Source organism: Thamnophis elegans, chromosome 12, assembly GCF_009769535.1.
Source record: "Thamnophis elegans isolate rThaEle1 chromosome 12, rThaEle1.pri, whole genome shotgun sequence".
In the NCBI taxonomy this organism is placed as follows: Eukaryota; Metazoa; Chordata; class Lepidosauria; order Squamata; family Colubridae; genus Thamnophis; species Thamnophis elegans.
In genome coordinates, this window is record NC_045552.1 from 13,784,798 (window position 1) to 13,913,577 (window position 128,780).

At 43.4% G+C, this 128,780-nt stretch overlaps 2 protein-coding genes, 2 long non-coding RNA genes and 2 other non-coding genes across 12 annotated transcripts; 4 read left to right on the forward strand and 2 right to left on the reverse strand.

The window, feature by feature from the left end:
* Nucleotides 1-23,828: 23,828 nt before the first annotated feature.
* Nucleotides 23,829-41,008, forward strand: NKAIN1 (sodium/potassium transporting ATPase interacting 1; the record flags this gene model as incomplete). The annotated part of the gene is given in 6 exon segments (XM_032227202.1): nucleotides 23,829-24,014; nucleotides 24,708-24,788; nucleotides 28,914-29,111; nucleotides 32,347-32,407; nucleotides 38,884-38,965; nucleotides 40,385-41,008. Coding segments are annotated over 6 exon segments (618 nt in total), but the record flags the coding sequence as incomplete, so codon positions are not given.
* A 2,939-nt stretch (nucleotides 41,009-43,947) lies between these two features.
* Nucleotides 43,948-48,431, reverse strand: LOC116515941. The gene is made up of 3 exons (XR_004256291.1): nucleotides 46,930-48,431; nucleotides 45,556-45,816; nucleotides 43,948-43,982 (listed from the first exon to the last, which is right to left on the reverse strand). It is a non-coding gene; the product is annotated as an uncharacterized LOC116515941 (long non-coding RNA).
* Nucleotides 48,432-49,078: 647 nt separating this feature from the next.
* LOC116515890 lies at nucleotides 49,079-51,305 on the reverse strand. Its single transcript, XR_004256283.1, has 3 exons — nucleotides 51,091-51,305; nucleotides 50,688-50,748; nucleotides 49,079-49,405 (listed from the first exon to the last, which is right to left on the reverse strand). It is a non-coding gene; the product is annotated as an uncharacterized LOC116515890 (long non-coding RNA).
* Nucleotides 51,306-51,597: 292 nt separating this feature from the next.
* Nucleotides 51,598-110,373, forward strand: PUM1 (pumilio RNA binding family member 1). 7 transcript variants are annotated; one of them, XM_032227241.1, is made up of 22 exons: nucleotides 51,598-52,043; nucleotides 60,123-60,496; nucleotides 70,319-70,387; nucleotides 80,827-80,935; nucleotides 82,374-82,552; nucleotides 83,533-83,699; nucleotides 85,274-85,544; nucleotides 88,405-88,498; nucleotides 89,276-89,392; nucleotides 90,920-91,068; nucleotides 93,169-93,307; nucleotides 93,415-93,558; nucleotides 94,602-94,892; nucleotides 97,090-97,326; nucleotides 98,922-99,189; nucleotides 100,559-100,688; nucleotides 101,575-101,703; nucleotides 102,832-102,969; nucleotides 104,338-104,463; nucleotides 105,156-105,277; nucleotides 106,558-106,750; nucleotides 108,561-110,373. In XM_032227241.1, the coding sequence occupies exons 2-22, from the start codon at nucleotides 60,134-60,136 to the stop codon at nucleotides 108,690-108,692; spliced, it is 3,567 nt and encodes a 1,188-aa protein (XP_032083132.1). In that variant the 5' UTR covers nucleotides 51,598-52,043; nucleotides 60,123-60,133; the 3' UTR covers nucleotides 108,693-110,373. The 7 variants fall into 7 exon arrangements, with proteins under 7 accessions (XP_032083132.1, XP_032083136.1, XP_032083131.1 ...); XM_032227245.1 differs by having other exon boundaries at nucleotides 89,288-89,392; XM_032227240.1 differs by having other exon boundaries at nucleotides 85,277-85,544; nucleotides 101,575-101,709.
* LOC116516271 lies at nucleotides 88,693-88,781 on the forward strand. The gene has a single exon (XR_004256330.1). It is a non-coding gene; the product is annotated as a small nucleolar RNA SNORD103/SNORD85 (small nucleolar RNA).
* LOC116516270 lies at nucleotides 91,718-91,803 on the forward strand. The gene has a single exon (XR_004256329.1). It is a non-coding gene; the product is annotated as a small nucleolar RNA SNORD103/SNORD85 (small nucleolar RNA).
* Nucleotides 110,374-128,780: the final 18,407 nt, after the last annotated feature.

The following is a 128,780-nucleotide window of genomic DNA, read 5'->3' on the forward strand; positions in this document are numbered from 1 at the left end:
TTAAGTGTGGTTAGTAATTCTTTTATGGCTCGGACGTTTGCAACGCCTCACTATGTTCCCAAATGCAAAGAGATGTGAATGCATCAGGATTCCCATCATTTTCCCAGTTGGAAGTTGGGAATCCCTATTCAGCCCCCAAGGGATAACCAAGTTGCCCATATCCAGCCCTGGCAAAAGGACAAAAGCGTCGTGTGTGTGTGTGTGTGTGTGTTCCAGACGCGCCCTCGACCCGCTGCAGTTTTGTGTCGAGAAGAGACGCGACCCCCCACCCCCACCCTCCAGTCCTTCCGCGCCGCTATAAAGATCTGGCTGTCCCGGCTGGCCTGGGGTTAAGATTGTAGCCCCACTCGAATTGTGCGATTGTTGTGTTCTTTTTTAACATGCTGTATTGTCTATTGTTTGTCTTTTCCCCCTCCCTTTTTGAATTGTGAGCCGCCCTGAGTCCCCTCAGGGAAAAGGGCGGCATACAAATAAAGGCAAAACCAAAACCAAACCCAAACCAAACCACCCCCGCATTATTCCGCCACCCTCCAACTTCTGCCGACTCTGCCTTCGCGCCCTGAGGGACTCACAACTGCCCGGGAAAAGGGAGTGGGCGTGGCCTCAGGAGGCCCAGCCCCTCGCTCCGTGGCGTCCTTCTCCGTGACTGGACAGCCGAAGGCAGAGGCGGGGAGGGGCTCGCGCTCTCGCCTCTCCCCCCCCCACATCCCTTCTCCCCCACGCCCAGGGCGCAGCTGGAGAGCCACGTGGTGGCCCGGGGGGGGGGAAGGCTGTGTGTGTGGGGGGGGCTGTTCCCCACTCTCCCGCGCGGACCCTCTTCTCCTGCCTCAGGCCGAGGCTGCGGGTTGGTGGGCTGCCTCGCTCTCGCGGAGGGAGTGACGCTCGCCGCCTTCCATCCATCCAAGCCCGGCGTCGGGGCGCGCTCGCTCCCTCGCTCGCTCGCTCTCTCTCGTCCCCGCCCGCGCAAGCCGTGGGTGTGTCGGCGGAGGAGGCGGAGAAAACAATAGAGCGGAGGCTTTGAGAGAGGCGCTTCTGCAGGCGGCGGAGAGGCTTTCTCTTTCTCTCCCCCTCCCCGCGTTGTAACGCGGGACAAAGCCCCGGGCAACTCGGGGCGACGGCGACGACGACCCTCCCCGCGCCGCCCCTCATCGACCACCGGCCTTCCTCTCAGCCGGGGAGGACGGAGCCCGGTTGCTGAGCCGAGCCCCTTCCAATGGAGCCGGCGGGCGAGGGGAGCAGATAACGCCTCGGGGCGGCTCGGTTCTCTCTCCCCGCCTCTGCCTCTCTCTCTTTCCCCGGCGACAGGAGACAAAAGGCGGCTGCGGGTGGAAGACGAGGTGCGAGCCGAGAAGTCTCTCTCTCTCTCTCGCCGGGCAGCGATGGCGCACAGGAGCCGGCCGGTGCCGCTGCTGCAGCCTCCTCCGCCGCCGCCACCGCCTCTGCCGCTTTCGGCTGCCCTCTGAGCCGGGGGTTGTCACTGGCAACGGGAGGCGCGGCGCTCTTTCCCGACGGTAACGGCGAGAGAGGAAGGCTTTTTTTTCCCGCCCCCCCTTCCCGGCGATCATGGGCAGATGCAACGGACGCTGCACGCTGGTCGGCTTCTGCTCCTTGCAACTGGTGAGCCCAACCCGGGGATCCACTCCGTCCGGCCGAAGGGGTGACCTTGCTTGTCCAGCCTGCTTGGCTGGAGATCCCGAAAGATGGGGAAGGATGCCGGGATGGGGAGGCCTCCCCTGGCCAGCCCTGGGTGGAGAGCCGCGGGATTGGGTGGGGGGAGTGTCTCCTTTGGGGAGGGTGGAGGAGAAAGAAGCAGCTTAATAAGAGGCGCTGGGACGGGGCTTGGGCGGCCGGGCAAAGCTTCCCTTCCTCCAGCTCAAACTTTAAATCTCTTCGCCGGGACGGGCGAGGGCGCCCCTCCCTCCCTCCTCTTCCTCTTCTTCTTCCCCGGCCTCCGGCGGAGTTGGACGAACTCCATGGTTGGGTTGGCCAATGACGGAAGGTCATCGGGATGCAGGAATGGCCCGTTTGGGCTGAGAGAGAGAGAGAGAGAGAGAGAGAGATGCCCGGTCTTTCCGGGCCCCGCCCTGTTTTGATTGATTGATTGACTGACTGATTGGTCAAATTTCGATCAGGAACCGAAGGGGAACAAATGAAACGGGGTGACCGTGGACATTCTCGGGGTACCCGAGAGAAAGAAAAAATGCAGATAGTCCTACTTGTTCATTTAGATGTCGGTTTTGTATAAAGTACAGGAAGTCCTTGACTGACAACAGTTCTTTTATTAACCGTTCAAAATTACAAGCACACGGGGTGAGGGAGTGGCTTAGGGCAATTTTTCACACTTTATACCATCCTTGCAGCATTGTCTTCTGGTCACATGATCAAAATTCGGATGCCGGGCAACTAGTTCATATTTATGACGGTTGCAATGTTGTGGGGGGGGGGGGGATCATGGGATGCTCTTTTGACCAGCAAAGTCAATAGGGAAGCCAGATTCATGTGCTTAACTTTACCGCTGCAATGATTCACTGAACAACTGTGGCAAGAAAGGTCGTAAAATGGGGCAAAATTCACTTAAACAATGTTTCACTTAGCAACAGAAATGTTGGGCTCAGTTGTGGTCATAAGTCGAGGATTACCTGTATTTTTTTTTAAAGAGAAAAACCCAGACAATGACAAGGAAACTCTCAGATGCTGTTTTCTAGTAATAAGAAGCCGTCGGGATTCCACAGGTGAAGATAGAGCGTATGAGTATGTTTAACGGTGAAGAAAGCTGTCCATTTTTTCTGAGCTTTATCCCTGACCCTCATCTCCTCTTTACCACCCTGCGTTGAATTTTATATTGTAAGCTGCTCAGGGCCGGGAGGTATTAACCTGGGGTGTTTTTTTGCACGGCTGATCACCAGTTGAAGATCTCCAATGAAGTTCAGCGTAAGAGAAACCTAGCACAGGGGAAGGGTAAAATATGTGATTGTCTTTTTCAAGCTGCAGGTGCTGGAGCTGTTTTTAGCTTTTACGAGAAGTGACTCAGGATGCTGTGGTTCAAAGAGGCTGAGAAAAACTGATCTTTCTCTTTCACAGGACTGTTAACGCTGAGGGTCTGCCAAAGTGGTTTTTGCTTTGGCTATTTTAAAAGAATGCAGATTAAAATGACAGCGCTTTGGTCATTTTGTACTAATGTCATGAAAAGAAATTTAAAATAAGCTCACAAGAGCAATAAACAGGTCTACTGTTACCGCAGATTGCTATTCTTATGGCATAAAAGTTGACAAAAGTTCTTTGCTGCTTCATTAGTGTCATGTTTCTACTCTCCAGTTTTTATTTTTGTAACAGGCTAGCTTGAAAGAGAACACAGTGGAGCTTTTAATTCCGTAACAGGAACATTTGGGGCATAGCTTTGGTGTTGCTTTGAAAAAAATAGAGATGATTAGCTCGCCTACCTTACAAATGGTGAAAATTAGTGCTCTCGTAGAGTAGTTGTCTATGTTCAAAAGTTCCAATGTAGCCATTTCCCATCATTCCAGCCTACCACGTGGAATGCATGATCTTCCCAATTTATTTGTGGTCTGGGTGCTGTTGTCACCATCACTGTATGTGTCCATGGAGGTGGAATGTCCAATTACTACTTGTAACTGTACATTTGAATGCCCATTGGAAAAAAAATCACTGGATTGAGTGCACAACACAGGACCATAGCTCAGTGGTTGAAAATGTATTTTGCCTGTTGATGGACCTGGGTTCAATTCTCATTGTTTCCAGGTAGAATTGGCATAAATTGTGCCGAGCTCTTACAAGCCAAGAATATGATGATGATCATTCCTTTAACTTGTCTTATGTGATGACAGCACTATGCCTATGACATCCCAGTATGCTCATGGGCCAGAATAGTCACCATTGAGTAGTTGGGTTAGTCATTGATTCAATGTAAGCCATTTTTTAAAAAAATATTTGTAGTCATTGCTATAAAGTTGATGGGTTCAGACAAAGCATTGCATTGAAATTAATCTAAACACATTACAAGTTAAGATAATGTGCGAACCCAAAGGTGCTTTTTCAGGAGGCAACTGGACTTTCTTGTTTTTTTTTTTCTTTTGAAGATGTTTCACTTCTCATCCAAGAAACTTCTTCAGCTCTGACTGGATGGGAGTGGGGAATGGAAGGATTTACACCCCTTGCATTTGTATTCTTTGAGAGGGTCCTTGAAGCACTTGGAAGTTAATCTGTGTCCTCAGGGTCACCTGAATGGTGCTCCCAGTTCCTGTAGGTGACCCTGAAGAGACAAATAACCCTCCAAGTGCTTCAGTGACCCTCTAAAAGGTTGGAAATGACCAGCTGTCTGCAAGGAGTATAAACCCTTCCATTCCACACTATCCTCTCAGAGCAGAAGAAACTTCTTGGATGAGAAGCGAAATGTCATCAAAAGAAAAAAATGAGAAAGTCCAGTTTCCCCCTGAAAAAGCACCTTTGGGATAACCATGGCCTGGATGACTGAGAATCTCTGCAGACAATAATGTGTGAACCTATCCTGTACATGCTTTGCAAATCAGAATCAAACCCTGACTGTCTGAAGCCAATCCATAATTGCTTCATTTGCATCTTCAATACATTCTGGTATCAGAATTGCATCTAGAGTCCATGGATTTCTATAGTCTCTGTAAACTGCTCTCTTAGGATGGACAAATTGAGAGATTTGTTATTCCAATCTCTAACCAAGTTCACTCAACAGGCTAACTCGTAGATGGCTTGGCTTAGCACGTTGCTATTGTGATTTTGAAAGTTGTAGCTTTTTCCTTAGTATGTTTTGTTGGATTTGGATAATGTGGAGATAGCATGCAAACTTTTGTTAATAAGTATCCATAGGCATTTGTTATCAGGCATAGTGAGACAGCATGCCCAGTATCGTGATGCCATGCAAATGACATATAGTTTGTAACTCTTTGGATTGACACGGTGACATGCCGTACATCATTTGCACAACGCTGAGACAATGTACATGACATTCTTTGTCTGGCCCATTGTGAACCCTCCTTTATTTTTTTTCCTGTCGGTCTTGAGTGCACAACATCTTTCAACCTATACTGGGCCTTAGGATTTGCACTAAAAAAAATAAAAAAAAGGTTGAGTCAGAACAAAAATGATTGAATCTAACTAAAATTAAAAGAATGAATTATAGTTATTTTGTTTTGCTTTCCTTTGTATTAGAAGTTTTTAACTCACTGTATTCAAAAGGCACGCGGTGGCTCAGTGGCTAACATGCTGAGCTTGTCATCCAAGAAGCTTCCTTAGCTTCTTGGATGCTAGAAAGTTCAGCGGTTCGAATCCCTAGCGCCGCGTAACGGAGTGAGCTCCTGTTACTTGTCCCAGCGTCTGCCAACCTAGCAGTTCGAAAGCAGGTAAAAATGCAAGTAGAAAAATAGGGACCACTTTTGGTGGGAAGGTAACAGCGTTCCATGTGCCGTCGGAGTTTAGTCATGCCGGCCACATGACCACAGAGACGTCTTCAGACAGCGCTGGTTCTTGGGCTTTGAAATGGAGATGAGCACCGCCCCCTAGAGTCAGGAACGACTAGCAGATATGTGTGAGGGGAACCTTTATTCAAAGTTCAGCAATAGTTTTTGAAAGAGCTCCGATGGCCCTATCGAAGGATTTAGGAAAGGAAGTCTGTGAGAACCCTAAGCCTGCATAGCATGCACCCCGAAGCAGGACCAGAGACGCCCAATGCAAATGATAGAAGACCTTTTGTATTCCAAGAGATGCTTTAAAATGCAACGTTTTGTCCACCCTTTCAAGGGTTCTTAATAGGGTGAAGTGACTGTTAGGCAACTCATGTTTTATGCAGTTGTTTTCTCTGGGTTCAGCTTTTAAACCGTTTTAAATTCAGGTTGGCAAGGTTGAGAAAATACATTCTCTTCCTTGCCATGTTTTTCTTCTTTTTTTGCCCCCCCCCCCCCCCCCCCCCGGACGGCATGCTTCAGTGAACCAGGGCAGGTTGGCTTTGTTCCCAGGAACCAGCTACAAGTAAATGGCCCCAGCCGGCGTGGACTTGATGGGGATGTGTTTGTCCCAGTCAGCACCCAGTTTTTCTACAGCCGTCAACCAGATGGTTATGTGGGGGAAACAGCAAGCAAGGCACAAAGAGCTTTCTTTCTTCTACACCCCCAATGTTGCCTTTGCTCCAACTCTGATGGCCAGAGAAAGTTGAGATTCACGCATTGCACTGCCCTTCATTTGCAGAGTAAACCACACATGGTTGGGTCTGCACAGTGGTGGGATTGAAAACTTTTTACTACCGGTTCTGTGGGCGTGGCTTGTCGGGTGTGGCATGGCTTGGTGGGCCTGACGGGGAAGGATACTGTAAAATCTCCGTTCCCTCCTCACTCCAGGTGAAGGTTGCTGCAAAATCCCCATTTCCTCCCAATCAGCTGGGAATCAGGAGGCAGAGAATAGATGGGGGTGAGGCCAGTCGGAGGTGGTATTTGCCCGTTCTCCGAACTACTCAAAATTTCCGCTACCGGTTCTCCAGAACTGGTCAAAACCTGCTGAATGCCATCTCTGGGTCTCCAAAACAAGAGAAGTCAAAGAAGTCGGCCTGTAATCCCACGGGATCGGGACTGATTCAATTCCTTTGATTCTGAGTCCATGCCTAGCGGAGTGCATGCCCAAAATAGAGCTAACCCATTAAGTAAATGAGCGCCACTCTCATTGAACACCTACCCCTCCTTCTCTTCCCTTGTACATCACACAATCCTACTCATATTACATCACCGGCATATCTTGTGTGGTGTTCCGGCAACCAAGAAGTTAGTCACCCTCTCATTAAGTCAGCAACAAACAAGTCACATTTTGACTTTGACCTGTGTGTCCACCCCATTTCCACTGTTTGCCCACAGCTGTCGCACCTCTCAACCCATGATTGACGTTGCAAGCTCCATACGGGTGTTGGTTGTGTCTGCTGTTTATAGGCTTAAGGCTGCTCTCTCGCAAGTACCGTGGGAGGAATGGATCCCACTGCGGTTTTTTAAACAGCTCCTTTTGCAATCCCCCCTTTGTTTATCAGCGCAGCCCTGCTTCCACAGGATGTCAGCTCTGTTTGATAACTGGATGTGTCTCTTTACGTGAGTCCTCCTCTCTTGACTCATCAGTTGACACATTTTCCTCTTTGAGAGTTTGGGGGCCTTATAGAAAGCAGGGTAGTCTTGACAGTGCGTTGCTTGGCTTGGCTGACTTTGGGGTGAATTGTAAGGAGTGTACGCAAGTGTTCCCAGGTTGCGTTTGTAGGTTTCTCTTGGTGCTGCTGGGTGACAATATGAGTATCTTCTGAGAACTAAAGAAGTTTCTCGGATGAGAAGCAAAACGTCTTCAAGGAAAAACAAAGAAAGTCCAGTTGGGTAGGACAAGAAGCAATGGGTGGAAATTAGGTTCCACCACAAAACCGCGGTAGACTAAAGCGCGTGTGACTAAAGCGCGGTGACAAAACCGCACCGTCAAAACCGCGCGACAACAGCGCGCCGACAACAGCGCGTCGACAGAAGCGCGCTGTAACATAACCCTAAAAATAACCCTAAACCTAACCCTAAACCTAACGCTAAACCTACCCTAAACCTACCCTAAACCTAACCCAAAACCTAACCCAAAACCTTACCTTAAGTTAAATCGCGCTTCTGTCAGCGCGCTGTTGTGGGCGCGCTGTTGTGGGCTCGCTTTTGACATCACGGTTTTAGCACCGCGGTGTTGTCGGGGCGCTTTAGTCTGCCGCGGTTATGTCGTGCCACGTGGAAACTAATCAAGGAGAGAAGCAGCTTAGAACTAAGGAGAAATTTCCGTACAGTTAGAGAACAATTAATCAATGGAACAACTTGCCTCCAGAATTTGTGAATGCGCCAACACTGGAAGTTTTAAAGAAGATATTGGATAACCATTTGTCTGAAGTGGTGTAGGGTTTCCTGCCTAAGCAGGGGGTTGGACTAGAAGATCTCCAAGGTCCCTTCTAACTCTCTTATTCTATTCAGTTGCCTCTTGAAAAAGCACCTTTGGGACAACCGTAAAACCTGGATGTCTGAGAATCTCCATGGACAGTTTGAGACCCCCTTTAGTGTAGCAGTTTCTGATCGCACCCTGGATGGCAAGATGCATCTGAGAAGCAGGAAAATGAGAGGAGGGGACAATAGCTGTCTCCCGGTGTTGCTCCCTCGGCAGATGGCACTGGGAGAATACTCTGATTCTGTGGGTAGCGTGCAGCCATCAAAATGAGGAGTAATGGATTGCTTGATCGTCCTCTCATTTGTCTGCTGTCCATTTAAAAGTCTCTAAATCGCTGGCCATCAGGGTGTCTGGTGTTAATGAATTTCATAGGTTAACTGCCTGTTGTGTAATGAAATCATTTGCAGATTGCACCATCTATCTTGTAAATAGGCTATGGACTTTTCTGCTCAACCAAGACGTGACAGCTCTCGTTAATGCTTTTGTTAGCTAGACTACTGCAACGTCATCTTCATTGGGCTTTCCTTCATTATTATCCCTAAGCATCTCTTTCTTTTTGAGCTAGTTCTGATAGCTGGAATTAAGCTACTGCACCTAACTCTAATGGATATTTTTTAAATACTGGCTAACATGGAGAACAGACCTTGTCTTCTCTGCTTTTAAATACTGTGTGTGTTATTTAAATATTGCTAGGAATGTCGGGTTGGCCAAATACTGATCCAAGAGCATTACAATAGTGGTTTGTGTGCTGTATTGCCCAAAGCTGCAATGTGGTTTATTTGGGTTTGGCTTAATGTCTTGTAGAAACTCAGAATCTGTGATTTGTAAATCGTATATTATGATTTAATATGCCAGCTGATTGTGGTTTACTCAGTAAATCACGAATAAACAAAATACGCATTAATGTGGAACATTTTCCCAATCATATATTAATTGTGATCTCGTTTCTCTGAGTATCAGTCTTTCTGTAGCCAAGAGGGTATCATGCTGACATAAAAAGGAACTATCAATAGAAATAGAAATAGGATTCTTTATTGGCCAAATATGATTACGGTAGACACACAAGGAATTTGTCTCGGATGTGTAAGACCTCAACGTACATACAATAGACTGGAAAACCTGTTCCAGAATTTATTGTTTTTGTTTTTGATCCTGATTTTTGGTGACTGATACATGACTGCCATGCATCTTGACAACCTAGTGTCATATTTCCCATCTGTGGCAACTTCTTTGCGGGTGGATGGTCCAAGTAGTATATTGTAACCATTGCTGAGTATCCTAGTAGTCAAAGTCTACACATCTGGAGTTTGCCATGGTTAGACAAAATTGATGTAGCCTATGCATGGAGTAGATAATGGTTTGCTCTAAACGGGATATCTCTCCTATTAAGTCAACTCCCAGAATTCCACAGCTATCACCTAGCATGGCTGGTTGAGGAATTCTGGGAGTTGAAGTCCACAAGTCTTAAAATTGCCAAGTTTGGAGACTATTATTTAGGGCAGTGATGGCAAACCTTTTCGGCACCGAATGCCCAAACCAGAACATGCGCACTGGAGTACTGGAAACCCAAAGATCAGCTGGCAGGTTGCTGGCATGTGCCACTGGCCAGCTGGTCTTCACGTTTCCGGCGCTCTGACATCACACATGCTGGAAACCCGAACACTAGGTGGCCTGTGCCACATATGCTCCGACCAGTTGGGTTTCCAGCACTGCGGCGCATGCGAAGACCAGCTAGCCAGTGTGCATACGTGTGCCGGAAACCAGAAGAACAGCTGGCGATGGGGCACGTGCCAACAGAGAAGGCTCTGTGTGCCACATCTGTCACGCGTTTCATAGGTTGGCCATCATGGATTTAGGGTCTGGATTACATTCTTACTCCCCTTCATTTTTCCTTTGAGTGGGTTTTAAGGGAAAAAAATAAAAAAAAAGAAGTTGAGAAAATTCACATTGTGAATAAAAAATTATTAAATGTACAAGGTACCATTGGTAGAATTTGTCCATTGGTTTCTCTTTTATTAAAAAAAAGAGAAGAAGAAAACCCCAGTATGTTTCCACACAAACTTCTTTTTCTACAAGTCTTGGAACGTCAGTTGAGATTCTGCCCAGTTACGGGATCTTTCAAGAAGTTATGTAGAAAAAAAAGAAGGCTGTGAAAACAAAGACGTCACACAGGGACCTTCTCCCTTGTACAATCATTCGGAGTGGCACTACATGGATCAAATCAGTTGAAATTGGACAACTGGAAAGAATATAGTATCAATCTAATTTAAACTCAAAGTAGTAATTAATTTGGGAGAAGCGCACTACCCTAAGGGGCAGATAGCTGCATAGAGCTCTTTAAGCATATTAAAATTAATATGCAAGACTTTTGTGTGGCTTCTTCTTTAAGATCCATATGACATAAAAAAAAATAGGCGGTTAAGATGCTTGAGAATGTTTCAATAGAATGACTTTCCAAGTAAAGTTTGGATTTGATATACTGTAATCAAATACCTTAAGTTCAATTGTGTATAGGCCATTTACAAAGGCTTTATAGATAGAGGAGCCTTTACTATTAACATAATGTCATTTAAAAATCAAATTGATGTTTGCTTGATTAAAGAAATGTAGGATTTTTGTGGGGATTTTTCCTGCACAAAAATCACCAAGGGATGATTTTTCAAATTATACCCAGTTCCATCAAAAAATTGTAATTATCTCCAGTGCTTTTAAAAGAAGAACATCTTAACAGGGAATGATATTTCCCTCATGCTTATTGGTGTAATATGTGGTAGCATCATCCTTGAACAATTGTTCAATAGAATAGAATAGAGTAGAGTAGAAGAGAATTGAATTCTTTATTGGCCAAGTGTGATTGGACACACATGGAATTTGTCTTTGGTGCATAGGCTCTCAGTGTACATAAAGAAAAATAAAGAATAATAAAATAGAATAGATTCTTCATCAAGAATCATAAGATACAACACTTAGTGATAGTCATAGGTTACTAATAAGCAATCAAATCATACTGGAAACAAATAAAACAATATAAAATTTAAAGATACAAGTAACATGGTTATAGTCATACGTCTGAAGAGATAGGTACTAGGAAGGAGGAGAATAATAATAATAGTAATGCAGCCTTAGTAAATAGTTTGACAGTGTTGAGGGGATTATTTGTTTAGCAGAGTGATGGAGTTCAGGAAAATATTGTCCTTGTGTCTAGTTGTTCTGGTGTGCAGTGCCCTATAGCGTCATTTTGAGGGTAGAAGTTGAAACAATTTATGTCCAGGATATGAGGGGTCTGTAGGAATCCATTAATATCAAATGAGCTTGTCTATCATTACTTGAGTGAACTTGTAAAACCATCCACTTTTCCATCAAAATTCCCCCAAAATTGAGTGGCATCTTGCTCCATACACATTACCTGCATTTGTGGTGCCATACCTGTATTTATGAACCTGGTGGAAGACTCTGAAAATGGATGGGTTGGTCAAGAGATCGCAAATGAGTAGCTTTACCTCCTCGCTTGTGGCAGGAGGAAAAGAGGGTGAGGAAGGCAACTCTCCATTCTTCTATATGTGAGTTTTCAATTACACAATTAAATGCACAATTAGGTATAATTACTAGTGCTCAGGAACCGCAACTATTCGTAATAGGCATGTAATCTACTGCAGTCACTGTTTATACTGCCTAGCCCCTCTCTCTAATAATTATGGAATGCTTCCACATTTGCATTGTTGCTATGGAAATCGTGTTTGGAGCTAACAAACGGCATTTGGGTTGGAAAAGTTGTGGCATTTCTTTGCTGGATTCCAGAGTTGTGCAATCCTGAAAAGAGCCGCCTTAGCCATTTCTACTAAAGTTCACCCGCGTCTTGGCTTGCTTAAGCATGGTTTATTGAGTAAACCACAATTGGCAGGACTCACATAATAATCCAAAGCTGACGTAAGCAAGCTTTGGGTAATGGAGAGCAGAAGACTCTTCGAGGAGGGTCAGGAGGGTGATGGGTAAAGGGATAGATAATGACTGGGACTGGCATGTGTGGGCAAAGCTCATGATTTTCTGGTTTCAGGATGGTGTTTTTGGAGTCTTGTTTTGACCGTGCCATCTCTGTTCTGGTATTGACTCTAGAGCAGCCACACGGAACTGGCTCCATATGATTGGAAATAATCCCATTTACTTTCAGATCATTGTGGTCAGACAAAGCTGTATGCTTGTAAAAAAATGGACTTGAAGGCCACTTGGCCATGGGTCTTCAACTTGCCTCCCTCGTGTGAAGTTATGAACATTTTGTTTATAGGCCTTAATGTCTAATATTTAGGTATATTTACTCATGTAGTATGGCTGTAGTAGTATCAGTTATCCTCATTGTCTTCTTTACTCCTCCCTCTTATTGGCATGGTGGTGGTGGTGGTGATGATGATTCTGTTGCTTTGTGTGTACACTAAGCTTCTGCACTGGAGACAAATTCTTTGTGTGTCTAATCACACTTTACCAAATAAAGTTATCTCCTTCTCTCCTCCCCTCCCCTTTCCTCTCCTCTCTCCCTTCCCTTTGCTCTCCTTCTCTCCTCTCTGACCTCCCCTTCTCTCCTCTCCATTCCTCTTCCCATTCCCTTCGCCCCCTTCCCTTCCCTCTCCTTCTCTCCTCTCCCCTTCTGCACTTCCCTTATCCTATCCTATCCTGTCCTGTCCTGTCCTGTACATAGAATATGTTAGCCAAAACCAAACAAAACCACATTATGACTGAGCTCTTATTAGAGCTAGAGAGCAATGAACAGAATATACAAGTTATTCCCCGCTGAAGATAAAGACAGCAGGTTAACTAGGGATCCAGCCTACGCTGCCCACATCTCCTCTTCTCAGAATCTTGCTGTCACTTCCTAAAGTTTTTTTTCTTTAAGAGCTTCCCTGTGTCTAATGAGAGGACTGGTCCCAAGAATGATTGTTTTCTAAAAAAAAAAAAAAACCTCAAGGACACTAGTGAGTTGAGCTGTCCCTAATAATCATTCTAATTTAAAAAACCGGCAGTGAATCCCATTCAGTGAAAAAGTTAATTACAAACTGCTTTAATGCAAAGTACCAATTTCTAGAAGAATACATAAAGCAGCTGAAATCTCGTAATTATGACATAATCGGTTGTCAAGAGAGGAAAAGGGCATTAAAACATCTCAAAAGCTTAAGACTTTTCATTTTCTTTTAAGTTATACTATGAAAGAAAAAAAATGCCTTATATTGCCTCTGGCTGTGTGAACCCAACCCTTTGTGAAACCAGAATGAACAAATCACAATTTAAGGAAATATTTGATATATTGGAAATAATAAACAGCTGCTCCTCCTGGCAATTTTTTTTCTTTTTTACTAGAGTAAAATAAAGCTAAAGGGCTAGTGGGACAATACATATGTTTTTGGGAAGGGAATTCAAAAATGTCTTTACAAGAACAGAAGTGATTTGATGGGCTGAAAAAAATATATTGAAAGAGCAATAAGAAAATAGAGAAAAGAAAGAGGAAATGTTGATCCTTCTCAAATCCTTCCCATTTCTAAAAAAAAGAGTGACAAAGGATCATTGGTGCAATTATAAGGTTCTGCTTCTTCTAATTTGTTGCATCTCAACCATACTTTTCAGTTCATCAACCTTTCATGAAAATTCAGATTGTTCGTCAACGTCCAAACATTATGTGAAAATAATTTAATAAGTACCAAATTTAATAGTACCACTAATAATAATGAATAGATACAACTCAAGGTTGCTCTTGTTCATCCAACTTGATCATCCAACCCTGGGTAATACTGTCTCACCACTAAGTACCTCCCCTTCAGGACCAGGGACTTCCATCGAGCTCTACAGAGATCTGGAAAGATTTATTGATCCCCAATCAACCTTCCATCATTTATCAATCACTTGTTGACTCCCTGACATTTACTGCCCCCCCCCATTTTGACCGTAGGCCATTTATCGACCCCTTGGATAATCACATTGATCCTTGGGGTCAATATTGACCTCATGGCAAACACTGCTCTCAGTGGTAACCTAGCACCTATTAAGTCAAACCCAAAGAAATGTAGCTTCTTTCAATTTTATGTTCTGTTAGACTAGGCAACAGGATGTCAACCCAACCCGGCATCCTTAAATAAATAATAATGGGGTTTTGTATTTAGTAGTTGCCCCAAAATTTGCATCTATATAGGTGAGAGTTACTTGAAATAACAGAAATTTGTGGCTACTTGATTTTTATGAGAAGGTTGAAGTTTGACCCTGACATTTAAACATGCAATTCCATTACTGTGAGCTTAAAAGCCAAGGGTTTGACACTTTAGCTGAAAGAATAGAGGGCTTTATATCCTTTTTAAAGTCCAAATTGTAAGGGCAGTTGTGTTTCACGTCTCTTCTTTGTGTCCCTCCGTGATTTTTGGTACGTAACTTAAGCTACCTAAAGAATGAGGTGGCACTGAGTCATCTCTATAAATGGCTGTCATCCTTGTATGAGAGCGAGAACACAAGGAAGACACTAAAAGGAAGATTTTCTGAATAAACCTTTTGGGGTAGAGATTGTGTTTTACTGTGAGCACCTCTTACGATGCCTCACTTTTTTTTCCTTAAGCAAAATTTAATCCAATGTAATACAAATATAATCTTTCGATATAGTCCCATTTGCTGCGGTGGTGCTGTGGTTAGAGTGCAGTACTGCAGGCTACTTCTGCTGCCTGCCGGCTGCCTGCAATTTGGCAGTTTGAATCTCACCAGGCTCAAGGTTGACTCAGCCTTCCATCCTTCCGAGGTGGGTAAAATGTGGACCCAGATTGTTGTGGGCAATAGGCTGACTCTGTAAACTGCTTAGAGAGGGCTGTAAAAGCACTGCGTAGTGGTATATAAGTCAAAGTGCTGTTGCTATTACTATTTGTATTTTTGGAAAGATGGCATTTTGACTTTGGAGCGTGAGAGCAGATTTTTGTGAGATTTGATAAAGATTATCCCTTTTTTCCCATCTTCTTCCCTAACCTTATTGGTATCATCATCATCATTATCATCATCATTATGTTGCCTTCCATGTATACTGAGAGCTTTTGCACCCGAGACAAATTCCTTGTGTGTCTAATCACACTTGGCCAAATAAAGTATTCAGTTCTGCTTCCATTCCATTCCATTTTAATTTAGGAAGGAGGAAGTCAACGAATCCAGACTTGGGCATCCTGGTTATGATGTTGCTGATTTTGTCATTATCATAAAGAGCAGCTATTTCTTTGAAGGGCTGTGTCACCAGTCACTATATATTTTGCCTTTTTTATAACCAGGCAAGTTGACCAACATGGCATGGGATGAGGAACCTCTCTTCATTCTATTCTCTGAATAATATCCTTGCAATAACCAAAAAATCTTGGCTTAGCCTAGGTTCAATCACAATTTTAAAACAGCCTGATTGGTCTGGTGCGCATATAACCATGAAGCCAAAAGTGCCAGAAGGACACTCAAAGCATTGCAATAATTCTCTTCAAACACTCAAACTGTATCCAAGAGCTCTCACAGAAACATTAAAAGCAGAGCTACATTGGATAAGTTGCTGTTATTGCAGATATATCGTCTTCTACGAGGTCTAAGAATCTAATTATATATCTGTTTGCTCCAAGATTGAAATCTTGAGGTTTTTTTTCCCCTTCCATCCTTCATCATAATGGATTGTTTGGTGCAAACTGTTTTTTTCTGCACTGGCATAACAGTCTTGCTGGTCACAACTTGCCAGCTTTAATTCCGACAATGTCTGGGTTCATTGAATAAAGCAGGGATCTCCAAACGTGGCAGTTTTAAGACTTGTGGACTTCAGCTCCCAGAATTCCCCAGCCAGCGTGGGTCTTGAAGTTGCCAAATCTGGAGACCCCCCCTGGAATAAACCATGGTCAAACTACATTGTGCAAAAACATCCATTGCATTGTATGATCCCAGACCATTGAATTAATTTGCAATTAATGAGATTCTACATTCCCACATTGGCCTTGGCCAAAGCCCCCCCAACTTGTTGCTGCCTTTATTCAGTTTGCAACAAGAGGACCAGAAGAAGACAACTGTGTCTTGGTGTTCTTTTCCTCCCTCTTTTTGTTTTCATTTGCTTTGTATTGGTAGCACTTAAATAAAATATAATGAAATAGATGCTTTGGAAGCAGGCAGACTCAAGGACACAAAACAGCTTTGTATCTCTGAGTAGATTACTGGGGAGCTATCTAGAGTCAAAAAGAAGCACCATTGCTTTTCCGTAGCTTGATGGGCAACCATTCTGTTATTATGAGGGCACATTACCATTCCGGCACAAATATCTTCACCTGCAATTTAAGTGGAACCTAATTGTCAGCAATTTAACTGCTGTTACTAAAGAAAGCAATAATCAGGACATACAGTCATCTTCATTTAAAGCCAATTAAGCTATCAGCTTGTGCCTTCCCATCAAGATACCATAGCTTGGTAGTGGCAGTGCCAAATGTTGCAGGCAGAATGCTTTCTAGCAGAAGATGGTTATGCGTAAGAACAAAATTAGCAGGTGCTCATCTGCAGCAATTTGCTTTGCAATCAAGCTTGCAATTATTTTTTCCAGGCTCTTAAAGGGTTCTAGGCTAGTTATCTGTTAGCCGGTTTGGGTGTTGGCCTTGTTCCCTTGGGAGATAAGAGGAGCTGAAGTCCGCCTCTGAGGCACCTGGTTGGAGCAAGCTCTCGTTGAATTTCTCCAATGGCATAGATCTGAAGAGAGATTCAAGGCGTTATCAAATATACAGATGGTATCTCATCCTCTTTACATGTTGCCCTGCAGCCTTACCTCCTCACTGAGGATTCACTCCAGGGGTGGATTCCTGCCAGTTCTAACCTCTTCTATAGAAGAGATTCCACAAATCTACAGTGCCGTTCAGAACCGGTTCCAGATCCCTCCCCCCACCCATCCGCACATCATCAAGATGAAAAGCGAGAGGAGGAATTCTGGGAGTTGAAGTCCACAAGTCTTAAAGCTGTCAAGTTTGAACACCCCTGGGTTTTTTTTTCTAAAGGGTTGGGGGTGCAAGGGTCTTGTAACTTGACAGCTTTAAGACTTGCACACTTCAATGCCAGAGTTCCTGAGCCAACATGACTGGAGGAGGGATTCTGGGAGTTGAAGTCCACAAGTCTTAAAGCTGTCAAGTTTGAACACCCCTGGGTTTTTTTTTCTAAAGGGTTGGGGGTGCAAGGGTCTTGTAACTTGACAGCTTTAAGACTTGCACACTTCAATGCCAGAGTTCCTGAGCCAACATTTTGGTTGCTAAGAAAGAGTGTTGTTAAGTGAGTTTCACCACATTTTACAAGTTAGCCATGCCCACCCGGTCACATGGCTGGCAAGTCACTCCCACCCGGTCACATGGCCAGCAAGCCACTCCCACAAAGCAGGCCACACTTACAGAAGAGGTTCTAAAAATTTTTGAAACCCACCACTGATTCACTCCCTCCCTCCCTTGTAAATATGTTTCCCCAAACTCCTGGAAAATTGATGGTTAATATTAACTGCCACAAATAAGAGGGCTCAAGAACCCCAAATGACACATGGGCTTCCTGGGATGGTACCAGAAGTTTCACTGATTCAGAAACGTTACTTCTGGTGCAGCTTAATTAAGTGACATCTCCACCACCAAGCCCAAGGCATATATAGCAAATGAAATCATGCAGTTCAAGGATAATGGCCCATTGGGATGCAATTAATCTCAAGGTTGTTTTGGTGCTGAGCTCCAATAGTCACATGGGATATAAAAGGGAGTGTAGTGTTGCACAAAGGGTTACCGTATTTATCGGCGTATAACACGCAGTTTTAAAACTAAAATTGCAAGCTTAAACCCTGCCTGCGTGTTATACGCCGATACTCCGGGTGGCAGAAGCCCGGGACCCAGTCAAATTCGCTGCGCAAGGTGAAACGGCCGGCAGCAGCCCTGCTCTCCTGCTGCGGCTTCTGTTTCAATAGGGAAGAAAACTTCCTTTCGCTTCCCGGGCTTCTGCCGCCCGGCAGAAGCCCCGGGACCCAGTCAAATTCGGGAAGCGAAAGGAAGTTTTCTTCCCTACTGAAACAGAAGCCGCAGCAGGAGAGCGAGGCCAGCGTCCGTTTCAGTCGCTTCCCTTCTCCGTCTTGATTGCTGGAAGCAGTAACAAACGGCGCGTCCGCTCCGCATCGCCCTGACAACCACCCCAGCCGGCGGCTGCCAGGCCTCGCTGGAGTCAATTGCAAAGCTGCGTTCAGCGCTTTGAGGACCTGAGGCATCTTGGGAAATGTAGTTCCCTATCAGAAAGAATGGAGTAGCTGCGAATTTGTAACAACATAATATAACTTGGTGCTTCGCAGGTTACGAAAATCTCGTTTGATTTGCACACTGTTTTTTAAAAGTTAGATAAAGAAATTATGCTGTGAAAGCGACTAGATAGCCCCCCTCCCCTTCCTGTGTGTGAGAAAGGGAAGGAGAGGAAGGAAGGAGGGAGGGGGGAGGAAAAGAAGAAGGGAGGGGGGGAGAAGATGGAAGGAGAAAAGATGGATGGAAGGAGAAAGAATGGAAGGAGAAGGAGGAAGATGGAAGAAGAAAGGAAGAAAAAGAAGAAGGGAGGGAGAAGGAAGGAGGTAGGAAGAAAAGGGGAAGAGAGGGAAAGAGCAGAAAGACAAAGAGGATGAAGTTGATAGGCAAGAGGAAGGGGGAAGGAAGGGAAAAAAGAGGGAGAGAGTGAAGATGAGGAAGAGGTTTTTGGTTTTCCAAAAAGCAGTGATTCTGATTAAGTTTTTTTGCTCAAAGAGGTGTTTTTTCATTTCATATTTGCCTTTTAAGAGGAGTTAATGTTATAATTCATGTTCTAATGTTATAAATTTTAATCCAACATTAAGTTCCGAGCTTCCAAGTCATTTATTTTTAATGAAAAAAATTTTTACTCAAATTTTTGTGTTAAAATGGGGGGTGCGTGTTATACGCCGGTGCGTGTTATACGCCGATAAATACGGTAGTTAAATATAGAGTAGCCAGATGAAGTGTCTCCAAGGCCTTGACTGTTAGTGGCTTTCCAGGATCTTGGGAGATTTTTCAATACCTCCCTAAAGATGCAGCATTAGGGATTGGATTTAATACTTTCCTCCTGCAAAGCTGGATCTTCAAACCCTCTGTGAAGCCACCAAGCCAATGAAGACAGACTTAAGGCTTAAGAACAATTCAAGCAGAAGTGAGTTCCTACTGGTTCAGACTGGTTCGGTGACCGTACCGGTTCTATCCTGGGTGCCGCCATCTTTATTTTCTGTTCTGCACATGTGCAGAACAATCTTCATTGAAAAAAAAATGTAATTTCTTCCCTTTTTTAATGGTGTGTGCATGCCAGTCCCAGAGAGGTCCCAAAGATGGGCTGTTTTTTTGCACAAATGGAGGCGTTTTTGCTTTCCCCCAGCCTCCAGAAGCACTTTGCAGGCTTCAGCAGGGCCGAGGGAAGGCATAAATGCCTCCATTTTTGCAAAACCCAACCCATTTTCTGCCCATTTTTTGCAAAAACGGGGGTGTTTGCCTTCCCCCATCCCTGCTGAAGCCTGCAGAGTGTTCCTGGGTGCCGGGGAGGACAAAAACATCTTTTCTTACTGGGTAGTTTACAGGAACTCCCTTAGCTCTGGCAAGGTGGGAGCCTCTCCTGCACATTCCCTTTTTCATTTATTTATTAGATTTATTGGCCGCCCATCTCACCGTAGAGTAACTCTGGGTAGCTTACAGTACAATATTAAAAAGTTTAAAGTATACAATGCTGCAAACAAAGCTATAAAATACAAATTCTCAACCCCAATTAAAAGACGGGGAGGGGTGGAGTAGGATGAGAAGAGGGGGAGGTGACATCTGTTATTAACCTATCAACCATCCCCAATGTGAAATTTCCCCATTGAAGCTGCAGGTCAACTGGCAGCCACGTTTTTAAGCTCTTACAAAAAGTCAGGAGGGTGGATGCTGACCTCACTCCAGGGTGCAAGATGTTCCAAAGGGTAGGTGCAATGGCAGAGAAGGCTCTTCTGGACCCCGCCAGTTGGAATACCCTGACCTATGGAGCCCTCTGCATGCTTCCTATCAGTGATGGGATTCAAATAATTTAACAACCGGTTCTCTGCCCTAAGGACCAGCTGGGTAGGTGGGGTTCAGTGGTCATGTGACCATGTGGGTGTTGTCAACTCAGCGTCATTCATGTTGATGGGCGCTTCACCTTAGCTGTGACAATGTGATAAGGGTTAATTGGAGAGGTAGTTTCTGTAATAAAGATCAGGCTAGAAACAACACCAGAATGTTTCCTTCCTGCCTTCCTTATAGGATTAGCCCTGCAAAGAGGGGAAAAAAAAACACAAAATGAGATTTCCAACAACTGGTTCTCCGAACTGCTTAGAAAGTTAACAACTGATTCTCCCGAACAGGTGCGAACCGGCTGAATCCCACCACTGCTTCCTATGTTGGCATGGGTGGAGTGGACCAATCTCAGTGGGATGAGACTTGTACCCAATCTACAATCTGCTACATATCTCACCACTCTTCTAATACTGTGGGTAGTAATAATTATTTTCTGTTGCACTAAGCATAAGCAGGTCCTGTCTTGGAACTGGCATAGCATTTCATTATCATGATTAATCTGACCATGTTCACTATCCTGGAGCCTCCTTCAGATGTGCTGAAACTGCAATTTACCAGATGTGTTGGATGCTAATTCTCACTAGGCCCAATCCCCATGGAGACACCTACGATGGGAGCTGTTACTGCAAGAGCAACAGTTGTGGAAAGCTACACTATGGCAGACCATTTTAATATTGTCAGAGATTAATTGCCAGCCTTTTTTTTTAACCCTAGGCCCCTGAGGTGGACTACATGATTCATAGCTGATCTCATCTCAGGGAAATGGAAGGTCCACCAAGGAAACAACGACTCTTACCCTCACAGGATTGGGAGGCCTGTGTTCAGTAGGGCTTCTAGGAACCCAATTAGCCTAATCTAGAAGGCGAGAAGTCACCTGCAAAAATGATTTATGAGGGTTGTCAGACTTAAACTAGAGATGTGGAGAGGGGAAGGAAAGAAGTATGGAGACAGGATCCCCGCTGACAGGTGTGGTTAATTACAGGGGTTTGCAGTGAAATCTTGGCCTGGATTCAAGGATTCTGCCTTGTTTTCAATTTCTAATGAAAGCTTTGGAGATAATTTAGCAAACACCCCCCCACCCCAGCAATAATCTAGGGGTATCCCTCTTTTGTCAAGATGTTTTTTCTCTGATGTTCAACCCATCTGAGTTCTGACATAAACCCTCAACCCCAGGGGTGAAATGCTCTGAAGTCTGCTACTGGTTTGCTCTGCTACCGGTTCATTTTGCTATCAGTTTGCCTTGCTACCAGTTCGCTTTGCTACCGGTTCGCTTTGCTACCGGTTCGCTTTGCTACCGGTTCACTTTGCTACTGGTTCGCTTTGCTACCGGTTTGATTTGCTACCGGTTCGCTTTGCTACCGGTTTGCTTTGCGCGCATGCACATCGCAGGCACTATCTTGCAGCACTGAAAAAGGAGGATCAAGAAGCCTTTTCTGAGTCTGCAAAGGTAAGTAGATCAGTGAGGGGGAAGGGAGCAACTGTGCCGCATGATTTGGATTAGCTAGAAAGCAGGATTTCCTGCTTTCTAGTGAATATAAATCATGCAGCACAGCTGATTGTCGCACAGCTGATCGTCGGAACTATCGGTTTGCCTGAACCGGTAGCATTTTTTTACTACCGGTTCAGGCAAACTGGTAGCATTTTACCCCTACTCAACCCTAGGAAATGCTGCTTTGTGGGTGGTGCTGCTGGCCCAAGCTTCCCTTGAAAATCTGTAGCTTACTTTCTCTGTGAAAGCAGTTTTGTTTGACTGCAAACTTATTTTCCATGATACTTGAGGATTTCTTTTCAGATTTTTCCTGTTTTTGAACTGGCTTGATCGTTGGGAGTGGGAGAAGGTGTGAATAGCTGTCAGACTGATTTGTCTTACATAGTTTATACCTGCTTACCCTTCTTGGTTTGAGAACATCTGCGAAAAGAATTCCCTTAGGTTCAGAGTTTAAAATGTGTGAAGCAGAGCCCTTGAGAGATGATTGTTTGGTTAAAGATATTCATGCGCATCCTTTGATCACTTTGTGTAGGCGCAGGAAGGCTGTGCTCCACTGATGAGAATTTTACTTAATTTATCCTGATAGGAAGGTTGTCAGTGAAGTCCATCTATACCAGGGGTGTCAAAATCAATTTCATTGAGGGACGCATCAGAGTTGTGTTGACCCAGGCGGGGGCGGGCTGGAAGGACGTGGTCAGGGTGGGCATGGCCAGCTTGATGTCACTCATGTCGGGGACACCTGTGGTGGCCCGAGTGCTCTACCAGCGGAAACCAGCTCCTGAGCCCCATTTTTAACTGTGAAGACCTCCTGAAATCCTCTGCTAGCGAGAATAGAGCTCCATTTTCGCTGGTAGAGGCACCGCAGGCCAGTCCTTCACTGTTTCCAGGGTGGCTCCATGGGCCAGATTGAAGCACCCTCGGGCCGCATCTAGTCATCATGCCTTGAGTTTGACATTCCTTATCTAGACCAGCATTTCTCAACCTTAGCAGTTTAAAGATACATGGATTTTAACTCCCAGAATTCCCCAGTTGCAAAGGCCGAGAAACACTGATCTAGACCTCAATCCCTTCTTTGTTCAACAAATCATAACCCTCCCATCTTCTTCTGAAATTTATAGCTTGCCATGAAATCCTGGGGTTGTCAATTCAAGTGAAGATTCCTATGGCTTAAAGCAGCGGTCCCCAACCCATTTCATGGAAGTTAATTTTTCCATGGACTGGAGGTTGGGGAGGAGGAGCATGCAACCTGGATCCTCCACATGTGCAGCTTCAGTCATTTCCAGCTGTGAGGTCCAGTTCCTAACAGGCCATGAACTGGCACTGGTCCATGGCCTGGGGTTTTGGGACTCCCGGTTTAAAGGATGAGAGCCACCACGCACAGTTCATAAGGTCAGAAAAACAGCAGTTCAGAACCATGGAAAGAGGTTGTTAATGAATGACATCCATCCTGAGAAGCTTCTAATGTTCCTAAAAGTCTTGGATTCAAAAGGCAACTAGACTTCCTTGTTTTTCCTTTGGAAGATGTTTTGCTTTTCATCCAAGAAGCTTCTTCAGCTCTGACCGGATGGTAGTGGGGGATGGAAGGATTTATACTCCTTGCAGACAGCTAGTCATTTGCATCCTTTGAGCGAGTCGTTAAGGCCACCTAGAAGCTTAGCTATGTCATGAAGGTCATCTGAGGGGTGCTCCTGGTTCCTGTAGGTGGCACAGATAAACCCCCAAGTGCTCCAACAACTTTGTAAAAGGATGCAAATGACCAGCTGCCTCCAAGGAATATAAATCCTTCCATTCCCCACTATCATTCAATCAGAACTGAAGAAGCTTCTTGGATGAGAAGCAAAATGTCTTCAAAAGAAAAAACCAAGAAAGTCCAGGTGCCTCCTGAAAAATGCATCTTTGCGACAACCATGGCCTGGATAACCGAGAATCTCTACAGACTCTGGGATTCAAAGAAAGATGCTCCTAGGGACTTACCCAGGTTTATCACTTTGGGGACAATGGTCTTCTTTAGCTGCTCTTGGCAACTGAGGCATCGCCCCATTTGTGGTCACTTCCACGGGTGCCATTTGCCAGTGCAAACATCCTTTTCTTTGCCTTGTGATGGATCCCCCATAAATCCCCCTGCTTCGGAATATATTTCTGACAGCAGCCAATGCATCATGCCAACATCTCTGTTGGTTTTGACTAATAGCCCACAGGGTTTCTTATTAATTCTGTGGTAGGCTTTGCTGCTTTCTTATTCTGTGTAACGCTGTGCCATGAGGAATTCTTTGTCTGCCTTTTATGGTCTTTTGTAGGTTGCAGCCCTGGAGAGACAGATATTTGACTTCCTGGGTTATCAATGGTTGCCGATCCTGGCTAATTTTTTACACATTATGGCCGTCATCCTGGGTATTTTTGGCACCCTTCAGTACAGATCCAGGTACCTCATGCTGGTAAGTAGAGCATCCTACTCTGTAGGGTTTTCTTGCTTCTTTTTTCAAAATAGTGAAATGTGTTGAATTGTTGCTTTGTGTAAATTAAAGGTAAAGGTTTCCCTCGCACATATGTGCTAGTCGTTCCTGATTCTGGGGGGTGGTGCTCATCTCCGTTTCAAAGCCGAAGAGCCAGTGCTGTCTGAAGACGTCTCCATGGTCATGTGGCCGGCATGACTGAACGCCAAAGGCGCACAGAACGCTGTTACCTTCCCACCAAAAGTGGTTCCTATTTTTCTACTTGCATTTTTCATGTGCTTTCGAACGGCTAGGTTGGCAGAAGTTGGGACAAGTAACAGGAGCGCACTCTGTCATGCGGTGCTAGGGATTCGAGCCGCCGACCTTTCTGATCTAAGGTTAAGACGTTGAGCTTGTCGATCAGAATAATAATAATAAAGCAAATCAGAGCTTAGGCTTATGGCCAAACCCACTCTGATTTTGGCAGTTAGGCTCTAATGATTAAGACGGTCCACTGATATAGGAGTCTTCCTTCCTTCGGATTCTTAAGTTTAAGCCTTCAATGTGCGTTGTGTTTCTGCAGGTGGATATATTTAGGGTAGAAATGAAGGAGAACAAGCATATATCTCCAATTGTTGTAATAGTTTTTTTTCCCCATTGTACCTCTTCAACCTGCCTCTTTCTCTTCCTCGCTAGTATGCCGTGTGGCTCATTGTCTGGGTTGGCTGGAATGCATTCATCATCTGTTTCTACCTGGAAGTCGGACACCTTTCACAGGTAATTACCCCTCTAATCACACCCAGAACTTGCCCTTCTCGAGCCATCGGTCCACCCAATAGCTTTCCATCCATCACCTTTCCAGCGGCAGTTGCTCCTTGGGATAGAGATTAGAATTCAGGAGAAGTTCGCAGGTAGTAAATGCTTCCATGTTCCTTTCAAATTAACTCTCCTCCTCCCCCTCCCCCCCCATCAACTTCTCCCAGTGCTGACATTGCAGATCAGATGTGGCAGGATACTGGGAGACCATTGGGAGACTTGCTGTGTTGCTCTGTGTTATAAATAAATGAGCGTTTGGCCTCTCCAGGTGTTCAGGCTCTGTGTGGGGGTTTTCCCCCCCCACCCCCTTCTCTCGCTGGGGCATTTCTCTTTTATGCACAGGTTTTTGCAAGCCAAGGCAAAGCTCTGTTTGAAATGCAGTGCTCACATAACACGTTGACACGCACCGCTCTGTTTTGTAAACAGATGGGTTGATCCACAAGGGAAGATGGGGGGCTGGGAGGGAAGGAAGACAAATCAGGCTGTATTTATACCGTGTTTCCCTGAAAATACGACGTGTCCTGATAATAAGGCCATGCCACATTTTTTTGGTGGGCAAATATATAAGCCCTCCCCCGCAAATAAGCCCCCTGGACAACCCCCCACCTCTGGCCAGGCAGAGCGCCACTCACCAACCGAGCAGTATCCCAAAGGTGCCAAACCGCGGGAACCGGCAGGGAGGGAGGCAAAGGTGATCATGTTGCCTGGTGTCTTCGGGATACCGCTAAGTTGGTGAGCAGCACTGTGCCCAGCTGAAGAAGGGGGTTGCCGGGCGGCTGCTCTCTTGCGAGCGGGCTGCCAAAGTGCCAGGCACAGCCCCAAGGGCGAATGGCTGTGTTGTGCTGTCGCAGCAGTACAACCCAACAGCCATGAAGCGACCACGCTCACGAGCAGCCACCCGGCAAACCTGCTTTCCAGTCTGACACAGCGCCATTCACTGACCTAGGGGTATTGCCAAGCCACGTGAGTGCCTTTTTGCCGCCGCCCGGCTCCCGCGGCTTGGCGCCTTTGAAATGCCAGTGAAAGCCGCTCTGCACGGCTGGAGAGGGGGTTGCGTGAGCGGCTGTTCCACTCCCGCTTGCATGCCTCCCATCCTCACGATGCCCTGGCCCAGCTCTCTCTGCAGAGGAAGAGTACCTCCGCTTCCGCCGCCGCTGCATGGCTTTTTCAACAGCTTCCAAACCGAGTCTTCCGGCAGTGGCCGCTCTAGGCATACGCTCTATGGTTGTATGCTCTGCCGGCAGCTGGCTGCGGGAGTTGGGCAGCAGTGAACAGGCGCTCATGCAGCTTGGCGATACCCCTAGGTCAGTGAATGGCGCTGTGCCTGTCTGGAAAGGGGGCTTGCCGGGTGGCTGCTCGTGAGTGTGGTCTGCGGCGACAGCACAACACAGCCATTCGCCCATGATGCTGTGCCCGGCTCTTTGGGAGCCCGCTTGCAAAAGAGTAGCTGCCTGGCAACCCCAAAACAATAAACCCCTCATAATAAGGCCCAAGCCATATTTTGTGGGCAAAAAGAAAATAAGACCCTGTCTTATTTTCAGGGAAACACGGTACTTGGAGCAGCATCAGTATATGTGTGTGTGTGTGTCTCATTCAGATACCGTTCACTGATTAAATCAGGTTCCAAGAAGATGATCCTTGTGAATTCAAAGCACACTTTTATCAGGGTTATAGATTCATGGATCTCGTATGTCGTTTTGGGAAAGGCGTTGCGGCCTGTTTGTGGTGGACAAGGGGGAATGCTTCTTCTAATTACTATTGAATTGTGCAACTAGCCAGAAGCATTTGTTGAGTTCAAAGCACAGAACAGTTATCTATTTACAAGAGCCTAGTCAACTAATGGTCCAAGCAAAGTTGGTGCTAGATTAGGATCAATTGAATTCATGGGGGAGGGAGCTTTGACTTGGGCCTCTTCTGGCAATGCAATGACTCCAAACTGATGACACATTTAACTCCGCCTTCCAATTCAGCCTGCTCTTCTACGGTTTCTCTACCTTAGCTACTTTAAGATACCCAGAATTGTGGGAAATGAAGTCCACACCTTTTAAAATTGGCCACGGTTGAAAAAACATTATTTTATTCGAAGCCCAGCTTTTAAAAAGAATCATTGTTTATTTTTCTGCCATTGTTACTGCCATCGTTACCATTATTAGTTAAACAAAGACTATGCCATATAATTCTGTGGAGAAGTTATTAATAACCAGAAATGTTGAAATCCAATATATATTGAACCAATTTCAGGACTAGAGCAGTATGTCCTGTCATCTTCCGTGGGCTGAAGGTGACACAACAGTCTCTTTAATGTCTTTTAAAGTTTGGATTAGAGGTGAATGAGAAATATGAATGCAGAGTTTCCAGGTCCTACTTCTCAAATCTATAAACAAACCAGAATGCAGCTATCTGGAATTTTCCTCTTTTGGGTAAAGAGGAATGTATGTTCATGTCAAGGAGAAAAAAGTATTTGCAAGAATGCCCCAGGAAGAATTGGGTGGTAGTTTTCTCCAACACCAAAGCTGAAAAGCTTCGATGCTCTTCCCATCTTCCTTCATCAAAGTCCAACTTTTGCTTGCTTAGAAAGCCACAGAAAATATCCCATGGCTTGCACAACCATGGTGCAGTGCAAAAACAGTGCAAATAAGGTAAGGCAAGCTTTCAGAAAGGATGTGCATCTAAAACAGCCTGTGTGCATACAGATACACACACAAACACCTCCCCAAAGGCTCTCCATGCCAACCTGGAAATAGAATCCCTGACCAATTCTGTGAGGTCATAAGGACAATCACGCATGCGTGCGCGCACACACACACACACTCACACTCAAAATAAATGTGAATCCTTTCCAGGTGTAAATAAAAGTTTTAGATTATTGTGCAATGAATTTTCAACTCTTGACTTGTTCCATAATCTCCTTTGGATTCAAAACTTAAGGAAGACTAAATCCCTTTGCAGAATTTTCTTGTTTCTTAGCTAAACGTATTGACCAGAGGCCATCAAGGCAGGAAGAAGGCCCCAAAGTGGTCTTTGCTGACTCTGTATTCTGTTGTGTCTGATAGTTGGAGGGCAGGGAATAGTGTCGGAATTATAAGATAGCTGGCTTCTAATTGATCTAACTTGTCATTCTCCAAAGAGCAAGAATTATGGGTGCATCGTATGCATCTCCTAGTAGTTGGATAAGATCAATACTGTGTCAACTTACGAGGTAGTCTACAAATTAGGGATCCTAGCTTGCACAGAAGGCACTAAAACTGACCAGTACTGTTGTGGCATGGAGAGGGGTTAAGGCTACTCATTGAATCTACTCATTTATTATCTTAATGGAAAGTATTATGTGAAAAATCTTGATTGACCTAAGCTGTGATGTGCATCAAAAGTCAGAAATTATGAGCTCACCAAGTCATTGCCTTCTGCAGGGTTCGCAATTGGCAGATAGTCGATGGCGTATGCGCATGTCAACTCTGAAGCGAACCCGGCTGGGGCCATTTTAAAGGCTTTAGGGTTGCCACAATGAAAAAAAAAAAAAAAAAAAAGGATAGGGAGATGGAACATAGTTAGATGTGGGTTTTGTTGCCAAAACAAAATAGTTTCCTCTGGGAACCAAGGACATTCCAACAGGTGGCTGGAGAAGGAGAGGTGAAGTAACTAGGCAACCAGCTTGACTGGACAATATGACTGATTGCTGTGGGAAAGAGGGAACTATCACTTTTTTAATCAGGTGAAAACCGCAGGAACTTTCAAAGTCGGTTTTCACCAGTTTGTGCCAATATGACATCTCCAATAAAACTGTTCTTTGAGGAACCTGCTTGCCTCGGAGTTCTCCTTTCCACGGGGTTGTTACTTGGAACCCTGACATTAAACTGACTCATTGACGGCACACTGCGTTCTTTTGGGTTGTACCGTGATGCTCTGCCCATCATCTTCCCAATTTTAACACTTCCATCACCCTGGATGTCATGGCTTCTGGTGACTGTTTTTTTTCTCTTTGTGTAGCATGGCTTACTTCAAAAGGATGATGAGTAAGTAAACATTCTCCCTCTTTATAGTGGTCCAAACATCACTGCTGAATTCATCTTTCTCCCATTTCTGTAGGACCGAGACTTCATCATGACCTTTAACACATCATTGCATCGCTCGTGGTGGATGGAGAATGGTCCTGGTTGCCTGGTGACTCCTGTGATCAACTCCAACCTGGCCTTAGAGGACCATCATGTCATCACCGTAACTGGATGCTTGCTAGATTATCAATACATTGAGGTGGTGAGCAGTGCAATGCAGATATTCCTTGCGGTAAGTAAGTGGCATCAGTATGCCTTCTTGGTTGGTTTGGCCTTCTAGCAATAGCAATAGCAGTTAGACTTATATACCGCTTCATAGGGCTTTCAGCCCTCTCTAAGCGGTTTACAGAGTCAGCATATCACCCCCACAGTCCGGGTCCTCATTTCACCCACCTCGGAAGGATGGAAGGCTGAGTCAACCTTGAGCCGGTGAAATTTGAACCGCTGAACTGCAGATAGCAGTCAGCTGAAGTGGCCTGCAGTACTGCACTCTAACCACTGCGCCACCTCGGCTCTATAAATAAAAGAGAACCAAACCGAGGCACTAAAGATCCTACAGTTAGTTCTTGCTGCAGAATTCATACCCATTTGAACGAAAACACAAACCTGCTTCTGATTCCCATTGGATCCACAAAAATATATAAGGTATCTATCCAATATGGACATCAGTTCCCCATCCTCTGTGCTCTTCAGGCTTTCTAAAGGTAAAGAAAAGGTTCCCCTCGCACATATGGACTAGTTGTTCCTGACTCTAGGGGGCGGTGTTCATCTCCGTTTCAAAGCCAAAGAGCCAGCACTGTCTGAAGACGTCTCCGTGGTCATGTGGCCGGCATGACTAAATGCCAAAGGTGCACGAAATATTGTTGCCTAGCGGTGCTAGGGATTCGAACCGCTGAACTGTTGACCTTCTGATCATTGTCATTGTTATCTTCTCTTGAAATAACATTTTCCCCACCCTGAAGTTTACATCGGCTCTTCCCCTCTTAGGTTTTTGAAACGCTATTAAAACTGACATTTCCAGCATGGCTCTGCTATCAGAAATACTCTATTTGATTTCTCCTCTAGTGTGTAATGTTGTCTAGGAGTCCTGTTAGCATTGCCTGGGGTATTTTGGTGTACATTTCTTAGGTATTTGTTTTTAATCAGAATAACGCACTGGGTACATATGCTGCTCAGAGTCAGTTACAACTAAAGTGGCATATTAAGCGGAAGGAAGAAAAAAGAAAAAAGCCCTTCTCTATTTGGATAGCTTGAATTACAAAACTGATGCCAGCCTTAGACGGGGAACACAACCAGACGAACTAATTCTACTTTATTGTAAAACTAAACGTAAAGGTTTCCCTGTCAGTTGTGCGACTCTAAGGCACGATGCTCATCTCCGTTTCTTACCCAGCGCTGTCCGAAGACACTTTCCATGGTCATGTGACCAGCATGGCTATACGCCAAAGGTGCACAGAACTCTGTTTCCTTCCCACCGAAGTGGTACCTATTTATCTACTCACATTTGCATGCTTTCGACCTGCTAGGAGGCAAGTAACGGGAGCTCACCCTGTCACGAGGTGCTCGGATCTCAAACCTAAGCTGTCAGTTCTCCAGCTGACAAGCTCAGTGACTTTAACCGCTGAGCCATCGCTCATTAACATTAACAGAATCTTGCACGCCTAAAGCACAAACTTTCCAAGCCTGATAACTTAGGGAGGGTGCCTTTGAGCCTGTTTCTCTACTCACTGGACAGCTCTGGGCTCTGCTGTCTCTTGTTTGATCGTTCCCTAGGCAGCATCTCTTTCCACCATCTCCTGAGGTCATTTGCATAGACCATCATAGATGGGGAACCGATGATTCCCAGAAGCTACAGTCAACATGGTTACTGGTGATGGATGATGGGAGCTGCGTTTCAGAAAGCTCTGGAGGGCGCAGGTCCTCCTCCCCTGCAAAAAACTATATGGTTTATCCAGGGTACAAACCAGACAGCATGTAATGTAACTTGTCATGTGAACTCAGCAACTGTGTTCTATTAAGCAGGTTTAAGGATTAGTGTCAAGATTCTGACTGATGAACCCAAGCCAGCAAGCATGGACAAGGTGATCCATGGAAAACCTGATGCAAAACTTTATTGAGTACAGAGCAGCTCAGAAAACTGACCAAAGAGGTGCAGGAGTCTAGGAAAAATCGAGATGATGATGCTCTAAGGCAGTGTTTCTCAACCTTGGCAACTTGAAGATGTCCGGACTTCAACTCCCAGAATTTCCCAGCCAGCGAAGTCTGAGCATCTTCAAGTTGCCAAGGTTGAGAAACACTGCTCTAAGGAAAGCTGTGAATGAATATGATGAGACGCTGGAGAAATATGTTCCTGTCTTTATGGCCCAGGCCAAGATTTATTGGGACATGGAGAACTATCCCATGCTAGAAAAAAATGTTCCGTAATTCAGTAGACTTCTGCAAGGATCACGAAGTATGGAAACTGAATGTGGCTCCTGTACTATTCATGCAAGAGAACAAATACAAAGAGGCAATTGGTTTTTATGAGCCCATTGTGAAAAAAACATTATGACAACATCCTTCAAGATAGTGCCATTGTTTTGGCTAATCTATGTGTTTCTTACATTATGACTAGTCAAAATGAAGAAGCAGAGGAGCTGATGAGAAAAATTGAAAAAGAAGAGGAAAAGCTTTCTTACCATGAACCTGAGAAAAAAGATCTACCATCTCTGTTCTGACCCCCCTCTTCGCTCGTTCACAAATGACAGTCAGACAGAACTTCAAAGGAAATATCTTTATCAGTCCTGGCTCAAGTTGGCAAAATTAGCTCCGGCTAATTCCAGGGCAATTCAATATATTTAAAAGTGTAGAATCCTCCCTCCTATTACTGCAGGTTATATTGTCCAATTGAGCATCACAATATTGTTGTGAGATGTCTTGAAAGTCTGGCAGACACCTGCTGACGTGACCTTGGTTCTCAGGGCTTGACCACATGTTCCAATTCCCCCTCCCTTCTCTCCCCATAGTCCGTTGGCAAGCTGAGAAACAATAAAAATGAAAGCAGCCTGAATACGTTTCTAAGCCTGACAATTAGCTTGTTAAATATACCCTAATGACAAAGATGAGTCAGAACTGCTTCTAGGTAAATCTCGAAGAGTTCCTCTTCCTCCATCCTTTTGCAGCTTTACCTTTGCTTTTTATTCCAAGGGGGATAAGCGATTATGTCCAACCTCACGGTTGGCTCACTTCTTTGAGACGTTTAAATGAACCAGCCCATCTCACCCATTTAGTGTTGCTCTTGTTTCAAATTTTGTACCTAAAGGACTGGCATGGTCAAGCATCGTTTGAGACAGCAGCGGAGTTTTGAATGGAAGAAATAAATGTTTCCCTCATCAGTTGGATCCTGGTGTGATCATAATCGGTACATTTCTTTGCTTTCAAATCATTAATTCACCTTTCTCTCTTTTTTCCAAACATGTACTTTGAAGCTGTTCGGATTTGTTTACGCCTGCTATGTCAGCAAAATGTTTATGGAGGAGGAAGACAGCTGTAAGTATCCAGTTATCTCCCTGAATAAAGTAGGAGGATCACCCCTGCTTAAAATATTAGAGTGATGCACGAGTGACTTGTCACCGTGGCTGCCAGATGTTTAAGAATTCGGTCAGCCGTCACCACGAGAAGATGTCAAGGAAGTTTTTAATATTCCACTTTCTGCTGTGTAAAGATTTCCTTTCTTTCTCTCTCTCTCTCTCCTTCCTTTCTTATTATGTGTTTATATAAGTTTATGTAAATGAGTGGTGCAGTGGCCTAGAGGTGAGAGCTCCACCTCTAGGCCACTGTAGGGGGCTGTGAGTTCGAATCTAGGTAGCTGCAGATATTTCTTTCTCTGGGCACAATGAGTATACATCAGCTGCAAACTCTGCATTGGCGGCAGGAAGGGCATCCGGCCAGTAAGCACTCAGTTCCATTCTGTTGCCACGACTCCACCCGGATGCAAGCGATTATGGGGTCATTAAAATATAAGTTTATGTAAATCTTAATACAGGTAGTCCTTGACCTACAACAGTTCATTTAATGACTGTTCAAAGTTACACCACCACTTTAAAAAGTGACTTATGACCGTTTTTCACACTCACAACCATTGCAGCCTCCCCATGTTCGTGTGATTCAAGTTCAGATGCTTGGCAACTGACTCGTATTTGTGACGCTTGAAGTGATCTGGGGTCATGAAATCACTTTTTGTGACCTTCCATCAAGCAGAGTGTCAGCATTCCAAGTATCATGTAGAATTAAATCAGAGTCCAAGGCAAAACAATCCAATTTAATAAATAGACATCTTAGCACATCTGTGTAATCCCAATTCTGGAAATTACATCAGAATCCCACCCAGTTAAAAGTTCATGATCTTGCCCCCACACCCACAATCCATCACATGGTCCAATCTTCTTCTTCCACGCTGGAATCTCCACCCAGCTGCTTCCGGTCAGGTGTAAAAGCGCGGAGAAGATGACCTTGGCTTCTAGTAAAAAATGACAACAATATATTCCACAAACCTACTCCTATCTATTCCCCCCTCCCATCGACTATACTAATGAAACAGCATAATGAAATAAAAGAAAGTGTGGCAGGCCAAAATTCTAAAAGGAATATAATTGCAGGCCTGACACAGAGTTCATGACGAAACCCAGATTCGCTTAGCAACCATGATGCTAACTTAACAGCTGCCACGACTCACTTAACAACTGTGACGAGAAAGATTGCAAAATGGGGCAAAACTCATTTAACAAACATCTCGTTTTGCAACAAAAATGTTGAGCTCAATCGTGATCGTATGTTGGGTATTATTAAGGTTTCCCAGATCTGGTCATTCTCCTTGGCCTTGCAATGCTGAATATTTGGTATCTGTAAAGGGATGTAGAGATAAGCTTGGTGAAGGAATAGATGAACCATTAAAGGAAAGAAAAACAGCAATAAACCCCCCACCCACCCCCCGTGGAAAGTGTGGGGGGGGGAGAAGACCTCAAAATAACGTGGCTTTGTTTTTATTTGTTTAAAAAAATACAACAGAGCAGAGAAAAACTCAAAGCCTTTCCAAGATTGTCTTAGTATATCTTCAAAAAATTGTATTTGTATTTATTAGTTTGTCAAACATGTACAAGATAACAAGTATACGTTCGAACATAAATATAAACAAAGAAAGTAAGTACAGATAAATGGAGGCAGTAAGACAGGGACAGTAGGCACGCTGGTGTGCTTATGCGCGCCCCCTTTACAGACCTCTTAGGAATGGGGTGAGGTTCACGGTGGACAGTTTAAGGTTGAAACTGGGGGGGGGGGTGTTAGAGAGGATGTAACAACGGAGTCAGGGAGAGCATTCCAGGCGTTGACCACTCTGTTGCTGAAGTCATATTTTCTGCAATAGAGTTTGGAGCAGTTTACCTTGAGTTTGTATTGATAGGTAGGACGTTGTAGCAGACAATTTTGTACATGTGTTTAGATCATACCATAGGTGGCGCAGTTCCAGATTGTAAAATAAAGGAACATTCCTGGATTCCCTTGCTATGTATGTTTCCTGGCCTGGCCTGTCCCAACATCAAACTTGACAACTTCTCGGAATCCTTCCCTGCCTCTTCTTGTGACAAACAGAATCAAGGCAGGGTTATCTGGCACATCTGCTTTCCAATTTTCCCAAACTAGCCAGCCCAAACCTGCTCGCTGTCACTTCTTTTTATCCTTTGGATAGGCTTATCCCAAACAACCTTCTCCAGTGAACTTAACAAATTAATATCCCTTCAGTTTTAAGCATTTACTCCTGTTGTTTTCTTGGCTTGTAGAAGGGAACAAGATTGCCCCGCGGTGAGGCTCAGCCAGATGCGGGCTTTGCACACTTTCCATAAGCTTAACTACTTTTTTAACAGTTTTCTGGTTACACAATCTTAAATTCTTCTGGTTTATAGCATACTAGCTGTTAACCCGGCATTGCCCAGGGATTTGTTTATCCCAATCCTGTATTAGACCTTCACAAATGTCCAGACCAAACGTAATTTCTAATATTGGATTCCTCCCTCCACAAGAGGGAGCCCTCTTGTGGAGTACTGTGAAGCCATTACCATGGCAAATCCACTGCGCTGTACATTAGAAGCCATTTTATGGCAGTATAGTAGAACCCATTTTAAGGCACAACAGGTTGAATCTTAACAGAACACATACCCCGAGGGGTGTTAGGGGTGTCTTACCCCCACAGTATTTGTTTCCAGAGAGTAAGTCATCTGTGTACTAAGTTTGGTTGAGATTGCTCAAGGCATTCCAGGGTTATGCTGGAACATACACACACCACACAGAGCCATTTTATATATATATATATAGACGTTTCAGTTTTTCCCTCTTCTGCATATCACTATCATTCCCCTATTTAGGTCCCTAAAATGTATCCTCCACTATACTCTCACTTCTGCTTCATTACAAATGATCTCAAATCACTTTTAGTTTCCATTTAGAACATAGAATAATAGGGTTGGAAGGGACCTCGGAGGTCTTCCAGTCCAACCCCCTGCTTGAACAGGAGACTCTATACCCCTTCAGACAAATGGTTGTCCAGTCTCTTTTTGAAAACTTCCAGTGATGGAACACCCAAATCTTCTGAAGGCAAGTTATTGCTGTAATTGCTCTCACTGTTAGGAATTTCCTTCTTAGTTCTAGGTTGCTTCTCTCCTTAGTTAGTTTCCAATCCTTTGTTTCTTGTCTTGCCCTTTGGTGCTTTGGAAAATAGTTCGCCTTTCTAGGAGCCGTTATCGAGTCTTTGTAGGAGCCATTCTCCATTAGGAAAAAAAAATCATTTACTCTAATAGAGAGTCCTTGTTCCTCCACTTCCAGAGCCAGTTTTCATTTTCTGTCAAAATTCTTCTGTATTTTCTCTGCCTCTTAATTTTTGCATCCAGTTTTTCCTTTTTGCTTACATTATACAGTAATTTGTCTTCAATTTTTTTCCAGCCCCCATTCTATTATTTGTATTTTTTTCATCCACGGCTTCTTTTGCTTCATCACTCAGTTGAGAAGCCCTTTTCCAGCCTTACAAAAATTTCGCTCCCTTCTGATATTCTGTAATCTTTTTTACTCTGTTCTGAGCAGTTGCCACATTTTTGTTTGTCAATTTCCCATTAATTAATTTCTGGTAAGCCATCTTCTCATGCTCTTTCAAGCAGGATTGCTACTTCACCCGTTTCTTTCCCGTTTCCCTTTTCATTTATTTCCCTGCCTTCTCCAAGAAATGAATCTATGGGGATTCTCAATCATCCAGGTCATAGTTGTCATAAAGGTGCTTTTTCCAAAAGGCAACTGGACTTTCTCGTTCTTTCTCCTTTAAAAATGTTTCACTTCTCACCCAAGAAGCTTCTTCAGTTTCTTGCAGTTTCTTTAAGAACTGAAGAAGCTTCTTGAATGAGAAGCAAAACGTTTTCAAAGGAGAAAAACCGAGAAAGTCCAGTTGCCTTTTGGAAAAAGCACCATTGGGATGTTCTATTGAATCCTGATTTCATTTTTCCAGAAAGATTGTCCTTCCAGACAGCGGCTGATGATATGGTTTGGTAAAAGTTCCAAGAGCATAGTGGAAAATTAAAGTCTTGGTGTGAAATAAGGGACTTCTTACTTAATGCGAGAAGTGGCTCTTATATATTTGAATCCCAGCAGGGGCTCCTAAGAGCGTAGGGGCTGTGTGATTTGATACCAATGAACTTTATTAATACACTTTACACATGAAAAGACCTATTCATAGGTGGCAAATTATAAGCATTACTACGCTGTCTCTCTAGCTCTGTGGGCCAAAACTGGTCCTCTTACGCCCATGTTCCTTCCCTCTTTCTCTCTCTCCATCCCCCATGGGTTTTGAGAGAGAGAGCGCTTTGGTTTTTTTTGACATTCATTGATTTATTTTCAGAGCTAATAAGGCACTCCATTAAAAAGATGAGATGGCAGCCTTGGCTGCAGCAAATTTAATATGGAAAATACATTAAAAGCATATTTGAAAAGCTCAGATAATGCAGAATGACAAAGAGATGGGTAGAAAGTTATCAACAGGGCTGCATGTTTTGCTAGTTTTGATGGATAAAATATCCCATTTGCCACTAGGTAAATGGAGCCAACTCAGCAGTTGGAAAGCATGTAAAAATGCAAGTGGAAAAATAGGAACCACCTTTGGTGGGAAGATAACAGTGTTCTGTGTGCCTTTGGCATTTAGTACTGCCGGCCACATGACCACGGAGACGTCGTCAAACAGTGCTGGCTCTTTGGCTTTGAAACGCGGATGAGCACTGCCCCCTAGAGTCAGGAACGACCAGCACATATGTACGAGGGGAACCTTTACCTTTACCTAAATGGAGTGAGCTTGGATGCTTTCCCTTTATTTATGCCTTCACGATCTTTAAGCGTAGATTCCAGGATCAGCTGTTCATCAGACCTTCTTCCATCTTCATTTAACCCTGTGGGAAGACGTTGTGTTCCCCTTCTTTGCCAGTTAAAGGGTGATGGGCCCAGGAAGCCTTTTCACTAAAAGAGTGGACTTTGTAGTCAATTCCTCCCCCAGTTCCATGGGACTCAACCCGGTTTGTCCTTTTGCAAAATGGCTCAGCTCACTCAGTAAGACAGCTCTGGAGACCAGGAGTGAGATGGTTTTTGTAAACTCTGACTTATGCTCTGTTATTTTTAGCTTTTTCATTATAGTTACATTAGTTGTCGTCATATGGTTTTATGACTTGGCTGTCAGCCACTCGGAGTCTCTGGAGCAGAACGGAATGCAAATTTCGCTAAATAAATAAATCAGGATATCTAATTGGATGCCATGAAAAAAAAAATGAACAGGAGGCTTACCGCACTTCGTCAGACCAAAGCCCCTGGTCCTTTTCGGTACCATATAGGTAACTTCTACAGAAGTTCAGTGGTGGGTTTCTGCCGGTTCGGGCCAGATCGGGTGAACTGGTAGTAGTAGCGGCGGGAGGCTCCGCCCACCAGCCCGGATGCTTCTGCGCATGCACAAAAGCGTCTCGCCCATATAGGAGTGCCCCCGAACCAGTCGTAGAAAAACTGGCAACCCACTGGTGAACAAGTTCCATAGATTGGCTTCAGCTAGCAAGCCGAGCCAACTCATTAAAAGCCTAGCAGAAGCTTTGCGCCAAGTTTTTAACTGGTTTAGCGTTAACCTTATTTAATGCAAGTATTCTTCGATTTACATCCGTTCATTGAGTGATTGTTCAAAAGTACAACAACATTGAAAAAGCGACTTAGGACCATTTCACACTTACTACCATTGCAGCATCCATCCATAGGGTCGCAGGATCAAAATTCAGACACGTGGCAACTGGCTCCTATTTACGACGGTCGCAATTTCCCAGAGTCACATGATCCCCTTTTGCAACCTTCTGACAAGCAAAACCGATGGGGAAGCCAGATTCATTGAACAACTGGGTTAAGAACTTCAGTGGTTCACTTACAGCTGTGGCAAGAAAACACATAAAACTCACTTAACATATGTCTTGCTTAGCAACAGGAATTTTGGGCTCAATTGTCGTAAATTGAGATCTCCCTGTAAATGGCTTTGTTTCTTTGCTAGTTTGTGCCAACCTAACTTGCATTCTTGGCGATTTGAGGGTTGGGTGACTGTTAATTTTTGATGGGTTCATCAGTGCAATAAAAAAACCCCGAATTTTTAAAAAAGGTGGAGGAAGGAGTAGGAACTCCTAAACTGATTTTTCCCCCTGTGCACCAATACTTGAAGGAAATTAGAAATTATTTCAAAAAATAATCTCACCCATAAATATCTGCCTTGGCGACTTAAGGAAATCTCTGGTTCTTTTACTACCATATTTTTCAAACTTGGTAATTTTAAGAACTCTCAGAATTCCCCAGCCAGCATGCTGGGACCTGGGTATTTTATTGCAAATGTTTTTAAATGACTATTTTTGAGTAATATAATGGCCACTACTTTGTCTAGATGTTTATCAGAGCAATCTCCCCCTTGTCTTTTCACCCCACAGTTGATTTTATTGGAGGGTTTGATTCCTACGGCTACCAGGCACCACAAAAGATGTCACACCTGCAGCTGCAGCCTTTATACACGTAAGTACCTTTCATAAATTGAGACCTGGCTTCCCCACCAGGCCTTTGGGAGAACTACAGGAAAGTAATTTTCCTTCCCTTTCCCTAACCACATACAGTGTGGTGCAGAGGCTGTCAAGCTCAGAAAAGATCTAGGCAGTTTAAATGTATATTAAGGGTTTATTGCAAACTTAAGCTCTCTACAAGAATTGAACTACTAATGCAGTGGTGAAATCACAATTTTCCTCCCATCGGTTCGCAGAACCAAGGACAATTGTTCCTACCGGTTTGGGCGAACCGGGAGGATTTCACCCCTGTACTATTGGTCAAAGTCGATTGGCAGTAGATAAGAATCCCATTCCTTACACAACGGCAAGAGATTGGGAAGGGTTTGTTCAGCTTGTGGAGAGGGAAGCCTATTTTTATTCCCCATTTTTCCTCTCCCAAGACAGTTGGGTTTCCATGTCTCGGGAAACCATCATTAGTTGAAAATTCAAAAACTGAGCTGAGTTGAGACAGTTAAGCTAGGCTGAAGTAAGACCACACTGTGGCTTAGCGTGAGGTCTGCAATCAGCCACCGTTGGTGCTTTTGTCCAAGCGATGGTAGTTAAACTCTGGCATGGCTCAGAATTTGGGGACATCTTTTTCTCTAATGCAGTGTTTCTCAACGTTGTCCAGGTTTAAGATATGTAGACTTCAACTCCCAGAATTGCAGGCTGGGAATTCTGGGAGTTGAAATCCACACAGCATTGGTGGCTAGGGAATTCTGGGAGTTGAAGTCTGCGTAGCATTGCTGGCTGGGGAATTCTGGGAGTTGACGTCCACACAGCATTGCTGGCTATGGAATTCTGGGGGTTGAAGTCCGCACAGCATTGCTGGCTGGGGAATTCTGGGGGTTGAAGTCTGCATAGCATTGCTGGCTGGGGAATTCTGGGACTTGACATCCACACAGCATTACTGGCTATGGAATTCTGGGGGTTGAAGTCCGCACAGCATTGCTGGCTGGGGAATTCTGGGAGTTGAAGTCCACGCAGCATTACTAGCTATGGAATTCTGGGAGTTGAAGTCCGCACAGCATTGCTGGCTGGGGAGTTGAAGTCCACCAGTATTGCTTGGGGAATTCTGGGAGTTGAAGTCCACACATTTCAAACTTGCCATTGTTGAAAAACACTGCTTTAGTGGCATAGATGAATAATTATCTGGAGTTTAGGTAAAAGTTTCAAATGGAATTCTCAGCTATGTATATCCCTCTATTTTTTTTCCCCTTGCCCTTGTTTTAGAACATCTGAATATTACTAGCCTGAGTAGTTTCTGGTTTGATTTTGCTCCCTTTGTTCATTTTGAGACCAATCCGTCTTTCTCCAATGGCCCCTGAAGGATGTTATGTTGCAACGTGGAGGTATAATCTTAGGTCACTGATCTTCTCTTGTTCTTTTTTAGCTCTGGATAATTGCTTCCTCGCCTACCTACAGTGAACAAGCCTTTGGGGACATTTGCAAAACCACAATAACAATGCCTAGCCAAGCCACCAAGATAAATGGAGTAGGGCAAAGCATTTTCAAGGCCGTTGTCAGTTCTGCTGGAGATTTGGAGGGATGATTACGTGACTCCATCTTGTCCTTCTCATCCGTTAATGCCTTTCGTTTGGTAGCTAAGCAAGAGTCATGAACCCATTGGGGAAAATTGACCAACACAATTTCTCCAGATCTAAAAGTTTCTGCTTAAAAAGACCTCGGAGCCAAACCAAGCTCAGGACTCCACCTACTGGCCACGTTGTGTACTGACACTGGTTCACACCGGCCAATCCTCAAAACTCGAGATCTCATTCTTGTCTCCAAAATAGGGAGAATCCTTTTCTAAACGAGATCTTCTTCTTCTTTATTTTCCTTTTTTTTTTTTTTGGTCAGATTTTTCTTTTGTTTGTTGGTTTTTCTAAAAATAATAATAATTCTTGGACACTTCTCGTCTGACCGAACGACTTTCAGTGCATTGATCTGTAGGTTGCAATATTTTGCAATAATGAAAAGGAGTTAAAGGAATAAAATGAATGGAAAATGAAATAAAAGGTGGGTAATGGAAAGGAAAGTTGGCTAGGGCCTGAAATCTGTAACACGTCCTCCATCCTTTAGTGAATATTTTCTAAGCTGCTCCGCCTTTGACCCTAGGGAGCGCATGGTTGCCTCCAAATCGACTTCGAAAGCATTCTATTTCTGATTTACAGAAAATTCCAGGCTGGAATTTTCTCTTCCAACCTGGCTTTTAGGTTCAGAGGAAGGGAGAGAAAAGACAGAGAGAGAGGGGTGATAATGTAGGCTCTAAGACCATGATGGGGAACCTATGACATATGTTCTGACCCCCCTCGTCCCACACCAACACACACTCCGAGCCAGAGATAAGTTACGGCATTTAATTAACAGACAGACAGGTCCTTGGCAGCAAACCGGCACAGACAAGCTTGGGCAGCAATAAACACAGATAAGGCTTGGCAGCAATCCAGCCTGCCAAGCTCACAGTAATGTCCTCCGACATTCAATCCTGTGTTGACTTCTGCATAGAGGGGCGTGTGCACAAGGAGTCTTTTTATAGTCTGGAGAGGAGCCTAATGACCACCAGCTGAGTGCAATTACCTCCTGTAACTGCGCAACTGTTCCTGATGCCTAGTAGCTCTTCCATGGCGTGTCCAGGAACAACTCACTACTGGCATCCGGCTCACTCTCCCTTGTCTCCTCCCCACTGATCCAAGGCTCAGGTGCCTCCTGGAGGCCAACCAGCCTCTCTGCGCCCTGCTCGGAGTTTGAACCCTGTCCAGGGTCTTCCACCTTCTCCAGAGCCGACTCATCGGGCCCCTCGCTGTTGGAGTCTGGTGGCATCTCCAATGGCTCCTGCTGGGCCACAACAAACATACATGCTGGAAGTGGCAAGCAAAGCCATCTCTCCAAGCACACCAGCCATCGCCCTTTGCTCTGCTGGGTTCTGGCGCGCCGGCCAGCTAGTCTGAATGTGCACAGGAGTGCCAGAAACTGGAAGAGCAGGTGACCGGCACACATGTGCACACTGGAAACCAGAAGCTCAGCTTCCCAGTGCGTGCATACGTGCCGGAGAACTGCTCTTCCATTTTCCGGCACTCCCGCCTGTGCATGTCAGGGAGATGCTCTTCCAATTTCTGTTGCTCCCTTCTGCGTGTGCTCCCGTTTCAACACTCGGTGCAGAAAAGGTTTGCCAACACTGCTCTAAGGGGTCCCTAATCTAATCAAAACCTCTGTTAAAGAACATCAGTGAAACACATCCGTAGGCAGAAATCGTTGCTTTTATCAAAAAGAAAACGCCAAATGGATGTCTCTTTGTGTGGGCATGGTTTATTTTTCTTCCGAGGACACCGCCTCTCTTCCACCAAAGGTGTGAGATGATAACTTCTCGATTTTAGAGGTGGAAAATGATGTTCTCAGGAAGGGGAGGTGTGATGGTTGGAGATCGGTGTACAAACAGTGTTTTTGCATCTCTTTTTGTAAAGGGGCTTCAAGTCTTTCCTGCACACCTCCAGGTAGCCCCCCGTGGTTGAAGGTCATGAGATCAGGGTTGACAAGCAGGCAACCTTGTTCCGTCTTCAGGCACTGTGGGAAGAGCTCCCATAACATTTTGCAAGGTTTCGACAGTTGTCCCGAGACCTTGCAAAGAAGCTCTGGAAATCCTATGATTCCACATAAAGGAACTGAAGTCTTGCAGAATCTATGGAATTTCAACACTTTCTGTTTCAAAAAATAATATTTTAACGGGGATGAGCATCTTTTTGATGTGTGGTGAATGGCCTAGGAACCCATGGCTACTACGCTGCAGATTGTAATCCAGTGTTTCTCAACCTTGGTAATTTGAAGATGTATGGACTTTAACTCCCCAGCAAGCTGGCTGGGGAATTCTGGGAATTGAAGTCCATACATTTTCGAATTACCAAGGTTGAGAGACCCTGTTGTAATCTGAAATTCCACATTTATACCATGGCGATCATAGAATGGGTGAAATGCTCTGAAGTCTGCTACTTCGTGTGCATGTGCACCAAACTTTTTAAAAAAAATGTAAAGCATTTTTTTAGCACCCTTTCTCCCGAACCAGTAGTTAAAAATGCTAAAAAAAAGTTTTAAAAAAGTTCCAACGCTCAGCTGTGCAACAATCAACTGTGCCACGTGATCGTGGGAACTTTTTTTTTAAAAAAAAAACTTTTTAACTACCAGTTCGGGAGAACCAGTACCATTTTTACTACCGGTTTGGCCGAACCGGCTTGAATCTGTAGTATTTCACCCCTGGCCCTATTTGTTTCTAACTTCACTAGCAAAAGCCAAGCACCTCCTTGCAAACCAGTCTTCCAGTTTTATCCCCTCTCCCCTGTAGAACTATCTTTTTTAATTTTAGATTTAAAAACACTGATCTTAAATCTGTGTTTCTCAATGTGGGCTTTAACTCCTAGAATTCCCCAGCCTTTTGCTTCCGAAAGCGGAAATGAAGCAACTTGTTGCGTTGCTTCATTCCGACTCTTCCGCAAGGCCTACTTTGGCAGCCCCAATACAGATACACTACATTGCCAAAAGTATTCGCTCACCCATCCAAATAATCAGAATCAGGAATTCCAATCACTTCCATGGCCACAGGGGTGTAAATTCAAGTACCTAGGCATGCAGACTGTTTTGACAAACATTGGTGAAAGGATGGGTCGCTCTCAGGGGCTCAGTGAATTCCAGCGTGGAACTGTGATAGGATGCCACCTGTGCAACAAATCCAGTCGTGACGTTTCCTCGCTCCTAAATATTCCACAGTCAACTGTCAGCTGTATTGTAAGAACGTGGAAGTGTTTGGGAACGACAGCAACTCAGCCATGAAGTGGTAGGCCATGTAAACTCGTCCAACATCAGTGTGTGACATCACAAATGCTCTTCTGGAAGAATGGTCAAAAATCCCCATCAACACACTCCTGAACCTTGTGGACAGCCTTCCCAGAAGAGTTGAAGCTGTTACAGCTGCAAAGGGTGGACCGACGTCATATTGAACCCTATGGATTAGGAATGGGATGTCACTTACAGAAAATTCATATGCGAGGAAAGGCAGATGAGCGAATACTTTTGGCAATATAGTGTAAAGCTAGGACCACAATTGAGCAACAAATTTCCATTAATTGCACTGCGCACAGGCACGAATCGCACACACGAACGAACTGGCAGTACTGCCGGCCGAAACCCACCCGAAGCGCACGCTTCGATCAGCTGGCCTTTGTGAATGCAGCAGTGCCGGAAAACGGAAGAGCTGGTCTTGTTTTCCGACATGTGCATACATACCTGCCAGCTGATTAGCGTGTATGCATGCGTGGCAGTAACCGTAAGTTCATTCCTGACGCGTGCATGCCACCTGGGCAGCTCCTCTTCATGGTCGCGGCCCAGACGAGCGCAAAGTGCTCCCTTTTTGGCACTCAAGCCTTGAAAAGGTTCGCCATCACTGCCATAGGGTGGGGAAAGAGTAGGGGTCATTTTTGGCATCAGTGTGGTCGGAGGTTCCCCATCCCTGCTCCAACCTTCTTAAAAACTTTTGCTGGAATCCCTGGAGTCCCTGACTCTTACTGATGTGCCAGACTGCATAAGCCTAATGTTATGCTGAACTTCCCTCTGCACCTGCTGTCAATGTCTTCTAAACATGAAGTCTAGCTTTAATCTTGCATCTTCCTGGATAACATGGGCCTATTAACTGTTTCTCACCTACTCAACAGGACTCTCATGGGGAGGGGGGAGGAAAGGGAGGGAAGGGGGAGCTCTGTATGCTCTGTTGGTGGAAAGGTGGGATGTACAGGTAGTCCTCCACTTATGACCACAATTGAGCCCAAAGTTTCTGTCGTTTAGCGACACATTCGTTAAGTGAGTTTTGCCCCCTTTTGCAACTATTCTTGCCCCAGTAATACTCCCAAGCGTTACGTTAGTAACACGGTGATTAAGTGAGTCTGGTTTACCCATTGACTTCGTTACATGGTGGCAAAAGATGAGCTCATGACACCAGGACACGGCAACTGTCATAAATATGAGTGAGTTGCCAAGCGCCTGAATTTTGATCACCTTGACCATGGGGACGCTGCAACGGCCATGTGTGAAAAACGGCGTGACCCGACAAAAGGGCGAACGACAAAACCACGCCCGACTAAACCGCATCGCTAAAACCGCGATGTCATCAATGCGCCGACAACAGGGCGGCGACAACAGCGCGGCGACAGAAGGGCGCTTTACAACAGCGCGGCGACAGAAAGCCGATTTAACTTAAGGTAAGGGTTAGGTTTAGGGTTAGGTTTAGCGTTACGTTTAGGATTAGGGTTAGCGTTATGTTTAGGGTTAGGTTTAGGTTTAGTTTTACAGCGCGCTTTTGTCACCGTGCTATTGTCAGCGCGATTCAGCGCTCATTCGTCGGAGCGCTTTAGAACACGCGGTTTTGTCACCGCGGTTTAGTCGGGCTTGGTTTTGTCGTTCGCCCTTTTGTCGGTGAACCGAAAGACGGTCGTCACTTTTTTCAGTGATATTGTAACTTTGAATGGTCACTAAGCGAGCTGTTGTAAATCGAGGGCTACCTGTATATAAAATAAAATGTACCTGTTATCTATTGGGATGGCCATTTGCTGGATTTCCTGTGGGTTATTATTGAAAAGCTGCTTGAAATTTCTCAAAGCAACAGAACGTCAACTTCTCAGATTCCCTGTTTTTTCTTAAATATATTTGGTTCAATATGCTTGCTGGAGTGTTCTGTTGGAAAAAGTCTTCACGGGGTAGAGGGTGCCTCCTTGAATGAACAGTGGAGTGGACTTGTCAGCTTTAAGATGTGGGGACTCCCCAATTCCCAGGATTGAAAACTTCCTAAGCATTGAAAAAGGTAACGTACGATTTACATGGTGGACTGAAAAATAAAGACATTCCCTGGCACAGCAACTGGAAGCACCCTCTTTCTTGATGCTTTATCCTACACAATCTTATCTTACTCCAGAGGCTTACCCTACTGAATCTTTGTGTCAAGTTTCCTAACGATGCTGTAACTGATTCATAATAATCGAGCCAATGTTTTAATACAAAAACCAGTGATTTATTAATGGCTTCATTAGGGAAGACTTGTTCGTAGCCAAATCTTTGCTTTGTTTATCTGCTTCTGAACTTTACCCTCTTCCCTCCCTCCCCTCAGTCTGTGTCATAAATCACGTTACCCAATAGATACACCTCTCCCAACCTGGCAGCAGTAATCCGAGATCCGATTCCAGTCACCAGTATGCGTGGAATTTATTCCCACTCATTCTGTCCTCATGACAACAGGAGAGTTGACACTTGGAGGAACAAGATGGTAATCCTACTCTTAGACGAACAAGATGCTTTATCCTATTCAGCCTTTGCATCTGGGGGCAGACCAATTTGCAAGTTTCTCTACTTGCCCAATATGGCACCCAACCACAAATATTTAATACATAAACATTATCCTGGGACACGTATATTTGCCTTCATTCATGAGAGATCAAGGGCGGCTAACAGTTCAGTTAAGAGTCGATTTAAAATTGGGTGTAAAACACTTCTGCACTGTACCACGCAGGTTGAATAGATCTGTAGCTCCCTCGGATGGGATCTACAAATCAGACAAACAAATCCACAAATTGGAGGAATAAGCACAATGTGAACAAAAGGACACGTGTGTTCATGTCTATGTATGCAATAATTTATTTTTTCTCTCGCATCGAGTTGGAGTAAGAACGTTGTAGTAGAAGAAGTAGATGTTATACTGGGAGTTGGACAATATTTTTTTTTTACTTCTTACTATTGGCTTTGCAACTTCATCGTCGGCCAGCAAAATTTCTATTTTCAAATGGCCTTTAATCGAGTTGGAAGTAGAAACAGCAGTGGTAAACACTTGAGAAGTCAAGGGTTTGGCTCGCAAGGGGTAGAGCCTGAAACATCAAACCTAGACTGGCTTGATGGGATTTACCGTACCTGGCAGGTGCTGACCATGAGATCAGGCTGACCCCAAACTTGATGGCTTTCCGGAAGGGCGTGAAGATCTGGCTTTGCCATCTTACCTGGGGATTACCGAGCAGTGTGAGCCCCTGAAATGACAGGGGTTGTTGAATGACAGTTTCCTGGTGACTGTATTATATGGCTTTACATTGTTTTTAACATTTTGAATTGTCTCTACGGTTGCTTTATGTTTTGGGATCTTGGATACCATTTATGTTTTCGTCATAAGTCGCCCAGGGTCACAGAAGTGAAATAGTGGCTATATAAATGAATGAATAAATAAAAACTGAGGACCCTTTCTCTCTATAGTCCAAAGTGGCTTAGGTTTAACCTACGAAAAAGTAAAGCAGCAGTTACATGCAATTCTTACCATTAATCCAGTTCTCTGGCCTCATACAACATACAAGGAGTTTGTGGCTTTGTACATTGTGAGAATATGGCCAACGTCTGAAATCAAAAACTAATATTTTATACTCAACACCCTGGACAATAAAAAAAGAACTTCAGCCACAAGATGCAGCCAATGGACTGTGATATGTATGTCATTTTCCATGCCCAAACACACTACTTAAATTAAATCATACATGTTCCTAAGTAACAATATTTTAATCTCTCTGCTCTTTATTTCAAATACAATTAATTTATTTCATGCATTCATTTAAACAAACCTCGTAACTTGATAGCAAATCAAGCCATGGGATTACGATGTTCCAAAATTCTGGAGCGTTATAATGGATATATTTCTGATGCTGTGCTGGTATTCTAAATAATAAGGGCTAATAGTAAAATTAATTGCCAGAGTAGTAGAGAAACTAGAAACCTTAAGAGTGGCTTTAAAAAAAAAAATCTTTCCTTTTTTGTTTCAACCTGGTGATTTCCTGTTCCTGCATTGTTCCTCGTCTCCGGATTTCAAATGAACGGTTCCTTTAACTACATATACTTGCAGGAACTACGAGTCCCAGAATGCACAGGGGCCATGGAATGGGTGCACCTTTCATATCCGGGAAAAGCAATGCAAGGCGGGACATAGAGTCCACAAAGAAGAGGTTTCCAGAGGGACCTTTCTTTGTGTAACTCCGCACCGCCCACTTTTTTTTTTAAAGCGACAGATACATACTGGGTACTGGAAGCCGAATCTTATATACTGGATAGAGATGCCTGTTCACACAGCATGTTGTCCTACCATTTGCTTTCAAAATGCATGGAATAAACCACGATAAAATCGGTCCACGGAATACACTAAACGAAACAAAAGCAAACACAGTTGACAAACTATAAGTTCACACCATAAAGCTGATTAAGTCCCAGTCCTTATCTGTAATAAGTACTTATTTTAAGATTCTCTAAATGTGTTGGGTCTGCAGTTCTTTTAAAAGCACTGTTTTGGGAAACACTATTATATATTTGGGGAGTTTCACCTTTCCTTTGAAAAGGTAAAGGTTCCTCTCACACTTGTGTGCTAGTCGTTCCCGATTCTAGGGGGCAGTGCTCCCTTTCAAAACCGAAGAGCCCTGTCTGAAGACGTCTCCGTGGTCATGTGGCCGGCATGACTAAACACCAAAGGCACACAGAAGAACGCTGTTAGCTTCCCACCAAACATGTTTCCTATTTTTCTACTTGCATTTTTTATGTGCTTTCAAACTGCTAGGTTGGCAGAAACTAGGACAAGTAATGGGAGCTCACTACATTACGCAGCACTAGGGATTCGAACCATCAAACTGTTGACCTTTCTGATCGCAGTGTCTTAGCCCCTGAGCCTCCGTGTCCCTGTGAAGGGACCACTTTGAAAAGTCCTAGCCACAATTCTCCCTTGCTAATATTCTAATATTGTCTAATATTCATTGAAAAGTGCTACTTTGTTAGTTCTGTAGGAAAGGTATTTAGAAAGCAGATTGCTATTTGTTACCTGTATTCACCTTTCGTTTTAATCTGTGATTCTTAAGGTAAATCAAGTGAGCACCGTCCTATCTTTCATGTAAGAAAGTTTGCAGGAGGAGGATCTGGAAGCTTGGTTTGGAGGGGCATTTAGCAAATATTTCCCGTAAAAAAAAGGTGACTGACAAGCTGTGAATGGATGTCAAATCCATATTTGTAAAACAGGAAACCGGCATAAAGTTGGAGGAAGTAGAATAAGATCGCACTGGTTTATTGAGTAAGAGTAGCAACGCTGCTCACATGAGGCCTCAGGAGAAACTGGGCGTTGTTCCACCATGTTCAACTCTGTCTTGTGTGAATGGTGCCATCTTGTGCTTGCTATTCTGAAACATGTCTCAACTGGTGAAGGAGCGAAATTGGGGTTGAGCGGATTTCCTCGGTTGCCAAGAATATGGAATGGACTTCTGTCGGTGAAGGAACAAATTATATGCTCAAACTGCCCAAAGAGCTGCTGATTCGTTCTACAGAGGATTTATTGAGTCTGTCATCTGCACCTCCGTAACTGTCTGGTTTGACTCTGCAACCCAACAAGACGGACACAGACTTCAACGGATAATTAGAACTGCAGGAAAAACAATGGCTACCAACTTACGTTCCATACTATATACTGTACGAATCAAAAAGAGGAGTGTAAAAATATCTATAGGCCCCTCACATCCTGGACATAAATTGTTTCAACTTCTACCCTCAAAATGAAGCACCAGAACAACTAGACACAAAGACAGTTTTTCCCCAAATGCATCACTCTGCTAAACAAATAATTCCCTCACCACTGTCAAACTATTTACGAAGTCTGCATTACTATTATTCTTCTCTTCCTTCCTAGTATCTCTTCCAACTTATTACTATAATCATGTTGCTTGTATCTTTCAATTTATACTGTTTTTGTTTCCTAGTATGTTTTGATAGCTTATTAGTAACCTTGACTATCACTGTTATATCTTTTTATTCTTGATGAATGTATTTTATTCTCCTTATGTACACTGAGAGCACATGAACCCAAGACAAATTCCTTGTGTGTCCAATCACACTTGGCCAATAAAGAATTCTATTCTATTCTATTAATAAGCAAGGAGAGAAGTTGGAGAAGTTTTCGTTCCAATAAAATAGCTAGTGTTTTCCATTAGGTATGGCTCGGGTCACACGATACCCTTAACTAAGTTTATTATAACCTGTTATAAGCCAAGCAGCTGCATTTGGGCAAAAGAGTAAGCTTGGTTTAATTTTTATATGTCATGTGGCGGAAGCCAACTTGTTAGGGTTGATGTATTTATGTCATCAAATGTCAACGCTGCCTAATTCCTTCACGATGCTGTGCAGGTTTCAAACACAAAACTATATGTATACAAAGGTCACAACTGACTGGAAGAACAGGACCCCAACTTGTGAATTACAGTCCCCACAACTTGGGAAACCACCCAGGCCATCAATAATTTCTATATACTTTTTTTTTTTTTTGGTGAAGAAATCCATACTGACGAGGCGATTAGGAAAATAGTAGATTGTGCAGCTTAACACTGGCAATTAAAGAGAAAGAACATAATGAATATTATAATATGGGAGTCATTTTATCAATGGTTAGAGAATAAGAAAGATGGAAATAAAAGGAGATGAAAGAACAGAAAATATGTTAAGAGAGATCTAAATAATGATAATTGTTAGTATTATGATAAGGATTGCTATATTAAATATTATTGCATTTTCATTAGAAGATACGTTAGGAGTGAAACATGAAAAAGTTTCACTATGTTCAACTGTTTAAGATATTATAATTTTAAGATTAGAGAATCAATACTAACCTGAATGATGTTGTAAATTCTGATGGTTATTGTACAGAGATATTTGTACCCAGACGACACACTGTTTAAAGGAAGATGGAATGTTCATATTAAAAAAAAACTTTACACACACAGACACACACACACACACAATTTCTATATACAAATATCTGTTCCTAGGTCTGCTGGTTAAGTCCTGAGCCTGAATGCACCCACCCTGCTTGACCTATACTATTTGCATTTTAAACCAGGATGCTAACTGGGGGAATTCTGCGACTTGAACCACACACATCTTTAAAAGTTGCCACGTTTGGAAAAAAAACAAAACACCGAGTGAAACTCCCCCCCACCCCGAAAATGCAATTATTATTCATCAAAGCTTCCAAGCCTTGCCCATATCTTGCGGGCAGAGAGCGCCGTTTACCCTCTCTGGGTTTCTGCCTGTCGAGCCAGCTTGCCCACTCCGTGTCCTTTCTTTTCGTTGACCCTGGGGACTCGGACCCACCGACGGCGGGCGGATTTCGTTTGCAGCGCGTGGCGGGAGCGCAGCCAAGGTGTAACTCCATTGCAGAAAATAGGACTTCAACAAGAGTGGTCAATGCCTAGCTTGCACTACCTGACTCTGTTGTTACATCCTCACCCCCCCCTCCATAACTTTAACCTTAAACTGTCTACTCTTGGCCTCACCCCATTCCTAAGAGGTCCGTAAAGGGGGCGTGCATAAGCGCACCAGCGTGCCTACCTTCCCTGTCCTACTGTCCCCATTTATTTGTACCCATTCCCTACGTCCTTTATTCTTGTTTATTCTCATTCCTGTTATCTTGTACATGAGTGACAAACTAAATAAATGAATACAATGAATAAATAAAATAAGTATTGTTTGAAATAGGGGATCAGCTTCCCCACCCCCCACCCCTCCTGCGCTGGATCACCACTGCTTTTGTGAATGCAGCGTTCCTGTTTAACCCGCGTCTGTTAACGCCAATCGGTCATTCACACAGTCCCCCCCTCCAAACAACCAATTCAATCATTTCTTGGCAAAGCGCCCAAAGGGCATTTTATTGCCCATGCGAAGAATGCACGGAGACCCAATGCAACTTTCTCTCTTGGGTGGGGAACAAACAAACCCTGCCCCTTTTCCCCTTCCCTTTCTTCCTCGCTTCCCCGGATCCCGCCGCCACGCCGTTGGGCGAAACTCCGCGGCGCCGGAGCTTCTCCACGCTCCAGCCTCAACTTCCCAGAATGCAGCGCGCCTCCCCGAGTCCCCAGTGCGCCGCCATGTTGTTGAAGTGAAAGGCAGGGGGAGCGGCAGGCAAAGCTAGAGGCCGGGGGGAGGGGGGGGCCGTTGAGATCCGTCTTCATCCTACCGTTCCGCCCGTGAGTATCCGGACCGAAGCGGGTTAGAACGGGACTCCGGAGCCCAGGAAGCCCGACGGCGAAGCCGTATTGGGGCTAGGGCTTCGGCCGAGACGGCGAGGGCCCTCCGAAAACGGCCCTGGGCGGGCAATTCTTGTCGAGGCTCTTCCTCGCGCTTGTTCCTGGTACATGTTTTCGAGTCCGAGCAAGGCCTCTATTGTTGTTCCAGGAAGGGGGAGAGAAAGGCGAGCCGCTTCTTTGGGGACAAGGGGAGGCGGCGGCTGCCCTGTTCAAACGACCCTAAGGAAAGAAAGGGGGGGGGTGTTCCCTAGACTCCCCAACCGCGTCTTGGCTTTATTTTATTTTTTTCCTCCCTCCCCCGTCGCTTTTCTTTGGGGGAAGGGAGGAGAAACGCTTGGTTGGCCTTTTAGAGACTTATTTCCAAACAGCCAGGAAGGCAGCTTGGTGATTTCTTGAGTGGGAGGGGGGCTTTCCCTGGCTTCATCCAACTCCATCGTGGTTTTGAAAGGAAAGTGGGATTGTGGGGTGGAGGGGGGGGGAGAGGAAAGTAAGACAAGGGAAAATAACTAGGATGGGGAAGGCGGGTAGGTGATGCCTAATTAACTTGTACAGGAGTCGTATATGCAGGAAATGGAGTACGTGTCTTCTGCCCAAAGCTCTTAGGGTAAAGTTTTATCTGTTGGGGGGGGGGTGTTTTGTGTGTCATCAGTTAAGCTTTGGGGCTGGATGGGGTGGCCTCTTAACAATTAAAACATTTTTGTTGCCCTTCATTCAAAGCTGTGTCGCTTGGTAGGATGTATAAGTGGGATTTATTTTTGACTCAAGTAATGTTTAGGATTAACAAGGCAAAAAAAGAGGTGCTCTTGAGTTTATCCCCCCTCCCCTAAATGAAGGGGACTGGGGAAAAAAATAAAAAGGTTTTTCTTTCTGGGCTTCACTTATATAACTTTTTAAAAAAAATTATGCTTTGGTCCGTAAGGAAGCAGCAACAGGAGGCTGTTTTCTTCTCTTCCTAGGCCTTCGGCTGTTCCAGCTTCAAGTTAGTTTTGGCCAAGCAGTTTGGAAACAAAGCAGTTATGGAAGAGAACCGGGTGGCCTATTGTTATAGTGTGAATTTTGTCCTACGGAAAAGGCAAAGCAGTATTTTACACTGTGCAGTCAGTACATATCCAGGAGTCCGTCCTGTTGTACTTATCAAATGTTTGTTTAAACAGGACAAACGTGTGGTTTGTCAGTTTTTAGTTGTTTAGATTGCATTTCAGCAACAATTTAACAATGTAGCCTGATTCTGTAAATGTTTACTGATAGTGATTGCCACTGCATTCAGCCGTGTTTATTCCCCATGTTTGTGTGTGAGATATGATGCCCTATATCAGTCCACTATTTGAGGTTCTCATTCCAGTGTTTTTAGGTTGTATAATTTGAAAGCAGTTTGAGGGGAAACAGCTGATTTCAGGTTTTGCACTAAAGAGAGTTTTGATGGCTTAATAAGTTGAAATTATTGGTATTTAGACTAGAGGTATTTAAAAAATATTTTCTTGCATGGGACTTTCAAAGTATAGCTTTACATTTAGTTGTACTATTTAGGCAGTTTTCTTCTTTACCAAACTGATTTTTGAGTTTATTTCAAACTGTTTACGTGGGTGTGTGGGTGTATACACACTCAATCACACACATATATATAATACACACACACACACACACAAAATGCAGATCATATGTGTTTGTGTGTGTGCTATGTGTGGCTCGCATTGTGCTCAGCTGTAAAGTGATTTGGTGTTTGGCTTGGTATCCTGTGTGGATCCAGACAGTATTGGTTTGTTCAGCAAAATATTAATATATCATCGGTTTTTATGATCATGTTTTAATTTCCGTTCCAGATTAACACTGGGTAATTTGTAGCAGGCATAACTTTTTATTGAAGAGTATATTAACAAACTTTATCTATGGTAACTAGAAATAAATCTCACCGGAAACTGAATCAAAACCAAAAACAGTTTAGGGCCTCAGAGTAGGGAAATTAAAAAGGCAGTGGTGATCATGAGCCCTGAACATACTGAGTTGTAATATTCTTAAAACGATGTGTTTCAAATTGTACACCAGGGACTGTAACGTAAATCTTTTTGTTGAGTGAAAAATGAAGATAGCAGAAGTTTAGTGTGCTATTTTCTCCTAATGGTTATGGACTTTTGATAAGGGATAGTTGATAAGCCCCAGATGGGCTTTTTGTCTTCAGTTCTTATCAGGCTAATTTAGGGTTAGATGGGAATTGTAATCTGTCAGTTTTAGAATGCCTGTTTGAGGAAAGTTTTGCATTTTTGTTGAACTACAGAGTTTAAACAATTCCTCTGATTTCTAGGCAACAGCATCCTTGACATTCTAGTCAAATATACACCATGACAGGTGAATCTTACCTATGTAGGTTCTAGAATTTTCCAGGAGATTTAATTCCATTAATCATCTTGATAATTCTGTAATGCAAAGTAAATACAAGGTGTATTATAATGTCCTCTTGTAAACAAGAGGGGGTAAAGAGATGGGCTAAATGAAAATCCCCTCCCTCCCCCAAGATGTGATGAGGAGTTCACTTCTCAATTGTCTGAATGATCAGGCTGAGTGTCACCTGCTTCCATGCGGTGATACAAACATTTAACACTTAATTTTCCTATGCTGCTGCTCCCCATTTGCTCTTCAAAACTTGTCAGCCTTAGTCATTTTGGGATGCCTTGTGGATGGCAGATAAAAATCTGTTTGCTGAATGACTGTTGGTAGTACTGATGCTTGCTAAGATTCTGAGGAAAGAGTGACTAACTCCTCCATCATAGTTTAGCCTACTCTTTTTCCATATAGCTTCTGCAGCCTACAAAGTCTTTTCTTGTCATCTTAGCTGTGGTCCTAATGGGATAGGTAGGTGTTGACTAAGGGCAAATGTCTCATCCTAGTTCTGAGGTTCTGAGCTGATTTAAGCTTGGATGTTTCTAACTAGCATTCTAACCATTGTACTGTATTCTTGAGTTCTACAGAAGACACAATACAATTAGTTTTCTTAACAATTTTTCAAGCAACAATGCAGCAGTAACATTGCATGGGACACTTTCTTTTCCATGTTCATGGATAGAACTGATAACTATATAAACATCCATACAAGTAATGGACTTACAGGGGAAGGTGTTCAGAAACATATATTCACTAGCATCCCCCCCCCCAAGCACTATTTATTGACTTGGGCCTGGAGATGGAGTTAATCTACACGCTGAAACATGTTTTATTTCAGTAGTTAAGAATTGTTATAATGCCGTAGGCTTTTCTTTTAATTTTGAATGTAGTAATATAACACTTTTACACTTAACATTTTCAATATATGCAGTCTCTCACTGAAATAATTGATAATGTTGTTTCTCACCAATCGACCTTGGAATGCTCATTGTTGCTGCTACTATTCTTGTAGTCTTTTGTCATGTGGATGTGCCTTTATATCTTGAGACAGGTGGATTGTCAAAGACCATTAATGCAACACAAACATCTTGAATGCAGTACAGTGCAAAATATATTGACTTAATTTTTTTAAAAAAATTATCTCAAAACCTTTTAAATTATTTTTAAACAAGAATTGCGAGATACGCTTTCCAGGCCCATGTACAGCACTCAAACCATTTACGTTTTGTATCTCACTTTTGATCTAAAAGGTTGACAAAACCATTCACAGCATTTAAATTTATAACAAAAATTAAGACTACTAATAACAAATAACTTGTTATCACTAAATACAGCAGAGAAACAGCTGATGCATAAGAGCTTATACCCCAATTTAGGCTTACAACCCCCCCCCCACTAATAATTTTCCTTTTTTGTTAGTTCTTTTTCCCTTTTTAGCCAAAGATGCTCTGGATCCTGTTAACTCTCTGAGGATATCGATGGAAACAAAATAAGATCAAATCCCTCTTGAAAGCTCTAGAAATTCTATGCAACTGCTTACTTTACTTTTTCTTATTTCTCCAGTAAATGGCATGTGGAATGGACCAATAGATTATTGGGGAGGGATGACGATTTTTGATAATCCTGCCAGTGATATGCAACTGTACGATTCCCTCTATTATATAAGAAAAGAATAATTCTGATGAATCAGCCCGAAGACCATTTCATGCAACTTGATGGATTTAGGAAACTTAACAGAGTGGAAAGGCAATGATCCTCTCACACTATTGTTGAGTAGGAGCTGGTATGTAAGATAAGCTGCCATGGATTCTGAATGTCTCATATAGTCACTCTGTCTACTATGGATTGCCTAAATCTCCCTGTGTTTCTCAGAGTGCATTTCATTGATATGTCCTTTAGAACAGGGGTCCCCAACCTTTTGGACCTCAGGGACCACTAAATTCATAATTTAAATCTCATGGACCACTGATATGACCTGCCTAATGACTCGCTGGATGGGTGTGGCTAAGTGGGCATGTGACTCGGTGGGCGTGGCCAACTTGATGACTCACATTGGGGGGTGCCTCACTGGCCTCTACTTGCCCCTCCCCACTCAGCCACTTCTTACCTGCCCGCCCAGGCTCCTTGGGGCCCCAATAGGAAGCAGTTGATGGAGCCAAGTAGCCATCACAAGAAAGAGTTGGCAAAACAGCTGGCTCAGTTCAAATTGTATCTGACTGAGAAGGAGGCTGAGCAGAAGCACCTCACTGAGGACTACGAGCATAGGGTTTCTAAGCAGAGGAAAGACCTGCGGGAGTGCAAGGCCCGATACCGGCGCCTGGAGGCTTAGCGGGCTGAGATCGTCAGCCAATTTCAGGCCATGATGCAGTCCTACTGGAACAAGGCCCTCCGGCTCTTCACCACCAGCAGTGTTTCCCTCCAGCCTTTGCCTAAAATCCCGCATCAGGAGGCTGAAGCAGATCCCAAGTTGAAATTTCTGTTCCCCTCCGACCCACACAAAAAGACCCAGAAGGGGGAGACTCTCTGCAGCAACACAAATGTTCACTTCACGTATCCGGTCTAGGGGCTGTAATTTGAGGATCCCTGATTTAGTGCAAAATAAAAAATGCAAATAATTTTTCTGAGGACCACTAAAATTTTCTCACCGGTCACCAGTTGGTGATGGCTACTTTATAAAACCAGAAAGGTATGCCATTCCATTGTAATATCCCTATACAGTGCAAGAATTGTGGCATCTTATGGGGTGTGAAGATGCTTCCCCAGATGTTATCGAAATCACGAGAGGTCTGTTGATTGCAGCTCTCCTGTGGCTCATCAGACCAAGCACAGAGCCATCTTCTGGAAAACGCTCAGACGCCTGGGCCTCGAAACTTTGCATGTTGCAATGCACGCCTTACTTAGCTCAGTGGAATATCCTGAAGTTCAACTATGTTTCAGAGGAACAATTCACTTGAACAAAATAAGGAGAGCTCTCTTATTTGATTAATAGTATACATGCTGCTTGCATGATTTATTTACAGTTACTCATTTACCAAATAATTTTAAGAAATAGAATTTCTCCGTATGCTTTCCAAATTCCCCCCCTTTGCTCTGCTTAGGAAACTCCCTCGCCCTCATTCTTCACTATATCAGTTGTAGGTCTGTAGTAGAAGTACTTTGTGGCTTTCCTTCCCAAGGACAATTTGGCTGGCTATGCTTCAAAAAACTGATTAGAGTACAGTAGTTCTGATTTCAGCGGGTGTCTAAATTTAGAGATTGCGCTATCTGCCTTGTGGCTTTGTTACTTTTTTTTTCATTGTTTCGTTACATTGAAACACATTTTTCCTTTTTAAGCTAGCCTGAAGAGTAGAAAGCCAACATATGTACTTCATTTATCTGTTAATTTTTAAAAAAATGTCAATTATAATGCAACAACTTTGCCATCACTGTAGGATGGGCAGCAATTTTAAATTGTAAACTTGAGAAAGAAAAATCCATTGTTTTGGAGCTGTAGCTCCAAATAACCAAAAAAAAAAAAATCAATTATACTTCATGAATGCAGATTGAAATAATTTTATTTAAGTAAATACTTTCATTTGACAATACTTTGTTAATAAATCATTGTTACTGAAAGCTTTGTAATGTTGGTATCCAAATATATGTTAAGGTGCAATCCATAGCATACTGAATTGTCTCTCTTTCCCCCCCCTCTCTTTGAGATGATAGATGTATGTAAAGTATTAGTGTATGGAAACAGGAGTAATGACCGTTTCATACATACACCTTTAGCACTTTTGCTTAGTGAATACTATATCATTTAATCTCTTTATCCTCACACGTGTTTGAATCCTTTGCATGCTTCTATTATTCTTTTTGCATCCAAAGGGGAAGATTTACTTCCAGTTTTAAAGAAACCACATTTTCTTCCTTAAATTGCACTTTAAATCTTGTTAACGAAAATGACCCACAATCACATTTTTCTTGAATTCCAACTAAACTGGGAATTATATCTTACTTAAAATGAAAAGCTGCTGCTGATACCACTGTGAAGTAGTGAGGGGTGGGTGTGTAAGGGGAATACATTATCTGTGGCACTTCCAAATGTAGGGAAACTAAGAATTCCTTTTAAATTTGAGCTGTGTGAGTGCTGATTTGTGGAATCAGTTCACTTGTTTCCCCCTGCACCTCTTCAAATAATTTTTCCTCTGATGGAGAGAACCCCCTCCTTTTTTAAAAAAATTGCAATTTCTAATGTAACAAAAGGGAGAAATGACTATAAATATATTAACCTTATTTAAATTACATTGAAATGTGAATACTCTGAAATCTAGTTAATAATTGTGTTCCTTTATTTGCTCTGTTTGTCATGAAAATCCAGGGATGACTTAGTCTTGAAAATACACACTTCTTTACCATACCAATGTTAATGGTGCATATGCAAATTGGAGAAAGTTTTTGATTTGTATAATCACTTTATCTCATGGACTAACAGGAGGAGGAGGAATATCATGGAACACTTTAACCTATGCCTATTTTTAATTAAACATTTTTGTAAATGTGCTACATGATTTTCTATACAAAACATGTAGTTTTAAAATTCTGGTTCTTAGAAGCCAGACACAAACCCTGGGTTGTTTTAGTAGTCAGGTGAATGCGCTTTATATTATGGTGTCTGATTCGTATGTAAAAAGAAACCAAGTGTGTTCTGAATTTTATTCCAATTTATTTGTATGCCCAAAGTTGCAGTATGGCTTAGAATGGTGTCTTGGTCTGATGTCAGCTTGATTTCATTTCAGATAAATCAGGGTAGGTGTAAGCACCCAAAATTATTTTTCATCCAGGAATTTAGGACATACATGCATTCATCCAGTAATCTTTGCTGTGGTACACTTTTGAGAATGCCCTGTGAAAAAGTAAGCTCGCGCAGGATCCCCAACCCCTGGTCCACAAAATCGCGGAGGACAAAATCGCGCTCGACGAAAGCGCGCATTTGACGTCATCACAGCGTGACGAAAACATCGCGCTGTGATCGAAAAATGTAAAAATAAAGTGAAAACCTTACCCTAACCCCCCCAAACCTAACCCTAAACCTAACCCTAAACCTAACCCTTAACCTAACCCTAAATCTAACCCTAAACCTAACCGTTAATGTAACGCTAAACCTAACGCTAACCCTTAACCTAACCCTAAACGTAACCCTAACGCTCTAAACCTAACCCTAACCCTTAACCTAACCCTAAACCTAAACCTAACCCTTACCTTTATGTGAATCGGCTTGCTTTAATTTTAATTTTATTTAAATTTTTAATTTTTTTCGTCGCGCTGTGATGACGTCACATGCGCGCTTTCGTCAAGCGCGATTTTGTCCTCCGCGGTTTTGACGGGTCACGGTCCACGGATTGGTACCGGGCTGCGGCATGCCAGAAACTAGGCCACGCAAACAAGTGAACCCCATCCATAGGATGCAGGCAGCCCACAAAACCCCGGCCCTTTCCGCCCGTGGGAAAACCTCTCTCCGCGGAACTGGTCCCTGGTTCCCAAAAGTTTGGAGATCGCTGAGCTAATGTAATGATATGGGTGGGACTTTATTTTAGGATTCCTTGCTGTGAGTTTTGGAAATGGGAGACTCAATTTAATTAGTGTTTTGAACTTGTTTTTCCTTAGGTACTGGTGGAATGAGCGTTGCATGTGTCTTGAAGAGAAAAGCAGTGCTCTGGCAGGACTCTTTCAGCCCCCACCTGAAACAGCACAGTCAAGAAACAGCTAATCCCAACATGCCTGTTGTTTTGACATCTGGAACAGGGTCCCAGGCTCAGACACAGCCAGCTGCAAATCAAGCCCTTGCAGCAGGGACCCACTCCAGCCCTGTTCCTGGATCCATAGGGGTTGCAGGTCGCTCCCAGGACGACGCAATGGTGGATTACTTCTTTCAGAGGCAGCATGGTGAGCAGCTTGGGGGAGGCGGAAGTGGTGGAGGCAGCTATAATAACAGCAAACATCGGTGGCCTACTGGGGATAACATTCATGCTGAACATCAGGTAAAAAGTTAAAATATTTCAGAACTGAACAAATGAGCTACGCGGGCCTTATGGTGGCTGCATGCAGTGAACGTTATGAAATTTCTGTGTATCTGATTGATCATGTTTCCTTCTCTTGCTTCTTGCATTTCCAAACTGAAATTCTTTTGCTTGGGGTGGCAGCAACGTGAGATTCCAAATGCCTTTTTATTTCAAATCAGAATATTCCATTGTTTTAAGCTTGTTTAATTTGCTTTTTGTATCCAGGTGCTTTCTTCTTTCCCTCATCCTTTTCTTTCCTTTTCAGATGTGTTGCTATTGTTTAATCTTTTTGATACATTTATGAAAGCTGTTAAAGCATCGCTGGCAAAATCGCTTTATGTTTTATATTGGTGGAATGTTTATAGTTTGCTGCTTGTTCAGTCCCATGTCTAATGGGACTGGGGAAGCATAACTAAAAACCAAACATTCCTTTGACATTCATTTCCCTCCGCTCTCCTCCTGCTGCTGCTAGTAAATATTTTTTAAGGAAGCTGAATTTTATTACTTGTCCAATAACTGGGGAATTTTTAAAAATTATCTTTCAAATTAAATTTAAAACAGCAATTTGGTCACCCAAAGTGTTTCTTTTTTGCATGGGCTTTTTGTATATTGTTTCAGAAACTAAATTATATGGATTCAGTAATTATATTTCCCTGAATCATCTGTCAAAAGCCATTGAAATGGGAGTGTGTTTCCACTAGGCTCTTTTCTTTTGAGCCAAATGGAAGAAGGGGTGGTCGTGGTGATTTATAATGTAGGCAGGAAATAGCTGCTGCTATATGCCTTTGTTCTATGTGCTTGGAATGCTGTGCAGCAATTCACTATATTGTATTCATATATAGAAGGCTGTGTGGAGTTATGGGGATTTAGAAGACAGGGTGGGTCTGTGTTTATTTTTTATGTGTTGATGTTAATTTAAAGATAATGATTTTCACAACTTTAAGTTCTTTTTTTTAGCATATTGGCATTCCTAGATTGTTTAAAAGTGAACATTGGAAACCAATCTCATTAAACATATATATTTTTAAAGCCTTCCTAAGCTAATGAGGATCTTGAACAGGTTCAGTCTCTAAGAATACGAAGTTTGGATCAGAGTTGAATGTCCAATTCTTAACATTTTTGTCCTTCTAGGAACCAGTCACCCCCTTTTAAAAGTTGACAAAGAGTAAGAAAACCTGTGAAATGTAACTATGTTTTGAGAAATTTACTCTGTAGATTTAATCTTATACATAAAGGGAACCGCATAATAAATCATTGCTGTCTTCTTACAAAAATGAATTGTGCAATTTTTTTGAGAATGTCTATCAAATAGTAGTAGTTGATATCTCAGTATTTTTTTCTAGCAGAAATTTTATATATATATATATATTTACAACCCCCGGTATGCCCAAATAGGGTATGGCTAGCTGATGAGAGCTAAATAGCTTGAAATAGATCTATACTAATCTCCATTTATTTATTTATCAGCACAAATACTATATATATATATATATATATAGATATATAGATAGATAGATAGATAGATAGATAGATAGATAGATAGATAGATAGATAGATAGATAGATAGATAGATAGATAGATGATATAGATAGATAGATAGATAGATAGATAGATAGATAGATAGATAGATAGATAGATAGATAGATAGAGATTAGATAGAGATAGAGATTAGATATAGATAAAGGTATTTATTCACTCTTCATATCCAGATTTCAAACTGCTAACTTGATAATTTCTTCCCAGGCTTCTGTACTGCTTCGATTCCTACCATGTGAGGCTCTTCTCATGGAAGACTTCAATTAGCACATTGCTTTGAAACAATGTTATTTTTTAAAAATGTATTCCATATGAGCGACAGTGACAAAATAACACACTGAAGTAATTGTTTCTGAAGCATCATTAAAATTCATACATGATTGGTAAAGTTAACATGGCAGCAGCTGAGAATGGCAGATGAAAGAGGAGAGTCCTGACACACTTTCTAAAAAAGGATAAAAGCCACCAGATAATCTGCTGTCTCTTTAAGAGCTTGGGAATTAGCAAGATTCTTAATAGGATAAACCTTTATGCATGACCTCAACCAAAATTTTGATGAGCTGGGATAAAACTATTATCTAGCATGTGGCACAATACTGTTTAGATAATAGTATATGTCACAAAATCTGCGTGGTCTGCCTTTCTGCCTGTCCTCTTTTGGGAGGACTTTCCTATCCTTAGGCTGATTCTTTCTGTAGATCAATGATGACTAACCTTTTTGTCGTGTGCCGAAAGCCCGCACCCATAATGCAATGTGTGCATGACCCCCACTCCCGGCACCCTGTTTTGGGCCTGGAAGGCCTCCTGCACCAACCTGGAACCCAAAGGGGGCATAGGGGTGCTGCGCAAGGCCCCAAAATGCAAGCGCCCCTCATGCACGCCCCACGCCCCCATGGATGCATGCACGCATCCCCTGTATGCGCCTCCCCCGCGCATATGCATTAGAGACCCGAAGACCAGCTGGCCGGCGGGAGGCAGGTGCATATGATCGGTGAAGCTGGTGTGGGGCAATGGCTGTTGTGCCCGCAGAGAGGGTTTCTGCATGCCACCTGTGGCACACGTGCCATAGGTTGGCCATCATGGCTATAGATTATGCGAGGGCTTTCATACCAGCCCTTTTTCAGGATTTTCTAATAACTCTTAAAAATATTCTTACAGCAGGGGTTGGCAAACCTAAATACTCAAAGAGCCATTTGGACCCGTTCCCCACAAAAAAGAAAACACCGGGAGCCACAAAGTTCCTAACCGGAAGCCCCCTTTTCAGTTCTGGAGCTGACTGGAAGTTCAGTTCCCCCACCATAGTGCCTCCTCCTAGTGCGGCATACTTTTTCCTCTACCTGTCATAACCGAAAGCCCTATCAATTGTGGAGATAACTGGAAAACCCTCCCCTTGCCATAGAGTCTTCTCCTGGCGCACTGTGCTTCTCTCTCTCCCTCCCCCACTGGAAGCTCTTCTCAAAATTGTGGTGCCAACTGGTGATGGAGCCGCAGCAGAGGGAGGAAAGAGCCACATGCGGCTCCAGAGCCGCAGTTTGCTGACCCCTGTCTTATAGCATTTGGTTGTGCTTATGAATGAAACAAAGCTCAGGTGCTGATTTGATACGTAAAATGTAGGAATCCATTATAGATGAAATGTCTACTTCCTGAATTGTACCATACAGTGATACCTCGTTACTCAATGTAAATTGAGGCATGACGAGTACTAAAAAAAGGAGTATCACACAGATTTTCTGCGTAAGGAATCAGGCAGTGAATCACAAAGCAGCCATCGCTGACAAGTTCTAGCTTGTGCATTAGGTACTGGGGGGAAATTTCGCATCAGAATGCATTGAGTACCAAATTCAATGAGTTTCACAGCAGTATCAAGGTGCCCCCATGTTTCCTTTCCTCTGGGTTAGAAACAGAAAAAGGTTGCAAGTGTTTATGAAACACAGTTACTTTTTCATGAAAAATACTATTATTTTTTTTTAAAAAAAGCTTGATGTGGAAATGTATATATCAAACTGTTACTTATTTAAAGCCTGTATTATTTTTTTTGTGCATCCTCGGACAGTACACAAATTTAAACAATTTAAGATTTCATATGTCATCAGCTATTTTATCTGGGTGCATTGTGTATAGAATATGGGAATTAAATTTTTTAAGACGGTCCTTCTGAAAATGCTTTTGATGTGTAAAGTGATTCTATACCTTGTTAGGGATAGACAATTGTTTTGTTCCTAAACCAGTTTTTTATTTAATGTCTGATAGCTGTGCCATAATTTAGATGAGGATAAATCTGGAGCATAGATTTACTGTGGAAGGAAAATGGTTTTTTTAAAAAGAAGTTTCATAATGCAGCCCTATGTATATCAAGTCAGTTAAATCCAATTGATTGTGGAAGGACACTGGAATCTAAACAAAAGGTCTGGAGCTCTTACTCATTCAGCAATTACCCATATTGATGGGAATTAATATGGGAATATGGGTTAGCATTCCTGAAAGACACAAGATTGGGAAAGATGCTGTTAAGCTTACAAAACTTAACACAAGAAAGTTTTCTACATCCTGTCAGAATAGGCGGGACAATAAAGAGGACAAGGGTAAGGATTTTAATAAATGCCTTTACCAACATATGGTAGAAAAGAGTAATTGAAAATTAATCCAATAAAATAAACCCGGAATCTATTGAACAAATGAATACACAAAGAGCCAACAAAACAATGCAGCAATGCAATGCAACCATATTAATAAATAATAAAATAAGCTTATTTACTTGCCTTCATTTGTAATAAAATAACCACACGGTGATTTTTTTTAACTACTCTAGGGTAGGGGGTGAATATATTTAAAACAGATGCAACCTACGTCTTTCTGGTAAATGCAATTAGGGTGAAACAACCAGAACCTACATTAGTTCACTAATGAACTCATAGAAAAATGATTTCAAACCATCGTATTTCCACAGCGGGAAAGGGGTTGGTTGCAGAGTTACAGGATCATGGCCCTTAAAGACCCAGAATCTGAAGACAGTGACAGTGGCATGAGGAACCAAAACATAAAGGAAGACATAGGATTATGTGATTGGAGGGCTGTAAACACAAGAACCAGGAAATTGTGAAAGTGATACTGGAAGGTCCAACAGAGTCAAAATTTCACTGCTCTGTACAGATAGTCCTCGACTTAACAACAGTTCATTTAGGGATCGTTCAAAGTTACAATGGCACTGAAATTTGTATGACAAGTGTTTCACTGTTACGACTTTTGCAACAGGCCCATGATCATGTGATCAAAAATTCGTATGCTTGGCCACTGGTTCATGTTTCTGACCGCTGCTGTGTCCCAAGGTCACGCGATCAACTTTTGTGACCTTCCAAGTTCATTGAACAGCAGCCGGCTCATTAACTTATCAACCTTAGTGATTCATTTAGCAACTGTGGCAAGAAGATGGGGCAAAACTCACTTAACAAATTCTCACTTAACAACAGAAATTTTGGGCTCAATTGTAATCGCAGGTAGAGAGCTAACTGTACTAGGATCATGGGACAGGGAGAGTGGTCAGGAAAAGCTGTTAGGAGACAATTACAGTGCATAACCTAGGCCTGAGACAGTTACGGCATATTTACATTTATATTATTATATTATATATAATATACACTTTATTATTTTTTACAAATAAGTTAAAGAGGCAGACATACCCAACACGCTGCCCTCCTCCTATTTTCCCCAGAACAACAACCCTGTGAAGTGGGTTGAGCTGAGAGAGAGAGAGAGAGAGCTTGGCCCAAGATCTGGGTTCCACCACAAAACTGCGGTCGACTAAAGCACGGTGACAAAACCGCGCCATCAAAACTGCGCGACAACAGCGCGCCGACAACAGCGCGCCGACAGAAGCGCGCTGTAACATAACCCTAAAAATAACCCTAAACCTAACCCTAAACCTAACTAAACCTAAACCTAAACCTAACCCTAAACCTTACCTTAAGTTAAATCGCGCTTCTGTCGGCGCGCTGTTGTCGGCATGCTTTTGACATCGCGGTTTTAGCGCTGCGGTGTTGTCGGCGCGCTTTTGACTTTTGCGGTTATGTCGTGCCACGAAGATCTGTACGAATAAGGCTGTGGTGTCTTCATCAGAAACTCTCGATCCCCCAAATAGACATGGTATAAAAATTAACAAGCCCAAGAATCAGTAAACGGGCACAAAGTCAACTGATTATCCCAGTGCTTTAGGGATCTTTTCTAAGAATGTTTTTCAATTGTCTGGTAGAAAATTAGTGGATTTGGAGGCAGGATTTGAGCTTTGTTAATTTTTAATTTACAGTATTTTCTTCTCATTATTTGTCTCCTTGTCTCTGGTTTTTCTTGGAAAAGTTTATGAGACACACGTTTTGGCTTTTCACACAAAACCAAATAATTTTTTCCAGCTTTTTTTTGTGGTTTCCTAATTCTCTTTTTGGCAGATATTTAACTGTTGCCATCCAACAGTTTAGTAACTTCCAGCTTTCAATAAGCAGTGTTTTACATTTTTAAAGACTTTTGGTTTGGTTGATCTTAATGTTTGCAACTGTAATATTCTTTTAATTAATGACCAATCATACGAGCCTTCAACAAGTGTTCTATCTAATTGTATAGCTGGGGGCTTAATCAGTTAATAAAAACCTCCAGTGACCATTGCTGAAATCAGCAGTCTGAAGATTATATACTAGTTCTTTGCACATAAGATTTACAATATAAAATTGGACATGTACTACACTTAAAATTGATTTGAGGGTTGGTTTTGGTTTTTCAAAATCCTCTTAAAAGTTTAGAAAAGTTGAATGGCCCGGCATAAATTTGAAACATTACCAATTTTGATTTCTTTCATTTTTGACTTCAGAAAGTTATATATTCTGGTAGTGTTTTTTTTAAAAAAAATAGTACAGCAAAGGCTTAAGCTGTAATACGGATAACATAATTTTGCCCCAATTATTTAGTACTAATGTCAAAGCAAGAATGATAATATTTTGATTAGCACTAGCAATGTAAAATAAATGAGCAAGTTTGTGCTAATACAATTTAGCAGCCCCTTGACAAAGGAAAGAGGAAAACAATGAATCATATTTTACATGTCAGTTTTTAAAAAAAAATATACTCTTAAGTAGAACTAGATTTGGCAATGAAGCACACAGAAAATGGATGGGAAGCCTCCTGTCCTGTTCGCTGTGGTTCTGCTTAAGCCTCTTTTTCCCCTCTGTTGTTCATCCCAAAAGGACACTGCAGCTGTTTTTCTGTAGAAAGGGTAGAATTGTTTGAGGTTGATTTGGGAATTATCTCTCAGGTCTCTTTGATTGGAATATGGGGACTGTAATCCACAAAATTGGATACTATCACTAGCCCTATTCAGGGATAGAACATACAGCTAGTCCTCGAGTTACAGCAGTTCATTTAGTGACCATTCAAAGACAGTGGCAATGAAAAAAGTGACTTACTGTTCTGACCGAGGCTTCCAGAGAGCATGAAGCAAACTTCTCGTCCTGACAAAAAACCCTTTTCTTAATTTACTGTGAATTCTGCTCATTCACATCCACAAAGTCTTTGACTGGAGAATTCACAATCACAGACCTTCTCTGGCTTGGACACCTGACAGGCCGATATCTGCAAAACTTGGCAAGGAGCCTTGGAGAGTCACAAACCAATTAATTGAACTAATTGTCTCCTGCAAACTCCCCTCCCCTTTCGCTCCTCTTTTATTTCCTCTGGGAGGGGCCCTTCATCGTCCACCTGTGGCCTTTATCCCAAATCGACTCTTGTTCCGTAGCTGTTCTCTTCGTCTGGCCACTCTGCGCATGCACACACCGAGAACAGGCTCCAACTGTTAATCTGCCATCAATTGCAGTGATTCGGTTAACAGCTGAGGCAAGAAAGGGTGTAAAATGGGGCAAAAGTCACTTAACAAATGTCTCGCTTAGCAATGGAAATTTTGGGCTCCACTGTGGTCGTCAATCAAAGACTACCTGTACAGTAAAGAGCTGAGGTGGCGCAGTGGCTAGAGTGCAGCACTGCAGGCTACTTCAGCTGACTGCAGTTCTGCAGTTCGGCTGTTCAAATCTCACCGGCTCAGGGTTGACTCAGCCTTCCATCCTTCCGAGGTGGGTAAAATGAGGACCCGGATTGTTGTTGGGGGCGATATGCTGACTCTGTAAACCGCTTAGAGAGGGCTGAAAGCCCTATGAAGCGGTACATAAGTCTAACTGCTATTGCTATTGCTAATTGAGCCCGCCTATTACTGTGCGAAATTGTGACAGTTGTGAATTTATGACTTTTTATATGGCTGTTGTTCAGCGCAATTGGACAAAGCTGAAGCTTTCAGGCAAAGCTGTGTCCAACTACAGCTGTGAAAAACTGGAAGGAATGGCGTCAAAAATGGCACAAAATGCACTCGTGACCACAGGACGCTGCAAATGGCTATAAATGCTGTGTTGCTGAGTGTCCAAAACGAAGCCACATGACTGCGGAAGTTTGGAATGGCCCGAAATGCCCCCTTTTCAAGTAGGTCATAACTTTGAACAGTTGCTAAGCAACTGGTCGTAAGTCCAGGACTACCGTACTACTGATATCTGTACTGGAAGAATTTCAAGAATACAAAGTTGCACAATCTTTTACTGTTCTAATATCAATCAGAATAAATGAGCAAAAGCTCTTTGGAACTATTACTCTAGTCCATGGGTTGGCAAACATAAACACTCAAAGAGCCACAAAGGTCCTAACCGGAAGCCCCCTCTTCATTTCTGAAGCTGACCGGAAGTCGGGTTCTCCCACCATAGAGTCTCCTCCTAGCGCAGTGTCTTTTTTCCTCTGCCGACCAGAAGTCCCGTTCCCCCACAATAGAGTCTCCTAGTGCGCCATCCTTTTTCCTCTGCCGACCGGAAGTCCGGTTCCCCCACCATGGAGACTGCTAGCGTGGCATCCTTTTTCCTCTTCCTGTCCTAACTGAAAGCCCTATAAATTGTGGAGCTGACTGGCAACAGGGAGCCGCAGCAGAGGAATGAAAAAGCCACATGCGGCTCCAGAGCCATGGGTTGCTGCCCCCTGCTCTAGTCAAGTTAGATTATTATGGTATTTTATAGTGGACCATTTCTGAAAGGATTGTGAGAAACTGCATGGGCGTGTTCATGTAGTCACCCTGAATCAAGACTGATTGGCGGTAGCACCCAGAAACACAAAAATTATATTAATATATGTATGCGCCTGAGGAGGAAATAACTACAAGTGTGAAATTTGATGTTATCCAAGACAATCGGGACATCTTTAATGTTATTTGAATTTCATAGTTAGTCTATTTGTTTTAGCATGAATCAGAAGCTGTTTTTAGAGAGTTGCAAACTTAAGATACAGATCGCATTTCAACAAAATACTTATTTTGAGCCCTCCTTTTCTCTTAAGAGGAATTCAAGGGAAAATAAGCTTTTTATACTTTCCCCTTCTCTTCTCTTTTTGTTCCTTGTTTGTGGAATTAATATAAGTAAGATTAGTGTAATTCTTGACACCCAAGCAAGTTAATTTATTTGCTTATTTATATGAGGAAATATGAGGAAATTTTGGATGTTTCCACTTGTGAGTTGAATGCTGAGACATAGATACAATTCCTGTAAACTTTGTGTAATGCTACTAACATTGATATGCATGTTTTGTCCTAAGTGTAAACAGTTTCATTAGTCATAAGGACTTTGTATATTTTTAGGCATAATTCTTTCAGTAACACAACAATAATGTGTATCCATTGCTACCAGTTCAGAAGGCAGCTTATAGAGGGGAAGCAGAAGAAGGCAATCATGTCTCCTTTTAACTGAAATGCAGGAGAGATTTCATTAGATATAATTTCATATAAGAAAAAAATAGTACCGTTGATAATTATGGTTTTCTAATTACTAAATGTGATCCAGCATCTCTTTAGGTGTAAGTCATAAGTTTCTATTTATTTCTATTTTTCAAGAAACTTTTTGGGATTTGTGAACTTAACAGAAATATACATATTTTATAAATGCGAATGTTTTGTTTAATTATATTAGTTTCAAATGCATTTTCCTTTATGTTGACTAACCATCTCTCTCTCTTTCAGTAAATCTAAATGTTTTGTTTATCTTAACTGATCACCAAACATTTGCTTTTGTTTTTGCAGCTGCAATTTTAAATATAGTTTTATGCAAGTTAAATACCAGCGATTATGTTCCAGTTGCTTAAAACTCTGCTTTATATCTTCTAGTTTTCAGTTTCTCTTACCTACATTTTCTCTTGCCTCTATAATAGGTTCGATCCATGGATGAATTAAATCATGATTTTCAAGCACTTGCTTTAGAAGGAAGGGCGATGGGGGAGGTAAGTAGGTGTTTTTATTCTCTTGATCTTCCTCCAGTAAGCCAGTGCTCTACGTTGTCTCCATAGGACAAATGACCTGATTTAGGCTTCATTTTAGAGATGGAACTAGAGATGAAACTCTTGCACTGCTTCTAGGAATATTACCTTTTGCCAGATTTTGTATTAGTAATACTTTATTGATTAGCCATTAGACCAAAGCAGAATACAGAATGTAAAACACAGAACAATAATTAAAATAAATTAAAAATAGAATAAAAGAAATAAGTATTGTAAAAGAAAATGCAAATCAAATCTCCATGTCACCTTACAATTTACCTCAAATTAGAACCACTTGTACTATTTTGTTCAACTAAAAAGCCCTACTATATGTAATTTTGGGGTTCTGATTGCACATGAAATCTATTGTTTTAATATAAGAATCCCAGTAGGCCATTCATCTGACGTGCAGTCCAAGTTACTGCTTCCTCTCTTTCTTATACTATTGACATTCAGGTAAAATATGTGTTATGTCTTCTGTCTCTGGGGCTCCTCAAATACAAGTGTATTCATTATAAGGGATTTGGTTAAGCCTTCCTTATTTAACGATTGCGTCCAGCTGCTCAAATCTTGCTTGAGTAAATAGCCCCCTAAGGCGTTTGGCATTTCTGTACTTAAATACTTGAAAGGTGTGTTTATAGTGGCTCATCCATTTCAATGTGCTAGCCGTCCAAATGTTACATTTTTTCCCCTTTCTGTAAAAGGACTGCATATTTACAAAACTACATTTATGACCTTATAGAATAGGTTTCCTATTTATTTTTTATTCCTCATAGTAGGTTGTGTGAGGCTGTGAAGATATTGCTGGCTGTAAAACTAAATGATATTCTTTGTTGTTTGGTTTTGAATGCAGACAGAAGCATTAGTAAGCCTAAATTTATGATATAACCTGTTGTGTATGAACTTAGCCAATTGTGGCTTATTCAGTAAACTATAGTTAAGCAAATTATACGTGATCGTGAACTGCTAAATGATGATTAATGCTCCTTTTCTATCCCAGTCTAGCCTGGGTTTCTTCAAATGTTTTAGACCAGGGGGTCCCCCAACCCCCAGGCTGTGGACCTGTACCAATCCGCGTCCTGTTGTGAACTGGGCTACGCAAGCGATGGGCGAGCATGCGAAACTTCACTTGCGCATGCGCAAGAGCTAGGTTGTGTGAAACCATCCCCTTTTCCGCCACTGTACCTGTCGGTCCATGGAGCCGGAAAGATTGAGAATGGCTGTTTTAGACTGTAACCTCTGCCATCTCTGACTGTTGGTCTTGCTTTGAGGAGCTCATTGGAGTTTTAGTCCAAAATATTGAAAGTAGCCATATTGGGTAGGACTACCTGTGTTCATGTATATATTTCTAATTCCAAGCATGAGTGGTTTTTTTTTAAAGGTGCCTTTTATAGTAGTATCAAACCTGTTCAGCTCAGTATTATATATCTGAACTAGTAGTGGCTTTTTCAGATATTAAGGGAATAGAAAAGAGAAAAGGCCCCTCTCCTTTTATTGTCTACTGGTTTGTCCGTGTGTGAAATAAAAGTAAGAAATTGAACATGGATATATAGATGCCAGAAAATAAATATATTTACAGGGTAAATATACAGGTATACAGGATAGCTATTCCTTTCTAGATGAATAGTTTTGAAAAAAGAAGACTTTCTTATTTAAACCTTTCCTTTGAGTCCTCCTAAATCTCTCATTGTTTTGCTGTGTGAAAAATTCAGCGGGCGTAAATCCTTGGAAAAGAGAATCAAGACGGTGAGGAAGAGGTGTTTTATAATTTAGTGGTGCCGTGGTTTGATCCAGTGTACAAATAATAATAAAGCAGGGGTACAAATAAATAAACTAAACAGTGTCATTTTGTTTTATTATACGGAATAGACCATGTTCATTGGAGTTATTACAAGAGTTAACAGACTCCCTTATGGTAACCTCTCAAGGGAAACCAGCCAAAGTCCAGCTAAATCTGAGGAACCATCTCTTGCCAGTCACATCTACCTGACCCATCAGAGCGGGGAGGCAGAGAATGTTGTGGGTCCCATCCCCTAGGGTGATACATCTGGTGGGACCCAGAAGAAGGGCCTTATGCGTGGTGGCTCCCTTTCTCTGGAGCATCATTCCCCCAGAGATTAGAATGGCCCCTACTCTAATACTCTTCCGAAAGGTGCTGAAGACCTGGTTCTGCCAGTGGGCCTTGGGAACCCAGAGTGGGATGGAGCCCATTAAATGGCTCATGTGATCTGGTGTTGCCATGCTGGGGGGTGATTTTGTTATATTGTACTATATTAATTCTTTTTGTTAGTTTTTATTGTTTTAAATGTGGTTTTATATTCTGTAAGCTGCCTTGAATCGCCATGGGCGAATAGGTGGCAATATAAATTCAATAATAAATAAATAAATACATTTTGAGTGTATTCTCCTTATGATTGCCACAGAGGCTGTCAGTATTTCTTAAAATTTCCACGAAGCTCAGACCAGTTTTATGGGCAAAGTTGTGCCGTTGCAGCATCTTCCGCAGTCCCATGATGGTGACTTCCAGTGCTCCCTGCCAGCTTCCCACAAGCAAAGTCAATAGGGATGCTGGCAAGAAGTCAGAAGTCACTCCTGCTTCCACTGGTTTTTTTGCCCGCCTGAGGTAACTAAATATTGACTTATCATTGAAGTTTATTTGCCACTATAATTATTTCTCTATTTATGGTCTACAGTATACTCTTCACAGGACGGTCTAGCATTGGGGTTAAAAAATATATATGATCAGCCTTGAGTTCAGTATTCTAGTCATAACAGACACCCACTACCTTTCTTTCAAAGGATAATCCCATTTTTAATTGAAAAAAAACTTAATTAAAAAAAACCTAATATTTAAAAATTCTATATAGATTTGTTCCATTAATATCAGAATTAAACTAGCAGCTTTTTCATAACCACTTTTTTGAAAAGTATAACAGGCTTGAAGGACTACTACTTAGTAACTTCTGGCTACAGAACTTCTGAGTAACATTGCCTTAAACCAGCGGCCCTCAAACCTTTGGTTGCTAAGGACCGGGTTCCATGTTGGGTGTTTTTTCCACAGACCAGGGAGCGTGATTTTGTGTGCTGTCTGGATCCTGTGTGTGTGTGTGTGTGTGTATGGGGCTTTGATCGCTTGCGCAACCTGGTTACTAGTGGGTTGCGGGCCTTGGGGGGGGGTGTCTCTGCCTTAAAGTGCTATTCCATAGGCCAGTGATGGCGAACCTTTTTGGTACTGAGTACCAAAAAGGTTGCATAGAAGCGTCGTGCGTGTGTGCGCATGCTTATTGGGGGCTGAGCCCCCTAAAAGCTTAACTTCTGGGTTCTGGTGCACATGTACACCTGACAATCAGCTGACCGGTGTCCATGTGCACACCGGTTTTTGGCACTGTCACATGCACAAAGAACAGCCGATTGTCACATGCAGGTCAGAAACCCGGAAGACAAACAGGTAAGGCCATGGATGCCAGGCGACATGGCTTCAGGTGCCACTTTGGGCACGCGTGCCATACGTTTGCCATCACAGCCATAGCCCCATGTGGAAATGGCTGGAGATCATGTTCTCATGTATGCCTTCCACATAGAGTAGAAAACACAAGTAAGTTGTCCTTTGAAGGTTCTAAAATCTTCCGCCCAGCATTGCTTTGGATAGTGAGATGGGCAGTATATAACTTTACTAAATAATAAAACAAAAATAAAACAAGAGAAGTAGGCTACTTGAACCTCTTTGTATGATGTTATTGAAACTTTTAAAACCATTTTTTGAGTTTTGCCCGCAAGCAGTATGCCAAAAGCACCAAATTGCCATGTGCCTTAGCTACAGGAGATCCAGAGACAGCTGCTGGTAAACTAAGTAGAAAGTTGACCAATAAATGCTATTTGCTCTTGGATACAAGATAGACTTTTGATCAATGCAGTATTAAGAAATGGAGGTGGGTTCAATTTGATTCTCTGCAGCCTTTTTTTAAAAATAAAAAAAAATCCTACTTTGTTTTGCAAAGCAGTCTGGGCGATACAGGGAGACTGAATTAGGGAGAGGCTTCCTTATCCTAACTAACAGATAAAGGATTGGCTTTCCTTTGAGGCATCTCCACCCAGGCTCTTTCTGCGCCTTGCCCTGTAAAAACAAAGTTAAATGCTGATAAGAAACAGTTATGCCTAGCACCAGCAGGTCTGATCTTCAGTCAGTTTCTGTAGTTTATGGCTGCATGATGAACTGTTCCTCAAGACGTGGTAGAAGAAAAGCGCTTTGAGGAGGGGAAAGGCAGTTATCTTTCTTTCTTTCTCTGATGGAAGAATGTGTTCAAGAGTTTTCAAGTTGCTGAAGAAATTCCTTATTAGAGGAACCTTTATTACTCCCCCATCCCAAACATTTCTATTCCCTCCATGTTAAAATTTAGTCATGTGGCTCTCAAAAGAAAATCTTTCCAATACGGGAAATGATGAGCACAGAATTTATTGCAATAATATGTGGCTGTTGTGAGGACAACTTGGTGAACTTGTGAAGGAAAATATATTTGCTTGCGTGGACTAAAAGATAACAAGAGAAAGTTCTGAATGAAAGCAGCAGTGAGGTTTGCGCCAAGAATCAGCCAGAATATCCGAGAACACAGTTTATTTTTAGAAGTAAGTAGCCCTAATCTTGACTCTCCAATTTTGCTCCTCCTTTGCATGCAAACCAAAAATTAAATGCTCAGTAGGATACTGGGAGAGGTAGTTCTATACATCGGGAAGTTGAAAAGTGTAAAAATATCTAGTGAATGGGATTTATGCCTTGTTGCTTCCAGAAATGCCATGATTCCTCAAACATAACTAATCTCGATCATGATTCTGACTTGTAATTGGGCGTAAGGCTCATTTTTAATAGGTTTGGCAAGTGACATGAGTCAGATGTACCAAGATAGGTACAGATTAACTTGCCTGCAGCAGGGGCAGTTTGTTCATGGCAATCCACAAATTTCCACAGTTTCAGTAGCAGTTTACTTTAATTAAACCTTGGAAATTACCTTAGGTGTCTCCTGGTTTTGAAACACTTTAACCGTCAGAGGTTGTGGGTGATTGGTGACTTGGCTATGGATAGCATATCTAGTGGTGAGGCTGCCTTACCCATTTGCAGTATTTGTGAATATTCTACCCATATTTTATTTTTTGAAAGCATAAATTGTACAGCCAAAAATGGCGATGAAAAGCTGCCATAGTTGTGGTTTGTTCCATGCATTTTGCCAGACCAGACTTTGGTATTTGAAGTTTGGATTAATTAAATATAATTAATCTGTTTGCATGGAAAGCCAAGAATCTGGAGTTATGAGCAATTTAGTAGCTTTGTTCTTGCAAAACTTGTCTTAAGGAGAAGTCTTCAGTAAGTTCACTAAAACCACATTGTGCATTCTCCTGTGAGAGTTTAAGTTGTTGTTTTTTAACTGGAAAGCAGAAGGAGGACAAAATGTTGAAATATGGAGCCATCTCTATCTGGTAGTCTGGTAGTTCCATAGCCTTACCAGCCTTAGGTTTTCATTATTGCAATGTTTTTTAAAATCTCTTATCTTAACCAATTTCGTACAATGATGTACAATGACAATAAAGGCTATACTAATCTTTTCACCTGAACCTGCTAACTTCATGTTGCTGGAGCTAGTTTGGCTTCATATGACTGGTGTTCAAAGAACTGAGATTGCTGTTAGTGTAAATCGTGGTGCCATCCACACAAATAAATTGTGTGATTGAGTACAGATGGTCCTCGTTTAAACAACCACTTGTTCAGCAACCATTTGAAGTTATGAAGTGATCTCATCAACTGAAATCTACTAACCCAGTGGTCCCCAACCCCCGGTCCGCGGACCGGTGCCGGGCCGTGGAGTACCTGGCACCGGGCCGCGCAGCGGCCGGGGGCCATGATCGCTGCAGCGGCCGGGGGCCATGCAACGGCCGACTCTTCACTCATGCAGCACCGTCGCCGGAGGGGGGGAGCTGCACGGAAGCACAGGAGCAAGTGAGGCGAGGAGGAAGAATCCCCCGCTACTACACCACCTCCGCCCCCTCCCCGAGTCAGCCGTCCCCTCAGTGAATGCCTCCGCCTCTTTCTCCTTTCTCGCCTCAGTCGGCTCGCCTGGAAGCGAGGCGAGGAGGGGGCGGACCATGCGCTGGAAGCAGAGCCCTTGGAGGCCGCTCTCTTCTTTTTCCCGCCCGGCCTTGGCTTGTGAGAAGGAACGGTGGGAGAGGTAGAGAGAGAGAGAGAGAGAGAACGTCGGGCAGCCGAGGGCGGGGGGGGTGTCTTTTGAGGGGAGATGGGGGGTGCGCGATTTTGGCGCGCGTGCGCCCTCCGCGGGCGTGGGTGGGGGGCTGAGAGGAGTCTAACGGTAGCGCAGGAAAGAGGAGGGTATGAGCGCCGCCTGAGGTGGTGAGGGGTAGTCGCCAGATTCAGGCCGCCGCTGCCGCTATTGCAGCGCACGGTGGAAAAGCGGCGGTCTTGCCCACCCCTTCCCTGCCTCCCGCCCGCTCCAGTTGCCGCAGCCAGGGGTGGGGGCTCGGTGCCTGAAGTCTCTTGCCTCTCTTCCAAAATTTCGCCAACGGGCATCGGTGAAGCGCGCTCTTTCTCTTCCTCACAAAACACATTTCCTTTCCCCCCACGCGTAGTTATTGGCGATATGGACTCTTGGAGGCTGCGCTCCCGGGTCGCGTTTCTCCTTTTATATATGGTAGTGAAGATACCTAATACTCCCACCCCCTATTTCCCCCACGACAACCTTGTGAGGTGGGGGGGCTTAGATAGAGTGAATGGGCTTAATACTGTATTCTTTTTACATTGCTATCCTCTGGCTTATTTAATTTTGCCCTTGCTCTTTTTATCTTTGACCTTGATTAATTCAGCTGTTTATTCCTTAAAATCTACATACAAAATGGAAGGTGGGATATGATTCAGGTGTTGAATTGGGAAGGTGGATTTAAAAAGTATGTTTGTATTCCCCCATTTTTGCCCCCCCCAACCCTGCGCGCGCTCAGCGGGCCACGGTAAAATTATCAAAGGCTGACTGGTCCGCGGCGATAAAAAGGTTGGGGACCACTGTACTAACCAACCAGGGAAAAAACCGATAACATTGGTAGTAACAAGTCCTGTTTCTCATAATCATACAGACTTCTCCCCAAGGCAGTTTGGTCTAGTGGTTAAGGCACCAGCCTTGGAAACAGGAGACTGTGGTCTCATCCTGCCTTAGGCATGAAAGCCGGTTGAGTGACTTTGGACCAGTCACTCTCTCTCAGCCCAACCCACCTGATGAGGTTGTTATTGTGGGGAAATAGTAGGAGGAAGGAACATTAAGTAGGTTTGCCAAATAAAAAAGACAGGATTAGAAAATCTTTTTAAAAAAAAATTCCCTACACCTACGTTCACAGAATAAAATATTAACTTGCTGTATGTGTATAATAGAATGCTTTCTTTCTTCAGCTTCAGGTTTTAAACTTTGACTGATAAATGTATAATTTATGTTGATACTGAGTAAAAGACACTGCTCATACATCTGAATTACCGTATCCCTGAATACTCGGCTTTCAGTATCACCATAGTATGCTATGCCATTCCTCACTCTGCCCCACCAAATTCTTAGACCAATGTTTCCTCAGTTTCTTCGGTGGCTTAGAGGTGTGAGGACTTCAACTCCCCGAATTCGCCAGCCAGCATTCTGGAAAACATTCTATGGTGGTTCCTCCTGTTTAGGAGGCTTGCAGGACCACCATTGGATAGGGCTGGTGTGTCTGTGTCGCAGGGAGGTAAATTAGTGAGTCTTCATTACCGTAGTCATCAATCCATCACAGATTCATGTGGTATTGCACCCATAACAGGACCCTGAATAAAGGTCCCATAAAAGCTCAGTGAAGCCCCAGGTTTTGCAAAATGTAAAAAGAGACACAAAAAGCTTAAGAAAGAAACTAAAGCCATAATGTTGAATAATGGGAGGGGAAATATGGAAGGTTTATGGGATAAATAGACTGGCCAATCATGAAATGTAACATGGTTGACCAACCTCCTGAATGAGAAGACTCCACAGTATAATATTACGTGCCGTGTTTGTTTAATTATAAAATTTCAAGTAAGCGACAGGAATGGTTTCTGTACACTCTTAGTTTCTTAGTCCCTAGAATATAAGAAATTTGTTGGATTCACAAGTGCATTGAGTCATAGTTTCTTTTAGACAGCCCTGTTTCCTTGGATGGATCCTAACAGCAAAGTTGATATTATATATCACTCCAAAGCGCATGCGTCACAGTAACCCTAAGTAGGTACGGTTCATTGCACTCTTCACTCCATTCTTCCTCCTTGATTTACTATTGCAATAGGTCTGAAATAAAATAATATAGTTTCATGTCAGCTACTAGGAATGAGAACTTTTGTGGTTTATTGTAAGCTGCCAAACCAGAGGTGTCAAACTCAATTTCATTGAGGGCCGCATCAGGGTTGTGTTTGACACTGGTGGGGGGGGGGAGCAGGATGGGCGTGGCCAGGGTGGGCATGGCCAGCCCAGTGTCACACATGTCAGGGGCACCTTTGGCGGCCCAAGCGCTCTGCCAGCGAAAACAGACTCCCAAGCTTTGTTTCTGGCTGTGATGGCCTCATGAAATCCTCTGCCAGGAAAAATAGAGCCCGAGAAGGCCGCATGTGGCCCTCCCAAGCTCCGTTTTTGCTGGCAGAGGCAATGCAGGCAGGTTGTTCATTGTTTCCAGGGCGGCCCCATGGGCCAGATCTAAGCACTCTGCAGGCCGGATCTGGCCCCCGGGCCTTGAGTTTGACACCCCTAAACTGTATTTTAACAAATGGGGAATTGAACATGGCCAGGGAGTAAGAGAAAGAAGGCAGCTGTCAGGCAAGTAAGATACTGAGAAATTCCATCTTGCTTAAAATTTTACCACTTCCTGCATCGTGGCTGTGTTTGGCCTTTTAATTGTTCATTCTACTATGAGTACGTAGTTATATAATCACATCACTACTGTTTGTAAATATCGGCATGTAAACATGACTCTTTGGCCTTAAATTAGTGGTATGTTCTTTTGAGGCATTACTACCATGCTGCTCTTGGTGCACTTATTTATAAGTTCCCTTTTAGAAAGCATTTCCGCACTAACTGTGCCATAACTTTTTTGTTGTTGTGGTTGTTGTTGAAGAGTTTCCTAATTGTACCTCTCTCCCCTTCTACTCAACTTTGTTCCACCCAACCTTCCCTTACTTTATTATTACCCAATTAAAGCCTATCAGTCATCAAAACTTTTGTAGAAGATGGAGCAAAAGATACAGTATTTCCAGGCCTGCTGTTCCTGACCTAGACCTGCCCCACAGAATGAATTATGTGGGTGATTTATTGGACATGTTGCTTAAGAGTGCCTGCCTTCCCTTTGTAATCCAAGGGAGCATTGCTGCCCCTTGCTTATAGGAAGGGAATAGTGGAGGTAGTCCTCAACATACGGCCACAATCGAGCCCAAAATGTATGTTCTTAAAGAGATTTGTTAAATGAGTTTTGTTCATTTTACAACCTTTTTTTGCCACCGTCGTTAAGCGAAGCCCTGCAGTTGTTAAATTAGTAACGCGGTTGTTAAGCGAACCTGACTTCCCCATTGACTTTGCTTTGTCAGATGGTCGCAAAAGGGGATCACGTCACCCCGGGACACTGCAACTGTCATCAATATGAGCCAGTTGCCAAGCATCTCAGTTTTGATCACGTGATCATGGGGATCATGTGGCAATGGTCATCAGTGTGAAAAATAGTGGTCATAAGTGGCTTTTTCCAGTCTCGTCGTATCTTTGAACGGTCCCTAAGCGAACTCTTGTCAGTCGAGGACGACCTGTAATGATTTCTTTCCTGTCTAAAATTAGGTCTCTTCTCTTCCAATTCCCCCCCCCCTTTTACCTTGCTCTGAAATACAGAATGGCAGACATACCTGACCCCCATAGCAGGGGTGGGTTGCTACTGGCATTACTGCTGGTTCGGCTCACAAAGAAGTTTGTGCGCACACTTCACGCGCGTGTGCATTTACATCTAAAAAAGGTCTGCGCATGCGCAGAACGTAAAAAAAGGGGGGGTTACATTTCTACAATGGAGATTGTTTTGTGCATGTGCAGAAGCAAAAATAAAGATGGTGCCGCTGACAATAGAACCGGTTTGGCCGAACCGTCCAAACCGGTAGGAACCCACCTTTGCCCATACCCTGCAGTTGGGTTGAGAAGGCAACTTCCGAAGTCCCAGCAAGCACACTTTTCTGGGAGGAAGTTCTGGGAAGAAGTTCCTAACCTACTTAGTAAATCTGCTTTAATTGTTAGTTACATGAGAGATGAGAACTAGGTATTATTTTAAAGCTTCTATCTTTGTCCTAGTGTCCCATGTCCTTTTTACCTAACAGTATTTCTGCTTTTCCTTTGCAGCAACTTTTGCCAGGGAAAAAATTTTGGGAATCAGATGATTCAAGCAAAGATGGACCAAAAGGAATATTTTTGGGCGATCAATGGAGAGACAGCGCTTGGGGGACATCAGGTATTTTGAATTACCGTGATCGTAAATAATTCTGGACAATCTTGTGTTATTCCTCTTTTACCACTAGTCTTCTCTTCCTTTTGTTTCCTTAAAACATTTTAGGACATTTAGTTAAAAGCATTTAAAAGTGGTCCATAACATCCAATTGTTGTAAAGCTAAGTATAATTTTATTGGTTAAGGGAATAATATAGGATTAGTGAATTACCTTGAGTACACTTTTTAAGGAAGTGGAAAAGAAAGTCAGGGCGGACTGTGGCCATCGAGGGATGGCGTTAATTTCTTGGCGCTGTTAAAGACTGAAATTCCTTAAAGGCAGAATGAAAAGCCTTTGTACACGGGGTGGTATTTTTTTTAATCCGGAATGCATTTCAAAGATTACATTGCACCCCCTTGGAACAGTATATTGCTTCCAGTTTATTTCAGCCACAATTCTGAGTGCTGGTTGTGACTCTGAAAGCCCTAAATAATTTATGACTAGGATATCTGAAACAGCCTGTTCTTTTATTTGAGGCTGATGATCATTTAACATCAATGCTAGAGGCCCTCAAGAGCCAAGGTTGATGGAGAGCCAAGGTTGATGGGTACTGTTGATAGCAGCACCTGGCTATGGAACACTCTGCCGAGAGGGGAAAATGTAGCTCCTTCCCGTCTCTGCTTTAAATAGACAATAAATCCTTTTCTGTATGATTTCACACGAAACGATGTGGAATGTTTGTCATAGATGAATATTAGAGTTCAGGGGTGGGCTTCAAAAATTTTAGCAACAGGTTCTCTGCCCAGTTGCTGGGTGCGCATGGCCATAGTGGGCGTGGCCTAGTCCTGTACCATGGCAGGGGGGGCATTTTCACCCTCCCCGGGCTCCGGAGGCTTCCCTTGAGCCTCTGGGCGGGTGAAAATGCCCCTTCTGGGCTCTGAAGGCCCTCTGGCCCGTTTCCAGACTTCCTGGAGGCCTGTTTTTCGCCCTCCCATAGCCTTCTCGCAGGTTCTATACTTACCTGGCATCCTAAATGGACAGTGTTGAAACTCCTGGGAGGGGTGGGGGCGGGTGGGTGGACGGGTGGGCCCAGCCAGGAGTGGGATTTGCGGGTTCGCTGATCTGGACAGATCCTTAGCTAGAGGATCACCCGAATCTATGCGAACCCGCAGCAGCCCTCCCCTGTTAGTGTTGCTCTCAACTTTTTACTCTATAGGACAACTGTGTCTCCCTGTTCTTAGGGTTCATGCTAAATTTTAGTAAGTAGTTTTAATTGAACATTTATGCTTGGTGACTTTTAGAAAAGGGGGGGGGGAAGGTGAAATGATAAAATTAATGATAATAGGGCATGAAGAATAAGGTGGGAAATAATCATACGTCACAGACCCCAAATATTTGGCTGATAATAAATATCCCTTTTGAGAATTTGTAACCTGTGAGTATTGTGGTTATCTTTGTTGCAGATCATTCTGTTTCCCAACCAATCATGGTTCAGAGAAGACCAGGTCAAGGTTTTCATGTGAATAACGAAGTTAATTCAGTGCTGTCTCCACGATCGGAAAGTGGTGGGCTTGGCGTTAGCATGGTAGAATACGTGTTGAGTTCATCCCCTGGGGACTCCTGTCTCAGAAAAGGAGGATTTGTAAGTAATACCGTAGCCTTTCTATTTCTGAACCACAGTTACCTATTTGGGGTGCCGTTGATGCAGTGTTGCTGTATTTGGAACAGGGTGGATTTAAATCCCTAGTAAAATAGCTTAATTTAAATCAACTCAATCTAAATCGTAAGTTTTAAAAAGCAGCTGTCATCTCTGTCCTGCAGCAGCTCCTCACTGTCGACTCACCAACAGTCCCATTCGCTTCAATGGGGCGGCTGGTGATGCGGCAGTGACACAACAAGCTGAGGGGCGTGGAAGGCAAGCAGGTGAGTGGATGCCCGCTAACAGGCGCTGCCGTGATGGATTTGAAATGACAGCTGCTCTTTAAATGGTAGTTGCTGGTAGTTAGAATCTGTAATAATATTATTTGCAAACAAAATGAAGGTTTCCTACTTACACTATATTGCCAAAAGTATTCGCTCACCCATCCACATAATCAGAATCAGTTGCGCGCGAAAACTTTTGGCAATATAGTGTAGCTTGCAAAGCTTGGATACATTGAATGAGATTACCAAAAATGTAAATTTTGCAGAATGTACAGCCTTATACTACATACCAGTAACTACGTTCCATTTCATGCTGAATAAACTAAATTATTAATGTATCTTAAACAGAAAACTAAAGATAGATTTTTACTCCAAAAGCATTTTATTTTTAAGAAATCAGTAAAAATAAAAAATAAATCCAATTTAAAATTGAAAAACCCGATTTAAATTTTAAAAAATCATTTTTTTAAAAAAAATCAATTTTATCCACCTTTATTTGAAACAATTTTGAGTTGATCATCACCTTAATACCCCCTCTACCCCCCCCAATTATATTGACATAAGGTTAAAATTAAATAGAACTGAATTAAAATGGTGGTTAAACTTACAAGTGCTATGCAGATTATTGATGTAGATTTTTTCCCAAATTGTTAATAATTGAATTGTGCAGAATTTAACAACCCTCTATGCTTTTCCCAGGGCCCAAGGGATGCAGAGAATGATGACAATGATAAAGGAGACAAGAAAAATAAGGGTACATTTGATGGTGATAAATTAGGTGATTTGAAGGAAGAGGGCGACGTAATGGACAAGGCTAATGGTTTGCCTGTGCAAAACGGAATCGATGCGGATGCAAAAGATTTTAGGTACGTAGGTTTGCATATATGATTGTGCGCCGCACAGAGCCGCAGTTCGTCATGACAAATCATGCCTAATATTCTCTGAGGAGAAAGGAACTCTGGTTTCTCTACTCTTTTCTTCTGCCAAGACATATTCCAGCCTGATTTGCTCAATTCTTGACTGGTTACCCATCATACAAGGAATTGTGGATTAGAATAAATTCTAATCAGTTGCTAAGCCAACTGGTTACATGACCTGGCTTTTTGGTTGGCTTGATCAAAAAATGGAAGTTTACGTAGCTGTCCACAGTTGCTTTGTGTGTTATATGGGCAGCCATATAAATGTGATCAATCAATAAAAAAATCCTAATTTAAAGTTGTTTTCATTGATGAACAGCAAACCAGGAAAACGAATTGGAGTGCTTCTCCCAATTCCTTCTTCCAGAAGGAGAGGGTACGTATGCACATTGTTCAGTGTTATATAGGAACGTAGCCAAATATGTCCAGTTTGAGGAAAGTTTGTATTGTACTACAAAACTAGCTGATAACCCGGCGTTGCTCGGGTATTTATTTATCCTAATCCTATATTAGACAGGAAAAGCCTTCATGATGTTGAAAATGTCTGGGCCAAACGTAATTTCTAATGTTGGATTTTTTCCCCCTACCAGAGGGAGCCCCTCCCTGTGGAGTACTATGTAGCCATTACCATGGCAACTCCACTGCTTGTACAGTAGAATTCATTTTATGGCACAACAGGCTGTATCTTAACGGAACAACACCCCCCGGAGGGGTTTTAGGGGCGTCTTACCCCCAAAGTATTTGTTTCCAGAGAGTAAGTCATCTGTGTGCCAAGTTTGGATGAAATTGTTCTAGGCTCAGCTGGAAAGCTGACTGCCCAGATTGATACTTGAACTATATGCAACAAGAGTGAGCTCATCTTACTTGGCTCATTTCCCGCCTACCTAGCAATTTGAAAGCAGACAAATGTGAGTAGATAAATAAGTATCACTGGGAAAGTAATGGTGTTCGCCTGCCACAGTGTGTAGTCACGCTGGCCACATGACCATGAAACACCAAAAATAAAATACTGCTGGTTCCCTCGGCTAAGAAACAGAGATGAGCACTGCCCCCTAGAGTCAGAAATGAGTGGATAGGGAAAATCTTTACCTTCAACCAAATTACCAGGACTGGACTTTAAAGTTGGTATAGTTGAAGGGGCCAGGCAGGTTTTTTTTCTTTGTAAGCTAGGATTGAGAATCCTGGGAATTGTTCTTTCCTTCATTCTCTTGGGAGAAGCAGCAAGCTGCATCAATTGGATCGTTAATTGAGCAAGATAATTTTGAAAGACTTTATTACATTGTCTTCAGGTTTTATTGTTGCTAATAAAATTATCCTGGGAGAGAATTCCAATATGGTATCACATCTGGGTTAAAGATGTTTACAATACGAAAGAAGAGAAGCCATTGTAGAGGATAACACAACTTAAAGAGAGTGTGTTGTAACACATAGGTATGCATGTTCCTATGGCCTGCTAATTAAGTTAAGTGTATAGGAAATATGTAAGACAAAACTGAAATCACTCCTTCCCCTTTCTTTTTCAGCAGGACACCCGGAAACTGCCAGAACTCTGCCAATGATGTGGATCTTTTAGGGCCAAACCAGAATGGATCAGAAAGCTTAGCCCAGTTAGCTAGTACTAATGGTGCCAAGCCCGTGGAGGATTTCTCTAACATGGAGTCCCAGAGTGTTCCTCTGGATCCCATGGAGCATGTGGGCATGGAGCCACTTCAGTTTGATTACTCTGGTACCCAGGTTCCTGTGGATTCTGCTGCGGCAACTGTGGGCTTATTTGATTACAACTCACAACAACAGGTAGGTACTACCGCATTTATCGACCCAGATCACTTTTTTCAACCTCCCTACCTTCCTTCAGTGGATTTGCATTCTCTCTCTTTCTCTCTCTCCCTCCCTCCCTCCATTAAGCGGAAATAGCTCGGTGTTTTCATGACCATTTTTTTTGTTTTTTGATGTGGATTAAACAGTTGGGTTTTCCTAACCTTTTTTCTTCCATAAGTTTTTCTTCTACTCTGAACACCTGCAATTTAGGCCTGTCCGCTGCTGCTGATATAAAGATGAGATATGAAATATCTATCCTATAAAACAAACGGGGGGGGGGGGGAGAGGGAGGAAGAGAGAGGGAGGGAACAATATATAGTTTATAACAGTGATGACGAACCTTTGTTGGCTTGCGTGCCAAAAGCGGGGGGGAGCGCGGGGGGTGGTGTCATGCACGGGCATGCCACCTCCATAGTGCTATGCACATGACCCCAGCATGCATGTGCGCATGACCAGCATTCCCCCCCCCCCCCAATTTTTGGCCGCCTTTTTTTCACTCTCCCCAGACTCCAGTGGCTTTATAGGAGCCTGGGGAGGGTGAAAACAGCCTCCTTCCAACGGAGGCCCTCCGGAGGCTTCAGGAGCTTCTCTGAAGCCTCAGGAGCCCCAAAAACCCGGCCCAGCAAGTTTGCGAATGGACTTCCGGTTTGCTCATGGGGCTGGTTTTAGCCCCCCAGAGCCTTCAGGGGCCTTCAGACGGCTTTTTTGAAGGCTCAGGGGAACGACCCTACGAGCAAACCAGAATTGACTTCCGGTTTGCTCAGGGCTGGTTTTAGCCCTCCGGAGGTGAAAAATGGCCTCAAAACAAAGCCGAAGTCAGCTGGCCAGCACGTGCATGCATGCTGGCCAGCTGACAGGGCAACACCTCACGTGCCCTAACAAGTGGCTCTGCGTGCCACAGGTTCGCCATCACGGGTTTATAAGCATTTGGGGTACGGAACTAATTTAGGAAACAGGTGTCAGCACTGCTTTGTAGCCAAAAAACATAAGCTTAGTGCAGTGCAGAAAGCTTTACAGGACCAAAATGGGCCGCGGAGGGAGGGGGGGGGCTCGTGCGGCTCCCCCGTGACCTGTTTTGGCTTCCAGATTGGTGAAGGAGGCCTTCCAGTCCCATAATGGGGTTTGGGGGACACAACATGTGCAAATCCCGAAAATGCAATGCGAATGCCCCCCCCCCCCCGCACATGCGCAGCAGAGACCTGAAGACCAGCTGGCCAGCGGGAGACGTGCGCGAATGTGCGATGGAGCTGGGCTGGGGCGACGGCTGGCGTGCCCGTAGAGAGGGCTCTGCGTGCTACCTGTGCCATGTGTGCCATTGGTTCGCCATCACTGTTCTGGCCCTATGTGGTTTGGAGCATTACTGTGGCAATAAATACAAGGACCTTTTAGGGAAATTTTGACGAACAAATGCATCCTAATGTTTGCTAACAATGAACCGAGTGATCACCAACATAGTCGTTAGTTTGAGATTGGAAAAAGAAGAAGAAGATGGCTAGAAAGAGCAGAACAAGAGGGAGGAACACCGGAGCTTCCATTAACCTTAACCAGAAGGACACGTTTTAGGCATTGGAAGAATTGCCATTTAATAGAATCTGCAGGGTTCCAGGTTATTCCTCCTCCTTATAAAAGACAGGCCAGTCTCATTTAGTAACCACGATTGGGACAGGTGGCCTAGTTGTTAAGTGAAGCTGTCCCTAAGCACAATTGTAGCTGTGCTTATTATCTTAAACTTTGCTTTATAGACCTGCAAAAGTCATAAACGTGAGGATTGGTCACAGAGTTACATTTTCATCACTGCAAATAGTTGCTGTATGAGGCAGTCGCTAAACAAAGACTACCTTTAGTTGTCAGAGGGATACCATGTTTTCCCGAAAATAAGACCCTGTCTTATATTATCTTTTGCTACCAAAAAAGGCAACAGGTCTTACTTTTGGGGGGGCGGGATGTTGTCCACAGACTCCACTCACTTGTGTGCGTCGTCCCCGGCCTCTTTTTCGCTAACAGAGGCCTTTAGGAACTTCTTCGTCCAGCAAGCCCAACAATGTCAGGGTTCCAAGTGACACCCCCAATGACGACTTCCAGCTCTGACAAACAAGGCTTTTCTGAAGGCCTCTGTAGCTGAAAACAGAGCACCGGATTGATCCAGAGCTCTATTATCAGCTACAGAGGCCTCCAGGAAAGCCTTGCCTGCTGCAGAAAAGAGATGGGCAGAGGTGTGCGAAGCCTGGCTCTAACTATCCGAAGGTAAGTAGTAGGGCAGCTCGAAGGGTGGATTCCAGCAGCCGCTACTGCTGGTTTTCTCATGGTCACGCAGCGCATGCACGTGCTCTTTGTGCGTGCTTCTCACGTCATACGTGATTGATGCGTGCTGTGCACACATGCCCAGTAATATAAACATACTTCTGTGCATGCGCAGCAGACAAAAATAAGATGCGGTGCCTATGGCGCCACCGGGAGAACCAGTTTGGGGGCGTGGCAGGCTGGGCTGCTGCCGGTCCAGCGACCCAGGCCGCCAAACCTGGCCCAACCGGTAGGAACCCACCACTGGCCAGCTCCACCCCTCTACCCCCCCTCCAGCTTAATTTTTACCTGTGCACCCTGGAGTTGGCGGGATCTTAATTAGGTCTTATTTTGAAGGTGGGGTAGGGCTTATATTGGGTGCACGTGTAAAAATCAAGCCAGCACTTACTTTCTGAGTAGGTCGTATTTTGGGGGAAACACGGTAGTATTATGGGCAGAGACGGACTCTAGGTTCAATGAGCTGCTGGTATTAAGAACATCGGAGTAAAGTTGTAAAATTAATGTGTGTGTTTTTTTTTAATTGCTTCTTTCTTAGCTGTTCCAAAGACCGAATGCACTCGCTGTCCAGCAACTGACAGCAGCCCAACAACAGCAATACGCATTAGCAGCTGCCCATCAGCCTCACATAGGTAAGCCTTCCGGTCCTGAATGGGTACAAATCTGATCGCCTTCTGTGTTCCATTCATCTCTTCGTTAAATAACTCTGGAGACGCTGTTCATTTGTGTTCCCCCCCCCCCCCAAAAAAAAAAAAAAGAGTGCGAGGATAAAGCAGAAATGATGAGTTGATTTTTATGGGATTTTTATATCCTTACCTTTATGGTGTCTGGCAGTGATGATGCTCTTGCCCTCACTGAGACTGAGAGTCTATAATGAGAACTTTTATTGAAAGGACTCATTGCCTCTGAGCCAGACATGAACTGAGCTACCTAAGAGATTTAACCGAGAAACACATTTCTCCTGCCTCGTATTCCTCCCGAAATAGCCTCAACGTAATGTTTGCCCAAGACACTTCCAGTCATTTAAATAAGACTGAAGGCAAACGGAAGAATATATGACTTACTATGGGAGAGGTGGGGTGGTGGTTGATAGAGCAGTTCCAAAAATCAAACATGGGTAAAATGCCCGATGTAATTATTTAAAAAATGGGGGGGAACAAACCCCCTGCCCCCCATTTTAAAGTGTAAGCTCTGTTTGTACATACTAAATCAAAACGAGCAGTAGATTTCTTCAAGGAAGATCTCTGTAGATTTTAAGGCTCTTGTCTTAACGCCCTGAACCCTTTGCTCTGTTTGATCAGAGATATGTTGCTTTTACACACACAACACACACACACACACACACACACACACACACACACACACGAGCCCTGCGGAGGTTGTTCAGTGGGGTTTGTTTTCACTGACAGGTATGTTTTCAGCAGGTTTAGCCCCTGCTGCCTTTGTGCCCAACCCTTACATCATCAGCGCCGCTCCACCAGGGACGGATCCCTACGCAGCAGGACTTGCGGCAGCCGCAACTTTAGGTGAGTTGCTTCAAAATGGTCTTTCCTCTGGGACAGAAGCCCCCCCTCCCCCCTCCCCAAATACTTGAGGCTCTGAGGGACTGTCTTCTTACACCTCAGGGAACCAGGAGTCACGGTATCCTTCCCAGCTTGCTGCCTTCCCTTGCATTGTCCCAAAGGTGGTTTTCTCAAGAGGCAGCTAACTGGACCTCCTGGTTTTCCATCGAAGATGTTTCGCTTCTCATCCAAGAAGATTCTTCGGGTCTCCGAGAAAACAAAAAAACAACCCCGAAAGTCCTGTTGCCTCTTGAAAAAGCACCTTTGGGACAACCATGACCTGGATGAATGAGAATCTCCAGAGTCTTTCCCTGCATTGGGTTTCAGAGCAGCAGGTTGTAGAACAGTGATGGGGAAACAGGGATCCCTGGGTGCCAAAAAGGGAGCGCGGATGCGCACTCATCTGGGCCGCAACCAGGAAGAGGAGCTGCCCTAGGGGGCATGCGCGTGCTGGAAAATGAACTTCCAGCAAGTCCTCCGCTGACTGCCACGCATGTGCAAGTGCCTTTCAGCTGGTTGGCGCTCCTGCTCCCACCAGAAAACAGAAGATCAGCTCTTCTGTTTTCCGGCACTGCCGCACGCACAAAGGCCAGCTGATGGTCGCCTGCACATGCGCGCCAGAAACCTGGAAGAGGGATGGGTGACGCTACGTGTGCCAGGCCACTTGGCTCCGCGTGCCAATTCGGGCACTCATGCCATAGGTTCCCCATCACGGTTGTAGAAGTTTGGGAAGGAAGAGAGCAGGGAAACAAAACTGACCCAAGTACATTGCTTATCTTGTCCAGACTCTCAAGCCGTCAGAGCCCTTGGTTTGGATCCCTGGGCTTGAAAGTATAAGCCTCTCAAGTGAGATATATCTACCAATAAGCAAGTACTTGTTCTGAGTGAGGAGGTACCATTTACGGGTAGTCCACGACTTACGACCGGGATTGAGCCCAACATTTCTGTTGCTAAGCGAGACATCCATTAAGCGATTTTTGTCCCATTTTACGGTCTTCCTTGCCACAGTTGTTAAGCGAATCGCTGCAATTGCTAGTGACAAAGTTGTTTATTGAATCTGGTTTCCCCCATTGGCATAGCTTGCAAGTCACAAGAGATGAGGGCACAAGCCCAGGACGCTGCAACCGTCATAGATACAAGCCAGTTGTCCAGCATCTGAATTTTTTAATCACATGACCCGTAAAATATGGTCAAAAGTATGAAAAAAGGGCGATAGGACACTTTTGCCAGTGCCGTTGTAACTTGTAATGGTCACTGAACGAACCGTTGTAAGTCAAGGACTATTTTTGCCTAAAACTGAAAAAAAAATATAGAAAACTGGGCACATGGCATGGATACCTCCTTCATTCCCTTCTCCCCTTGGGCCAGATGGGGTTCCACTTCAGCTACTCTTCGTTTCTCTTGTTCAGTCGATGGCAGATTAATTTGAGCTGCTAATCCCTGTGATGCTACTAGTAAATGATAAAGCCAGTCCTTTTGTCGGTGTTTTAGGGCCTGCCGTTGTCCCCCATCAATATTATGGAGTAGCTCCCTGGGGAGTATATCCCGCCAGTCTTTTCCAGCAACAAGCCGCCGCCGCCGCTGCCACAAACTCCTCCAATCAACAAACCTCTCAGCAGACCCAACAAGGGCAGCAGCAGGTAAGAGGCGTCGCCTCAAAGACAGCACCTTCCCCCTTGTAATAGGTTGGTGTGATTTAGTTGGTGATGATGCAAGGCGCTCTTGGTAGGTTTCCCGCTGAGCAGCCTCCTCTCGGAGCCACGTTTTATAATGGTAGCAAACTGTTTAATAAGTAGTTCCAAAGCCGGAACCGAGCAATGGAACTTGTGCATTGGGTCTTCGATTATGAGAAATTGCACGCACCAATGAGAAAAAATCTCATTGGTGCGTGCACAAGAGGAGGAGGGGCAGAGAAGAACAGTGGGAATATGGCCGCGAATATTTTCAGAAGTTCTCATTTACACGCAGCTCTTAATCAGGTTCCAGTATCACATTAAGCCATAATGTGGTTTTGACATAGTGTATTGTGTGAACTCCCCTGTCGGGTTTGTTAATCATGATGGATGGTTTAGTATGTTCTATCAATCAGATCTCATATCCTGGATAACGATATGCATATCTATCCTCAAAATAGATTATCCGTCTAGATTTTGGCACGGGGATTGGCAGAATAGTATAATATATTTGATTGCAACAGAATAATCATTTGTTAGTGTGGTTTCCACCACTTGAGGATAAGGAAACACAGTTTGATTTATTTATTTTTCCAAGACATTAAATTCAAAAAGGTCTGGCAGTGATGACACCCTTGCCCTCACTGAGAACGTTGTTCTGTAATGAGAATCTTGTTATGGACTCATATAAGCTGAGCTGGACCTTCTTAAACAATACAATTCTGTGATGTTAAGAGTTTACCATTTCTTTTCTGCCCAATGTACATGGATATATTATTGACGGTTGTTCTCCAAATAATCTACTTAAGTACGTATTTTTATAAGTTCCCATCTATATAAAGTTACAAGTTGCTGTCATAATGGTTCACTGTGTAAAACTGAAATAAAACAGGACAGAATCTCATTGTGGTACCCACGAATTTATATGCCTTCTTTGTATTTCTTGCAGCAATCCATTAAGACTATATTATGGATAATGACGAGGAGTATTAAGTTCAGTTAATTATACTCAGCCATGAAAATCCTCGTGTACCTATCAGTGGTGTCATTTCGGGCTACAAATGCTCCATAAAAGAAGCTCCATGTTTAATTTTTTTTTTCCTGAATGAAATCAGGAAGGGGGCAAGTCTTGATTTTTACTAGAAGGCCATTCCAGACAATAGGTGCCACGCTTGAACACCAACCCTTACAGAGGGTCCCTTAGCAACATTTCCCTTGCAGCCCAGCATTTCTCCACCCCTCCTGGTTTTTTTAAAAAAAATTATTTGAGGAAAAACAGCCCTGAGAAGAGGCATGCTTTAAAGCAAACGTTGTGGCCTTAAGCCTAACTTATATTTCTAGTGCAGTGTTTCTCAACCTTGGCAACTTGGAAGATGTCCGGACTTCAACTCCCAGAATTCCCCAGCCAGCGAATGCTGGCTGGGGAATTCTGGGAGTTGAAGTCCGGACATCTTCAAGTTGCCAAGGTTGAGAAACACTGTTCTAGTGGATGTAAGGGCAATCTGGCTGCAACATCTGTCACCCCATTGATCGCCAGCGTTGATTTGGCTGACCTGGCTGGCTAGGGGGCTGTCCCCTCCCTCCCTCACCGCTCTATGCGCATCCCTCCCGAAGTTGAGCTCTCGGTGGAAGAGGACAACCATCCCAGATAGAAGGAGTGTACCAATTTTCGATCAATGGTATATTTCTAGTGAGACATTCTTAGACGGTTGGGAGGCAGTAGACCAGAGCAAAGATACGGCGATATGGCGGAACCATCATCGGAATCTAGGGTGAATGGTGAAGAGCACAGGAGGAAATGGATGTTTTTATAAAAGAACGTGCAAATTTTGACAGGCCAATAAATGTTTCCTGTAGCCCAACGTTTACACTTCCTGTTCTACAGGGGGGAAAAAGCAACTGCCTGTTTCTGATTTTGCATATATGACATTCAATGAAGGTGTTTTAGGGGAGATGGGCGGTTCCCAAAGATAACAAATGAAAAGGGATGTTTCCATGTTAATTGCAGCATGTTGTTTTCTGCTCCCGATGGTGCTGATTCCTGATACCTACTTGCTTTCCTCCAAGGTTCTCCGGGGAGGAGCCAGCCAGCGCCCTTTGACCCCAAATCAGAACCAACAGGGCCAGCAGACGGATCCTTTAGTGGCTGCAGCGGCAGTGAATTCAGCTCTTGCCTTCGGGCAGGGGCTCGCAGCAGGAATGCCAGGTAGGAGCTTAATTCTTTCCAGAAGAGCAGAGGGGTTCGGAGTGGGGCAACTCAAAAAGCAGAGTTGTAAAGACGACTCCTCACAATGGTCTCATCTGTCTTCATAGGTTACCCAGTCCTGGCTCCTGCCGCCTATTATGACCAAACAGGTGCTCTTGTGGTGAATACGGGGGCAAGGAATGGCCTCGGAGCTCCGGTACGACTGGTAGCTCCTGCTCCTGTCATCATCAGTTCCTCAGCTGCACAAGCGGGCAAGTCTTGCTTAGATACTCTCTGTTGGCAGCACAGAAATTGGATGCACAGTCATTTTAGCAGCTTTGTGTAACTCTTACCGTGTTTCCCTGAAAGTAAGACGTGTCCCGAAAATAAGACCTAGCTTGATTTTACATGAGCTCCCAATAAAGCCCTATCCCCCCAAAATAAGCCCTAGTTAAGACCTCACCCACACCGCTGCACCTGGTTGCACAAGGTTTGTGGGGTGCACGGGTAAAAATCAAGCTAGCATGGGGATGGAGGGTGGTGGAGCTGCCCTACATACCTTAGGTCAGTTCCAGCCGGGTCTCCCATGCTCCATTACCTGCCTTGCCTTGCTGTCCCACTTCTGTGGCCACTTGCCCGCTGCTTGTGCGCATTGTCTCCGGCCTCCGTTTCACCCTCAAAGGCATTCAGGAAAGGCCTCTGCAGCCAAGAAACGAGCTCTGGGTTGATGGACATGGTGCCCCCTGGGCTCCATTTCACCGTCTTTCCTGAAGCCCCAAGGGCTCCTGTGCCGCTATGGCGATGTGGGACAGTGGAAGACACCCCCCCCCCAAAATAAGACCTAATGCCTCTTTTGGAGGCAAATAAATAAATAAATAAATACCTGATCTTATTTTGGGGGAAACACGGTAGATACAATGGGTATTGAAATCTTACGTGCTGAATGTACTGTCTTCCAAGCTCGGCTGTATTCGCAACATAATTAGCTAGGATTTTTTAATTGAAAAAAGAATTGAGTGTTTCTTAAATAAGCGATCGTGGCTAGATTTAGATTTAGCTGCTTTGCTATCATGGCAACTTGCCATGGTTTAATTTAATTTGCCAGAGGGATGCACTAATCTTGACTTCCCAACCGTTTAGAAAATCTCGGGTCCAAACTATACATACAAATGATCGATGGCTTTTCCTAGAAATGAATTTGGATAGATAGCACATTCTGTAAAATAAACGCTGTATTGATTCAGTCTGTGTGAGGTTTCCCATTCTTTGACTTGTTATCCTATCCCCCCCCCCTTTCCCCGTTTCTCTGTGATAGCGGTTGCAGCTGCTGCAGCTTCAGCAAACGGCGCTGCTGGTGGCCTCGCAGGAACGACCAGTGGACCATTTCGACCTCTCGGGACTCAACAGCCTCAGCCTCAGCAACAGCCTACCAGCAACTTGGCCTCCAGCTCCTTTTACGGCAACAATTCCCTAACTAGCAATTCGCAGAGCAGCTCGCTCTTTTCTCAGGGCTCGGCCCAACCTGCCAACACTTCCCTCGGCTTTGGGAGCAGCAGTTCCCTTGGTGCTACCCTGGGGTCTGCGCTGGGAGGCTTCGGAACAGCAGGTAGGAGCAGCTGCTCTCCCGAAGTGAAAGAAATAGTGGGCACCGATGTCTTGCTGCAGGAGGAGGGGATAATGTTGGTGTAGGTCAGTTCCGAATAAAGCTCCCAGTTCTGAATGGATCCAGCAAAGATCCTTTAGGGCAGTGTTTCTCAACCTTGGCAACTTGAAGATGTCTGGACTTCAACTCTTGAAGACTTGAAGTCCAGACATCTTCAAGTTGCCAAGGTTGGGAAACACTGCTTTAGGGCACGTTACTTAGACAGTGAGAACAATTAATCAGTGGAACAACTTGCCTCCAGAAGTTGTAAATTGCTCCAACACTGGAAGTTTTTAAGAAGATGTTGGATAGCCATTTGTCTGAAATGGCATAGCGTTTCCTGTCTAGGCAGAGGGCTGGACTAGAAGACCTCCAAGGTCCCTTCCAACTCTGTTATTCTAATGGGACAGGGATCCCCAGCCCGCAATCCAGGGACTGGCACCAGGCCGCGGCATAACATATATAGACTTATATGCTGCTTCACAGTGCTTTTATAGCTCTCTAAGCGGTTTACAGAGTCAGCCTCTTGCCCCCAACAATCTGGGTCCTCATTTTACCCACCTCGGAAGGATGGAAGGCTGAGTCAATCTTGAGCCCGGTGAGATTTGAATTGCCAAATTGCAGGCAGCCGGCAGGCAGCAGAAGTAGCCTGTATTACTGTACTCTTAACCACTCTGCCACCTCGGTATTCCAGAAACTGGGCCAGGCAAACAAGCGAAGCCCCATCCGTGGGATGCAGACAGCATGCAAAGCCAGGCTCCCTCCAGTCTGCGGGAAAAACCTCTCTCTCTCTACGGAAGCAGTTGCTGATGCCCAAAGGGTTGAAGGCCGCAGCTTTAGGACATGACCCTGGCTTACACATTGTACTAAAGTCACAGTTCTCTCAGGGTATCTCTAGAATTTGGTTCACACAACACAGCCCTATCAAACACCATATAAGTCCCCATGTGAGGGAGGTTGGCAGTTATTAAATATGAGAAATGAATATGACTCAGTGTGTTGTGTTAACACAGCCCATATTTCAATTCATTGATATCTATATATGAAGGAGTATTTATTGCTATGTTTGTTTGTATTCTTCTAGCCTTTTTTGTGTGGTCTTCCCTATTCTATTTAAACACCTCAAAAGTATTATATTAAAATTGTGACTAACCCAAGGTTTCTCAGTAAATTATGTTCCACACTCTGGATCTCAGTACTTGAACCCTTATATCCCACTGGTTCTTTGCTAAATGGCCGAGAAAGAGACTGAGAAAATAATTCTCGGGGAAAAAGAAAACCTCAGAGAAATGCCATATCCTTTTCAATAATTAGATCCCTCAATTCTTGAAATCTCAGGTGAGGAAATTAAAACAATGTGTAAAACAGGATGCTGGCATTCCAACAAGATTTTGCAAGATTTTAATTTCAGAGTTTTTCAGATTTAATTTTTTTTAAAAAAAAATGATTTAATGTGGAGAATGTTATTTGAAGTTTGGACACTACTTTGTCATGCCTGTTTCTGTTAATTTGAAAGAATTCTAATAGCATTTGGAGATATATTTTTCGCACTATAAGACGGACCGGACCATAAGGCACACATTAGCTGTAGAGGAGGAAAACAAGAAAAAAAACCTCTGCCTCTGTCTCCCAGCATCCATCTGGTATTCATCTGGCTAGCATCCTTGCAGCAAAAAGCCTGGTCAGCTTCAGCACGTTATCGCAGCCCCACCATGTGGTTCATCAGGGCTCTGCTCCATTGCGCCCTCCGCCGGTCAACTGAGCTGAGCTGCTGCAGCCACTGGAGAACGCTGGAGCCTTTGCTGGTCGGATCAGCCTCCTGGAATACTGCTGATCAGCTGTTCTAGGTGACAGGTGCTGCTGCTGATTGCCGAAGCCACCATTTGGTGGCGGCGAACAGTGGCAACAGTGATAGGTGATGGTGGTGCTGCCATCGTACCAACCCCTCCCCCCTCCGTAATAGTCGCTCTATAAGAGGCACAGATAATTCAACCCACTTTTTTTGGGGGGGGGGGTTCTTATAGTGCAAAAAATATGGTAATTCTCAGTCTTTCAGTTTTGCTTTGATAATTAGACCCAGCGGGTATCCTTCCTCTTCAGTATCCTCCTTTCCTTACTGATGAAACCTTTCACTCCTCACCTCCTTTCCTTTCTGTTTCAGTTGCCAATTCCAACACAGGAAGCGGTTCTCGCAGAGATTCCCTCACAGGCAGCACTGATCTCTACAAGAGGACATCCAGCAATTTGACTCCTATAGGACATAGCTTTTATAATGGCCTTGGATTTTCCTCTTCACCGGGTCCGGTAGGCATGCCTTTGCCTAGTCAGGGACCTGGTCACTCTCAGACTCCTCCACCATCTTTGTCTTCTCATGGCTCCTCTTCAAGCCTAAACCTTGGTAAGGATACTGCTGTTCTCACGGGTTAAATCGGCATCTTGGTTGAAGCTGTGGCTGCTCGTTGTTTCCCACCTGGCCCACTGCTTGCAGGAAAACTTGCTGTCCTCCAGATGGTTTGACTGACAGCTAATTCAAAATATTGGAAGGGCACCATTTTATCTACTGTTATATGCTTAAATGATTTATATTGCTTGGTTAGATATTCCTGCAGACATGACAGGGCCTCAAAAGTCCAAAATCTGAACTGGCTAGGATTCTTCCTTCTTGAACCTACCCCCCCCCCTCTGCAAAACTGTTTTGTGGGCCTAGCAAGATTGGACTCCCTGCTTTGCCCAGTTAAAGAAGTTCAGAAGACTTCTATCTTATAAATGATCTGTAATCCTTACAAAGCTGCTTTTTGTTTGACTCAGCCAGAAATACCCCAAAAATATTCCTTTTGTGAATGCTGCTTCATTAAACTGTTATCTCTTTAGTCTTATTAGCCAAGAGCTTTTCCCCTTACTGGCTTTCGACCCTAGCCTTTTTTTCTTGGTCTGAAAGATGATGGCATCCCAGGAAACAGAGTGGCTGTATATGCAAAAATGTGCTGGATCCAGGATTGTTCCGTGTTTGGCTCTTGATAGCGTTGCACACCTGTAGGTGGTAGATAACATAATTTCATACCCAAGGTGTATTGATCAAGGCATGTCTTCTAGAGAAACTGTACAGGTTGCTTTTCCGAGGTTGCATATGTTAGCAAATAGAAAGGTGGAGAAGTGTGGGATAATACATAAGATGTTCCAGTAAGGAAGTATCACCAGTGGCAGTCGAAGTAGAATGTATGTGTTTACATACTATTGAGCTGGAAATCTCTCTTAAGCAGCAGCAAAGTTATGCTGTTGCTAAGCGATAGGTCCCGACTATTTTTCTGAGAAAGTAACAACTACTCATCTGCTTAGCTCACTAGTGTAAAGCTTATTCTGCGGCAGCAAAGATGTGATAGAAGCTTGGTTTTCTCCGAGGGTGCTTTCTTGTGGGGAGAGAGCTGTCTCATTTTAACCCTCGTCCATTGGGGACTTTTAAAGCGGGATATATATACTGACTAGGAGTGGTGGGGTGGCCTAGAGGCAGAGCGCTGTCCTCACAATCAGGAGGCTGTGAATTCGATCCTAGGTAGAGGCAGATATTTCTCTCTGGGCACCCTGAGGATATAACTGCCGAATAAAACTCCGCATTGGCGTCAGGAAGGGCATCGGGCCAGTAAACACTCTGCTAGCTCCATTCAGTTGCGCAGACTCCACCCCGCAAGGGATAATGGGATCGTTAAAAGATGATGATGATGATGATAGAAACTGACTAATCACCTCTGTGGTGCCAGTAAAGAAAGGGGCGAATGTTCAAAGGACATGGAAACCACAGCTCTTGCCCTTATGGCTAAAACCAACCACTGAATGATCACATGTGCAAAAAAAAATATTTCTAGTTAAAAAGTCTGTCCCACTTCAGTTATAGCCTGGGGAAATGACTCCATGTGTTTTCAGCTTGAGGCATTCTTATTAGTCACTTATTATTAGCTACCTCTGGTATTTTGACATTAAAAAAAAAACTCCTTGCAGGAGGTCTCACAAATGGAAGTGGCCGTTACATCTCTGCTGCCCCCGGAGCTGAAGCCAAGTACCGGAGTGCAAGCAGCGCTTCCAGTCTCTTCAGTCCCAGCAGCACCCTCTTCCCGTCCTCGCGTTTGCGCTACGGGATGTCCGATGTCATGCCCTCCGGCCGCAGCAGGCTGCTCGAAGACTTCCGTAATAACCGGTACCCGAACCTGCAGTTGAGAGAGATTGCTGGTCACATTATGGAATTTTCCCAGGATCAACATGGATCAAGGCGAGTGGGGAGAACGAGCAGAGGAGAACTTTTGTAGAAAAGAGCGTGGGAATTCTCCCCTACCCCCCCCCCCACCCCAGGGGTAAGCACCTCTGTCAAGCATAACGTTTGAGTAGCATTCTGCAGGACACGAGGGAGCCCTGCAAAATTGGTGTCAACCCTGAAGCAAATCTGGCTGAGGCCATCTTTGAGGTTTCAGGGTTGCCACAAGGCAGAAAAGGGGACAGTGGAAAATAGATAGCTCGGGGGGTTTGTAGTCAAAACAAAAAGTTTTCCTGTGGGAACCAAGGGCATTCCAACAGGTGCTAAGGAGAGGAGGAGCAGAGTAAGCAAGCAACAGGCCAGCACCTCTATTGAACAATGCGACTGATGATTTGGGGGAAGGGGAGAACTTTCACTGTTTAATTAGGTGAAAACTGCAGGAACTTTCAGTTCGTTTTCGCCAGTTGTGCCAATACGATGTACCCAATAAATTGTTCTTTGAGGAATCTGCCTGCCTCGGAGTTCTGCTTTCTAAGGGTGCATTACTTGGAACACTGACAATCAGATTAGCCTATATTCCTATTTATATTGGGGAGATTTTTGTTCTGGTCTCTCTGAGTCAGTCTTCATTCCTGGCAACTAAATAACAAATCCATACTATTCTTGGCAATTGTTTCAGAAGTGGTTTGCTATTGTGCTCTTCCTAAGGCTAAGTAACTGACCCAAGGACACCCAGCTGGCTAAAATGTGGCTAATACAATTGCATGTTTCATCCTCTTTTCACCTTAAAAAATATACTTTGAAGTCTTGGGGAGATCATCGAAGACCTTCAGGTTTGGCATGAGGCTGAGACAGTCCATTCCTATAAATGTTTTGAAATAGTTTCTTTAAGGAATAGGACAGTATCATGGACTGGCAGCAGAAACTGCGTAAAAGTGTCCGAAAGTTTGCAAAAAAAAAGAGGAGATTCTTAAAGCAACTTAAAAAACTTTAAGTGTTTCCCTTAGAGGAGGTGTTTCCATAGAGGAAATACCTCAGAATCTAGGAGCCACTTGTTTCTAAAAGCTCTTATTGAAGGGGCTGTCCTGAGGCAAAGACATAAAGGAAGATTTTTCTGTAAAAAGGGGTTTATATGCTTCAGCATGCTGGTAGCAATTGGATTTATCATTGGATTTATGCTTATTTTGAGTTAAAATCAATAGGGAATTGCTGGCTGAAGGGTAATGTGTAAGTTAACCTAGTAGAAAACTTCAGTCCTGTTTATTATTTGTTTTATGTCAGGCAAATCAATGCTAGGCACACTTCTCTTACTTCCATAATTTCAAGTTTTTAAAATACGCACCAACATCAGCCATACAAATTTCTTGTTTAATTGTGCCCTCTCCAGGTTTATCCAGCTTAAACTGGAACGTGCCACCCCAGCTGAAAGACAGCTTGTCTTCAATGAAATCCTACAGGCAGCCTATCAGCTGATGGTTGATGTCTTTGGAAATTACGTAATTCAGAAATTTTTTGAGGTGAGTCCTGTTTACCGCGCTATTTCCAGAGAAGGTATTGTTTCCATTTGGCTGAGCAGCAAATTAAGCGGAAGGATTCAGGAGTTGGCAAACTGTTTCAGGGGAACATCCTTGTTTCCTTCCCACCCCTAATCTCATGCAGTCACGATGATATCACTTTGTGAAATCTCATGTGAGGAGAAGGCAGAAACCTGTGATTTGACAATCCTGCAAAATTTTTGGCCATTTTAAAACACTATAAATGAAGTGGGTTTTAACCTGCTCTGACGTGTTTTGATAAACTTGTTGTGGCCTGCCAGAGGTCGGCAGAGCTGGCAGCAGATTCGGACAGTGAGGAGGTTGGGGAGGAACATGGGCTAGTCCTGGTGTCTGGGGGAGGCTCTGATGTGGGCTCTGCATCAGAGGCAGGGGACCAGGGCCGTCTGACAGTTATCAGCTACCTTCTGAGTCGAATATCAATGAGGCAGACGAACAGCTGGAGCCTGTGCCCATGTGCAGAGTTGCCAGAGGAGGGGAACAGCTAAGGAACAAGGATCGACTTGGGAGTAAGGCCACAGGTGGATGTTGAATGGCCCCCTCCCATAAGGAATAAAAAAGGAGCGAAAGGGGAGGGGAGTTTGCAGGAGCCAATTAGTTCATTCCTGCATTCTTGCCAAGTATTGCGGCATCTGAAAGATATTGGCCTGGCCACTCTCCAAGCCTGATAAAGTCGGTAATTGTGAACTATCTTGAAAGACTGTGGGCCGGGACTTTGCTGGAGAGGAATTCACTGTGAATTAAAGAAAAGGGGTTTATAGGGATGAGGACTCTGCTTTGTGCTGCTGGGGAAGTCTCGGTCAGAACAAAACTCTGACATGTGTCTTGTAACCGTTGTCATTGCTTTTAGTTTGGCAGCCTAGAACAGAAGCTGGCTTTAGCAGAACGCATCCGTGGCCACGTCCTCTCCCTGGCTTTGCAAATGTACGGCTGCCGAGTTATACAGAAAGCTCTTGAGTTTATTCCCCCAGACCAGCAGGTAATTGTAAGTTTCCATTTTAATTTTATCTCTTGATGTTACATGTCAGTGTTTCCTTTCCTTTTAAATTAAAATCCTCTTAAGCTTTGTCTTTGTGGGTTTTTTTCTTTTTTCTTCTCCTTTTAGTGGTTTGTGATTGTCATCTGCTTTGTGTCCTTTGTATGTGTACAAATAGCGAAAGACTTTTGGGGAGCGCAAGACTAGGTATAGCTGGGCAAGGGGATGGTATGTGTTTGCCATAAAGGTAGTGAAGAAAACAATGGAAGGCCTTTTGCAGCCTTTGCTATTTTCTTGGGAGTGGGGGGGGAGGAGGAGTGGCGATTGCTAGCTAGGAGGAGCTGCAGTTAGGACATTCCTCTTTTGAGATTGCCCATCTGCACACAACCCATTCAGCCAAATCTACTCTGGAGATTGGCAAGCACACATTTGGGTTGTTTTTTTTTTGAAAAGTCAAATAATAGGCCTCTGCAAAAAATATTTTGAGCTCAAAACCGAGGTGAACTCAAGAGCCAAAGTGGCGCAGTGGTTAGAGTGCAGTACTGCAGGCTGCTTCAGCTGACTGCTAGCTGCAGTTCAAATCTCACTGGCTCAAGGGTGACTCAGCCTTCCATCCTTCCAAGGTGGATAAAATGAGGACCCAGATTGTTGGGGCCAATAGGCTGACTCTGTAAACCGCTTAGAGAGGGCTGTAAAAGCACTATGAAGCGGTATATAAGTCTAAGTGCTATTGCTAAAACATCCTGAATTTGAAACATTCTGTTCCAAGCTTAAGACTGCTGTTTGGATGCTCTCCTGACCATTCTAGAAGAGTTTGAGACTATCCCATTTTGAGCTTGAAATTGAAATATTTATGAACCAAATATTTGGATGAACAGAGCAATATCATGTCATTTCCAGAACCATGTTGGGTTTTAATTTGTCGTGATTCAGTTCCTGATTTATCATAAACAGGAGATGGGAGAAGTTTCATTTTGCCCAAGGTCCGTGAGAATCTTGCTGATCAATGCTTGGGAGTTTAGGGTGAAGAAGAAGAGTCTTAACTGGTTCTTAAGGCCTGGTTCTTACAGGGCTTGCTGTCTGTGGTTCTGGTGGTGCTTTCTCTTTGTTTCTCTGTCCCTTCTTCCATAGAACGAGATGGTCCGAGAACTGGATGGCCACGTCTTGAAATGTGTAAAAGACCAGAATGGAAATCATGTTGTGCAAAAATGCATTGAATGTGTGCAGCCACAATCCTTGCAGTTTATAATTGATGCATTTAAGGGGCAGGTAAGAAGGTTGTTTGTGTGCATGTTTGATAGAGAATGTACACAGACGTGAGGAGGTGGGGAAATTGATGTGAAACAACAGGGCGGAAGGAGTTAATTTTGGGTACTCTAAAGTAAAGGGTCCCCCGCACATGCGTGCTAGTCGTTTCTGGTTCTAGGGGATGGTGCTCATCTCCGTTTCAAAGCCGAAGAGCCAGCGCTGTCTGAAGACGTCTCTGTGGTCATGTGGCCGGCATGACTAAATGCCAAAGGCACAAAAACCGCTGTTCCCACCAAATTCGTTCCTATTTTTCTACTTGCATTTTTTACGTGCTTTCGAACTGCTAGGTTGGCAGAAGCTGGGACAAGTAACGGGAGCTCACTCCATTACGTAACACTAGGGATTCGAACTGCCGACCTTCTTTTCGACAAGCTCAGCGTCTTAGCCAGTGAGCCACCACGTCCCTTGGGTACTCTTATCTTTAGTTAAATGGCAGGATGATGATCATTTAAACCAGATCATTTAAATGCTTTGTTTCCCTGAAAAGTTACACTTAGTGACCTGATCTGTGCCCTTTGTCTGCTGCTCTCCAGTAGCCCATTCCCCCCCCTCAATTTCTGACCGGGGACGCTATTACCATTGTTTTACCACCAATATATGTATATTGTTTCATACAGAGTAACTGGGAAAGTGTTGGGAGAGGCAAAGAGGAATGAAAGATGGAAAATTTCTTCAGGCATATAATGTGTGTGGACATGGAAGTGTATATCCACGTTCCTGCCTTGCATTGTTTAAATTTCAAATATTTTCCCAAAGTCGCTGAGCAAATTGTGTATGCACTCAAACTGAAACTAAAGAGCTGAAAAGCAAACACCATACAAATGAGCTAAGTTTTAAGAAGGGATTGAACATCAAAGTATCCTTTGGAGATATATCTATATCTATAAAGAACAGGCAGGTTTTTTTTAAAAAAAGTATTTGAATCCTTCAGCAAGATTTTAGGGCGCTGCGCGTGAGGAGAGCCAAGAAGTCATGTGCAGAAAGCTAAAAGCATTGCCGTGTTCAAATAATCCAGCATGCAGTAGGCCAAGATTACCTTCTCTTTTCCAGAACTGCAGGAAAACAAGGTAGTTCACAACAACGTTTTGAAAGCCCAAATGACCATTTTTCTCCCAACTGCACCATGTCACCATTGATCTTAACATCAAGTTTTAAAATGTACAAAGAATTCAGTTTCAAGGTTGGCAGTGGGTGATAACTAGAGAGTAATTAAAAAAATTTTTGACATGCTACATTGCCTGTTGTTGTTGTTTTGTTTGTTTGTTTTAAATTTAGGCTGTTCTGAATAAGGATTTTTACCCTGTCCTCACCTCTGTCTGTTGAACTCAGGTGTTTGCCTTGTCAACCCATCCCTATGGCTGCCGGGTCATTCAGAGGATCCTTGAACACTGTCTACCTGAACAGACCCTCCCTATCCTGGAAGAGCTTCATCAACACACAGATCAGCTTGTGCAGGTAATCTGTCAAATCATAAATGAAATTGCACAGAGTTCTGGAATTAGGATGTTCTCCGGATAGGTGATCGGCTTTCAAAATGACCAATACTTGGATGCATGACCTTAGCAGGTCTGTAAAGTAAAGGAAAGCTGAAATAAGATCATGAGTGTAGTTGTGATTTCACTTAGTTGTCGGTCTCAATTGTGATAGCTAAACAAGGACCAAATGCACAGCAGAGTTTCTTGACTATGGACACTTTAAGATGTGTGGATTTCAACTTCCAGAATTCCCCCAGCCAGCATAGCATAGCTGCTGGAGAATTCTGTGAATTGTGGCGCACCGCACCTTCAAATAGCCAAGTCTGAGAAACATTGAATTAAAGGTGTTAGACTAGCAGTAGGAAACATAGCAACTGAGTATCCTATTCAACCTACCAATCTACCTCTTGTGCTTTTGTGGGGGGGAAATAGGCACAAACATTGCATACATTATGCTAAAGCTCCTGAATGAAAGGTGGGACACCCATTTGACACAAAAAGAATTAGATGAGAAGGCAATAGTTTTGGTATTCCATTTCAGAAGTGAAGATTGTAATTGATTTGATTACAGCCCAGCTTATTACACGGTACTGCGTAATTATAATTGTGTTTAATGGATGTTTAACATAAAAAGGGCTTTAAGACTTATTCTCATGTTGTCTCCCCAAACAGGATCAATATGGGAACTATGTTATCCAACATGTACTTGAACATGGGCGACCTGAAGATAAAAGCAAGATAGTGGCAGAAATTAGAGGCAACGTGCTTGTACTGAGTCAGCACAAATTTGCCAGGTATCATCATCATTCCTTTCTGTCTGTTTCTAAATAATTAGCTGTAGGGGGGGGGTGGGGACTGAAGTGGGAAAAGATTCTGTCCTTCATATATGGAAAGAAAAGCTACAGCTTCAAAATAAAGCTTCAGAATTCCTCGTAATGATGAAACATTTATTAGTGTTGCTCCCATCCCGCAAATGTATTTTCAGATCTCTTTATTGGGCAGAGTTACATAAAGCAGAATGTGGCATTAGGAAGGTGGGGAGAAACTAAATGCTACTGGAATCATGAATTCTGCATGAGCAGAGTTGAAATGCAGTCATGGAACAGACCGAGGTGAACGATTAGGTTATCGCTTGGTGTTGTGTTGCTTAGTTCCATCCAGCACTGCCCTCGTATGGAACATAATTCAAATATGTGGGAGTCAAGAATGCTTGCACCAACACCTCCCCCCAAAATATTATCTAATTCCAGCCGGGGGCAGCTTCTGTGTAGTGTAATGTAGATACTAGAGAAGGATGAAATTGTTACTCCTTCAGGAACTAAGAATACCTACGCAATTTTGCTGTTGGTGTGAAGCAGTGTGTATTTAGAACCACAATCTTCATTCTCATCCAACCAACTATTTCATATTTGTCAATTCAGGATACCTTTTAACGGTACCCTGTTTCCCTGAAAATAAGACCTTCCCGGATAATAAGCCCAATCGGGCTTTTGAGCGCATGTGCTAAAATAAGCCCTCCCCCGAAAATAAGCCCTCCCCAAAAATATTGCAACACAACAGCAGCCATGAGGTGACCATGCTTGCTGCCTCCTGCACCTCAAAAATAACAAGACTCTCCCAAAAATAAGCCCAAATGCTTATTTTTTTGGGGGGGGGGGAATAAGTCCCTGTCTTATTTTCGGGGAAACAGAAGCACAGTAGATGAAGAAGTTGGAGATGGGGACATGCTATATTGTAAAGCAGTTGTTTTTAAGATGGTAGTATCTGTGCATTATTTCTAGTTGCTCTTGATACCAGTCAGCCAACATTAGCAAACGTATTTTAAATCTTGTTTATAGGGGACTCTGCCTCTCAGTCTCAGGCTAAAACTCAGTCCTGGCCATTTATTTCAATTTCCCAGTTTGTGTTCTTATGTAACAAGGGGGAAAACAGTTAACATGTTTTATGATTCTTTCCTCTGGATGTGTGCGTATCCACTCTCAAGAGGTGCATGAAATACTTTGCAAAATCCATTAATACGGGTGGCCTGTTGGGATGCCAGCAGATAACCAGTACCTTTTCTGACTCGCTACAGCAATGTGGTGGAGAAATGTGTCACGCATGCCTCCCGCACTGAACGAGCCATGCTGATTGATGAGGTGTGTACTATGAACGATGGCCCTCACAGTGCCTTATACACCATGATGAAAGATCAGTATGCCAATTACGTGGTACAGAAAATGATTGATGTGGCAGAGCCGGCCCAAAGGAAGATTGTGATGCACAAGGTGAGTCGATGGCCTGGATTTGCCTGTTCCATTTGGTTGGAATATGGCCGGTGCAAAAACCATGGAAAGCTATTGCTTGGAGGTACGACCCAAGAGCCTGAAAGATGCCAGTGTCTCTCCCCCCCCCCCCCACTTCAGAGTTGTTTACAGGACAACAGAAGCTGTGTCAAAGCTATCTCTGTCTTTTTGTTATAGGATTGCATCTTGAGTGAAGGAGTTTTTTTTTGGGGGGGGGAGGGAATCCGCTTTCCCTACTAAAATACAGTTTAAATATAGTGTTATAATGACTTGGTAAGGCCACACTTGGAATACTGCATTCAGTTTTGGTCATCACGATGTAGAAAAGATGTTTAGACTCTAGAAAGAATGCAGAGAAGAGCAACAAAGATGATTAGGGGACTGGAGACTAAAACATATAAAGAACGGTTGCAGGAACTGGGTATGTCTAGTTTAATAGAAAGAAGGACTAGGGGAGACATGATAGCAGTGTTCCAATATCTCAGGGGCTGCCACAAAGAAGAGGGAGTCAAACTATTTTCCAAGGCACCTGAGGGTAGAACAAGAAGCAATGGGTGGAAACTAATCAAGGAGAGAACAACTTAGAACTGAGGAGGAATTTCCTGACAGTTAGAACAACTACTCAGTGGAACAGCTTGCCTCCAGAAGTTGTGAATGCCTCAACACTGGAAGTTTTTAAGAAGATGTTGGATAGCCATTTGTCTGAAACGGTATAGGCTTTCCTGCCTAGGTAGGGGGTTGGACTAGAAGACCCCAAGGTCCCTTCCAACTCTGCTATTGTATTGTATTGAATCGCATGTGCTGGTTTTGCATTGCTCAGTTTATATTACTGAATAATCATGAAGATAAATCAGAATGCAAATGCATATCGTGTAATGTGGGGTCCCCAACCCCTGGGTTTGCTGCCCATTTGGAACAGGACCACACAAGCAGCGGGTGAGCGCGCATGCACACAGCTCCACTTGTGTGAGCATGCTCACCTGCCACTCACATGCAACTATTCTCCACCCCAGCCAAGCCAGAAAGTTTTGGGAATGCTATTTTAATGCAAAACCAGAAAGATTGGATGTCACATGTACATTAAAATGCATTATTTGGGAGGATCCCAAATCTTTACAGGGATTGGAAAAACATGGGAAAATTTCAGAGGAAATCGTACAAATCATTGCATGCAGATGTAATACTGGCTAGTCAGAACTTGGCACCTCTGTTTTGCATCTGCCAGTTCAACCAAGTTTCCCAGGTTAATCCTCTCCAATTTGACTTAGTTCCGTTGGTCTCTGAATTCACCCTTACAACAGATCATAGCACTATGTGTATGAAGGCAGAAACGGCTGTTGCCATTCATTGCCTAGTTCAAAGTTTGCATTAGCCGCAGTGGCGCAGTGGTTAGAGTGCAGTACTGCAGGCTACATCTGCTGCCTGCCGGCTGCCTGCAATTTGGCAGTTCGAATCTCACCAGGCTCCAGGTTGACTCAGCCTTCCGTCCTTCCGAGGTGGGTAAAATGAGGACCCAGATTGTTGGGAGCAATAGACTGACTCTGTAAACTGCTTAGAGAAGACTATAAAGTGGAGCGGTGTATAAGTCTAAGTGCTATTGCTATTAAATCCATTATGTGGCAGCTTAACTTGCCTCCTGTCAGACTGTTTTATTTCAAGACCACTTGTATAATTCAGGATGGTACCCAGATCTGAAGTGTCACCATCCTTTGTAATTCAGCAGTCATGGTGTACTTGTGTGAGTGTACTTGTGAACCACTTGTGCTTAAATTCCTCTACCCTCATCCCCCAGATCCGACCTCACATTGCCACTCTCCGCAAATACACGTACGGGAAACACATCTTGGCCAAGCTGGAGAAGTATTACATGAAGAACGGGGTTGACCTTGGGCCTATTTGTGGACCACCCAACGGCATCATCTGAAACACTGAGCTGCGGAAGAGAATTTGTCACCATAGTACCTGGAATTCACAACCAGCAACCTGTCAAGCTCTAATATATACTTTGAAAAATATTCACGGTTGCTCAACATAATAGATTTTACGAGAATGACAAAATAAAACTAGTCAACAAATTTAAACAGAAAAAAGCTGGGAGGGGGAGGGGAGGAAAAAAAAAACCTTTGTAAATTTCTTTAATTTTATCCTGCATAACATGTACTAATTATTTTTTTAAATTGCCCTGCTGTTTCAGTGGTGTATAGAATTCTTGTACATAGGCAACAGATGTACATGGAAAGCCACATTTTTGTTCACTGATGTAACTATTTCAAATATGGAAACTTTCAAAGTGGCTAATATGAAATTAAAAAAACCCTGTTTTTAACTCCTCTACCTTACAGGAGAGCTTTTTGGAAACAACTGTTTTGTTCTCTTTTAAGTCCACTCTCAAGGAGCAGTTTTAGTTAAATTGCGCAGATCTGCATTTAACACTGTTTATAAATTTAAAAAAAAATAATCAGTTTGCTAAAGCTTCAATTTAAGGTAAGTTTTTAAGTTTCACAGACTTTTAAAAAAATTCCTTTTTCATAGTACAAAGTGCTAAAGAATTGAGCTTAGCAGTCAACTTTGGGGGGAAAACATACACACCAAGAGTTTTTTTAAATAGCTGGTTGGTGTGTGGTTACTGCCTACTACAGTTCTTCTGTTAACACAGAGGCAATTTTTTTTAATTATTTAGCATGTAGAAAAAAAAATCCAATTCAACTTTGGTCTTGCTTCTATAAATATATAGTGTATACTTGGTGTAGACTTTGCATATATAAAAATTTGTAGTATTTTCTTGTTTTGATGTCTAATCTGTATCTATAATGTACCCTAGTAGTGGAACATACTTTTGATTGTACAATTGTACATTTGTAAACCTCTGTAATGTAAATGTGGAGAAGTTTGAATCAACATAAACCCATTTTTGGTAAGAAAATAAATTAGCAAAACCTGTGCATTTCAGTGTATATTCACCCCTTTTATGGTCGTAGCATATAGTGTTGTATATTGTAAATTGTAATTTCAACCAGAAGTAAATTTTTTTCTTTGGAAGGAAATGTTCTCTTTATACAGCCTGGTTAATGTTTAAAAGAAAAATGCTTGGTTTTTTTTTTTAATTTGTCACCTAGTCAAGAGAGTAGCAATCCTTTCTAAATGTTACACACAAACAAATGATTCAGTTAAAAAAAATAGTGTTTATTTGACTCTTTGAAAAAGAAAAGCAATGTTTTATTTTGTGGCAGTAAAAAAAAAAGACACACCCCTTATTCCTTTTCAATCAGAGTCCCTCTTTCACCTTGTAAAGTGTGAAATCACTTTGCCTTTTTGTACAGAAGATAAACTGTATTTTGCATTTTGTCTACTTGTAAGTGAATGTAACATACTGTCAATTTTCCTTGTTTGAATATAGAATTGTAACACTACACGGTGTACATTTACAGAGCCTTGTGTATATTTCCAATGAACCTTTTTGCGAGCACACTTGTAACCATATGTGTATAATTAACAAACCTGTGTATGCTTATGCCTGGGCAACTATTTTTTGTAACTCTTGTGTAGATTGTCTCTAAACAACGTGTGATCTTTATTTTGAAAAATACAGAACTTTGGAATCTGGATTTGTGTTTCGTTTGAGTATTTTCAATATAGTGCACCAGGACAAAATATTCTAACTGACTGACTGACTCTTTTTTTTCTGATTTCACAATGTGCTTATGCAGTGCTTTTGAAGAAATGGTTGTATTTTTTTTTGGGGGGGGGGGATATTCTGTTGCTAAGTTCCTATACAGATCTAAAGATGGCTTATAGTCTTAAAGACACCATCAGCTGGATTTACCCATAACCTGAAGCCATAAATTAAATTTGCAATTAAATTAAATTTATTTATTTGTTTGTCAAACATGTACAAGATAACAAATATAGGCAAGAACATAAACATGAACAAAGGAAGTAAATACAGATAAATGGAGACATTCATAATGAATATTCTGTCTCAAAACGATGCAGAATATGGATTAATGTCACACACGAGTCCATCCACTGTATTTATATATTGGTTTCATCCCTAAGCATTCAAAGAAGTTTTGTATTGACTTTTAAGCCCATAGAGGATTATTTAAAAGAAAATGGATGAGGGGAAGTACTTGGAGGCAAGTAAAGTTCTCGTGATTGCATGATGGTTACATAATGAATGGCAAATTTTGGGTGTTTTTCCCCCCCTGAAGATCATTTTAGGAAGAAAAGACCAAGATGATATGCTTGGTTTAAACTGCAATTAAATCACCAGTCTTAGTTCCAGTGAGAGATAATGGTATTATCTTGTTTCTTATAGTGATAGGGTTCCTTTAATTAACCAAATATATCTCCTAAGATATATATATATCTTATATTATCTCATAATATATCTCTTACAAGGCTGTCTTCTGAATTTGAGCAGAAATACTTGAAATACAGTAATAATAAACCATGATATTTTTTTTGGAACAAACAGTAATGTTAAGTCAAATCCAAACCATACTATGGGAACGTGACTTAGGTTTGCTGAGAAGTAAATCCTATTTAGTTCAGTGGTGTCTACTTAGAAGGGTAGGACTGCAACTATCGTGTTTGTTGGAGTTCTACGAAATGCATAAAACCAGGGGTGAAATCCAGCAGGTTCTGACAGGCTCTGGAGAACCGGTAGTGGAAATTTTGAGTAATTTGAAGAACCGGCAAATGCCACCTCTGGCTGGCCCCAGAGTGGGGTGGAAATGGAGATTTTGCAGTATCCTTCCCCCTGGAATGGCCACCAAACCACACCCACCAAGCCACACCCACAGAACCGGCAGTAAAAAAATGTGCATTTCACCGCTCCATAAAACCATTCCAAAAGAAATGGTTTTAAAAGGAAATTTATATACAATCTTAAATAAAATTCCCCCGGACTAGGACAGGGCATCAATTCTTATTTATTTTAAACACATTTTAAAAAGTGAAAAGCAATTAATTGATCCGTAGACTCAATAATTTAGCTTCCCCCCCCCCCCAACAATATGGTTTTGTAAAAACTATAAAATACAGCATTTTAGACTTGGTTCTGTGTGCTTTTTAGAGAAACAGTTGTGGATTCTATGTGCCCCATTTAGGCCACTTGAGGGAGCTGCAACCTGTTTTATAATTCCAAGATGTTTGCAATAAAGCCGAGTTAAGAAAATGTGCAACACCACCTAAATAATTAAGCTTTAATAGACTAGAGGTCGGTTTTTCAGGATTGGGTTGACAGTGTTCACACAATATACTAAGCCATCCCCAGCAATAACCAAGATTAAAAGTAACCAACATAAAATTGGTCAAAATGTGCAATGATCTGATTAAGTATGTTGTTTGAACATAGACAAAAAAAGAGGAAAATATATGCCCTATTCCTAGGTATATTCTAATTTGACTGACATATCATGATAAATCACATTAATCTCATACATTAAGCCAATCATTGATTGGAAATCTGTGAGGTATGACATGATGTTATACTTGATTCTACCGATAGCCACTGTGGCTTACTCAACAAACCACAGTTAAAACATTCCTAGTGTGTTTAAAACTCCATGCTTGTTTGGACATAAATATTAATAAGGGTTTAGAGAGTGTTAAAACTAAGTTACCGTAAATCCATTCTGTATGTAATACTCAACTGCACATTTTGCCTCTATTTATATACAGTGATACCTGGGGATTCGTCAATTGTTTCCGGGAGGCATGAGTACTAAAAATGAGTCCACGTGACTTAACATGTGACCAGAGGTGGTATTCAGCAGGTTCTGACCAGTTGTGGAGAACTGGTAGCAGAAATTTTGAGTAGTTTGGAGAACCGGTAAATACCACCTCTGGCTGGCTGCGCCCCCATCTATTCTCTGCCTCCCGAGTCCCAGATGATCGGGAGGGAATGGGGATCTGGCAGTAACTTTTCCCTGCCACACCCACCAAGCCACACCCACCAAGCCACACCACCCGCACCAAGCCACAAAACCAGTAGTACAAAATTTTGAATTCCACCACTGCATATGACCCTTTGCCTTGGCCGAAAAGGGTAGCGAGTCACGAGGCACCTGACAATAACAAACTCTAGCTTGCGTGTCAAGTACCAAATGAACGGATACTAGGATGAAATTTTCAGCTCCTGACCTTTTAAGGTGATCAGCCTTGGAAGGAGGGATAAAGTCTATCTCCACTTGAGCATAGAGATGGTGTCTACAAGTCCAGTGAAGGATAGAGCAAAAAGCCATTGACTAACCAAGACCCAGATGTTCCAAATGAGATGGAAGTTTCTTAATGAATCCCATTCAGATTCTAGTTTTTTTTTTAAAAATTATTATTACCTAGGGAACATTTTGAAAATTTCTTGGCAGGGAGATCATGCTGGTTGCCTTTAATTGGCTTTAGAAATCTGTAAGCCTTTTCTTTCCTGATCTAAATATATAAGCCAAGTACAAGAGAAAAGGCTATATTACTCTAGTTTTTATAGAATATTATGCCACAAAGAATGGCTCAGTTACCATGGGACTACAAATCTCTCACACTCCCATGACATCACAAATGGCTTCAGGAGTTGCATATAAAGAAGAAGCAGAGGCTCTGGTACAAGCAAGCCAAGCCAGGGGAAATAATAACTGCCACGGGGTCCTCTATGTTGCATCATAGAAAAGGGCTGCTCTCCATCCCCCCATGATGACACATCTAGCCATGCAATAATGATTAATGGCAACCAGGTCTGGGATGTCCAATCTACCAAGTCCTCAACCCCCATTCATGCAACATCACCATGCAGAGACATGCTGCGAAGTTTTAACCGAAAGCGGCAATAAATCTCAGCCAACGTCTCCACCAGTGGCCATTCCACCACCCATCCAGCACAATGGGGAGGAAGATAGATGGGCTTTCTTCATGAGCCTAGCTGGGGGTAATTGCTGCTGGGCTCCTCCCGCCCAGCAGAGAGAACATCCATGGCAAACCCCTATGACAAATATCAGAATGGAATAACCAGTGAAGCTAGCCCTCTCCACGAACCTGTCTGGAAACCACCCTCATTGGACTCTCCCTCTGTAGAAAAGGTTCCATCAGTCATTGTTCCTCCTCATGGCTATCATCTGGGGATTGACAAAGAGCCAGGTCTTCTCCATGAACCCATCTTGAACCAACCGCCAGTGAATTCCCTTGAAACCGAGCCAACTCCGCCTGTGATCATTCCTCCACGCAAGTGTAGGAAATGGATGAAAAGATGTCTAGGCCCCCTCCACGAGCCCGTCTGGGACCAACCTCCTTTGGGCACCTCTCTCTTCTTGCAGACCCCTGCAGTACCTATTGAATTTGGCAGTTCTCACAAAGAGAAAGACCGGCCGTTGTATCTTCACGATCCTAGCGTAAAGCAACAGCCATCAGCGACCTCCTTTCCAGGGAAAACTCCCAAAGAAGTGGCTGATCTGAGGACCTCCAAGAAGAGTATCATGAGGTCGTTAGGCCCGCTTCACGAACCTGTCTGGCATCAGCCACCGTTGGAGACCTTTCTATTTCAGACTCCACCAGAACCCATTGAATCTGCCAACTATCAGAAGATAAGGCCAAGTCATCTGAGTCATATTTATGGGCCTACTTTGACGCAAGAGACATTGGGCTCTAACTTCCCAGATCAAACTCCACCAGTGGCTGTTGCAACTGGCAATCATAAAAAGGGAAAGCGGCATCTTACCCCTCTCCATGAGCCTGTATGGTGCCGAATGCCATTTGTTTCCTACCTCCTGCAACGAGTTCCATCACCACTGGACATTCCAAATCCCTTCTATCAGAAGAGGACAGAAAGGCCACCAGATCCTAGTGATGCACCAAGTTCTCCTCAACACGAAAAGTCGCCATCCTTGACTGTTGCACCTGACAGCTGCCAGAAAGGGTTGAAGAGACATTTAGGACCTCTCCATGAGCCTCTCTGGGATCAACCACCATTGGGCTCTTCCCTCCTACTGCAGACTCCACCTGAGCCAATTCAACTAGACAATGGTCCCAAGAAGGGCCAGGGCCAGCTAGATCCATTGCCTGTGCCAGATACCTCCCGACCTCAACACACCACTTCGGGGACCATTCCACGTTGTAGTAGTCATCTTGGCAATCTTCATGAGCCTACATGGGGCCGACTGCCAATAGGCTCCCCCTGCCTAGAACGGGCATCATCTGTAGGCATCATACCTGGTAAAGGTCAAGAAGTAGGGGGAAGACCCTTAGGTCCCCTCCATGAGACTTTCTGGGAATGATTGGAATCCTCTTTCCTTACAATGGTGTCCATCGGTAGCCATCTCTGTCAAAAAGAGAGGCTAGATACCAGAAGGCCTTTCTCAAGAGCCTGGTTGTAACCACTTGCCATGAGTTCTCTTACTCCTTCCAACACCACCAGTAGCCATTACATCTGGGCTGTTTTGGTAAAAAAAAAAAATGAAGATACCCAAGCAGTGACTTGGCTTGTTTTCTTATTTTTCCTCCACCGCTCATATTTTTCGTTCCCCTTTTATGAGATTGTAACACATTTCAGCTGCAAGGTTTCTATAATTTTAGCAGTTAAAATCACCATAAGAACTCTACTGTGTAGCGCATGAATAAGATTTCTTTGTGTAATAAGAAGTCTGTCACAAAAACTAGCACAATCACAACGATGAGCGTGCAACATTGCCACTATTTTCCCGAGATCGTACAGCCTTGAGAAGTATTAAGGATTCTCATTCTCCCATTAGAGAGCTTGCAAAATTAAGAAACGGAGTAAATTGCACTCGTGGCAGAAGTATCAAGGCACCTCTGGGTTGAAAGGATTAGCTGGCGACATCACTGTTGCCCGGGAGATGCCAATTTGGGGGCTCCTGTTATGTCCCTGGTGGGAGCTGGAGTGATGGACAAGAGACCCTGCCCAGTGGTGGGATTCAAATATTTTTACTACTGGTTCTGTGGGTGTGGCTTGATGGGCATGGCAGAGGAAGGATACTGCAAAAACTCCATTCCCTCCCCACCCCACTAACCTGCTTTCCAGCTCTCTTCTCCTGTGCAAGGGCAACAAAAGAAGACCTAGCTGATCAGCTGGGACTTGGGAGGCAACGAATACATGGGGGCGAGGCCAGCCAGAGGTGGTATTTGCCGGTTCTCCGCACTACTCAAAATTTCTGCTACCAGTTCTCCAGAATTGATCAGAACTGGCTGAATACCACCTCTGATTCTACCCCAGGGCAGCACTTGGATCTCGAATGCAGGCTTGCTAATCTTCAACCACCACATAGTAAATTGGGTCTTTTTTCCCCGTATTCTTCCAAAAATACCCACTGGCTATTAAAGGTTTTCCCCAGAGCAATCTCTGTAGCTTAGTAGTGAAATGTATTCTTTGTAGCAGAAGACACCAGCTTTAGCAGTAGAACACAATTCTGAAAACATGGCGAGGGCTTATCAACGTAGAACTCTCACTAGAGTTCGCCTTGTTACAGCTCCCTATGCGCTGCGTGGCAGCTCATTTGTAGAGCACAACAAGCTTCAGATGTTGAATAGGATTTTTTATTGGCCAAGTGTGATTGGACACACAAAGAATTTGTCTTTGGTGCATAGGCTTTCAGTGTACATAAAAGAAAAGATACATTTGTCACGAATCATAAGGTACAACACTTAACGATAATCCTAGAGTACAAATAAGCAATCAGGAAACAATATCAATATAAATTGTAAGGTTACAAACAACAAAATTACAGTCATGCAATCATAAGCGGTAGGAGATGGGTGATAGGAACGATGAGAAGACTAATAGTAATAGTAATGCAGTCTTTGTGAATTGTTTGACAGTGTTGAGGGAATTATTTGTTTAGCAGAGTGATGGCATTCGCGGAAAAACTCTCTTTGTGTCTAGTTCTGGTGTGCAATGCCCTATCGCATCGTTTTGAGCGTAGGAGTTGAAACAATTTATGTCCAGGATGTGAGAGGTCTGTAAATATTTTCACAGCCCACTTTTTGACTCGTGCAGTATACAGGTCCTCGAAGGAAGGCAGGTTGGTAGCCATTGTTTTTTCTGCAGTTCTAATTAGCCTCTAAGTCTGTGTCTGTCTTGTTGGGTTGCAGAACCAAACCAGATAGTTTTGGAGGTGCAGATGGCAGACTCAATAATTCCTCTGCAGAACATAATCAGCAGCTCCTTGGGCAGTTTGAGCTTTCCGAGTTGGCACAGAATATCCAGCAATTCTACAAAGGTTCAGCAATATTCTTCTTACCTGAAATACAAGCAATAGTGACTAAATGCACCAGTGTTCCAGTGGTGGGATTCAATTTTTTTTTTACTATTGGTTCTGTGGGTGTGGTTTGGTGGGCGTGGCAGGGGAAAGCTACTGCAAAATCCCCATTCCCTCCCAATCAGGTGGGACTCGGGAGGCAGAGAATAGATGGGGGTGGGGCCAGTCAAAGGTGGTATTTACTGGTTCTCTGAACTATTCAAAATTTCCACTATCTGTTCTCCAGAACTGGTCAGAACCTGCTGAATACCACCTCTGCAGTTTTCTAGATCATGTTTCAGATGTCCTCCAACATCCAGGTGTTGAGCAGAATTCCTTAGAATAATGAATGAATGTTTTTCCTCTTATTTATTTCTGGATACTCATTTTGAGAGAGATTTGGGGAGAAACTGGAGAAGGTGCAAAGAAGAGTAATGAAGATACAGTAGTAAGGGAGATGGAGTATAAATTTAACAAGGGAAGGCTGAATGAATGAAGGGCATTTAGTCGTAAGAGAAGATGACTGGAGGTGCGGTGTGAGAGGGATAAAATAACACACTCCAAATATTGTAGCTAAATAGAAGTCACACAGAAGAACCTCAAGAACGCAAAATGCGGGACACAAGATCACTATTTCAAACAATGGGAAGGTAGAGTCAGGTTGAATATTATGGGGAAAAATCTAACTACAGTATAAGAATTATTGGATGGTGAATACAGGAGATGAACTTCTCATTTTGATTATAAAGTTTCCCTCTGTGGTGGTCAAGCAGGTGTCAGAAGCTTATCTGCTGGATATGCTTTAAACTTGAAATTCTTGCTCGGGAGAAAATTTGAATTTGAAGGTCTTTTCCAACGCCATGATTTCATAAGAGCATGAAGAGTATACTATACACATACTATTTCGATCAAATGCACTCTTCAGTGAGCCAACCAAGACACCATTTCACAAGTAATATTGCTACTTGAATGAATTACCTCCTGCAACTATTGGTAAACCTATCCAGGGACCCTTTTCTAGTAATACTTACCATATTTTTCGGACTATAAGATGCACCAGAGTATAAGACGCACCATGATTTTGAAGAGGTAAATTAAAAAAAGGTTTTTGCACTCTGCAGGCCTCCCAAACCCTCTGCATGCCTCGTTTTTTGCCAAAAAAAAAAAGGCATGCAGAGGCTTTGGGAGGCTTGTAGAGTGCTCCTGGGGATTGAGGAGGGGGGGGCAAAAACAAGCAAAAAATGGTCCATTTTTCCAAAAAAAAAAATGGCCATGCAGAGGCTTTGGGAGGCTTGTAGAATGCTCCTGGGGGATGGGAGGGGAAAATGGCTCATTTTTATCCTCCCCAGCCCCCAGAAGCACTTTGCAAGCCTCCCAAACCCTCTGCACAGCCATTTTTGCAAAGGGGGTGGGGTTTCGGTAAGTCAAAAATGCTGCATTCAGTGTATAAGACGCACCCAGATTTTCACCCTCCTTTGTGGGAAAAAGATGCGTCTTATACTCTGAAAAATATGATACCATGGCTCCCCACACAAGAAAGTCAAGGGAAAACAGGGACCATCCCATCAGCAACCAACTATTATCCCTGTGATTGCTATGGTTCCTGCTCATTAGTGATGGAGGATGATGATGATGACTCCTCCAGCACCCATGACAACACATATATCCATGCAACAATGACCAGAGTCAGCAAAAATTGAGATGTCCAACTCTATCTCATTATCAGCCACACTCACTCATACAACATCAACATGGTAGCGAGTGATACAAATCCTGGATAGGAAGCCATAATAAATCTGAGTAGATTTTCCAGCAGGGGCTGTTCTAAAACCCCCTCTTGAAAGAATTAAGAGGCAGATCAGGTCAGCTCATAAGCTTGATGGAGATTGTCAGTGAGTATTACCTACCCACAAGAGATACTACCAACTGTCACTCTCTTTCGGGAAACTAGCAGCGGGAAATGAGCAGAAAACCAGTTTTTTTCCCTGTGCCGGCCTGGGAGCAAGCTTCACTCAGCTCTTCGTCTTTGGAATGTGATTCACCAGAGATTCTTTCAACTCATGGCAATCCAACGCAAAGTGACAAGGAAGCAGGTGCTCCTCACGAAGCTGTTTTGGAGCAAAGGACTCCCGGACTCCCTTTGAACTCTTCCAAACGAGATCGGATTCCGGCAGTGATCGAGGCACAATGCAAATGTCAGAAGTGGATGGAGAACATGAAAAACCCTAGGCCTGAGCCGGTTGGTTGGCATCAACCAAAACTGCACCCCCCTTCTCCAGAACTATTTATCCCATTGCGCAGTTGTCATCTGGAGAAGAAGAAACACCCAGATGGATTCTGCAAGGTTGGCTTGGCACCACCAAAACCACCTCCACCACCACCACCACCACCACCTCCTCCACCACCATCGGTGATCCCGGGACAAACTTTGCCGGGGGCTACTTCAATTGGAAGCTCAAAAACCAGGAAACGGGAGTATATAGGTCCTCTCCATGAACCTATCTGGAATATACCATTAGAACCTTCCTCTTCGAAGCCATTTCTACCTGTAGTTATGACGCTACCAAGTTGTCAGAAAGGGCAGAAGAAAGACCCAGCGTCTATTAATAATTTGAACCCAAAGCCTTTTGGCCTTGTTCTCCTGGATCAAAAGTCACCGGGAGTCACTGCACCTGAAAGTCGCAAGAAGGGACCTCACCTAGGCCCTCTTCATGAGCCCGTTTGGGAGCAACCACCTTTAGACTCTTCCTTACTAGTGCAGAATCCAGTGGTGGCTGTTCCAGCTGTCAATTTTCAGAGAGAGTGGGAGAAAGATTCTCACAGCGAGGAGCAATTGCCTTCTTCTCAGTCGGTCACAGCCAGCAACTCTCAAAAAGGGAGGAGGCTGAGGAATCATCCTTGGTCTCCATTCACCTTCTGTAAACTTCAGTAGTCATGATTCTGCCCAATGCTGGAGCACAACAGACTGACAGGTACATCGTTTCAATCTGCCGAGTTTTCTCCTGGTCAAGCCAGGAGAAGTGGAGAGACATCAACTCCGTCTTCTGGCTACGGTCTCAGAGTGTCCAAACCCCTCTCTATGAATCTTCTAGGGAATCATGGTCATTGAGCATCTACTTGTTAAAAAGAATACCATCAATGACTATGCCATTGGGGAACTGCGGGAAATTTTGGGGAGAAAATTCAGACTTTCCCCATGAGATATGTCTCCTTCAGAGAATTCCATCAATTGTTGTTTCAATTGGCTTCAATCATTAAAAAAAAGGGAACATATGTGAGACTTGATCTTTTTTGTTCTCTGCTCACTTTCATTATCCTTGCTTGCTATGCTAGATTTATTAGATGACAAGCAATCTGTGAAGAACATATTTGAAGCATAAGCATACATTTCTTTTAAAAGGGTCTACACTGCTTGTCAAACTGCCCCAGAAAGAGGGCAGAGAAGAGTAACCAAAATGATAGGGGTCTGGAGGCCAAATCATACAATGAGCAGTTAAGGGAACTAGGTATGTCTAGCCCAGGGGTCAGCAATCCACGGCTCTGGAGCCGCATGTGGCTCTTTCATCCCTCTGCTGTGGCTCCCTGTTACCGATCAGCTCCACAATTGATAGGGCTTTCAGTTAGGACAGGTAGAGGAAAAAAGATGCCATGCTAGGAGGAGACTCTATGGTGGAGGAACTGGACTTCCAGTCAGTTCCAGAATTGAATGGGGGGCTTCCGGTTAGGATCTTTGTGGCTCTTTGAGTGTTTAAGGTTTCTGAACCCTGGTCCAGCCTAATGAAGAGAAGATTTAGGGGTGACATGAGATTTGTCTTCCAATACTTGAGGGGGCTCTCACAGAGAAGGGGGGGGTCAGTTTATTCTCCAACCTGTGGGTAGGTCAAGAAGTAATGGATGGATGCTCATCAAAGAGAGAGCCAACCTGGAACCAAGGAGAAATTTCCTGACAGAACAATTAATCCATAAATTAGCTTGCCACTTGGAGGTTTGAGTGCAACATCACTGGAGATTTTCAAGATTGGACAACCATTTGTCTGGGATGAAATAATGTCTTCTGCCATGGGCAAGGGGTTGGACTAGAAGACCTCCAAGGTCTTTAATTAATTTTTTAAATTATTTTTTTATTAGCCCTTGGGCCATATCAAAGTACAGAGTTCCAGAAACAAAAGATTACTAAAAGGTCTTTTCCAACACTGGGATTCTAATTCTATAAAAGCTGATCTCAACAGATTGGAAGAGAATTGTTCTTCGTGTTATACAAAAGGTAATGTAATTTGAAATATTTTTTAAAAATCCTCAATGTGTTAAGAATATGGCCAGACCATTGAATATTAAGTATGATATGATATACATCCTTTAAGGCAAACTATAATGTCAGGCATTATCTCATTCCTGGCAAATCTCATAAGAGAAGTTGCCTGTAGAAATCTTGATGCCCAAGATTATTTCTATAACTCAGTGTGGATCAAAAAGTTCTCAGAAGGCTCCAGGGTCGAGGCCAGCGAGTCCAGAGAGAGCTGGAAAAGAGGTCTCTTTGAAATCTTTTGAAAATCAACGTGGACAGTTGCAAATATGCCAATCTCTTAAGATTCCATTTGTCCTGTCAATTCAAGGAGTCAAGTCAAGGAGTTGATTTTATTCGCAGAGCCAAGTCAATCGACTCACATCAATTTGAATCATCAAATGGAATTAACTGCGTTCAAATCCGCCACCGGAATTGGGCAAAAAAAAGGTGAACCCAGCCTGTGCCAGTGCCTGGTGAATCCTCCAATCTCGTTCAGAGTTGCTTTGATTTTGCTAGACAACTTCAAATTAATTCTCCAATTCAGTCTGACAATTTGGTTCAAAAGCAGAGATTTGCTTAAATCTCCTTTGAATTTTGTGTCTGGATTGAATTGGACGTTCTTCCAGTCACATGAACAAACCTCAGCTAAACGGGCTAATTGTCCACTTCGAGAGAAGTCAGCTTCCTGGGTTCAAACTAAATATAAATAATAGCAACAAAGCAAGTACTTTGTATGAAAAAGATAGTGTGGAAATTGTGTTTGAAATGGATGAACTATTAATTTAGATAATTTAGATGCATCGGTAATATTCTCCAACGACTAAGCTGATTGTATCAATTATCTGACATTATTTCTTCTGGATAAACCTAAGCGTTCCAGGACTGATACAAAGGATAACCAATGAAGAGGAGGAATAAGATGGGATGGGATTCTAGGTTCCTGCAGAAACAATCCAATGAGGGACTCCTTTCAAACCAATCCAACAGAGGTTTTAGTGACCCTGCACTTTATCTGAATGCTTCCTTTAGTTCCAGACAGTTCGATGTCATCTGTGGGATTCCAAAACCAGTGGCAAAAACAAATGAAATGGAAAACCCAAAACATCTTTAAAAAATGTAATGTAGTCATCAGGCCTATACAAATTACAGTTGTGTTTTGGCCAAAATGGCCAACAAGCTTTACAAAGACCAAAGGTGCCCATGGCAACTAAAAACCAGAAGAGATTTGAAGAATCTGGCTCCACCCACCCATGACATCACAAAGTCACTACAACTCCCTCACAAAGAGGCAAAGGATATTTCTTCCCCAGATGGAAAAAAAGGGGGTACCGATCCTTTTTCAGGTTGTCCATGTCCTGCTTCTGTTTTCAAATACTAACTCACACACAGTTGCTATGGTACTTCGCAGTTTACTCAAGGTCACAGAGATAACATTTTAACTGTGCAAACCAAAACAGAGCCTCTGACAGATGCTTGCCTGAATGGTTAGCTTTTAAATGGGAGGGTGTAGAAGAATGCTTCAAAATCAGTTCCAGGTGCTGAGAGCCAGGTCAGGGTGCTCAGAGTTTCATCAATAGAAACGACAAGAACATGATGCAAGCAGATGGCTGTTTCCAACAGAGGAACACGGACCAGGCGGCCTCTTAAATCAAACCGCAGCTAGTTTTCTTTAAATTCTTTAGTTCTAGTTCTAGTTTTCTTTGATTTCTTTAATCTTGACTTCTTTACTGTTAATATCTGATGCTGGTGGGCACGACATGTTGTCGACGTACTCCTTTGCTTGGCAAGGAGTCTCATGGAACATCTCTGCTCTGTTCACCTCTCTACTCACCAGGTGAGAAGGCTGGGAGGCCTTAGTTAGTCATCCTCATTTGATGGCTCCAACTGTCCAGGTAGTGTCTGGTTTTTGATCAGCCCATGTGATTCTTGGCTTTGTGTCTCCTGAGGCTGACTTTCCATGAGTTCTGCTGTAGCCTCTTCTTCAAAATCAGAGTCAGCGCCTTCAAAATTTGAGTCCCGGCCCAGTGGAACCCAACTTTTCCTATACAAACATTAGGTACTCATAGTGAAATTGGTTCAAGTACATGGATCATCCTAGGCATCCAAAGTCTATGAGCTGCGTGTGGGTTTCTGTAAAGGGACACCTATGTATAAGTTGCCTATGTATAAAGTAATCTCCATACTCAAAGAACAGGTACCAAATATGGAAATAACCCAAAGATACTCTTTTTCAAATGAGGGAAGCAATACAATGTGGTTTTCCCCATGAATATCCTACAGTAGACATCAGTGAGGTGACAGAAAATACTGCTTTCCTCTGTGTAGTACTTGCATGTATGTGTGTGTTTTGTCCATTGCATTGCACAGTTGGTCAATAGTCTCTCATTGCTATGAAGAATGATGTTGGCAATCTTTGGACATGATTGGCTTTCACCCATATGACATCACCCATAGTTTCAGATGCTATTACCAGAATTCCCAGTACAAATAGTTCCGGAGTTTCCTGAATAGTATGGTACTCAAGCCTTCCCCATTGCAAGCTAGATGGACAAGCTACATCATAGCAAAAGACTGCCAAGTAGCCCTCCTTCTCCCATGATGACATATCTATCATGCAATAATGACCAAGGTGAAGAAAAACTGGGGTGTCCAAATCCAACCTACATCCTCTTCAATCATATAACATCTCTATGTTGGCAATTGATGAAAATGTCATTTAAGAAGTCTCAATAACATCAGGCCTCTTCGGGGGCTATTTAACTACCATAGTCCGGGAAGGGCCTCATTTGGTTAAGAAATTCTCTCAGTTGTTGCTCTCCCTGGTAGGTGGGAAGGGGATGAGCAAAAAGGCAGGTCCACTTCATGAATCTGACTGGGACACCCCATCACTGACTACTCATGGCAATCTGGAATTTTGCAAAGCACCAGACCCTCTTCGTGAGGATGGTAAGGAGCAACAGCTTCATGGAATCCCTTTGGGACCTTCCAAGCCAGAAGAAACTCCATCAGTGGCCGTAGCACAGCACAGATGTCAAAAATGGATGGACAAGCAAGCAAGTCCATTACATGAGCCTGTCAATGAGCATCAAATATCTGTGCCATCATGTAGCATTCAGAAGGAGACGGAGAAGCAAAGAGAAACTTCGTACCAGCCGCCGGGCCATGATTCATCAGGACAATCATTCTCAAGAGCCATCACACTTGAAAGTTACAAAGAGAAACCTTCAAGCCCTTTCTCTGAACCTGTTTGGAAACCACCAACACTGGATTCCGGACCTAAATCCAGTGTTGAGTTGAAGCCATCAGGGAATTTATCGCCAGGTAGCTCTCAGAAGGCGAGAGAGAGAGGGTCAGATGCTGTCCAGGGCTTGGGCCAATCACCTTCGGGCCCTGTTTTCTCAGGACAAACATCATCTACACCTGTGAAATCTGTCAAAGAAAAGGAGAGTCCTCCAGTCCTTCTCCAAGAGACTCTTTGGAAGCAACCCCCACTAGATTCTTCTCAAGTACCTTCGATGGCTGGGGCCGTTACCTTTCAGAAGGAAGGGGAAAAAGATTCTTCATGGAGGCAGCCGTTGGATCCCTCCCAATCGAAACAGACTTCTCCAGTGGCTGTTGAATCAAGCAGCTTCCCGAAAGGGAAGGAGAGACCCATACCTCCTCTCGCCGAGACTCCCTTAAGGAAAATAACTATGGGTTCTCCTGTCTTCCTTGCAACTCCTTTAGCATCTATTCCACCCGTCCATGGTCAGAAGAAGTTTCAGAGGCAGGAAAAACCTCTCCCTGGGCCAGGCTCCTCCTTTCCAAAGCCAAATTCCTCTATCGCTATGAAAGATGACGGTTCCCAGAAAGAAATGAAGCCGGACCCTCTTCAGGCACCGGTCTGGTACAGACTGAACAAACTTGCAGTACCTCTCCATGAGCCCGCCTGGGATTAAAATCATTAGGTCCTTCTTTTCTAGCATGAACTTCTCTACGACGCTGAAGGATGAGAGTTGGAGAAACAGGTATTTCCTATTAGCTGGCTAGTAGAACGTGCGATGAGGTTTCTTCCCTTCTAGAACAAGTTCTATCCGTTCCACCAGGTCTCATTAAAAATCAGCATTCCCGAGTCCCAAATATGCCTGTTCCTTTAAATGCTTGGTTCTGTTCCTTTTAATATTACCTACATTGGCTTGCAAACCATTCTGATGGAGGTCATTGCATTAACTACCATATCCTTACCTATAAAGCCCTACATGGCATCGGACCTGGGTACCTGAGAGACCGCCTCCTGCCGATTACCTCCCATAGACCAATTAGATCTCACAGTTTAGGTCTCCTCCGGATTCCATCTGCCAGCCAGTGTCGGCTGGCGATTCCCCGGGGGAGAGCCTTCTCTGTTGCAGCTCCAGCCCTCTGGAATGACCTCCCCATGGAGATCCGGACCCTTACTACCCTCCCGGCCTTCCGCAAAGCTACCAAGTCCTGGCTGCTCCAGCAGGCCGGGGGGCTTGTGAAACATCCAGCCCCACGGAAACTGTGAATGTTGCGTTTTTTAAAGTGTTGTCTTTGTCTATTTACCCCCCTTCCCTTGTCTATTGTGAGCTGCCCGGAGTCCTTCGGGAGTGGGCGGCATACAAGACAAATAAACTAACTAACTAAACTAAACTAATATTTTTCAGACTATAAGATGCACCGGAGTATAAGACGCACCATGATTTTGAAGAGGTAAATTAAAAAAAAAACATTTTTACACTCTGCAGGCCTCTCAAACCCTCTGCATGTCTCGTTTTTTTGCAAAACAAAGGGGGGGGACATGCAGAGCTTTGGAAGGCTCTTAGAGTATTTCTGGGGGCTGCCCTCCCCAAAGCGAGCAAAACATGTTCCATTTTTTGCAAAAAATAGACTGTTTTTTGGACAAAAAGGGCATGCAGTGGCTTTGGGAGGCTTGTAGAATGCTCCTGGGGGCTGGGGACCCCCCAAAATGGCACTTTTTGCCTTTTTTGTCTTCCCTGGCCCTCAGGAGCACTTTGCAAGCCTTTCAAACTCTCTGCACATCCATTTTTTGCAAAGGGGGGGCGGGGTTTCGGTAGGTCAAAAATGCTGTATTCAGTGTATAAGACGCGCCCAGATTTTCACCCTCTTTTTTGAGGGAAAACGGTGCGTCTTATACTCTGAAAAATATGGTATGTAAGTCAGAGGTGTCAAATCCAGGGCCTGCGGACCAGATCCGGCCTGTGATGTGGTTGTATCCAGCCCGTAGGATACAACCTGGGAAAATGTAAGGGGCCAACCTGCGTTGCTTAGTCTACCCAATGCAAAGAGCAGTTTGGGGAGTGGTGTCAAGCTGGTCACGTCTGCCCAGTTGGCCACACCCACCCAGTCTGCCACACCCACCTGGGCCCGGAGGTCAACCACAGCCCTAATGCGGCCCTGAATGAAATTAAACTTGACACCCCTGAGGTTAAGTGCTTCAAAGGTAAAGCTAATAGAAAGGATGCCAAGTTCAATGGTTCAACATAGCTTCTGGCTAAATGCATGTGAGTGCTTCGCATGTTTAATGTGCACCTATGACCACTGTCAACAGAAGTACCTATGTACCCCTTCCCTTGTTCTGAGGTACCCCTTTGCAGAAGGGATCAATATACTACCAGTTCTAGGAGAAACAGTGCATCTTACCATGGATTAGAAACAAATGTCAACTATATGAAATAGGTTCAGGAACACACACACACACACACACACACACACACACACACACCAGAGATAGTTATCATGGAAGGAAGTCAAGGAAAATTGTTGTGACTCAGCAGAAGCTTGCTGTGAGTTGCGTCGGGATGCAGGAATAATGAGCAGCTGTTGCTTGTTAGGGTCGTCTTCTGCAGATAAAAGACGGATGCTGCTGCGCCTTTGTGGCAGAAGTCAACGTCGTTCGTGGTTCGTCATGGTTTGTTCGTGAGTTCAGTTTCGTGATTCAAAGAGGCACTTGGATAAGTGATTTGCTTTCTGTAAACCTGGTTTGCTGTAAGAGCTTTTTGTTTTTGCTTTTGCTGTGTAACTTTTTGCCAGAGACTTTATCTACGTTTATTTTGAGTTCGCAGCCAGCTTGAGCCAGGACTGATAAAGGACATTCTTTTACAAGCCTTGTCTGACTGTCGTTTGTGCATTAGCGAAGGGGTGGTGGTGGTTCAGAACAGAAAATGATGATCATCCAGGATCTATTAGCTTCTTAGTTTAAGCACTAGATGTGCTGTAATTTCTTCTCATTGGTCATCATAACAAAGGCCTTCATCCCAAGGATGACACACCTTCCCATGCAACAATAAAACCAGTACCAACAAAAAAACAACAACACCTAGAGGTGTCCAAACTGCACTAATCACACTGCTCACACTATGTAACCGTTTGAAGGACACACACACACACACACACACACACACACACACACACACACACACTGTCTGTTAGAAGATTATTCCACAGCTGAGATGATTCCATAGCTGAGTTGCAAGAATGGAGAAGAAAAAGAGAGATGAAGGCTGCTGAAGACCTAGCTATATATTATTAGGAGGACTCATCCATCTTCATTTGATGCCACCTGCAGTCAATTCTTTTTTGGAAGCTCTTGGCAGGGGATGAATAGAAATTTGGGGGCTCTTCATGAACCTGTCTGGGAGAAACCATCGTTGGATTCTAACTCCCCAGAACATGTCCCTTCAGTAATTGTTCCACCCCGTGGGAATCCAACACGGATTGCTAAAGAGCCAGGCCCTCTCCATGAAGCTGTTTGGGAACAGCAACTTCCTGAAGTCCCTTTGGACTTCCCTAGTCCAGAATGGACTCCAGGAGTCATGGCCCAGCAGAGATGTCAGGATTGGATGAACAAACAGATAAGTCCTCTTCATGTCTGCAACCAACCATCATATGCTTCATCTCCAGAACTGGTGTCACCCATTTTTATCCCTCCTTGCATCTGTCAAAAGGAGCAAAAGTCAGTAACTTCTGGCCTGGGCCAAAAGCCACCGGATTCCCCGGGAAAAGAAGAAAACTCGAAGAAGAAGAAGAAGAAAGGAAATTATCCGGGTCCTCTCCATGAACAAATCTGGGAGCAACCACTCTTAAATGCCTCCCTTCCAGATGCTTTCCCCCCAGTGCTTATATCAACCTCCAGCTATCAGAAAGGAGAGGAGGAAGAGCCCAAATCATTATATGACATGGACCCAAAGACCTCTGGACCTGTCCCTCTTCCAGGACAAAGCTCGTCCAATATAAATCAGCCTGGAAGTTCTAAGAAGGGTAAGGGGAGGTACCCAGGCCCTCTTCACGAGTCCACTTGGGAGCAGCCTGTCCTGGAACCATTGTTGGGTTCTTCGTTTATAATACAGTCTCCGTCTGTTGCCATTCCAGCTTCTACACCTGAAAAGATGAATGAGACAGACTCTCACCCCAAGCAGTCTTTCCATTCCTCCCAGTCAAAGCAGATTCTGTTACCACTTAAGGAACC

Coding starts and splice junctions, on each gene's coding strand:
- PUM1 (XM_032227239.1), top strand. CDS start 60,134: ATGAGCGTTGCATGTGTCTTGAAGAGAAAAGCAGTGCTCTGGCAGGAC. Junction 85,545..88,404: donor ATTACAACTCACAACAACAG/GTAGGTACTACC, acceptor CTTCTTTCTTAG/CTGTTCCAAAGACCGAATGC. Junction 89,393..90,919: donor TGCGGCAGCCGCAACTTTAG/GTGAGTTGCTTC, acceptor TCGGTGTTTTAG/GGCCTGCCGTTGTCCCCCAT.